This window comes from Populus nigra, chromosome 17 (genome assembly GCF_951802175.1).
Source record: "Populus nigra chromosome 17, ddPopNigr1.1, whole genome shotgun sequence".
Taxonomy (NCBI): Eukaryota; Viridiplantae; Streptophyta; class Magnoliopsida; order Malpighiales; family Salicaceae; genus Populus; species Populus nigra.
The window spans coordinates 5,063,410-5,187,470 of record NC_084868.1 but is presented as its reverse complement, the minus strand read 5'-3'; the positions used below and the strand labels follow the sequence as shown (position 1 = coordinate 5,187,470).

General features: G+C 33.1%; 3 protein-coding genes, 1 long non-coding RNA gene and 3 pseudogenes across 10 annotated transcripts; 3 read left to right on the top strand and 4 right to left on the bottom strand.

Annotated features, from left to right (window-relative positions):
* The first annotated feature begins 9,721 nt into the window (after positions 1 to 9,721).
* LOC133676565 (uncharacterized) lies at positions 9,722 to 92,622 on the top strand (annotated as a pseudogene).
* On the top strand, positions 33,804 to 44,345 carry LOC133677140 (probable ADP-ribosylation factor GTPase-activating protein AGD6). 2 transcript variants are annotated; one of them, XM_062098982.1, is made up of 4 exons: positions 33,804 to 34,920; positions 35,008 to 35,097; positions 43,278 to 43,774; positions 43,999 to 44,345. In XM_062098982.1, the coding sequence occupies exons 1-4, from the start codon at positions 34,093 to 34,095 to the stop codon at positions 44,006 to 44,008; spliced, it is 1,425 nt and encodes a 474-aa protein (XP_061954966.1). In that variant the 5' UTR covers positions 33,804 to 34,092; the 3' UTR covers positions 44,009 to 44,345. The 2 variants fall into 2 exon arrangements, with proteins under 2 accessions (XP_061954966.1, XP_061954967.1); XM_062098983.1 differs by having other exon boundaries at positions 33,806 to 34,920; positions 43,920 to 44,345.
* LOC133676615 (uncharacterized) lies at positions 70,411 to 76,187 on the top strand. 6 transcript variants are annotated; one of them, XM_062098324.1, is made up of 6 exons: positions 70,411 to 70,645; positions 70,732 to 70,817; positions 71,697 to 71,926; positions 73,003 to 73,088; positions 73,691 to 74,999; positions 75,378 to 76,187. In XM_062098324.1, exons 2-6 carry the CDS (start codon positions 70,780 to 70,782, stop codon positions 76,022 to 76,024), a joined length of 2,310 nt encoding a protein of 769 aa, XP_061954308.1. In that variant the 5' UTR covers positions 70,411 to 70,645; positions 70,732 to 70,779; the 3' UTR covers positions 76,025 to 76,187. The 6 variants fall into 6 exon arrangements, with proteins under 6 accessions (XP_061954308.1, XP_061954303.1, XP_061954309.1 ...); XM_062098319.1 differs by having other exon boundaries at positions 73,292 to 74,999; XM_062098325.1 differs by having other exon boundaries at positions 70,412 to 70,645; positions 71,714 to 71,922.
* Positions 92,623 to 101,013: 8,391 nt separating the features above from the next.
* LOC133677090 (uncharacterized) lies at positions 101,014 to 107,458 on the bottom strand. Its single transcript, XR_009835687.1, has 2 exons — positions 106,915 to 107,458; positions 101,014 to 101,165 (listed from the first exon to the last, which is right to left on the bottom strand). It is a non-coding gene; the product is annotated as an uncharacterized LOC133677090 (long non-coding RNA).
* LOC133677089 (uncharacterized) lies at positions 101,189 to 103,495 on the bottom strand (annotated as a pseudogene).
* An 893-nt stretch (positions 107,459 to 108,351) lies between the features above and the next one.
* On the bottom strand, positions 108,352 to 112,466 carry LOC133677529 (probable LRR receptor-like serine/threonine-protein kinase At1g07650; annotated as a pseudogene).
* A 19-nt stretch (positions 112,467 to 112,485) lies between these two features.
* LOC133677080 (probable LRR receptor-like serine/threonine-protein kinase At1g53420) lies at positions 112,486 to 119,605 on the bottom strand. The gene is made up of 16 exons (XM_062098918.1): positions 119,498 to 119,605; positions 118,841 to 118,982; positions 118,652 to 118,726; positions 118,495 to 118,566; positions 116,381 to 116,452; positions 115,022 to 115,093; positions 114,843 to 114,914; positions 114,683 to 114,754; positions 114,509 to 114,580; positions 114,356 to 114,427; positions 114,117 to 114,191; positions 113,972 to 114,043; positions 113,192 to 113,263; positions 112,898 to 112,966; positions 112,724 to 112,792; positions 112,486 to 112,627 (listed from the first exon to the last, which is right to left on the bottom strand). The coding sequence occupies exons 1-16, from the start codon at positions 119,598 to 119,600 to the stop codon at positions 112,555 to 112,557; spliced, it is 1,254 nt and encodes a 417-aa protein (XP_061954902.1). The 5' UTR covers positions 119,601 to 119,605; the 3' UTR covers positions 112,486 to 112,554.
* Positions 119,606 to 124,061: the final 4,456 nt, after the last annotated feature.

The following is a 124,061-nucleotide window of genomic DNA, read 5'->3' as shown; positions in this document are numbered from 1 at the left end:
TATTCCGGTCTAGCGTGACAAGACCTCCTCTTTCACGAGTTGGATTCCATAGGTCCTTCAAGGAAAACGGCCTCCGGAAACTACTGTAAAACTTTGAGCGCGGTCCAATGATTGTGTAACAACACGGCTTTTCATGGCCAAATGACACGACCAAAAGATTGATGTCTTATCCCAAGTGCAGGAGTGTCGAAGTAATAAATAACCCGGCAAGACCGGGGTCGAACCACATAGAGGTTAATTGTATAAATCAACAATAATAATAATAATAGTAATAATAGTAATAATAATAATAATAATACTCAGTACGTGGCGTTGTTATACCTGAGAATGATCTAAAAGATCGGGTCACAGGTTTCCAGCCTATATACTGATTTTATGAAAAGATCAAAGAGATATATTATATAATATAAACAGATTTCTGATGCGAATGAACAGGGCAAGACCAACAATGTCAGGATCCTTGATCAAACACAGAGCATACTTAACGTACATAACATATAACAAGAATGTAAATAATAATAGTAGTAGTAGTAGTATTAGTAGTAATAATAAAAAGAAGAAGAGGAAGAAATTAATGAGAACTTTGAGATGGAAGATTAATGTAAGGATTAAACAATGATAAAAACAAATGTCAAGTTTAAAGGATTCACTAATGGTATTTTAAATAAATATAATATAAACTCTTTTTATTACTCAACTAGAAACCACACACAAAGGAGGTTCTAATCGGATGATTTATCATTAATGGCTCATTATAAAGTATTAACATGATCATATTAATTATCTTGTCTATGTAACACCATACTTATAAATATCATCAGGCATTCATGTTGCTAGCTTATGTTAACAACAAATCAAGTTCCTATCATAACAACGATGTCGGCCGAAAACTATGAAGGATCAAGCATTCGATGTACCAAGTGTTATACAACATAAATCTAGATTAACCATTTAACAAGCAAGGTATTAAGAATTAGTAAGATAAAAAGATAAGACATGCTAATAACAATTTATCTTGGATATAAACATTAAAGTCTATGTTGAGTTTATATTATACCTATTCTAACACCATTAGTAAAACCTTTTCACCTTGACATAATTAACTTAGCTAAACATAATGAAGAAGAAAAACATAAATAAACAAGATAAGAACATGATTATGATATAAGTTAACTAAGTATATGAAAGGAAATGAAAAAGCATAAACAAGAGATCAATATAACATGAAAGAAAACTTGAACATTACAAAGATATAAAGAGAGAAAGCAAGAAGATGATTTTGATCTGAAAAATAATATGACTAAATACATGGCAAATGCCTCCTTTTATAGGCTAAGATTCAGAACTATTGATTGGTAGGCAACCATTGATTTGGTGGCTGGTTTTTGACATTGTTGGCTGATTTTTGATATTGTTGGCTGCTGGTTCTTGATATTGTTGGCAGATTTTTGATATTGTTGGCTGGCCAAAACGTCATTACTAACATCATAATTTGAGCCCTTTGTTTCATGAAAGCTGTGGGCAATTATCTCAGCTTTCCAGCAAAAAAAAACAGAGCTCATTTGGACTTCTAGAACTCAAGATATGAGCTGAAAACCGAACAGTGTTTGAGCTGCAGGACAGGTTCCGACTTCTCCGTTGTTTCTAAGATTTGAACTTGAAAACGGTAGAATTGAGTCTTGGACTCCACATGAAAGTTTTAGGTCTATGTCTTATCTTTCCATCAATATAAAGTGGACCTAAATCCGAGTTCTACAACTCCAGTTATGATCAAATAACCGAATGGTGCTCCAGTTTGGAATTGAACCAGCATCTCTTCTCCTAGCCTAGTCCTCTTTTTGTCTCTTCACTTTCAATTGTTAATCACATCAATCAATCCTTTGAATTGTGAGATATACCTGCATTCAAAACAAGCATTTACCATAAATTAAAGATATATTATATTATTAGACTTGTTATTATAAAACATGCTTTAGTTAGGGAATTTAATGATACTTTAGTGCAATACGATGATATAAAGCCTTAATGATAATGCACTTTTAAGTACTAATCACCAAAACAATGGTAAATTAAGATACAATCGTGTCGGTAATCGGTGAACCTGTTCCCTCATATTATTAAGATACAATCCATACATCAACAACAGTCAACCTTTCATTTAAAAGTGAATCTTACATAAACCCATAATATTATGTTTGCATGATTAGAAGTTCACATTAAAAATATACATACATAGACATAAGTTTGCATTCCTATCCTACTAATAGTCATCACGAATTTAAACAAAAGGATATAATAAAAGTTATACGTTCAGTACATTGATTCTTACAAAATATATCGTGATTTAGAATGCAAACTACATGATTCCTTTCAAAAGTAGGTCCACGTATATTGGGTTTCCTAGGCACCTCATTGGTGTGACGTCCTTACTGCAGTACAAAACATTTAAGAGAATGCTATTACTTAATAATAATAATAATGATAATTAAACGGTTTAATGAAGCGTTAACATTATCCCATGTTTGAAGCATGACATTTATAGTTTCTTCATGTACTTGGTATAATCAACTCATAGTACATATAGATACACCAATTGTTTTTTTGTAATCAATCATAATCTTAAACCCGACTATCCTCTTAAGGCATCATTGGCTGAGGTTAATCATTCACACACCCTGGTCATCCACTTCAGATGCCATCAATCAAAATTAATCAACTATTGCCCGGTCATCCATTCGGATGCCTTTAGCCGAAGCTAATCAATCATTTGTCTCGGTCATCCCTTCAGATGCCATTAGCCGAAGCTAATCAATCATTTTAATGTTTATATTCATTCTTATAATTTTGTTATCAAAACCATCACTCAACAACAATTCCAAGCAACGATTAAAAATTGTCTAATTCCGATCAATTAAGCTTAACCAACCCAGAACACTATCTAGTGTCTTAATCATAACTAAAGTTATAAAACTCAGTTTTGAGCGTGATTTATCTCTATGAAAGGCTAAACATAGAGATACAACTTTTATGAAGAAACCAATTCCAAATTATTTTGTTTTAAGGCTCAAAATCAACAATCACAATAGCTCCTTCTTTATAGCTAAAATTTTGGACAACGAGGATTTTCATTCTTTGGAAATCCTTTTCAACTTCCAACTTATTTTCATGCAAAATCAACATCATCCAAGGTCATTTGGCATCATTAAATCACAAATTAAAACCAATCCCAAAGCAAAACATTCAAACAATTTCCCTACCTCTACAATATAACAAGATTAGACCAAAATAAGGAAACTCATTCCTTTTGAGATTTCTCCTATTATTATTATTAATACAACAAAATGATGAACTATTCATTTTCTTTCGCTTTCTCCTCGTGCGATTAAACATATACGGCAAACCTTAACAATTAATATTCTCGGATCATTATCACAACAATAATTTCACCCTACTAATTGGGATCCATGACAACCTTCATTAACTAACCATTTGCTAAAAACACTTATGGCTAGCTTTAAATATGTTTTATTTTTCCAAATTTCTTTCATTTCAATTTCTTCATGGTTCCACCCCATTTATATCCACACAACCAACAAGTTAGCTTTCTATTCAATCAACATGTTCATATAGCAATGTTCCTTACTATTCTTACACAATAATCATTATGTTCATATAGCAACATTCCTTACTATTCTTACACAATAATCATTCTTCCCCTCATATAAAGAATACACAATTAATCTATAATAATACTAATAACAAGAACATATTTTACCATTACATCTTCCATAAAACCTACACCCACACAATTCTAATTTCATCAAAACATGTATTTAATCAAGATTACTACATTTTGCCAAAACTAGCAATAGATTCAAAAGGCAATAAGTCAACAACCTCTGCTTATTGATTCAAACCCAACGGTAAGACTACATATCATAGAGTTGTGCATAATATATCTCAAACGCATAATGATCCAACGGTTAAATCTCCCTAGATCTGAAGAAAACTGAGCTTACCTGAAAATGGGCGAGCTACTGTTCAACATGCATGAAACCTTGCTGGAGAAATATATTCCGATCTCCACCATCCAGAATGAAGGTAACATCTAGGCGCACCATATATCCAAGAATGAGCATGATCCAACGGTGGAAGAGAGAGAAATCAGCCAGCGACCAAAACTGCTCTGCAGAATTATTTCCTTTTGTTTTCCAGAAACGTTCAGATGATGATTTCTATCAAACGGATTGTGTTCCTTCCAATCCCTCCAGTCAGTTAGTAGAGGAGTATGAGAAGAACAATATATCAAAAACTCAACATGATCCAACGGTGGAATATAGAGATATGGTCATCGGGGTATTATTGTTTCTTCCAAATTCTACACCCCTCTCTCTAGCCGAATTCTCCATTGTCTCTCCCTCTTTTCTCTTTTTTTTTTCTTTTCCTTGAACTGGTGGCCTTTGGCTATTTTAAATGTATATTTTCCTCTAATTACAATTATGTCCCTCATTGATGCCTTTATGTATTTTATTTTATTTTTCATGTAAACTATCCGGTTTATTTCTGCTTAATCGCTAGTCTTTACTGAACTCCGATTGGGATGTGATCTTTAACCAAGGTAGGAAAACATATTAATAGACTTCATGCAAAATTGCATCCTGATCCGACGATTGGATCGAGGGCTTTGCTTTCTAATGTAAAATTGGTCATTTCATGACTTCATAAATAATCTAGATTTTTCTTGTTCAATCTTCACATAAAATCATATCAATTGTCCTTCTAACCCTTTAAGGTCATTTTATTATTTGGAATATATTCATTTTAGAATTTCCACCTTTACTTATTTATCGAGCTTATTACCGTTTTAAAATAACATCACTAATTTTAATCGGTGTTTGCACCTTCAGTCCTACCCTTTTCATTGCATTATCCTTTATTATAATGTATTCTTTATTACCTCACTTATTTCCTAGAAATATTTTGTCATTTTTCTCATTATTTTATCCATCAAAACACATTACCAATTTCTCTGTCCTTATGAACTCTAAATCAAAATTCATTTTATGGAGGTCATCTTTTCCATTATATATCATTATTTATCTATTATTTCTAATCTTGGTTTCCATCATTCATTGAAATATTACCACTTTCAGTCTTACGTTTATATGAGGGTTTACGCATCTGCATATTTAAATTATAATTTTCCAGGGTTTCACAAAACCTCTCAACTTCGGTAGCGAATCACAACTTTGCTGCACAACACACGATTCGGCAGTGAATGCTATTTTGCTGTAGGAACTCAGTTTCGGCAGCGAATCACAAATTCGCTGTAGATTACTCCACTTCGACAGCGAATGCTAATTCGCTGCAGACGACACAGTTCGACAGCGAAATCACAATTTCGCTGCGGAACACACAATTCGACAGTGAATGCTAATTCGCTGCGGACAACTCAGTTTCGGCAGCAAATCACAAATTCGCTGCAGACAACTCAACTTTGGCAGCGAATGCTAATTCGCTGCAGACAACACAGTTTCAGCAATGAAATCACAATTTCGTTACAGAACATGCAATTCGACAGCGAATGCTAATTCATTGTAGAAGACTCAGTTTCGGCAACGAATTCAATGCAATTCACTGCCCCACACACATTTTGGAATGAACACACATCACACATGCTGTAATAACGCCAGCACATAAACTGTCACTAAGTTCCAGCAGAACACATACATTGAAACCATCAATTTCAGCATATAATCTTTCAACAATTTCCAACATAACACACACATTGAAACCATCAATTCTAGCATATAATCTTTCAACAAATTCCAGCATAACACACACATACATGCTGGCCAACCCCATAGTCAAGGCCAGCCCTTTACCATGATTTGTTCTTTTCATTTTATTCATTTTTCTTTGTTAGATGTTCTGGGAATTAGCCTCATTTCGTTTCTATTTCCTTGTCCTCTTAGTTAATTTCAGTTTCCTTCTCAACTAGCTTAGGTCTTAGGTGAATTTTCTTAGGGTTTTCTTCTTCATTTCCAGTTCTGGGTCTTAAGGAGAAGAGGAAGGGAGTTTCATAACCCATACCTTTCCAATCTAACTAAGTTTGGGGAAGGTTTGACAGTATTCTTTCTCCTCCCTTGCTAGTTCTCCTCCTTCTTCTTCCTCTCACATTTTTCTAGCCCCCTTTTTTCTTTTCCTCTGGGCAATTGTCCACCTTTCTCTCAAGGTCTCAACTCTCCCTCACACATTCATAAGGCATTCTCTGCTGGTTTGATTTAGATTTCTGTTGGGAAGGAGGAAGGGAAAAGCAACATGCACCTGGACATGTAGCTGCTACAGACAACTTTTGGGAAGAGGAAGGGTCACCTTCTCTCTCTTCATATTTATACTCCCCATTAAATGAGGTGGGGTGTTTGGGGTTGGTTTAAAGGTGTTCTTATCCTTGTTTTGGTCTCTCCAAAAATTGGTTTTACCCTCCCTCTCAACTCTTTAAGACAATTTAAAAACTGTCGCTGCCGATTCAAAAATTGGCAGCGAAAACTGCGTCCCTGCCGATTTCTGACAAAGAAAAACTGCGTCACTGCCGATTCAAGAAATCAGCAGCGAAAACTGCGTTACTACTGACCGATTCAGAAATCGGCAGCGCAACCGCGTCGCTGCCGATTCAGTAATGACACCCTTGACCCGGATACTGGCAGTTCCTCCACCTATAACCTTCTCTTGTTGCGATGTCGCAGTTGCACAAATTAATTACCCTAGCTTCAAACAAGAAAGGTTAGAGCAAGCAAGGGGTCGATTCCACAAGGAAGATTTAAGTCAGACTTTTATGCTAGATGATATGCAATTTGAGAGGGGGGTTGGACATTGATTGTGTATCAAAAGTATCATTAAGTCTTTTATTTTACATATGTATTTATTGTTTTTATTTGGGTTTTTTATAATAACTGATGTGATTTTTAGTAATGAAGTTTCTTTTAATGTTTCGATAGGTTTTTGGAGCTTAAATGAATTATTTCAAAAAATTCAACGTCGGAATTCGGAACAAAGAATTGAAGAGAAATTTAGTTGAAGATTGAAGCAAATCTTGGTTCAAATAAGTGCTCCAAATTTTCCCTAAAAATCAATTCTATTCCAATTCTAGAAAAGAATATCATATGATCTATTTCAAGCCCAAACTTGCCTTATGTTGTGTGCAAACTTCAACCATCAAACACTCAAGGTTTTAATGTCAATCTTAGCCCAAATAATAGGTACATTTGTATCCTTATATGATGCTTAAATTCAGCCCAAAATCAGCCTCAAATCAGCTCCAAATCAGCCCAAACACAATCCATGATCTTACATGTCCACACAACAAATAACATTTGATTTATTTTGGGTAATTCATTGACCCAAGAGGGCAAGCACATGGATGGAAAGCTGGAGGGGACATTGTCACATTATTTTGGGTCAAAAAGAAGAAAGAGACAGCTCACAAAGGAGGAAGAAAAACGTGCACCAAAGTGTTCTCCAAGCTGGCCTGATTTGATTTTCCAGAACACCTTTTGGTGTTTTGCCCATAACTTTTGACTCATATGTCCAAATGATCTGTTCTTTAATGATCTGGAAATCTAACAGAATGGCCTATAAATGTGCCTCTAATAGTCATCTCCAAGGGAGGCTTCTAAGAGGGTCGAATTGCTGTCCAAAGTTAGATTCAGATTTGTGTCTGAATTTTTACTGAAATTGTGTTGTGTTCTTCTTTATAGATTTCGGTTCTTTAGCTTGTAAAACTCATTATTTTAGTTTGATTCAAGTTATTTTATGTTTATTAAAGTGTTATTATATATAATCATGGTTGGCTAATCTTCTTCTTGGATCCAAATCAAAGATGATGGTGGTTGAGGTGAGTTCTTTAAGATATGAATGAATCTTAATGTCTATCTTTTCATTTTCTTCATGAATGTTTTATTATTGCAAAGAAATTTTAGAAATCATTTAGGTAATGTTATAATCTTGAATTTTTATGCACAAACCTTAGTTTTGGTATAGAGATTGCTTGATTCAATGTTTTACTTAATATGAAAATACTTGTTCATTCTTAAGCAATAATCAATCTTCATCTTTTTAAACTTCATTGTAATATCTTCTGATCTAATATCACCATCGTTGATATTAGGTTGAGTTATCTTATATATGTTGAAGGAATCACCAATACATCACCATTAAAATTGATTTGGACTAAGACTTACTTTTTCTTGTCATTTAAAATCTATTTACACTTTTCATCTTTGAAAACAAATCCATCAATCATTTTCAACCAAGTTATTGTTAATTTAATTTCTTTTGAGTTTTTTTTTTGTTACCTAGCTTAATTTCCAGATCTAGCTCTCTGTGGATATGACCTCGATCTTACCGAGTTAATTGCTACATCGCACACTCGTGCACTTGCGAGTTAAAACAAGTTGATCATAAAAAGCGGTCAAGCAATTTTGGCGCCATTGTCGGGGAGCTAGCAAGCGAAGGTAACAAATTTATATTTGATTATTGGAAAACAAAAAAAATACATATAAATAAAAAATCAAACGGTCGGTTTTACCGCCTAAAAAAAAAATTTGACCTCAACTTTTCGGATATTGGACTGTGGACTGGACTACTAATTGTTTGATTTTGGTTGGTTCAACCATTTTTCTTTTATTGTATATTCTAATTAGTTTCTAATATTTATTGTTTATATTATAAGGTTGGTTTTACCGCCTCTTGTTTATTTTATTTTATTTTGTTGTTATTATTTTTCTTATATTTATTGTCTGAAGTGCTTGGCCGGTATTACCGCCTTTTGTTGATTTTATTTTATTTTATTTTATTGTTTTTATTTTTCTTATATTTATTATTTGAAGTGCTTGGCTGGTATTACCGCCTTTTTATTCATGCTTGTTATAATTATCTTTTAATTTTTATTGTTGTTATTATTGCTTATTAGTTGGAGTGTGAATTTCTTAATTGGTTGTATTTTTATTTTTGTGCTATTACTTTAACTTTTACGTTTCATTTACTTTTATTTGCAATCTTCTTTTTCTTTTTCTTTTTCTTTCATATTCATATAATTGTTATATTATTTTTCATCATGGCTAATGTTGAAGATGTAGAGGGTGAAGGGAGTGTTCAAGGTAATGGACCTCCATAATTCAATGATCAACCTAATTTTCAAACTCTTAGGGAGTATCTTCACCCAGTTAGACAAAGTACACCTTTGTGTATTATCTTACCTCTTAACCAACAAGCTTTCAATTTGAAACCGGGCATGATTCAACTTCTTTCCACATTTCACGGTATGGATTCTGAAAATCCATACATACATATTAAGGACTTTGAAGAGGTATGTAATACCTTTATTGATAGAACATGCACCGAGGAAACCATTCAGCTTAAATTGTTCCCATTCTCTCTAAAGGATAAAGCCAAGCTTTGGCTAAACTCTTTGCGTCCTAGGTCTATAGGTACATGGAGAGAAATGCAAGCTGAATTTTTGAAAAAATACTTCCCCACTCATAGGACGACAGCCTTACAACGTCAAATGATGAATTTTTCTTGTAGTCCAAATGAGTCATTTCACCAAGCTTGGGAAAGGTTCAAAAACTTGTTAAATGCATGCCCCCACCATGGTTTTGAGATGTGGAGGTTAGTGAGTTTCTTCTACGACTCTCTTACCACAGATTTTAAAAAGCTAGTGTCAACCATGTGTAATGGTGAGTTTTATAACAAAGAACCAAGTGAAGCCTTTGACTTCTTTGATCAATTGGCTAAAAACACAAAGCAATGGGAGACTTTTCTCCCACTTCATGTTGAGTCTAGAAACACCATTTCTCATTCAAGTGGGAAGTTCCAATTGAAAAAGACTGATGACCTTAATACTAGATTAGCCTCATTGGCTAGGAAAGTAGAGTCTCTTGAGATTAAAAAAGTGCATGTCATGAGTGAACAACAAGAGGAAAGCAGTGTTGTTTGTGAGAGCAAAGGGCATAGGACAACTGAGTGTCCTACCATTCCAGCCTTCAAGGAAGTGCTATATGGCCAAACTTCTGATTCAAGTAATGTTAGAAAGCCATTTTCAAAATAAGTAGGCAATCCCTACTCTAAGACCTACAATCCTGGATGGAGGAACCACCCAAATTTTGGATGGAGAAATGAGGGCCCTTCAATACCTCAAACATTTCAACCTCCACCCCAACCATTTCATGTTCCCACACATAACACGTACCAACCACCTCATAAGAGATCCCTAGAGGATACTCTTCAACAATTCATGCAAACGCAAGGAGGAATCAACAACCAAGCTTACAAATTTCAAGACCAGACCAATAGGACCTTAGATGACATTCGAAGTCAACTAACCAAGTTGACTCAATCACTAAGCATTCAAGAGAAGGGAAAGATCCCAGCTCAACCAATGCCAAATCCTAGAGGTCAGGTACACATGAGTGAATCCTCATCTAGTGAACCTTCAAACCATGAACAAGTCCAAGCCATCACTACCCTTAGAAGTGGAAAGATTGTTGACAAAGCTATAGGTTTTGGGATTCCTAAAGGTATTATGGAGGAGGAATCTAGGGAAAGTGAAGAGGAAATCAAAACACAAGTGACAAATGAAAGCTTGAGTGACAAAGAAGGTGAGATAAATGAGAAAGAGATGAGTGAGAAAGGAGATGATTCAAGAAAAATTGGAGTCAAAGTGAGTGATTTAGAATTTGTTCCTAGAGCACCATTTCCACAAAGGTTAGGGAAACCTAAACATGATCTTATAAACTCGAAAATCTATGAATTGTTCAAACAAGTGAAAGTCAACATTCCACTCCTTGATGCAATTAAACAAGTCCCCTCTTATGCAAAGTTCCTGAAGGACTTATGTACAGTTAAAAGGAGATTGAATGTGAAAGAAAGAGCCTTTCTAACTGAACATGCTAGTGCCATCATCCAGTTTAAGACCCCTCCCAAATACAAAGATTCTGGTTGTCCTACCATTTCATGCATTATTGGAAGTCATAAGATAGACCAAGCTTTGTTGGATTTAGGAGCAAGTGTGAATTTAATACCCTACACTGTTTATGAACAATTAGGTTTAGGAGAAATCAAGCCTACTCGAATCACCCTTCAATTAGCTGATAGGTCAATCAAGATTCCCAGGGGTATTGTTGAGGATGTGTTGGTCCAAGTAGATAAATTATACTTTCATGTTGATTTTGTAGTGTTGGACACCGCACCTATTCAAGGTTCTAATGCTCCCATCCCAGTCATCTTAAGTAGACCTTTCCTAGCTACATCCAATGCTTTAATCAATTATAGGAATGAGGTGATGAAATTGTCTTTTGGGAACATGACTGTGGAGATGAACATATTCAATGTCTCTAAACAAATTGGTGAACATGAGGACATTAGAGAGGTAGATTTGATCCAAACAGTTTGTCAAGAACACTTTGAGAGAGAGTGGATCAAGGATCAATTGGAGAGAACTTTAATTCATGATGAAAGATTTTGTTCTTTGGAATGTGTTGATAAGGAAGTAAGAGAACTCGAGACTTATCTAGATCCAATGCCTATTATATCAATAGGTCAATGGACCCCATCGTTTGAGTCTTTGATTTCACCCCAAGTGAAAGTTGAGGCATCTCTTGTCCAACCTTATAAACCAGAAAGGAAGCATTTACCGAGTGATCTTAAGTATGCATTTCTAGGGGAAGATGAATCATATCCTATTATGATTTCATCAAAACTTACCATAGAGCAGGAACAAGAACTTTTGAGAATGGTGAGAAAACACAAGAAAGCAATTGGGTGGACAATTACTGACTTGAAAGGAATTAGCCCTCTTTTATGTACACATAGAATCTATCTTGAAGAAAAGGCTAAATCTGTGAGGCAAATGCAAAGACGATTGAACCCAAACATGAAGGAAGTAGTGAGAGGTGAAGTGCTTAAGCTACTTGATGCAGGTATCATTTACCCTATTGCAAACTCAAAATGGGTTAGTCCAACCCAAGTTGTCCCTAAAAAATCTGGAGTCACGGTAGTGAAGAATGAAAATAATGAGCTAGTACCAACTAGAATCCAAACTGGATGGTGTATGTGCATTGACTATCGTAAGTTGAACATGGTGACTAGGAAGGACCATTTTCCGCTTCCATTTTTAGACCAAGTGCTTGAAAGAGTAGCCGGAAGAGCTTTTTATTGTTTTCTTGATGGATACTCAGGTTACAACCAAATTGAGATTTCTTTAGAAGAACAAGAAAAAACCACTTTCACTTGTCCTTTTAGTACCTATACTTATAGAAGAATGCCTTTTGGCTTGTGTAATGCACCAGCCACTTTTCAAAGGTGTATGATGAGTGTCTTTAGTGACATGGTGGAAAATGTTTTGGAAGTTTTCATGGATGATTTTTCAGTTTATGGGGATTCTTATGAGTTGTGTCTAATGCATTTAGAAAAAGTTCTTGAAAGGTGTGAAGAGAGCAATCTTATACTTAATTGGGAGAAGTGTCATTTTATGGTGACACATGGAATTGTCTTAGGTCACATTGTCTCTTTAAAAGGGATAGAGGTAGATAAGTCAAAGGTTAAAGTCATTCAAAAATTACCTACCCCTAGGACTGTGAAAGATGTGAGATCCTTTTTAGGACACGCTGGTTTTTACCGAAGATTCATTCATTCTTTTAGTACCATTGCCAAACCATTGTGTAACTTGTTGTCACAAGATGTTTAATTTGATTGGACATCAAAATGTCAAGAAGCTTTTGAAAAGCTTAAAGGGTTGTTGACCACTGCACCAATCATGCAAGCTCCTGATTGGTCTTTACCATTTGAACTGATGTGTGATGCTAGTGATTTTATGGATGGGGTTGTTTTAGGACAGAGAAAAGATAAGAAGCCTCATGTCATTTATTATGCTAGCAAGACTTTGAATGATGCTCAATTGAATTACACTACAACTGAAAAAGAACTCTTAGCTGTGGTCTTTGCATTAGACAAGTTTAGGTCTTATTTGGTCGGATCTCTTGTTCTTGTTTTAACTGATCATGCAGCATTGAAATACTTGCTCACAAAACAAGATGCCAAGCCACGTTTGATTCGATGGATCCTCCTACTCCAAGAGTTTAACCTTGAAATTCGAGATAAAAAGGGAGTAGAGAATGTAGTGGCTGATCATTTGTCCCGTCTTTCAAGCTATGAGACCATAATTGATGAATCTCCAATAAATGAATTCTTTGCTGATGAAAATTTATTTTGTGCAGGTACTGTTTCCTACATTGGCTCTCCATGGTATGCTGACATAGCAAATTACCTAGCCACATGTCAGATTCCTTCTCATTGGTCTAAACTTGACAAACAAAAATTCTTGCGCAACGTGCGTATCTTTTTTTGGGATGACCCCTACCTAATTAAATACTGCCTTGACCAAATTGTTAGGCGGTGCATCCCTGATCATGAAATTCCAAGTGTCATTAATTTTTGTTATGCATTAGCTTGTGGTGGGCATTTCTCTTATAAGAAAACCACTGCTAAGGTCTTGCAGTGTTATTTTTATTGGCCCACCATGTTTAAAGATGTCCATGCCTTCTGTGTTGCAGATGCTAACAACTAGGTAACCTTACTAGGCGTAACATGATGCCCCTAAACCTCATTCTTGTTTTGGAAATATTTGATTGTTGGGGGATTCATTTCATGGGACCTTTTCCGAGTTCATTTGGTAACCAATTCATCCTTGTAACTGTTGATTATGTGTCTAAATGGGTGGAGGCCATTACATCTCGAACCAATGACCATCGAGTTGTGGTCAAATTCTTGAAAGAAAATATTTTCTCTCATTTTGGCATGCCCCGTGCTATGATTAGTGATGGGGGAAAAGATTTTTGTAACAAGCCCATTGGGATTTTGATGAGAAAATATGGTGTAATTCACAAGGTCAGTACCCCCTATCACCCACAGACTAATGGCCAGGCTGAGTTGGCAAATAGGGAGATCAAGAACATTTTAGAGAAAACAGTCAATCCAAACCGTAAAGATTGGTCCCTACGACTAGTTGATGCTTTGTAGGCATATCGCATTGCTTACAAGACCTCTTTAAGAATGTCTCCTCATAGGCTAGTTTATGGAAAGCCTTGCCATCTCCCTGTTGAGATTGAGCACCGTGTATATTGGGCCATCTGGCAATTCAATGATAATGAAAACGAGGTTGGCAAAAATAGAAAGCTTCAATTGGATGAATTAGAGGAGCTGAGAAATGATGCATTTGAAAATGCAAAAATTTCAAAACATAAGATGAAAGCTTTGCATGATAAACATATTTTTAGAAAATCCTTTCATGTTGGTCAAAAGGTTCTCTTGTATAATTCACGATTACATCTCTTTCCTGGGAAGTTGAGGACAAAATGGATTGGTCCATTTGTGATTAAATCCATATCTAAGCATGGTGCATTTGAGGTAGAAAATCCTAAGAATGGAAATATTTTCAAAGTAAATGGTCATCGATTGAAACCTTATCTTGAAAACTTTGTGGCTGAAGTTGAAACATTGGATCTTGAAGATCCAATACCATTATAGTATCAGAAGTAATGAGTTTTATTTTTGTCATTTTCATTTTTATTTTTATTTTTGTCATTTTCATTTTTATTTTTTTTCTCTTTCTTTCATCTCTTATATTTTCTTGTTCATGCATTAGGGACAATGCATTATTTTAAGTTGGGGGGTGTGAGGTTCTTTATTTTCAAAAAAACAAAATTTGATGTTTTCTTTTAGTTGTGATATGCAGGTTAAAAAAATCAAGCAAGAAGTCAGCTCATATCCAATTCAATCAGACATTCATCCTTGAAAAAAAGGGGAGTAACAATTTTCTAATCTTTATACTTTTCTTCTCTTCCTTTTTTTTTTTACATTGAGGATAATGTAAAACTTAATTTTAGATATTTGATTATGTTGAATACTTGAGATGACCATGCTTGTTCGAAAAAAAAACTTGCATTTGTATGTGAATGAGACTTGTTTAGGATCAACATTACATTTTTTGATTCATTATTGTGTTGAACATTGCATGCTTTAATTTGAGATAGATAATATATTATAAAGCAAGATATAGCATACTTTTTTTTTAAAGATTATTGAAGTACATCTTTCCTTGTAAAAGTTGTGTGAGTTGTGTGATTATGCATGAAAGATGAATGTGATGCTTTACTTGTGATCATCCCTTTTGATCTAGTCCTAAACAAGATTTAAGTAAATAGAGTAATCATTATTACATAAATGTGTACAAAGTTCTATCTACTCCAATGTTTTGAGTTGCTCGGTAACTAGGGGTATTCATCACAAATGTTTATCTTTACGTTAAACGGCAGCTTGAAATATGAGTATACAAAGCACTTTAAGTTTGTGACTTTGTAAGTAACCGGGTGCATTCATCACAAATGTTTGTATTCGCGTCAAAAGGGAAGTGACCACTTAAAGAAAAAGAATAAATAATATCATCAAAAAAAAGAGAAAAAGAAAAGAAAAGAAAGTGTATATATATATATATATATATATATATATATTTATATTTCTCTAGTTTGCTACCTTGTTTGTAGTAGTGAGAAGGGAAGATTACAAGTTGAGTTTTCGCATGAATCAATTATGTTGGTTGTATGATAAATACGATTGAATTTGGAATTTTGTATGGATGTTTGATTTAGAGAATGTGAGTATGCTTATTTTTCTTTATTCGTTATTGTGTACACTAAGTTAAAGATACCAATGTTTGCATGATAGGTCCTTTAAGTGTGATGAGTCGAGCCTAATTATGTTATTATTATTCTTTTTATTTCAAAGGTTTTATGTTTTGTTTTGCTTGAGGATTAGCAAAATCTAAGTTGGGGGGTGTGATTGTGCATCAAAAGTATCATTAAGTCTTTTATTTTACATATGTATTTATTGTTTTTATTTGGGTTTTTTATAATAATTGATGTGCTTTTTAGTAATGAAGTTTCTTTTAATGTTTCGATAGGTTTTTGGAGCTTAAATGAATTATTTCAAAAAATTCAACGTCGGAATTCAGAACAAAGAATTGAAGAGAAATTTAGTTGAAGATTGAAGCAAATCTTGGTTCAAATAAGTGCTCCAAATTTGCCCAAAAAATCAATTCTATTCCAATTCTAGAAAAGAATATCATATGATCTATTTCAAGCCCAAACTTGCCTTATGTTGTGTGCAAACTTCAACCATCAAACACTCAAGGTTTTAATGTCAATCTTAGCCCAAATAATAGGTACATTTGTATCCTTATATGATGCTTAAATTCAGCCCCAAATCAGCCTCAAATCAGCTCCAAATCAGCTCCAAATCAGCCCAAACACAATCCATGATCTTACATGTCCACGCAACAAATAACATTTGATTTATTTTGGGTAATTCATTGACCTAAGAGGGCAAGCACATGGATGGAAAGCTGGAGGGGACATTGTCACATTATTTTGGGTCAAAAAGAAGAAAGAGACAGCTCACAAAGGAGGAAGAAAAACGTGTACCAAAGTGTTCTCCAAGCTGGCCTGATTTGATTTTCCAGAACACCTTTCGGTGTTTTGCCCATAACTTTTGACTTATATGTCCAAATGATCTGTTCTTTAATGATCTGGAAAGCTAACAGAATGGCCTATAAATGTATCTCTAATAGACATCTCCAAGGGAGGCTTCTAAGAGGGTCAAATTGCTGTCCAAAGTTAGAATCAGATTTGTGTCTGAATTTTTACTGAAATTATGTTGTGTTCTTCTTTATAGATTTCGGTTCTTTAGCTTGTAAAACTCATTATTTCAGTTTGATTCAAGTTATTTTATGTTTATTAAAGTGTTATTATATATAATCATGGTTGGCTAATCTTCTTCTTAGATCCAAATCAAGGATGATGGTGGTTGAGGTGAGTTCTTTAAGATATGAATGAATCTTAATGTCTATCTTTTCATTTTCTTCATGAATGTTTTATTATTGCAAAGAAATTTTAGAAATCATTTAGGTAATGTTATAATCTTGAATTTTTATGCACAAACCTTAGTTTTGGTATAGAGATTGCTTGATTCAATGTTTTACTTAATATGAAAATACTTGTTCATTCTTAAGCAATAATCAATCTTCATCTTTTTAAACTTCCGATCTAATATCACCATCGTTGATATTAGGTTGAGTTATCTTATATATGTTGAAGGAATCACCAATACATCACCATTAAAATTGATTTGGACCAAGACTTACTTTTTCTTGTCATTTAAAATCTATTTACACTTTTTTATCTTGGAAAATAAATCCACCAATCATTTTCAACCAAGTTATTGTTATTTTAATTTCTTTTGAGTTTTTTTTTTGTTACCTAGCTTAATTTCCAGATCTAGCTCTCTGTGGAAGAAATCAGAACTGATCATTGAAACGAACATTAATTTATATTATGAATATTTATCTCTTCTTAACATTGGTTAGTTAACAGATCCGCCGTATAACTAACTCTAACCATCAAACAACCACAATGTCCACACTAGTAATTTAATTCAATGGCAGCCTTAAGAACTAGATAAGTTGATTAATCAAGAAAACATAACTGTCAGTAGTCTATATTTGATTTGATTGAATGTTCTCCCTAAGATTAATAACATAGATCCGCCACAATTATTAAACTCAGTTGCTTTACAAGTTCATATATCACAACTCCGATTTTGATATCAAACTTAGCAATAGATTGTCTACAATAATAACTTAGAGTTCGCTCTAGCAATTAAAATAAACAATCATAGAAAAAATAAGCGTAGGAAAACAAACATATTCATCATATAAACTGAAAAGAAAAGGTAAAATAAATCTCACAGTTCTTGAAATCCAAAGGTTTCCATGTCCATACAACCAACAAAAAGTGTTTAGTCTTACATGTTTGTTAAACAACTAATAAAAAAAAAGGATGAATGCATAATTTCGAGTTTCTTAGAGGATGGGGGTGTTTTTCTCCTCTTGGTTGGTTGCCCCCCTTCTCTTCTCTCATTCTTTTTATATCCTAGGAAACTCTAGTCTCTATTTTACAAAATAGTCCTCCCTTAAGTAGACTGTTTACATTTAAGTACTTCAATAACTATTTTACTAAAAAAGGAGAAATAGCATTGCATGAAATCTTCAAGCTTTGACTTAGAGTAGCTAAATTGCTGAAATAAAAACTTGGATATCGGTTTAGATGCTTCGGAACGTAATTTGGACTCGTTTCTTCACGAAACCTGTTTGCTGGTAGAATTCAGTTGTCATCATTGAAAAATCATATCTCCCTCATATGAAATCTTTTTTGGCTAAAATTTGGAGCATTTATAGGCCTTTGAGTCAGGAATCCAAAATAATTGAGTTTGCATCAATTGAACTTCTGTAGCTCTAGATATTTAAGTCGGAATGGCTGAATGTCAACATTAGCAGATTGCAAGATTTGACTTTGAAGGCTGCGATTTCCATGCTCTTTCTTATTTTATTTTCTTGCCTCAGATATACAGAAAGGTATGGATGTTAGCTTTTTAATGCCACTGGACTAACTTCATTTCAACCTCTAGAGCTCATGCTCTGCACAAAACATCGACTGAAGGTCAAATCTGCCAATTATCTCCAATTTACTCCTTTTTGCATCTTTCATCCAAAAGTGCCTTCAAAACATAAAATAAAGAATATCAAGGCATTTTATATATAAAACATAGGCAAAATCTAGTTAAATGTGGGTGAAACTATTAAATAATATGGTTGCATCAGTAACTAAGGAAATGATATGGTGGGATGTTTAGTTTCCGGAGGAGGGAAACTAAAGTTAAAGTGATAATATTTAGTCGCCGAAAGATTAATGACTATGGAATTGGTGAAGCTGATACTTCATCATCAAAATATCAATCATTAAGGAAGCAAATTGCAAACATGAAATATTTGATAAGATTAGCTTCGGCTAATGGCATCCAAGTCGAGATGGCCGGGAACATTTGATTAGATTAGCTGCGGCTAATGGCATCCAAGTTGGATGGGCGGGAATATTTGATAAGATTAGCTTCAGCTAATGGCATCCAAGTCGGGATAGCCGAGAACATTTGATCAGATTAGCTGCGGCTAATGGCATCCAAGTCGGATGCCCGAGAATATTTGCTCAGATTAGCTGGCATCCAAGTCGGGATGGGCGGGAACATTTGCTCAGATTAGCTGCGTGACACGACCAAAAGATTGATGTCTTTTCCCAAGTGCAGGAGTGTCGAAGTAATAAATAACCCGGCAAGACCGGGGTCGAACCACAGGGAGGTTAAATGTATAAATTATAGATAACAATAATACAAAAGTAACAATAACAACAACAATAACAACAACAACAACAATAATAATGATGATGATAATAATAATAGTGAAGAAGAAGAGGAAGAAGTTGATGAGAACTTTTGAGATGGAAGATTAATGTAGGATTAAACAATGATAACAACAAATGTCAAGGTTAGAGGATCCACTAATGGTATTTCAAACAAGTATAGTATAAACCCTTATTATTCAATTGGAAACCACACACAAGGAGGTTCCAATCAGATTATAAATTGTTAACATGATTACATTAGCTATCTTATTCAACTAATGCTAATACTTGTAAATGTTGTCAGGCATTCATGATTATAACTTATGTTAACAACAAATCAAGTTCCTTTCATAGCTCAGGTGTCGGTTATACCATACAGTATGGGCTATGAAAGTGCCAAGTATTTGTTGTACCAAGTGTTATACAACATAAATCTAGATTAACCATTTAACAAGCAAAGTATTAAAAGTGAACAAGATAACAAATATAAAGCATGTTAGTATCCAACATTAAGGTCCATGTTAAGTTTATATTATACTTATTCTTACACCATTAGTGTACCCTTTTCACCTTGACATAATTAACTTAGCTAGACATAATGAAAGAAAGAAACATAAATAAACAAGGAAAGGAAATGAAAAGCATAAGCAAGAGATTAATATAAGCAAAACTTAAGCATTACAAAATAAAGAGAGAGCAAGAGCATGATCTTGATCTTGATCTGAAAACCAAGATACCTAAATACATGGCAAATGTCTCCTTTTATAGGCCAAAATTCGGAACTATTGATTTGTTGACTAATTGATGAGTGGGTGGCCACATCTTGACTTGGTGACAATTCTTATCTTCTTGTCTGCCAAAAACGTCATTGATGACGTCATAATTTGAACAAACTTGAATCATGAAAGTTATAGGAAATTGTCTCATCTTTCCAGGGTAAAAATTTGAGATCATTTGGACTTCTAGAACTCGAGATATGGGTTGAACACTGAACAGTGTCTGGGCTGCAGGACAGATTCGGACTTCTTCTTTGTTGCTACAATATGGACTTGAAAACGGCCTTGTTAAATCTTGGGCTCCACATGAAAGTTGTAGGCCTATGTCTTATCTTTCCATCCATATAAAATGGACCTAAATCCAAGATCTACAGCTCCAGATATGACCCAATTACCGAACTGTGTTCCAGTTTGGATTGCACCAGCATCTCTTTGGCCATCTTTTTGTCCTTTCAATTTCAGTACTTCAACTCATCAATCAATTCTTTCATTTATGTGATAGGCCTGCATTTAAGATGAACATTTACCATAAATTAAAGGTATCTTATATAATTAGATATGTTATTATAAAACACGCTTTAGTTAAGGAGTTATTGATACTTCAAGTGCAAAATGATGATATAAAACCTTGATAAAAATGCACTTTTAAGTACTAATCACACCCCCCAACCAGCTTATTACTAGTCCCTAGTAATTAAAGCGTTAAAATAGAAAACAATTTGCAAAATCCACAAAGCAAGGCATTCATCATTCAACTTCCATTAATCTATCCAGATAAACAAACTCTCATTAAATTTTATATATCTGCTCAATACCTCTTAAACAAAATATTAATAAACCTTCCTTGTTATGTGCTCAATGTATGAAACATAGATGATGGGGCTTTTGTTGGAAGAAAACAATATTTTGTTCTAATGTTTAAGGTTAACTTCCTTGGGTTGGGATTATTTTATTTTATTTTACTCTTTTTTTTTTTAATATCTATACATAAAACACAATGCATCTTTAACCCATGTAACGAGCTTTCGGCTAATGATTCCCAGACCAGTTGATCTTAGGGCATTAGGTGTTGAGACACCCCTACGAGCTTAGTAACTCGGGTTGCAGATATTGATACGTAGATAGTGCAATGTTTGATTCCCTTAAGCTTTTCTCCTTAACCCATGTAACAAGCTTTGGGCCAATAACTCCCAAGTCAGTTGACTTTAGGGTATTAGGTGTTAAAACACCCCTTCGGGCTTAATTGCTTAGGTTAGGGAGGCTACGAAATCAAACTTATCTACGTTTTTATTATCATCATTTTCTTTTCTTTTTTTTTCTTTCTTTTTTTTTTTCTTTTTTTTTTATTTTTTGCAAATTATAGACTATCCCTATCCCTTAGTTGTTACCTTTAACAAAAGAACGTAAATAATGTAATAATCCAATGTGCAACCCACAATCATATGTTAAAGTGTGTGTGTGAAAATGAAGGTTTACGAATACTTGTTAAATGAGTATATGAGCAGAATTAAGTGATAGCAATGCGAGAGTTTGTAAACCTGAATATTTCAAGAAGTATTCTAATAGGCCTTGTTATGAATATTGCAAATAACCATTAGAAAATGTTTACTAAGATGCGTCTCAAGAGTCATTCCCCCTTACTCTACCATCCTAGTAATAACAGTTTTACCCAATGGTTTTTAAACAAAAACAGTTAGTTGGTTAGTTTTTTTTTTTTTTTTTTTTTAATTACTACTACCCTCTCCCCCCAACCAAAACGAGACATTGTCCTCAATGTTCTAAGGTAGAAAGATAGAGTATAGAAGACATCACCTGAAACAACGAACATTAACAAACCTGAAACACACTTAAACAAATATAAAAAATAACAGAACAAAATACTATGTTAGAAATAAAACCAAAAGACACAAGGATTCACAAACGAAGGCTCAAATCCAATCTAAGCTTTTTACGGCTTTCTGTAGTTGACCAATTGATGCGACTCATGGAAGGATCAATTACAGGGGTGAAAGATTGTAGTTTGTCGATCAATTGTTCAGCCGTAGCAGCAGAGATTATGATTTGTCGTGCCGAAGATGTTAGAAATTCCTGTTCCACAGCTTGATCAAGAAAAGACAACAAAGTATCATAAAAACCATTAACATTGAGCAAACCTATAGGTTTATGGTGAATGTGAAGTTGGGCCCAAGAGGAAATATGAAAGATCTCTTCCAATGTGCCCAGACCACCTGGTAAGGCAATGAAGGCATCAGCATGGTTAAACATTGTATTCATTCGATCAAACATTGTGGAGACCTGTAGTTCCTCTCCAATTGTTCTTCCAATGATGTCCCCTTTTGTTAAAGCTTCGGGGACGACCCCCAAAACTTGACTACCTCCTAAAAATGCAGCTATTGCCACACCCCCCCATTAACCCAAGGTTGCCTCCCCCATACACTAAATGAATCTTTTTCTCAGCTAGTACCTGACCAAGATGATTTGCTGCTTCTAAAAAAGCTATTTCCTTCCCAGGACTGGATCCACCGAAAACACAAATATTTTTGATGTGATAACTTGAGGGACCTGCCATTTCTACACACTTCTATATCTGTCTAATGTAAGGGATAAGTAGAAATGAGGGGAAGGAAGAGAAGATTTTATAGATGAGAAATTGAAGATGCAATCATACCACCTATATGTAGGCCAGCTGGAGTCTCACACTCTTTCTCTCTTTATTTATTTATTTATTTATTTTGAAAAAGCATGTGTATGTACAGGTAGTTGTGATTGTGGCTCACATCTTCCCTTGGTTTTACGTCCAAGAACGGCTTAAACGCCCTCTATGGGTCGGGGATAGGCTTCCCATCCAGTTTTCTTAAAAACTGGCAAACAGGGTCTTTTTTAGTCAGATTCCCAAGACTAAGTCTATCATGTTCTTTATGAAAATGGGGCCATAAATCATGAATTGCACGATGCACATCTCCACTAGGATGCGTCTCAAGGGTCAACAAAAGATTATCTAAAGACCCCTTACTCAGGCCATCTTTAATGAATTGTATTTTATCTTCACGGTTTATAGATACCATTCCTAAAGAACGACATGTTGCATTACAAGTCCATCTGGCACATCGGTGACAGACTTTCAGTCGTTTTGCACGACGTTTCTTTGCAAAAGTGCTTTTACCTGTTCCAGGCATGTGTGAAATGAAAGAATCGGAGGACTCACCTAATAATCGGACCTTTGCTTCAATCAGCCAGCGAATATCTTCAGGAATTCCATGATTCATCAACAACTTCAATCTTGCACACCTAGCACGGTAAATTTTTGTAATCGCATTCTGAGGCAGAGCGGGAAAATACTTTTTCAATTTTTCAAGAGTGGTGTCCATTTTGAAATGAGAATTGGAGAAAAGATTCAAAGAAGAGAGAAAGAGCAAAGAATTGCACAAATATATACAGATATCAGTTATCATGGGAAACTGAAAGAACCGACTAAAGTCACGGAGTACCGTTATCCGCCTTTTGACCGGGGTGAGAGAAACTAACAAAACACAAAACAATGTGAGAAAACGAATCAATCTTTATATACAGGATCACTCAATTCAATAGAGGCATTTTCAACTGAAAAATTGTCAAAGTAGACTTTCAAACGATGTCCATTTACCTTGAAAACATTGCCATTCTTTGGATTCTCGATATCACAGGCCCCATATGGATACACATGTTTCACAATGAAAGGACCACTCCATCTTGACCTTAGTTTTCCAGGAAATAAATGGAGTCGAGAATTATAAAGCAAGACTTTTTGACCAACATTGAATGTTTTTCTCAATATTTTCTTGTCATGCAACTCTTTGATTCTTGCTTTATGAATTCTTGAATTTTCATATGCATCATTTCTTATTTCCTCAAGCTCATTTATTTGTAATTTTCGCAGTTGACCAGCATCATCAAGGTTTGAATTAAAAGCTTTAATAGCCCAATAAGCTTTATGTTCAAGTTCCACAGGCAAGTGACAAGGTTTTCCATAGACTAGTCTATAAGGTGACATACCTAATGATGTTTTATAAGCAGTTCGATAAGCCCAAAGTGCATCATTAAGTCTTAAAGACCAGTCTTTCCTATTAGGGTTCACTGTTTTCTCCAAGATTTGTTTGATCTCCCTATTAGCAAGCTCTACCTGTCCACTAGTCTGAGGGTGATAAGGGGTGGCAACTTTGTGAGTGATTCCATATTTCTTCATTAAAGACTCAAATGGCTTATTGCAGAAATGTGTTCCACCATCACTTATCATGGCTCGAGGGATTCCAAATCGACTTAAGATATTTTCTTTCAAGAATTTTATCACTGTTTTGTGATCATTGTTTCGACTTGGAATTGCCTCTATCCATTTTGAAACATAATCTACTGCGACTAATATGTACACGAAACCAAATGATGAAGGAAATGGACCCATGAAATCTATACCCCAACAGTCAAAGATCTCAATGACAAGAATAGGATTTAAAGGCATCATGTGACGTTTTGAAATAGATCCCAACTTTTGACAATTTTCACAAATCTTACAGAATGCATGTGAGTCCTTGAACATGGTGGGCCAGTAAAATCCGCATTGTAAGATTTTTGCAGTTGTCTTTCTTGATGAGAAATGGCCCCCACATGCCTCAGAATGACAAAATTTAATGACACTACTTACCTCATTGTCAGGAATGCATCTTCGAAATATTTGATCAGGACAATATTTGAATAAATAAGGGTCATCCCAATAAAAGTTCTTTACTTCGTTCAAGAACTTCCTTTTGTCTTGGGTACTCCAATGAGCTGGCAATTGTCCTGAAACAAGAAAATTAACAATATTAGCAAACCAAGGCATCGTAGAGACAGAAAATAAAGATTCATCAGGAAAGTAGTCATCGATTGGTGTGATGTCAGATTTTGAATCTGTTGTCAATCTTGACAAATGATCGGCGACAACATTTTCGGTGCCTTTCTTGTCTTTGATTGTGATATCAAATTCCTGAAGTAACAAAATCCACCGAACCAATCTAGCCTTAGAATCTTTCTTAGAAAGAAGATATTTCAATGCTGCATGATCACTAAAAACAACAACAGGTGAGCCAACAAGATAAGACCTGAATTTTTCACATGCAAATACTACTGCAAGTAATTCTTTTTCAATGGTGGTGTAATTCATTTGAGCACTATTCAAAGTTTTACTTGCATAGTAAATCACATAGGGTTTCTTATCTTTTCTTTGTCCCAAGACAGCACCCACGGCATAGTCACTAGCGTCACACATTATTTCAAAAGGTAAAGACCAATCAGGAGGTTGAATGACTGGAGCAGAAGTAAGCTGGTTTTTAAGTTTAACAAAGGCTTCTTCACAATGTTCAGTCCATTCAAAGATATTATCCTTTGTCAGAAGGTTACTCAAGGGCTTAGATATTACGCTAAAATCCTTGATGAACCTTCTATAAAAACCAGCATGTCCTAAGAATGATCTAACATCTTTAATAGATTTTGGTGTTGGCAAGTTAGCAATTAACTCGATTTTAGATTTATCAACCTCAATTCCTTTTGATGAAACAATGTGACCAAGTACAATGCCGTCTGTTACCATAAAGTGACATTTTTCCCAATTCAGTACAAGATTCTTCTCTTCACACCTGCTCAAAACCTTTTCTAAGTTAGTCAAACAATCATCAAATGAATCACCAAAAACAGAAAAATCATCCATAAAAATCTCAAGAAAACGTTCAACCATATCACTGAATATACTAAGCATGCATCTTTGAAACGTGGCTGGTGCATTACATAATCCGAAAGGCATTCTTCGATATGCAAAGGTACCAAATGGACATGTGAAAGTAGTTTTCTCTTGATCTTCTAATGCAATTTCAATTTGGTTGTAGCCTGAATAGCCATCTAGGAAACAATAAAATTCATGACCTGCAACTCTTTCTAGAATTTGATCCATGAAAGGTAAAGGAAAATGATCTTTTCTAGTCATTGAATTAAGTTTCCTATAATCAATGCACATGCGCCAACCAGTAATAGTCCTAGTTGGAATTAACTCATTTTTTTCATTTGTTATCACAGTAACTCCAGACTTCTTAGGTACCACTTGAGTAGGACTTACCCATTTGCTGTCAGAAATAGGATAAATGATTCCATTATCTAGAAGCTTAATGACTTCATTTTTCACTACTTCTTTCATATTAGGATTAAGCCTTCGTTGCATTTCTCTAGAGGGTTTAGCATTTTCCTCCAAATAAATCCTGTGAGTGCAAATCAAAGGACTAATTCCTTTTATGTCAGCTATGGTCCATCCTAATGCATTTTTGTGCATTTTCAGAGTTTGTAATAACTTACCTTCTTGCTGTGCATTAAGTTTGGAAGAGATTATTACCGGAAAAGTTTCATTTTCTCCCAAAAATGAGTATTTGAGATTGAGGGGTAACGGCTTCAAATCAGGTTTTGGTGGTTGAACACTTGAAGGTATTGGCTTAATTGATCGTGGCGGCAATTCCTCAATTTGTGGTCTCCAATTACTTGCCTTTAATTCTTCCTGAAAATAAACCATTTGCAAATCATCAGATTCATCAATCTCAATTTTATTGGAAGTGGTTTGAAATTGATCATGAACGAATTTTTCAGTAAAGTCCACTTCCTGTAAATCATTATCATCCCCAGGTTGCTTGCAAATGTTGAAAATATTCATCTCCAATGTCATGTTTCCAAAAGATAGCTTCATTAGTCCATTCCTACAATTAATCAATGCATTAGAAGTTTCAAGAAATGGACGTCCTAAAATAACAGGAAATGAATTACATGCTTCAACAGGTTGTGTATCCAAGACAATAAAATCCACAGGATAAATGAATTTATCGACTTGTACTAACACATCTTCAACTATTCCTCTAGGCACTTTTACAGATCTATCGACAAGTAAAAGAGTCACAGAAGTTGGTTTTAACTCACCTAGATTGAGACTTTGAAAAACTGAATATGGAAGTAAATTCACACTAGCTCCAAGATCAAGTAAAGCTCTTTCAATTTTATGTTCTCCAATAAAGCATGAAATTGTAGGACAACCAGGGTCTTTATATTTCAATGCATTATTGTTCTGAAGAATGGCACTTACTTGTTCGGCTAAAAAGGCTTTCTTTTTCACATTCAGTTTTCTCTTCACAGTGCACAGATCTTTCAAAAATTTAGCATAAGAAGGAACCTGTTTAATAGCATCCAGCAAAGGTATATTGATCCTTACCTGTTTGAAGGTTTCAAAAATTTCAGAGTTGTGATTGACTTTCCTTTGTTTGGTCATGGCATGAGGAAATGGAAGTGCTGGCGGAGAATCAGTCTTTTCTTTGCAATGATCAGATTCAACCCCTTCCTTACCCTCAGAGATTGACTCATCATCATTCTCACAAGGTTCAAGAATGGGTTTTTTAATAACCTTACCACTACGAAGAGTGATGACTGATTTGGCTTGATCCATGTGTTGGCTTCCAGAACTACTTGCATTTACATTGTATTGCCCCTTTGGATTTTGTTGTGGTTGAGAAGGAAACTTACCTTTCTCTTGGAAACTGAGAGCAGATGTGAACTTTGCAAGAGTATCTTTAAAATCTGTCATGCTTTGAGCAAGTTGAGTGTTAATTGCCTCTTGCTTTTCCATAAATGCATGCAATGTTTCCTCAAGATTTCTTCTATGAGGGGGAGCATAAGGAGGTGCATATCCATGAGAATTTTGGAAATTATGATGTGCTTGAAACGGTGGCTGTGAAGTTTGAGCATTATTGTTCTCACTCTTCCAACTAAAATTTGGATGATTTCTCCAACCAGGGTTATATGTTTGCGAATATGGGTTATGGTTGGGCCTTTGAAAATTGTTTAATGCATGGGCTTGTTCATGGAGACATTCTTTAAAAGAAGGCAAGGTTGGACAGTCATTGGTTGAATGTTCATTGGTTTCACAGATTTGACATGCAATGTCTTGAACAGATTTTAGTTGACCACTCTTTTTTAATTCTAGTGCCTCAACCTGTCTAGCTAAAGATGAAAACTTGGCTTGGAGGTCATGATCTTCCCTAAGGTTGTACATACCTCCACTAGATGTATGAGGTTGGGTTTTACTTGGTGCCTCATAAGTTCCTGTATTGTCCCAATTTTGCGCATTTTCAGCTAGCAAGTCTAGGTATTCCATTGCTTCATTGGGGTCTTTATCCTCAAAAGTTCCATTGCACATCAATTCAACCATTTGCCTATCTCTAGGAGTTAACCCTTCATAAAAATGTGAAACTAATCTCCATGTTTCAAAACCATGATGGGGGCAAGTATTAAGTAAGTCTCGATACCTATCCCAACATTGATAAAATGTTTCTCCTGGTTTTTGAGAGAAAGTAATGATTTGTCTTTTGAAAGAGTTTGTTCTGTGGGATGGAAAAAACTTCTTTAAAAATTGTTGTTGCATTTCATCCCAAGCACGAATGGATCCAGGTCTCAAATTTTGTAGCCATGTTTTAGCTTTATCTTTTAATGAAAAAGGAAAAAGCTTCAATCTAATGGTGTTCATGCTACAATTTGAGTCATTATACGTGTTGCAAACCTCCTCAAATTCCCTTAAATGCAAGTATGGATTTTCTAAATCTAAGCCATGAAAAGATGGTAAAAGTTGAATAATGCCTGTCTTAAAATTAAAATGAGATGCATCAGGAGGAAAAACTATGCATGAGGGTGCACTTGTTCTTGTGGGATTCATGTGGTCTCTAAGAGTTCTAACCCGAATATTCTCATTATTCTCATTATGAAGCGATTGGTTATCTTCTTCAGCCATATTTTCTGAAAATGATGAGGATACCCTACAAAGTCTACCACTTAATGTACGTGACCACACTCTCATGCACGTGTAAGAAGAGAATAAAAGGAAGAAGAAAACAAAAGAAAGAGAAACAAAACAAAAGAAACAAAGTTAGATACAAGAAAAGAGAAAAGAGAAAAGAGAAAATAAAATAAATACTATAATTTGTACAAGAATTTACCTCCCCGGCAACGGCGCCAAAAACTTGACACGACCAAAAGATTGATGTCTTTTCCCAAGTGCAGGAGTGTCGAAGTAATAAATAACCCGGCAAGACCGGGGTCGAACCACAGGGAGGTTAAATGTATAAATTATAGATAACAATAATACAAAAGTAACAATAACAACAACAATAACAACAACAACAACAATAATAATGATGATGATAATAATAATAGTGAAGAAGAAGAGGAAGAAGTTGATGAGAACTTTTGAGATGGAAGATTAATGTAGGATTAAACAATGATAACAACAAATGTCAAGGTTAGAGGATCCACTAATGGTATTTCAAACAAGTATAGTATAAACCCTTATTATTCAATTGGAAACCACACACAAGGAGGTTCCAATCAGATTATAAATTGTTAACATGATTACATTAGCTATCTTATTCAACTAATGCTAATACTTGTAAATGTTGTCAGGCATTCATGATTATAACTTATGTTAACAACAAATCAAGTTCCTTTCATAGCTCAGGTGTCGGTTATACCATACAGTATGGGCTATGAAAGTGCCAAGTATTTGTTGTACCAAGTGTTATACAACATAAATCTAGATTAACCATTTAACAAGCAAAGTATTAAAAGTGAACAAGATAACAAATATAAAGCATGTTAGTATCCAACATTAAGGTCCATGTTAAGTTTATATTATACTTATTCTTACACCATTAGTGTACCCTTTTCACCTTGACATAATTAACTTAGCTAGACATAATGAAAGAAAGAAACATAAATAAACAAGGAAAGGAAATGAAAAGCATAAGCAAGAGATTAATATAAGCAAAACTTAAGCATTACAAAATAAAGAGAGAGCAAGAGCATGATCTTGATCTGAAAACCAAGATACCTAAATACATGGCAAATGCCTCCTTTTATAGGCCAAAATTCAGAACTATTGATTTGTTGACTAATTGATGAGTGGGTGGCCACATCTTGACTTGGTGACAATTCTTATCTTCTTGTCTGCCAAAAACGTCATTGATGACGTCATACTTTGAACAAACTTGAATCATGAAAGTTCTAGGAAATTGTCTCATCTTTCCAGGGTAAAAATTTGAGATCATTTGGACTTCTAGAACTCGAGATATGGGCTGAACACTGAACAGTGTCTGGGCTGCAGGACAGATTCGGACTTCTTCTTTGTTGCTACAATTTGGACTTGAAAATGGCCTTGTTAAATCTTGGGCTCCACATGAAAGTTGTAGGCCTATGTCTTATCTTTCCATCCATATAAAATGGACCTAAATCCAAGATCTATAGCTCCAGATATGACCCAATTACCGAACTGTGTTCCAGTTTGGATTGCACCAGCATCTCTTTGGCCATCTTTTTGTCCTTTCAATTTCAGTACTTCAACTCATCAATCAATTCTTTCATTTATGTGATAGGCCTGCATTTAAGATGAACATTTACCATAAATTAAAGGTATCTTATATAATTAGATATGTTATTATAAAACACGCTTTAGTTAAGGAGTTATTGATACTTCAAGTGCAAAATGATGATATAAAACCTTGATAAAAATGCACTTTTAAGTACTAATCACTGCGGCTAATGGCATCCAAGTCGAGATGGCCAGGAACATTTGATCAGATTAGCTGCGGCTAATGGCATCCAAATTGGATGGGCGGGAACATTTGATAAGATTAACTCCGGTTAATGGCATCCAAGTCAGGATGGCCGGGAACATTGACAAGATAAGATTCGGCTAATGACATCCAAGAGTTTATAAAAGAAAGCAATGAAAAGGTCATAGTGTTCGTAAATAGGACGATCTGAATTGAGTAATGAGTTAATTGACACTAGTAATATCCAAATTGGGATAGTCATGAATACCTGAAGAGATTATTGAAGGTTAAGATTAATGAGGTCATATTGAAACGATAAAGAAATTGTAAAAGTATATGAGACATCTAACATAAGTTAACTATATGCATTGTACTAGGATTTCATTAATACTCCCTTATATTTTAACACGTTTATGAATTTGATGTTGTAACAGGACCTTCGTACACCCAAGTTGCTTGGTAGTCATTTCGGGTAGTACTTTTATTAAGGGCATGTAACGTAATAAAATAGAATATTAGTAGCATGAACATAAGACATGTCTTTTGTGTAAATTGTAATATATTGAATCTTAATCTATGTAAATGTAGTAAGCTGTAAATCTCATATATTATTATGCTAATTGGAATCCTTTAATTTATTTAAATTCTATTTACATAATTTATGTTAAATATAAATTGAATAACTGACATGCTTGCTGATAGTAGAACTTATATCAAGAAGTATATTGATTTGATGACATATTAAGATGTATTGATGACTGAATGGTGTTATGATAGTGTAGTCGATAACTTGGTATAGACTATATACAAATGAGACTTTGACGAAATTTTGGTAGAATATAAAAAACAATTCACACTAAATTTTCTAATGCATTCAGAAATAAAATATTAAAATTTGAGGTCATTACAATTTAAATCCTTAAACTTAATTAATTCTTTCAATTCTGGTTAAGTTTAGATTTCAACATCAATTTTCTTTCTTTTAAGTCTTTCTTCATCCCATCTTGTTAAAATATCTCAATCTAACTATTCTTCTAGCATTTTGATAAGTTGCAGTTTAAAAGCTTATATCCTCATATCCCAAAAATATCTTTTGGATTTTTGAATAAAAACATGTATTTTTTGTAAATGAATTTGGGTGGACCCAAAATTGGATTATGACAATAGAATAAAATTATAAATTATAATAAAAAATTGAAATAATAAGGGCCAACATTAAAATGTGGCCAACTTATAGTTACAATTAAGATATTTTTTTAACTAAAACGATTGCTTATATCTAACGCATTATAGGGGTGTTTGTAAGTGTGATAACAATTATTTTTCAAAGTGCCTTTTCGTTTGGAAATGCATCAAAATAATATATTTTAAAAAAAAATTATTTTTAATATCAACTCATCAAAATTATCCAAAAACACTAAAAAAAAATTAATTTGAAGCAATGGTTTTTTATTTTTTATTTTTTAATGTAAAACAAGTTATAACTCAATCTTAAACATCTCTTTAATACCTTGTATGCTACGACCAATGCTTTTACCATCCTATCCTTTTTTTTCATTTGTAATTTTAATTAGGTTTTATGGATAATTGTCAAGTCTATATCTTTATGCATTAAAAAAATGGTTGAGAGTGTGATTCTGGTTGCTTTTCAAAGTGCTTTTTGTTTAGAAATGCATTAAATTTTTTATTATTATTTTTTAAAAATTATTTTTGACATCAGCATATCAAAATGATCTGAAAACATCAAAAAATATTAATTTGAAACAAATAAAAATAAAAAAATTTAATTTTTTTTAAAAACACTTTTGAAACGCAAAAACAAAAAGGCCCTGAAAGTTATGGACTGCATATGCCTTTTTGTTTCATCTTTTCTTACACATCGATGTCTATTCTTCAATGATTTATTTGTCTTTATTCCTACCAAATAAATTTATTAACTTTTTTTTTGTTTCTTTTTTAGTTTTTAGTTTGTTATTTAAGCCATGTTGGCAAAATTTATTTATCCTTGATTTTTCTTAATTTTCACCTTAAAAAAAATGATTAGCAATGTAATTTTTCTATCCACTTTATTCTCGCAATCACCTAAATATAAAGTGCAATAAATTTAATGTTTATTTTCATTTATTTTCATTTTTCTTTTTTTCTTTCTTAAAGACTAGAACAAATAAAAAAGGAAAAAACTTCAAAAATATCTTCAACTATATATTTAATATCTCATATCAATCTTACTCTTAAAAATTCAAAAATTTTCAATTAAGGATTTTCATCATTTTTATTTTGAAGGCATTTCATTCAATTTATATATTTTTTTTCCGGAAGAGACAATGCAATTTTATAATGTTTTATTAATAAATTAAGATAATTTAGGGGTAAATTTATTTAAAAAACAGTTTGAGTGCAAATTAATACTATTCTAATAGTTTGATGGTATATTTAATATTTTCTCTAAAGAGATAAGTAGAATATATATTTTTTTATAAAATACACTTTTGATAAAAAAAAAGAGAGAGAGGAAAAAGCCACTAAATAAATGATCAATATTAGTTATTTAAATTAATTTAAAGTCTTGAAAAAATACTATTTTTTTAAAATAAAATAATATTATTTTAAATAAAAAAATAAAAAAATTCTTATATCTAAATTTACTTGGTTTATTTAAGTTTTTGTTAGGTCAATCTTCAAAGTATTTCATGATAAAAACCAATTCAAATTAGGCTTTTGATACACAAATATTATGGTTTTAAAAAAATAAGTTTTTAAAAATATGATTAGTTGTGGTTAGTTGGATTTAAATACGTATTTGATAAAAATTATAGTTAAAGTTTATATGTAGAATGAACTTAATTAAAAAACATGTAAAAACTATTTTATAAAAATTATATTTTAAATTTAATTTTTTAATGAGTCATACAATATAAAATTTAATTTAATATATTACTAAACACCTTATTATATTTTTTACACCACAAGCATAGAAATTAAAGGTAAATAAACGGACCCTAAGTTATAGTAATTAACTATGATGATGAAAAAAAAAAACCTTGCAAAAATTACGAGGAAACAAAGTGCTTCATTCCTTTATCGAGAACAAGAGAAGGGTGCGTCATGGCACCACCACCATCAACGTTTTGGCGGTGTTGGGGAGATTCCCCATTTGTCTCCCATTTAGCACGCGACGAAGCAAACAGACACCTCTCACACACGCGCTCTCCTCCTTCCTTGTCTGCAATAATTTAGTCCCTTTCATTCTCTCACTCTGTCTTCAAAGGAAAGGAATAATAATTCAATTTAAGTTAAAATCCAATAGGATTCATATTTAACGGAAAGGATCGGATCTTAATGGCGGCTTCCAGGCGTCTTCGGGAGCTCCAATCGCAACCAGCCAATAAGATCTGCGTCGACTGTTCCCAAAAGAACCCACAATGGGCATCTGTTTCCTACGGTGTCTTCATGTGCTTAGAGTGCTCCGGCAAGCACCGTGGCCTCGGTGTCCACATCTCCTTTGTCCGATCCGTCACGATGGATTCCTGGTCCGAGATCCAGATCAAGAGGATGGAATCCGGCGGAAATGACAAGCTCAATGTCTTCTTAGCTCAATACGGTATCCCTAAAGAAACAGATATCGTCGCCAAATACAGCACTAACGCCGCTAGTATTTATCGTGATCGGATCCAATCGCTAGCGGAGGGTCGGTCTTGGAGGGACCCACCGGTCGTTAAAGAAACAATTGGTAGCAAGAAAAAGCCCCCTTTGGCTCAATCTGGTGGTGGTGGTGGTGGTGCTTGTGGCAGAGATGGTAATTTTGGTAATAACGGAGGGTGGGATAATTGGGATAACGATGATTCGTTTAAATCTTCTTTAAGTGAAGTAAGGAGGAATCAATCGGTTAGCGATTTTAGGGGGGGTGATACTGGTGCTGGTAATGATGGAATGGGAGGGGTGCCTGTGAAATCGAGATCGACGGAGGATATGTATACCAAATCTCAATTGGAGGCTTCTGCAGCGAATAAGGAGAGTTTTTTTGCTAGGAGAATGGCAGAGAATGAGGTGAGACCTGATGGGATCCCGCCTTCACATGGTGGAAAGTATGTGGGATTTGGATCCAGTCCTTCACCTACTCAGAGTGATAATAAGTCGCAGCAGGATGTTCTGTCTGTTGTGTCACAGGTATTGGGCTGGAGCTTTTTCCCTTTTCTTTTGCGCGGATGGATATGATTGATGGATTGATTGGTGCTGTGTGGATTTGTTATGCAGGGATTTGGTAGGTTGTCTATGGTGGCTGCATCTGCGGCTCAGTCAGCTGCCAATGTTGTCCAAGCCGGCACAAAAGAGTTAACTTCCAAGGTATTTCGATTTGTATCTCTAGGTGGTATTAATGCATGTTTGTTATTTCTTCTTTTGAGATCTTCCGTTCTAAGTTTTGGATGTCCTAGGATTGCCATGATTCGATGCAGCCACGAATTTTGTATTTGTTACTTGATCACCAAACCTAGAAAATAATATGGTACTCCAAGTATGGATATCTCATTTGTTATCCTGTGATATTGGTTGTTCTCTTATTAATAGATAATAGATCCACCATCCTTTAGCTTACATCAAGTTGATTGATAGGACAATGCTGACATAGCTTAGCAAGTCAACCTTGTGTGACTGTGCGTGTGGAGGGAGGTGGCCATCTTTGTAGATGCTAGGAAGACTAGGTTGGAGCACTCGTCTTAGTTCCATTGGAAAGAATCGTGCATAATTAGGAATAGTTGGTGCGAAATTGCCCCTTAGATCAGTAATTTGAGGTTTTAAAGAAAGTTTGCAATTTGATCTAATAAGAACCTTGCCTTGAAGAACCAATGTTATATGCAATTGATCACCTCAACTCTATGCCTATAAAGAGTCACGAACGAGAAATATAAATCAAAACGAAGTTGATCAATCATTCGAAGAGTTTGCAAGTTTAATCAAGAACTTAGCATGTGAATAATTTAACCACACAAAGAGAAAGAAGCACACAATATATGGCAAAGATAATCAAACGAGGCCTTAATCTCAACACAAAAAGCATAAAAATGAGAAAATAACTCAGAATGACTTTTCATTAAATATAACCAAGTCACACAAGAGTAATCATCAACAAAAGAAACAAGGTACTTAAATCCAGTTTTAGACGGAACTAGACAAGGATCCCAAACATCAGAATGAACTAATTCAAAAGGAAAACTTGCTCTTTTATTGACTCGAGGATGAGAATGAAGACGATGGTGTTTGGCAAACTGACACGACTCACAATCTAATAAAGACACCTTACTAAACTGTGGACAAAGTTTCTTTAGCAAAGGTAGAGAAGGATGACCCAACCGACAATGCACCTCAGGAGGGGTTGTTATACCATAACAAGCAATGGATTTGGGTATCTGTGTGTCAAAGATGTAGAGACCTCCAGACTCGAGTCCTTTACCAATAATCTTCTTCGTCATCAGATCCTGAAATAAGCAATAATCAGGAAAGAATGAGGTGCAATATGAGTAGATGAAGACTTTAAAGATTCTTGGTACTGAGAGAACTTGACAAATTCATCTACAGTGATAAGAACTGACTTTTTGGATGTATCATTAGTAGATGCAATATGAGCCGAGTGAGTTTTCTGAGTTTTGTTTTGTAGTCTTCTACAATCACGCTTCATATGTCCTGGCTTATGACAATAATGACACTCAATCCCTCTTGAATCCTATGTATGATCAAAATTGTTTGATCTCCCTCTTTTGTTATCACCTTTGTAATGTGATCGCCCTGCTTCATACTCATTAGTTCAACTAACAAGAGCACCATTGTACTGGACAGGTGGAGATCCTTCTGTGCAAAGTACCCTACTAAATACATCTTGTAACGAAGAGATCTCAGAGCTAGAGAGAATCTAAGATTTTGCAGTCTCAAATTCAGAAGGGAGACCAGCGAGAAAGCTCATGACAACCATCTTCTCCCTTTGCTGTACTTTTACATCAGGACTAAAAGGTAACAACATATTAAGCTCTTCATAAGTTCTTTTAAAATCCATAAAGTAACTTGTAAGAGACCTATCATGTTTTTCTACACAGTGAAAGGCTTTACACACCTTATAAATGCGGGAAACATTGAAATCCAGATATTCCATCAATTCCTTAACAAATTCACAATGATTGATTAAGCCAATTACCTCACTATCAATATAGTTCTGTATCTGTAAGAATTATCGAGCATCCTCCCTAAGCCATGTCTGTCTTGAATCATCTTTAGGTGGAACATCATTCATATGATTATCCTTATCGATACTCTGCAAATAAAGACGAACGCTCTTACGACAATCCAAATAATTGGAGCCATTGAGCTTGTGTTTAGTGATTTTTTACATCATCGGGATTACATCAGATATTACTGCTGCCTTTTTATTAGCCATAACTCACAAAATTTTATTTGTAAATCTCAACAAATAAAATTATAGTTGAAAACAAGAAAACTTGTTCTGGATCCCAGTAGCCACATCAGAGGAGAGATTGACACAACAGAGCACAAATGTGTGTTATACCAAATTTTGGAGTATTAGGTCAAATATGAGCAATCATAGCTCTGATACCATGAAAACATAGAAGGAGAAAACAAATATTTTCTTCTTATTTTACATTGATCAATCTGTCACCTATATACATGATAAGAACCTATATTAGGAAAGTAGACTAATTATAATCCCTACAATTACTTCCTAATTACATGCTATTTACAACCTGCAACAGGTAATATACTTGCAATGGTTATATAATGGTGATGGTGGATTTTATGATAAGGTAGTAGTGGTAATGGTGGATTTTATGATAAGGTAGTAGTGGTAATGGAGGTCGTGGTGATGATGATGAAGGGGTTAATAGCGTAGTTCACCCTTGTATCCTTTGTTCTATTAAAGATTTAGTGTGTTTGATAATATAGTGTAGGTTGTTTTTGCAAAAGTGCTTTTCAATTGAAAATATATTAAAATGATGTTTTTTCATATATTGTTTTTTTTTTTAATTTTGACATTAGCACATCCAAACATTGAAAGTCACTTGAAAAACATCAATTTAATACCTTTTCAGGCAAAAAATAGTTTGAAAAGGACTTTAAAAAACGAGTTGAACCACATTACCAAACAAAGCTAGTCTTTCCATCCACACACATCAATTGGAGTTGGTAGATGTCATATACACTTGGATATTTTATTATTAAGAAAAACTAGCCTCGTGGCCTGTGCAAGACCTTAATTACCTATATTTCTTGTGTATGGGATCACGATTGAGATTAAAGATGTTATCCTTGCATTTCTTAATTTCTTATCATCTTTTATTACTCGTGTTCATGCTCTTTAGACATGTACAAACAATTAGTTTTTATACTTCATTTATAACACTAATATTTTAAATTGATATTTATTATATGTTCATCATCGAAAAAATATGAAATAAATAAAAATATGAGGTAGGAAAAATAAGTATTAATTTTAGAGAATCTCCAAAATGTAATTAACTAATTAAAAAAATCATAAAAATCTAACAAAAAAAAAAAACAATTTGGGCCACCTTGTCCAATGCCCAAGTGTGGGAGGGCTAGCCTATATGCTGGCATCTAGGCTCTTTTTTGTGTTAATTCATCAAATCACCAAATTATATTATGCAATAAAAAAACACAACAAAAATTAGGTTGCAATATTTAATACTATTTACTTATTCTTATTCTTAGAGTATTTTTTTTTGGATGCACCAATTTTTCATTACAAATTCAAAATAATTAAAAAAACAGTAATTATAAGAAGTTTTTAATGAGTATGTTTAAAATATAATTATCAATTTTAGTAAACCTTCATGATTTAATTCTATATTATAGATTTAAATAAACATCACTTCTATTAATAATAATGAAATTATATAGATTTTCTAAAAACAATTTAGATTTTTATCATATTATATTTGAGATATTTATGTATAACAAAAAGGGATAACATTTGACTCAATCTATTATTAATCATTTATTTTAATTTATTAAAAAAATAGGCAATAATATTTTCTTAAGTGGTGACTATTTTGAAGTTTAATTACTATTTTTTTTATAAGAATTTTTATTTCTTAGAGTAATTTTATAAAAGTTCCAATTTGTTGTAACCAATGTTTTTATGTAAGGAAAGATTGCATAGTGCTGACTGTTGAGATTACAATATTTATTAACAAAAAGTAGGTAATGGTTACCATTTGAGTATGAAAAGGGATTTGAAATTCAATCCAAATGGATCTAATATTTGGATTTTCTATAAAAGTAGTATTAAGACAAATATAGTTGATCATGTAAATTATTTTTTTCTTAATTAATAGTTATTTATTTTTTAATTTTTTTTTTGTAGTTCATCATTATTTTTGTAAAAATAAAGACAATCTCTTCTATCAAGAGAAGAAAACCTTAATAAAGACAATATAACAATAAAATAAAATGAAACCCCCATAATCACCCAATATTCTATTTCAAAGCCCCAGTTAATAACTGTAATCAATAAACAACACCTTGACCAAGAGCAAATCAAGTGTAGACTTGCATACTTTTTTTAATCAACAACTCAAAGCAAGTTGTTTGATAAAACTTATTGATTAACTGTAATTTCTGGACTCTACACTGTAATGAGTCTTAGCTTTGATGGGCCAAGTCTTGTTGAATTGGTTTTTTTGGTTGATCTTTCAAAAAAAAAAAGTACCTTCAATCTTTATATTAATTGCACCCAGTATCTCAATGATATGTTCCTTTTCCTTGCCAACCAAAAAATTATGGTTAATTCTTGGACATATATAGAAACAAAAAATTGTTTTAAGTACCGGATAGAAGAGCATGCAATACTTTAACAACAAAGTTAATGCTAAAAAGCCAATAAATATCATTAAAAGTTCCTAGATTCTCAAAAGACTTGAAGAAATCAGTAATGAATAATTAAACAAAGAAATAATAGTGATTAGTTCCAATCCCTCAATTGATCCCATGCAACTGATTGAAAAATTTGGGGTTTCTCATCCACATCGTAGAGAGCCTGTGATTGTGTTTTAAAGGCAAAGAAGTTCAGTGAAAAAATAATTCCCCCCCCCCTCCTCGATGTTTTTTCTGTTCTCTGTATATAGAAAAAGAGAGTTTATTGAGTTTTTTTTTTATGCTTATTAATGTTAAACCACATCTAAAAAATTATAAGATGTATGTTATCTCAGTAGTTACAATGCAAATCCAAACAGTAACTTATATTTATTTAAATATTTTTTGTAATTGTAAGATTTATTTGATAAATCAATTAGGTGAATTGTATAAATCACTTTAATTCTAATTTGATTTACTTTTATTATATCTCATCACTTAATTTGAGTGTCATGTCGCAGGTACCAAGGCATTCCACTTTTCTATCGCTTGGTGAAATTATCATGTCTTGCGTTTTCTTGCTTTTTCATTTACTTAAATAACACATTCAATTAAAAAGTGTAAAAAGTTAAATATAAAAATAACCAAGTATAAAATAGAAAGAAAACCATGTGCTCTCCCATTGAAAAAGTCACACATACACACACATAAAAAAGCATTGAGTCAAGAAATAAACCTCAACGAAATAAAAACTCAAAATTCCTTCTCCAAACCAAAACCTAGATAATATTGCAATGGAGTATAGATGGGTTGGTGTGGTTTCTAAGTGAACAAGAGGGGAATGTGAATTGTGTTTTGTTTATTTTAGTTTAGTTTTATTTATGCGAGGAAGGGGAGAGTTTAGGTTTTTCTTAAGTTTTGTTTTCTTTTTATTTTTATGTATCTCTAATTCTTTTATTAGGTTTAAGCTTGTGAATGGTGAATATTTTTTTTCTATTTTCTTTCATTTGTTCGCTCAATTTTTTTAACTTGTCTGTTAAATTTCGATTGCTCCATGGGGTTTGTTTTGTTCTTGTTTTTTTTTCCCCATTAATTTTAGCTTCTATCATGAGTTGATGGGAAAATAGCCATGCTGGTGCCATTATTATTTTTTATCTCTTCTTTTTTTTAATTTTTTTAATTATTTTAGTTTGACATGTCATTTTAATGCTAAAGTGTCCACTTCAACTGGCAACACTGGATAGACTAACCTCGTAATAGAACGTGTTGGGGCTCATCTATAAGAAAGTTTTTTTTAGTATGAAATCCTTAAAATTTGAAGAGCATAAAGAAAAATCTGTGCCATTAGTTGGATAATGAAGTGGTGGTGAGAGTGTTTCCATGGTAATGGTGGTGGTGAGACTGTGCCATTAATTGGAGGACTAACCTTCTATTTTTTTATTTTTTTTTAGTTTGACACACCATTTTAATGATATAGTGTCCACAAAAGTGGATGAAAGACTAATCTCACAACAAAACCAAGAGTGTAGGTTCGCATTGATAAGAAAGTTCTTTTAGCATGAAATCCTTCAAAATTTAAAGAGCACAAAGGAAAAATTGTGCCATTAATTGGATGATGAAGTGGTGGTGAGAGTGTGCCCATGGTAATGGTGGCTGTACTATGATATTGGTGGTGACTATTATGGTGGTTGCCATGGTTATAGATTTTGTAGTGTTAATACTGGTCATATTGGTAGTGTGATATCATACCAATAGAAACATAAAACTACTCTTGTTGTTTAAAAAACATGTTTGGAAATTCTTAAAATTGTTTTATAAATCAATTCAACCACACATGATTTCTTCTTTTTTCCTAGAAAATATGAAACTAGAAAACTGCCATAAAAAAAATATATCAAGGTTCTATGGATATCAAAGTGGATTTTAAGTAACATCATTTTAATGATTAATGGTCTTGGTTTATATCCACCTAAAAAAAAAACTTATTGCCAATAGAAGCAGATTAGGAGAGTTAAATTAGGGGAAAACACATTGTATAACTGACAATTAGATCTCCATTGTTGGTGAGACACCATATCTATATCATAGATTATGCATGTGTATGGATGGAAATGATGGAGGATCTCCCAACTTCAAGCCCATGTTATTTGATTTTTTATTTGGATTTATTATTTAGTGATTTTGTTAGACAATTTTATTTAGTGGTTTATGAGCCTAATTGATGGTTGTTATCAGGGTTTTGCTATTTATATGTAATTTTTCACATTATAAACAATTTTGATGAATTAATAAAATTTGCAGATTGTAGATTTGTCCTCCCCCTGTTCTCTTCTTTAGCTCCTACTTCTTCCAACTTTATTTTCTTCTTTCTTTCTTCCCTATCTTTCATCTTTTGAAATCTCACTTGTGCCACATCAGCTTCGGTATTAGAGCCCGGTTGTTCCCACAACTGAAAGATCCAACATAGTTAAAAAAAAATAAAAAATAAAAGCCCCAAAACTCATCATCTATAACCAACCCAACACCAGCCTCCACCCTGCTGCCCAACAAATAAACAGCCCTCACATATACCAGTCCACCAAACCAGCAACTCTAGTCGAACCTGTCAGCTCAAAAAAGTAAAAAGAAACAGAAAAAAGTTATAGACTTTTGTTCTCTTCCTTTAGTTTTCTCTTCTCTTCTTCAGCTCTTACTTTTCATCTTTCTTCTTTCTTTCTTTCTTTTCCTTCTTTACTTCTCCTCAAATCTTACTTGTACAGCATCATATGTTCTATAATGCTGAATGTTGAGTGTTGAAAAAACAATATTTTACAACAAGGTCATAGCATGGGGATTCTAAGCTGAATGACTGGAAAGGCTACAAAACAAAAAAGAAAGTTGTTTTTAGGAAGATGGAGATGACAATCATAGAGGACAACTGAAGCGAATGTTGCTTGAGATAGTATGGCTGTTTAAAATAGATGATTGACCTGAGAGTGCATTAATGAGAGGAAGGGATTGGATTGGAATACTGGGAGTTATGCTGGGACAGTGAGGCAAGGAATGCCATGGGACTGATGTGGGAAAAAAAGGTATTTAGTATCGTTACAACTCATGCAGTTGGACCTGGAGAAGAATGAGCACCTGATTTGGAGTTTTATTCGGTATTGCTCTCTTCTTTGACAAAGCTAGCAACTAAATATTGTTTTTTTTTTAATGCAATGGGGATGATGTTCAACCTGCAACTAACAGGTGGGTGCTATTCTGATGTTCAGATGAAAAACAAGTGGACATAAGTGATTCATTGTTGGTTGCCTTTAATGGGAAAAAAATTGGTGTGGGATGAAGTGATAGAGTGAACTAGTGTCACAGTAGCGTACAAATGTTTAGCCATACAAATGTGAATCGAGGATTGGGTCCATATAGCTGACCAACTACTTGGGTTTGAGGCTTAGTTTAGTTATTTATTCCCTCAGATGCTATGTCCTCTTACTTTGTTTCTGTCTCAACATATTATATTATGTCCATGTTCTTATATTTGTTCCCATTTGCTGCGGAAACTTATTGTTGACAATAAAGTTCTGCTAAGTTTGTTCTTATATAAGAAACAAGAACTACCAAAATCTGGAATTAGATTAATGTGGTTCATGAATAAACCTCGATTACAGGTAAAGGAAGGTGGCTATGATTACAAGATGAATGAAACTGTCAACGTTGTAACTGCAAAAACAACAGAAATTGGACATAGGACATGGGGGATTATGAAAGGGGTAATGGCAATGGCTTCGCAGAAGGTTGAGGAGTACACTAAAGATGGCTGGAACACTGACAACTGGCAACAAAATAATAGTCAGAGTAATGGATATTATCAAGAGTTCAATAAAGAGGAAAATAAAGGATGGAATTCTTCTTCTAGTGGACAGTCCTCAAGTGGGCATTACAATTCTTGTAGCTCTAGTTCTTGGGATGACTGGGACCGGAAAGACAACAGGAAGGAAGATAGTGTAAAGTCTACTGCATTGCATAGCAATGACGGTTGGGCAGGATGGGATGATGCCAAAGATGATGGATATGATGATAATTTCTACCATAGTGCTCCAGATAAGAAATCCGCTGGTCACAATGGAAAGTCCGATGCATCATGGACAGGTGGAGGCTTCTTTAGGTATGTGCTAAACTCAAATTTTTTTCTAATGTTTTTTTCTTCAGGTATGCTCTAAATTCGTATGTAATTTGCTGGGAAAAGGCAATTGTTTGTGTTTGGAATGATCTTCATTGACTTGTATATCGCTTTTTATTACTGTTATCAGGTAGATTCATATTACATTCTCTCCAAAAACCCTGGTCTACTCTGAAATATCGGTTAGTTCTTGAACTGTTGCGTGGCAGGCTGCAATAATTACAAAAGTAATGGATATGAATTTACACTAGTGTGCAGCCGATTCGAAGTGTTGGCTGGATGTCATATTTCGTGGGGGAAATGCTTTGTTTAGACTGGTATATTTTCTGCAACTCTTTTTCCGTTTTATTTTTTCTTGTCTAAAAAAATTTATGTACCTTTTCTGGTTCCGGTGTGTTTTGAAATTAGTTTTATATATACAACTTTAAACACGGAGAGGGCAAGCTCTGCCCAAATCAAAAGAGCACTGCTCTTTATGTGCGAGGACATCATGTGACTTGAAAAGTCAACCTTTGTAATTGTGATGACTGATCAATATAGTCTTTCTTTCAAACTATTTCATTTTTTTTGTCCACAAGGAAAATGTGATCAGTGTTGGTTTAATTAGAAATCCACGTCTTGTGTAGCTTAGCGTTGAAAATAATAAACGATAAATTGGCCAATCAAAATATTGTTTTATCGAATGTTACCCTTCGATTCAACCCTAAGCTTATGTTTAGTAGCACACTAGTTCTAGGCCCTCGTATTGCATGCGTAGTATGTTGTAATTAATTTTTCGTTAATTTAAAAAAAAATGTTTAATAAGTCCCATTATAAATTTTACCATCAGTTTTACCTCCATCGAATTCAAAGTCGTTACTAACATAGAAATGAATGCTTGTATACTTTTTTAAGTTGCATGTCTACTTCCGATTGTATCATTTAGGAATGCCCGCCCTACACAGTGATCTGATTTTGACACTGCATTTATTTGCAAAAAGCATTTGATATATCTTTTATGATAATCTTATCAAAATCTTGTGCTAATTGATATAATTATCTTTATTGTATTATTTTTATTGTGTTTAAAGGGGAATGATCTCGATTTAATGCTTGTGAAATTAAGATGTGTAATTCAAATATTATTTCATCTAATATCTAAATCCTAAAATTTTGACAAAAGTACATTAATAATTTGAATTGCTAGTCAGCTCAAGTCACATTTGATATTACATATATTAAATCTAAATGCATTTATTCACCAATTACTATTTATTGATTGAAATGAATAATAAAACAATAATTTTAAATGTGTATATATAATATATTCTACACAGTTTTTAGACCTGGCCCGGGTTTTGACCCGGTCATCCAGGTCAATTTTTTTTAAAAAAATCAAAACGACGTTTTAGTAAAAAAAAAAATCAACGGGTTGCAATTAGGTCTTACCGGGTCAATCGGGTTACACTGGGTTTTTTCTTTTCCTGTTTTTTCTTCAACCTGGCCTGGTTCTAGCTCTGGATTGGTTGGGTCGCAGGTCGATCCGTCAGGCCGAGCTGGATTGATTTATAACTATGATTCTACATCATTCTTAATTGCTATTGATTTTTGAAGGAAGTATTGTGAAATTGTATTATGTGATTTTACATCTTTTTAAGAAAGTATTTAATTAAAAATTAACAAGGATATACATATTTAGCTTTGTACTGTCATAAAGTTTTATATAATTTATGGAACCTTTTATTAAAAAGTTGATTTGAAATTGATTACTTTTTTTTTCCTTACAAAAGATATTCAAGTATCATCCAAATACCTAAAGGGGATTAGGAAACATTGTTCCCGAGTAATGTTTTTCAACTTTTTTTTTTCTTTATTGTTTTTTATGATCACTAATTTTATTTTTTTATATTATGTTAGTTGGAGATTGAGTTTTATAATTTTTTTCATATTTTTTTATCGGGTTATTGTGATTTTAAAAAAACACATCAAAGTAATGGGTTAGATGTTGATTTTACAAAAAAAAAGAAAATCAATTTAGTTGTTTAGGGAAAATTAAAAATGATATGATCACAATTGAAAGTAAGGTGAAATGATAGTCATTTTATCTTAGAAAAAAAAATTCTTTTTTAATCTATCTATTAAATTGTTTTTTAATTTTATCTTTTTACACTGTAATGATTGGTGATTCAACTTAATAAGTTGTTTTATGTTGCTTTCAGTCGGTTTATCAAGGTCTCAAAAAAATATCTTGACATTGAGTTGATTCTCGATTTTACCAAAAAAAATCTATTTTTATTGTTTGTAGAAAATAAAAGATAGGGGGACCAAAATTGAAGTTTGGTGACATAGAAGACTTTTTTTTTAAATGGTGTTAGTTTTTTTTTTTTGAAAATTTAGCCTTGGCTGTCCAATTTTTACAGGTCTTTTTAATTTAGGCTATGTTTGTTTTTTGGAATTCACTTTCCAAACTTTCTTGTGTTTGTTTGCTATTAGAAAAGTTGGTCAACGGAAAACACTTTCCAGTCAAAGAAAAATTTGGCTTGGTTTCCAGGAAAGTGTTTTCCGCTGGAAGTTATGAAAAATTTAGAAATGTCATATTATTTGCTAATTATATCAAATTTGTTCTTCAAATTTTTGATTGCTATATATATTTTGTTTTGAATATTTATTTTTTAATTTCATCTCTTAAAATTTAATTTTTATATTAACTTTGGTCCTTATTTTTATAATTGTTATTTGCTTTTCCCTTCTCATTTTTTTATTGAAATTTTTTATCTATCAAATTTGGTCCTCATTCTTTTGATTGTTACTTATTTTTTTTGAAATAATTTATGAAATGTTAATTATTATTATTTTAATTTCTTCATCTTTCATTTTTTTTATTTTTTAGATTTGATTTCTATTATTTTGATTATTATTTATTTTATTTGAGATAATTTATGAAATTATATTTTTTTTCCAATTTCATTCTCCTTTAACTTTTTAATTTGTAAGATTTGTTCCTCATTATTTTAATAAACTTGAGAAAAATAAAACATTAATAAGTTATTTTCCAGCTCATTTTCCATGACATAACCATACACTGAAAAGTGTTTTCCAACTTATTTTCCATTACACTACCAAACATCAGAAAATAATTCACTTTCCTGGAATTCACTTTCCAAAAGAAAACTACTTTTCAGCAAACAAACGGGACCTTAAAATTATATGATTTAGTCTAAGATTTAAATTTTATTTACATTTCAACCTCCAAGTTTGAGAAAAAAAAAAAGAACATAACTGGAAAAAGATGAAGAGAGTGAAAGTTCTTCATTCACTATATTTTAATAGGCATCAATTCTTTGATTAAAGTTGATTTAAAATTCAAAAACTTTATATTTTTTTTTTATGATCTTATGTTATTAATGGAAGATATTCAAATATCATAAAAAAAAACCTAAAGGGGATTAGGAAACATTGTTCCCCTCTTCATCATCATGCATTATGGATTAGAATAATGTTTTCATCGTTATTCTTTATTTTTTTTATAATTTTAATTTTTTATATTATGTTGATTGGTAATTGAGTTTGATAAATTTTTTTTGTATTGTTATTTGTCGGGTTATTGCGATAAAAAAAATCACAATAATGGGTTAGATCTTGATTTTACAAAAAAAAAAATTGGTTTAGTTGTATAGAAAAAGTTTAAAATGATGAGACCAAAACTGAAAGTAAGGTGAAACGATAGGCCTTTTGTATGCAAAAAGTTAAAAATGACGAGACCAAAACTGAAAGTAAGGTGAAATGATAGCCCTTTTATCGTAGAAAAAAATTCTTTTTTGGTCCTATTTTTTTTAGTCCTTCCATCATTTTTTTTTCAATTTCATCATTTTGCACAATGTTAATTGGTGATTCAACTTAATGAGTTGTTTTGTATTGCTTTCAGTCAATTTAACATGGTCTTAAAAAAATATCCTAACACTGGGTTGGTTCATGATTTTGTAAAAAAAAATTCATTTTTGTTGTTTGCTAAAAATAAAAGATGAGTAGACCAAAATTGAAAGTTTGGTAAAATAGAAGCCTTAAAAAAAATGGTGTTAGTGCTTTTCAAAAATTTAGTCTTTGGCCTTTAGATTTTGTCTATTTTTTTGTCTTTTTAATTTAAAAAATATACGATTTAGTCCAAGAAATAGATTTTATTTACATTTTAACCCATAAGTTTGAGAAATGATAGAACATCAATGGAAAGAAGGTGAAGAAGAGACAAAGTTTTTGATTAGTCATATTTTGATTGTTATCGGTTTTTTAGGCTAATATTGTGCTACTCATTTCATTTGCTGAAGTTCCTAATCTATTGGCAAATACGCTTGATAATTTTATCCTACTTGGTTTTAGGTTTAACTTTCACTTACTTTATTGGTGGTTGGTTTCCTTTTATATATTTTTTTTTCAATATCTTTGAGATAGTTGTGTCAACTTTTCTAAAAGTATTTTAAAAAAAAATTGTTTGCCATCAAACACAACCTTTTAAGTAGATAAAAATAATATTGGTGTAGGTATATTTTTCACTTTTTTTTTTCAAGGGTAATTATGTATTTTACAAAAATTGATTATTGCACTTTAGTGATAGTTTAGACAGATACTCAATCATGTTTAGTACTGATCTGATCATAAATGATCTTGCATGCTTTATGTTAGTGGTTTGAAAGGTGTCTGAGGCTATTTATTTGTGACCATATGATTGGTCTTTTTCATGTTTAAATTTTGTTTTTCTAGTAAGGTGTATTGTTTTTTTTTTCCTTGTCAATATGTTTAGGCGTTGTATTTTAGACTATTGTCCTTTTTTCCATCTTCTTTTTACGTCTAAAAGATGTTGGTGGTTGTTGACTTGATGATAATCCTTATTGTTATGTTTGGATGATTTTTGTTATGGCTATGTTTATGTTACATGTTAGTTGGTTGATGCAACCATATTATTCAATAGTTTCACCCACATTTAACTAGTGTTTTGCCTATGTTTTATATATAAAATGCCTTGATATTCTTTGTTTTATGTTTTGAAGGCACTTTTGGATGAAAGATGCAAAAAGGAGTAAATTGGAGATAATTGACAGATTTGACCTTCAGTCGATGTTTTGTGCAGAGCGTGAGCTCTAGAGGTTGAAATGAAGTGATTCCAGTGGAATTAAAAAGGTAACATCCATACCTTTCTGGACATCTAAGGCAAAAAATAAAATAAGGAAGAGCATGGAAATCGCAGCCTTCAAAGTCAAATCTCGTAATCTGCCAGTGTTGACATTCGGCCATTCCAACTTGAATATCTGGAGCTACAGTAGTCCAATTGATGCAAACTCAATTTTGTTGGATTCATGACTCAAAGTTATATAAACGCTCAAACTTTCAGCGAAAACCGATGTCATATGAGAGAGATATGATTTTTCAAAGATGACATCTGAATTCTGCCAGCAAATAGGTTTCGTGAAGAAACGAGTCCAAATTACGTTCCGAAGCATCTAAACCGACATCCAAGTTTTTATTTCAGAAATTTAGCTCCTCTAAGTCAAAGCTTGAAGATTTCATGCAAGGCTATTTCTTCTTTTTTAGGAAAATAGTATTGAAGTACTTAAATGTAAATAGTCTACTTAATGGAGGACTATTTTGTAAAATAGAGACCTAGGGTTTCCTAGGATATAAAAAGAATGAGAGAAGAGAAGTGGAGCAGCCAGACAAGGAGAGAAAAACGCCCCCTTCCTCTAAGAAACCTTAAATTATGCATTCTTCCTTCTTTTTTATTAGTTGTTCAACAAACATGCAAGGCTAAACACTTTTTCTTGGTTGCAAGGACACGGAAACCTTCGGATTTCAAGAACTGTGAGATTTATTTTACCTTTTCTTTTCAGTTTATATGATGAATATGTTTGTTCTCCTATGCTTATTTTTTCTATGATTGTTTATTTTAATTGCTAGAGCGGACTCTAAGTTATTATTGTAGACAATCTATTGTTAAGTTTGATATCAAAACCGGAGTTGTGGTATATGAACTTGTGAAGCAACTGAGTTTAATAATTGTGGCGGATCTACGTTATTAATCTTAAGGAGAACATTCAATCAAATCAAACATACACTGCAGACAGTTATGTTTTCTTAATTAATCAACTTATCTAGTTCTTAAGGCTGCCATTGAATTAAATTACTAGTGCGGACACTGTGGTTGTTTGATGGTTAGGGCTAGTTATACGGCGGATCTGTTAACTAACCAATGTTAAGAAGAGATAAATATTCAGAATATAAATTGATGTTTCGTTTTCATGATCAGTTCTGATTTCTATAGGTGGATGTGTGCTTGTGACCAAGGTTTGTTCTCTTGATAATTTTCTGATTTTATTAAATTTAGTTTGATAGTTTTCTGTTTTCTTTTGCTTTAGCCTAGATAACGTCCAACCCCCCTAAATTGCATATCATCTAGCATAAAAATCTGACTTGAATCTTCCTCGTGGGATCTACCCCTTGCTTGCTCTATACTATCTTGTGTGTTGTGTTTGAAGCTAGGGTAATTAATTTGTGCGACCGCGACATCGCAACAAATTTTGGCGCCGTTGCCGGGGAAGTAATTTTAGTTGATTCTTGTGCTATTATTTTTATTTGCTGTGATTGCTATTTCTTTTTCTGAAAAAAAAAACAGAATTTTTGTTTGCTGCGATACTGTTCATTACGGCAGCGGTACTGTTCAAAACAGATTTTTTGGTGGAATTAGGTATCGGCCATTTGTTTCCTGAAGGGAAACGACGTTCTAAACAGGACTAGTGCTAAACCACTAGCCCCACCCTATCAAGGCCAAATTCCACTGTTTTCTAGGGTTTTTAGGCAGTTTTTGGTTTCTACCGTAGGATTTTCGTACAATTTGCATTGTTTTCGATCTCTTGTGTGGTTGGTTTATTTTGAGTTTTCTTGATGATTTATGCCAGTAAACCGTTCTACTAATCAAAGTCAAGTGCATTTGGATCTCAAAATAGAAAAAATTTTACGCAGGTTACGAAAGGAAGCTCGCCTTAACACCATGGCTGTTGCACGACAACAAACACTCAAGGAGCTTGCTGCTCCTAATGTGGAAAATCAGTCATTGTGCATAAACATCGACAATAATGTAAACTTTGAGCTCAAATCTGGTTTTATACATTTGCTACCAACTTTCAATGGTCTTGCGAGAGAAGATCCTCATACTCATCTCAAGGAATTCCATATGGTTTGCGTTGGCATGAAACTGAATGGAGTTGATGAAGAACATGTTAAGTTGAAAGCTTTCCCTTTCTCTTTAAAAGGGGCAGCAAAAGCATGGTTTTTCTCTATTCTCCCAGGTTCCATTGGAACTTGGAATGCCATGAAGAAGATTTTCCTTGAAAAGTATTTCCCAGCATCTCGAGTTGCCAACATAAGGAAAGAAATATATGGGATTCGACAATCTCATGGAGAGACACTTTCCGAGTATTGGGAAATATTTGAGCAACTGTGCATTCAATGCCCTCATCATCAAATACCCGATCAGCTGCTCATTCAATATTTCTATGAAGGATTGATGCCTATTGACCGTAGTATCATTGATGCTGCAAGTGGAGGGGCATTGGTAGATAAGACACCCGAGGCTGCACGCCAATTGATCTCAAACATGGCAGCCAACTCGAAACAGTTTGGCACTCGTGGAGACTTCGCAAATAAACGAGTAAATGAGGTAAGTATTTCTAACCTTGAAAATAAAGTTAATGATCTTACTTCTCTTGTGCGTTCTTTGGCTTGTGGAAATGTGCAGCAGGTGAAAGTTTGTAGCATATGCTCCTTACAAGGACATGCTTCAGATATGTGCCCAACAATGCAAGAAGACTACATTGAACAAGCTCATGCAATTGATGGAGCATTCAACGGACAACCCCAGCGTAAATATGATCCCTTTTCCAACACGTACAATCCCGGATGGAGAGATCATCCCAACTTACGCTACGGCAACCCATCCCAACAAGGCAATCAAGGCCGATAGTTCCATCCCCATGGATTTCAGCCCCAACAAAATTATCAAGCAAGACAACCCCCTCCATACACAAACTCCAATGTTATGGGGTCATCATCCAATGATGATCTTCGTGAGATGATGAAAACTTTGGCTTCTAATACTGTTACCTTGCAACAAAATGTCATGTCTTTTCAACAGGAAACAAGGTCAAGTATTCACAACTTGGAGAAGCAAATGGGGCAAGTAGCTTCAAGTATGGGGAAATTGGAAGCACAAATGAATGGAAAGTTGCCCTCCCAAGCATTGAATCCAATAGAGAATGTTAGTGTGATCATGCTACGAAGTGGGAAAGAACTTGAAGAGAAAATGTCAAAACAAATTGAGATGGAGGAAGAAGAAGAGATAGAAACCAAATTGAGTACAAAGAACGAACATCCTCCTCCTCTACAAACTGAAACATCGACCAACACTCCAAAGGTAACTCCTCACTCAATTAATTCCAGTTTTAAAACAATTCCACCCTTTCCTGTGAGTTCTTCTAGGTCAAAGAAAGAGGACAAAGAAAAAGAGATTTTAGAGGTTTTCAAGAAAGTAGAACTCAACATTCCTTTGCTTGATGCTATCAAGCAAATTCCCAAGTATGCAAAATTCTTGAAGGAGTTGTGTACTACCAAGAGAGCTTTCAAACTGAAAGGTCATGAAACGGTAAGTATGGGTGAAGTTGTATCTGCCGTTGTTCAAAAGAATCTGCCTTTGAAACAAAAAGACCCAGATGCGTTTACTATCCCATGTGTTATTGGTAATGCTAGTTTTAAAAGAGCCTTATGCGATTTAGGTGCATCCATTAGTGTTATGCCCAAACATGTTTATGATTCTCTTAGTCTTGAGCCTTTGAATAAAACTAGCATTGTAATACAGCTTGCAGATCGTAGTTTTGTTTACCCACTTGGTGTGATAGAAGATGTCCTAGTCAAGATTGATAGTTTGGTTATTCCATGTGATTTTTATATTCTTGATATGGAACATGATTCTTGTGATTCATCAACCAACACTCCTATATTGTTTGGGAGACCATTCTTGAAAACTGCCAACACAAAGATTGATTGTGGTAAGGATACCTTGTCTATGGAGGTAGGAGATGAAAAAATTGAATTCAATTTTCATGATGCAATGACATATCCTTATAGCAATGTTTATTCTATCACATGTTATGACCAAATTGATAAGTGTGTGCAGCAAGTTTGTGATTTTGATAGTGAGGATGGACTAAGCGTAGCTTTGAGCTATGACTATGATTTTACCAAGATAGAAGAGATGGACAGGCATATATGTGTTCCCCAAAACATGCATGAACCAGCATTGGCTTTGCAAGCTTTGCAAACTGTTCCCCATGATACAGGAGTCATTTACCCCATTATGGACAGTGAATGGGTGGCGCCTATCCTTTTGGTGCCTAAAAAGATTGGAATTACATTGGAAGAAATACAAAATGATACTTATGAGAATGCAAGGATTTACAAAGAAAAGACTAAGAGTCTGCATGACCGAATGCTTACAAGAAAGGAGTTTCATGTTGGAGACAAAGTCCTTCTTTATCATTCGCGTTTGAAACTTTTTCCTGAAAAGTTACGCTCTCGTTGGATTGGACCATTTGTTGTTTCTAATGTTTTTTCTTATGGTGCAGTTGAAATTACAAGTTTAGAAACCAACAAAGTACTCAAGGTCAATGGGCATCGCTTGAAACCTTTCTATGAAGGTTGGACGACAGAACTCACCGCTTCTGCGGAGTTAGCTGAACCAATCTATGAAGAATAAGCATGCAACATGTCGAGCCAATGACATAAAACAAAAGCGCTTACTGGGAGGCAACCCAGCACACAAAAAAAAAAAAGATTTGCTTTCTTTTTCCCTTGTCTTTTATTTTTCGCATTTTACTTTATTTTTGTCATTCTCCAATATTCCTTTTCTTTTATTTCAACATTGAGGACAATGTTATGTTTTAAGTGTGGGGGTATTGGGAGAATGTTGGTTTTCTAATTTTGGTTTTCTTTGTTATTTTTCAAAATAAAAAAAAATTATGTTTGATCTTTTGAACTCCCATTGGTTTTTAAGAATATGAGTATTATGTATGAGAATTAGTTGAGATAGATGAAGATATAAATCGAATGAAGGAGTGTGCATGCAAGTTTTAAGGTTTAATTGGTTTAGGGATTGACTTTGAGAATATGCCATGTTGACTTTATAGTGTTATACCAATGCAAGCTTTTGAGCCTTCAACATTATATTCTTTGATTGTGCTTTCTTTCAATGATATGTATCTTTAGAACTTGCTTCATATCTTGTTGAGATTACATTCATATTACATACATACATGAAGATGATAAAGGCATTAGGAATTTTAACCACTTGAGCCAAAAAGTCAACCTAAAGCATATTATCCTTAGTAAACCCCTTTTGAGCTTGTTTATCTTTTCTTTGCTTTATCCATGTATAAGCCTTAACTTTATATATGTTTTCCTTTTCCCTTGGCCAAGGATTAGTAGAGCATATACTAGTGATATTTCATGGAATTATGGTTGGAAATTATGTGAAAAGAAAGAAGAAGTGATGTTTGATGAAAAGATGGGCAAAGTTGCCAAAGGTAAAAAAAAACAAAAACAAAAATAGAAAAAAGAAAAATAAAAAGAAAAAAGTGTTCCTTTATATTCTTAAGATTTTATATTGAAAAAGCTTGAAATCAAAAGAAGTTAAGCATTGGTGATTAAAGATGGAAAATTTATGTGCTTTGATGGAATATCTTGTTTGAAATATCATTTTTCAGAATGCTCTACTTTCTTTGGTTTGAACCTTTTTCTTTTACTCTCTTTTACCTCACCTTTACCTTAGCCCCATTACAACCAGAAAATAAGACCTTTTGATTCATGCATTGTTTGTAATATGTTATTAATGGAGATGAGATTGAAGAGCAAGCTTATGGTAGAACATATTCATTGATTGAATTTGAGAGATTTAAACACATAAGCCCTAAACACATGAGTGTTGGAGTGTATATCAATGAAAGGACCTATCACTTTGGCATGACATAGATTTCATTTAAATCCCGACGATTAATTAAGTTTTGAAGTTTGCATGTAAATAAATTCATGAAAATTTATACTCTTTATCCTTCTTAATTGTGTTCTTGTTTATAATGCATATATTCTTGGATATTGATGGGAGATTAGAAGATTAGTCATAGTGATTTCATTTAATTTAACTTCAATTTGGTTTTACCTATCCTTTCTCGAGGACGAGCAAGAGGTAAGTGTGGGGGTATTTGATGCAACCATATTATTCAATAGTTTCACCCACATTTAACTAGTGTTTTGCCTATGTTTTATATATAAAATGCCTTGATATTCTTTGTTTTATGTTTTGAAGGCACTTTTGGATGAAAAGATGCAAAAAGGAGTAAATTGGAGATAATTGGCAGATTTAACCTTCAGTCGATGTTTTGTGCAGAGCGTCTAGAGGTTGAAATGAAGTGATTCCAGTGGAATTAAAAAGGTAACATCCATACCTTTCTGGACATCTAAGGCAAGAAAATAAAATAAGGAAGAGCATGGAAATCGCAGCCTTCAAAGTCAAATCTCGCAATCTGCCAGTGTTGACCTTCGGCCATTCCAACTTGAATATCTGGAGCTACAGAAGTCCAATTGATGTAAACTCAATTTTGTTGGATTCATGACTCAAATTTATATAAACGCTCAAAATTTAAGCCAAAACCGATGTCATATGAGGGAGATATGATTTTTCAAAGATGACATCTGAATTCTGCCAGCAAACAGGTTTCGTGAAGAAACGAGTCCAAATTACATTCCGAAGCATCTAAACCGATATCCAAGTTTTTATTTTAGAAATTTAGCTCCTCTAAGTCAAAGCTTGAAGATTTCATGCAAGGTTATTTCTTCTTTTTTAGGAAAATAGTATTGAAGTACTTAAATATAAACAGTCTACTTAATGGAGGACTATTTTGTAAAATAGAGACCTAGGGTTTCCTAGGATATAAAAAGAATGAGAGAAGAGAAGTGGAGCAGCCAGCCAAGGAGAGAAAAACGCCCCCTTCCTCTAAGAAACCCTAAATTATGCATTCTTCCTTCTTTTTGATTAGTTGTTCAACAAACATGCAAGGCTAAACACTTTTTCTTGGTTGCAAGGACACGGAAACCTTCGGATTTCAAGAACTGTGAGATTTATTTTACCTTTTCTTTTCAGTTTATATGATGAATATGTTTGTTCTCCTATGCTTATTTTTCCTATGATTGTTTATTTTAATTGCTAGAGCGGACTCTAAGTTATTATTGTAGACAATTTATTGTTAAGTTTGATATCAAAACCGGAGTTGTGGTATATGAACTTGTGAAGCAACTGAGTTTAATAATTGTGGCGGATCTACGTTATTAATCTTAAGGAGAACATTCAATCAAATCAAACATACACTGCGGACAGTTATGTTTTCTTGATTAATCAACTTATCTAGTTCTTAAGGCTGCCATTGAATTAAATTACTAGTGCGGACACTGTGGTTGTTTGATGGTTAGGGCTAGTTATACGGCGGATCTGTTAACTAACCAATGTTAAGAAGAGATAAATATTCAGAATATAAATTGATGTTTCGTTTTCATGATCAATTCTGATTTCTATAGGTGGATGTGTGCTTGTGACCAAGGTTTGTTCTCTTGATAATTTTCTGATTTTATTAAATTTAGTTTGATAGTTTTCTGTTTTCTTTTGCTTTAGCCTAGATAACGTCCAACCCCCCCAAATTGCATATCATCTAGCATAAAAATCTGACTTGAATCTTCCTCGTGGGATCGACCCCTTGCTTGCTCTATACTATCTTGTGTGTTGTGTTTGAAGCTAGGGTAATTAATTTGTGCGACCGCGACATCGCAACATTGGTCTTTTAGGTCAAATGTTTTGGCTTATCGTTTGGTTGTAATTGGTTTTGCCCTCACAAGTCCTCTCCTTATATACGCGAGATCTATAAACATATCTATCTGTAGTGTAAATAATAAGTACTTTATGGTTCAAATATTTTTTTTTCTGAATGCTTTGACATTCTTTTTTATTTCATTCTAGTTATTTATCAGGGGGGGAATGAAAAACAATTAAATATCTTTGACTACTACTTTTTATATATATATAATTCAAATAAGTTAGAAAAGAGAGAATAAAAATGGATTCAACCTCAACACCTCAACTAAACTTGAGATTGGGTTCAAACTTCAAGTAAACTAAGAGAATAGAAGTTGAAATGCAGTTAGGGAAACTATATCATACAAGAAGTTGAAATAAAATACAAAGATTATACTTCTATTCTAATCTAAACTTTTAATGTAAATAGAACTTTAAATCATTGTATTATTTATTTTTACTATTACTAAATTAGATGCAACAAAATATTTCATAATTTGATTTCGAGTTAGTAGCTTGTAAAGACTCGATGAAGATTTTAGAAGGCTTAATTAATTTTATTGAGGATTTAATTGTAAGGAAAATCAATTTTTTAGAGTCAATTTAGGTGTTAATTGGAAGAAATTGAAGTTTGGGGGCTGAAATTGGACTTTGAAATGCTTAATTGGTTAAATTAGGGGCTTATTTGTGAAAAACTTAAAGTTTGGTAGCCAATTAGGGGTTTGATTGAAGAAATTAAATACCAAGGATCATGATGTAAATGACGTGCAATTTCAAGGGTAAAAATTAGTGAAATTAAGGGCCAAATTGAAAAAAATTAAAATTTTAATGGTCAATTGGGTGTCTAAGTGAATTAATCAGAAACCAAAGACCACAATGAAAATGACGTTAAACTCTGAGGGTGATATTTTAGTTTGGCGAGGGTCAAATTATATGTAATTAAAAGTTTTTATGTCAATTAACGGTGCATATGCCATAATTGGAAGAACAGGGACTAAATTGAAAATTTGCCAAATCCTAAATTCAAAACCCTAAATTCTAGGGTTTAACGTGAACAACACGTCATTCAGCCTTTGTTCATCATTTTATTTGGTAGTTCACAATGATCAGGTTGGCACCTTCCAAGAGCTTGTTATGGAGTTTTAGATCTCTAAATGACATGTTTTCTTTTTCAAATAGAAGAGGAACATCTCTTCCATAACCCCATTTCCATGAAATTGAATATTTGCACCCCTAATTCTTCCATAAAAGTCCTCAACATCTTGTCCTTAATCAGTCATCACTCAATTTTTTAGATTCTAGGCCGATCGAGTTGACACTTTCAAGCGAGTGAATTTATAGCTACAGACCCCTAAATTGAGCAAGGTTGAATCCAAACAAAAGATGTGCACCCCTTCTACCAACTTCAGATGGTCTTGACGATGACGAAGGAATTGCTCCAACAAAGCCTCAAAAGTGGCCAACTCAATCAGCATTGATTGAGATACCTACACTACAAGATTTAACAGTTTTACCAACGAAAATTTTTCCGTCGGCGTAAGACACATATTCCGTCGCTAATTAATTTACCAACGAAATCACCGAAAGAAATGTTCCGTCGGTGAATCTTTCATAGGTAATTTTTTGTCCGTCGGTAAATCCGTTGGTAATAAAAAAATATTATTACCGACGGATTTACTGACGGAATAGACGTGTCGGTAATAATATTTTTTTATTACCAACGATTTACTAACATATATACCGAAAGAAATTCCGTCGGTAATTATTTAAAAACATTTTAAAAAAAATTCATTTTATAAAATTATAAAATAATTAAATTAACATAAATCAACACTCTATAATATATACTCAAAATGCTTGGAAAAAAGAATAAGAAAATCAACTCAAACAAATTTGCAACAAATAAATAAAATGAAAAAATAAATTCAACTAAAAAAATTCATATGAAAAAAATGAAGTTGCAATTGCTAAAAATTTAAAAATCCTATAAATAAATCAACTACAAATTGATCTCATATGAAAAAAAATCTCACAACAACATTTATACAATTATTAAAAACAAAAACAATTAAAAATAAAATAAAAAAAATATAGTGAAAACAATCATGAAAAAAGAAGAAAAAAGAAAATCTTACCTTAATGTAGTTGCAAGTGAAGCTAATGAGAGAAATTTTTTTTCATAAAGCATATTAATTAAAAAAAACTAAGAGGATAAAAGAAAAAAGAAGAAGAAGACATACCCAAGCATGGAGGAAAAGAGAAGGAGATGAGGAGAGAAAAGAAGAGGAAGAAATAGATATTGATGTTTTTTACATATAGTGAAGAAGAAGAAGAAGAAGAAGAAGAAGAAGAAGAATAATAATAAGAAATGAGTTTGTCTCTTGTGAAATAAGGGGATTCATGTTTTCTATTAGGACGCGTTAGTGACGGATTTACCGATGGATAATTGAATATTAATATTTTTTAATTATTCCGTCGGTAATTCCATCGGTAATATTTAATTTAAATTTTTAATTTCATAAAAAGTTTTCAGAAACCGCCAACAATTACCGATGATTTTTCAATCCGTTAGTGATTTCGTCTGTAATATTTAAATGAAAATTTTAAATTAATTGAATTTTTTCAAAAAAACCGTCAAATAACACTGATGACTTTTCAATCCGTCGGTGATTTTGTCCATAAAGAACAACAATTAACAGTGCAATTGGAAAATGAACAGTTCTGGAGCTCTCTGGAAAATGCCGATGGAATTTTCCGTCGGTGATTCCCTTTGTAATTGACATGATGAACAGTGTTCACAGTTTACCAACGAATTTACCGATGGATTTTACCGACGGAATTTATTCCGTTGGTAAAAATGACACGTCATCATTTTTTTTTGCTTTGTTTTAAAAAAAATTTTCCCATGGTAATTCCCTCGGTATATACCGAGGGAATATTTCCGTCGGTAAAATCCCTCGAAAATTTACCGACGAAAATATTCCCTCAGTATTTCCGTTTGTATTTTTCGATTTTCTGGTAGTGCTATTGGTGCAAAACCACCTAACCTTTTAAGGGTTATAAATCATCCCTCCAAGATCAGAAGGTGAAGAATGCATGTCTTTGCCTCCAAGCAAAGGAAAATCACCTTGGCCAAAACCACTATTGCAAAAACCATTAAAGGATAGAGGTTTCAACTATGAAATTTTGCCCATAACTCTCTCATTTTGATCAAAGGGCTTTGATCAATCTTTGATGAAATACATCAAAAACTTTAGAAAATCCCTGTAAAAAAATACCCTTGGAGATTTAAGCTAAAGGGAGGAGGAGAAAAAGAGAGAGAAATACTGAGAAAATATCCTAGTATTGAAGGTTTACGAGACTAGTATAAGGGTTTCTTCATCTTTGAAAGGGTAAAAAGTTTGTGGAAACAAAACCTTACAAAGAAAATTGAAAAGTATGGAGGTGCTTTTTTATAGTTTTTTATTCTATGGTTTGATTTTGTTCTCTAAAGCATTTTAGGATGTGTGTTGATCTTGTTGATGTAATAAAAGCCTTCTAGTTAAGTTAGTTTTTGATAAAACAATATTTTTTTTCTTAGTTTTGTTAGTTCAGTGAATGCATTGATAAGTCATGTTGTTAATCTTGGGTTTACATAGATAAGCTTGCTGTTTTTATTTGCCGGTTTCGAAAAATAGGATTTCATGCATGTGTTTCCATGATTTGTTGTTTTTTGTTATTTTTTTTATTCAAATGTGTGTGACTGTGATAATTTGGTTTGTGTGAAACAAAAGGATTTGGTTTTGAGGCTTGGTATGCATTTTTGGGTTTGGCAATAGGTTGATGCTCTTATAGGCAAAATATGGGTTGGTGTTCTTTATGTTCTTCCTATGAACATTGTCTTAGCTACGAGTTTTTGACCTGTTTTATTTCATTTCTTTGCATCTTCATATTTGTATGACATCATTAGACAATAATCTAAGGTCTTCATGCATCAATAACTATTTTATTTAAGTTTTAATCTTAGGGTTTTGTTTTTAGTACCAAAACATTTTTGGTCAAATCAGGATTATTAAGTGATAATTGTTTAGTTTTGTTGTTTGATTATTGATCCTTACATGGTTTACAACCTTTGATGAAATCTAGACTGGTTTAAAGTTCGTGTTATTGGAATCACTTTGAATATTCATTTGTGTTCTTCATTTTTTTTCTAGGGTTTGATTCGTTTTCGCAAACTTTTTAGGGTTTTTGTTTTCTTTTTGACAAGTTTAATATGTTTTTGTTTTTGTTGTTGACTTGTTTTTTGTTCAAACCCATGTCTATGGTTTGGTTTATAGTCGGACCAAAGATTTCTGATCAACTCAGTTGAGTTAACCCGGTCGGGTTAACTCAGTCAGGTCAAAATTGAATCAATGACTAAGGCTTTGTTTGGCTAGCAATGTTTTTGCTAAAGGTGTTTTTTATTTAAGTGTGTGTTTGACAAACGACTCTTAGGTTTATTTTGGGAAGTTTTATTACAAAAATAAGTTTTTCCCAAATAAAGCTTTAAAAAACACAGTAAAATTAATATATATATATATATAATACTTTTTTTTCTTGCATGAGCATTTTTTATTTAAAAAATGTAAAATAATTTGGCATGTTTCAAAAAAAAATATTGCATGGATTTTACAATAGGTTTATAAAATTCCAAATAATTTTGGCCTATATTTCAATAACCATACAAATTTTAATTTATGAAAATTAATGGTTAATATAATGACATAAATGTTAGACCTGTAAATATCAGGAGTTAACTATAAAATTTTTAAAATTATTTTAGATATTCATCAATTTAAATTGAGAGTATTTTTTTTACCATAATATATGAGTTGCCCACGTGCAACAAATGAGTACATAAACCATCCTAGGCCGTGTTAATATACAATAGAAATTTGAATGAAAAAGGAAATAAATATAAACAATATATATATGACGAAAGGTGAAAGTGTTAATGCGAATAAGTAAGAAGTTAAAATTTATATAAAATGAGATTTAATTGCATAATTGTTAATTGAATTTTTCCTTAATTATATTTTAGTTTAAATTGAAAGGAATGAAAGCCAAAATTGAGAAACTAACCCCTGGTTATTGGGATTAGTGCCCTGATTACTAAGAAAATTGTAGAAACTAGTTCTTAGTTAATGCGATTAATGTCCTGTTTAATGGGCAAATTATAGAAATTAATCCCTGGTTAATATGATTAGTGCCCTACTAAATGGGCGGATGTTGAAACTAGTTCTTTTAATGGAACTGGTGTCCTGCTAAATGAACAGATGTTGAAACTAGTTCCTAGTTAATGGAATTAGTGCCTTGTTGAATAGGCGAGTTGTGAGATCATTCCCTTGGTGAGTGAGAATAGTGGAAATGATTGGACAAATTGAATATTTAATTCATTGATTAAGAAAAAACATGCTTTGTTTAATAGGCGTTTAGAGAAAAAAAATCCCCCAGGTAAGGGGATTAATGCTCTGGTATATGTGTAATTATGGAATACAAATAATTTAATTAGAAGCTAAATACATTATTCTTGACTAGAGGAAATTTTGATATCGTTATGAAATCCAGAATTTATGTTAAGGATATTGTAAAGATGATATTGCATTATATATAAGTATTTCACAAATTGATATTATGTATGTATTTATGCGCATGAAGAAATTATTCTAAATTTTTAATTGTTGTAAGGTGTAAAATTTTTAATTTTATATATATATTTGCAACGAATATTTTTAAATATCTTGCATCCTGAGGCTAAGAAGCAATTCATGGATAGGAGCCTTTTGTTTAAATGAATGATGTATTTGGAAGAATATTTGTTTTGTTGTAATATACTTTTGCCTTTAAAAATGATAATGTTTAACTTATTTAATTATGAATGATGTAATTCAAGGAAGTTGTCTTCTTTATGTTGGTTTATAGTCATGTTGTGTACTTATTTAACCATATTTATTTTCTAAAACAAAATGATGCATGTCATGGACTAATTAACTTTAAATAATTGTTCTATGGAATATCAAAATATTAATTCTACTAAAAAATAGGAAGCTAATACTATGGTTGAATTATAAAAGTCTTGTATAATAGGATGTGCATTGTGATTGATGATGTTACAGGTTGAAAAATTATTGAGTCACTAACTTGGTATTGAAATTACAAATGAGACTCTACCGAAATTTTTGGATAAAAAAATTGCATCGTAAAAAAATGATCATAAAATTGTGATTTAAATTTCGAGGATGTTACAGTATTGCTTTTCACCCTTAAATGAATGGGCAATCAAAGAGGACGATTCAGACCCTAAAAGATCTATTAAGATCGTGTGTGTTGGAGTTTAAAGGGAATTGGAAAGATCATCTACCATCAATAGAATTTACCTATAATAACATTGATCAAACTACCATGAGAATGACTCCTTATGAGGCATTATATGGAAGAAGGTACAAAACTCCAGTATGTTGGGAAAAAAATTAGGGACATGAGATTGATTGACCCAGAATTGGTACAAATTACCACTGAGAAAGTGAGGGTCATAAAGGAAAGAATGAGGCAGCTCAGGATAAAAAGAAAAGTTATGCAGATAACTAGAGGAGGCCTCTTGAATTTAAAGTGGGAGATCAAGTATTCCTAAAGGTTATGCCTTGGATGAACATTATGTGGTTTGGGATGAAAGGAATGTTGGCTCCAACTATATTGGACCCTTTAAGATCATAAGAGGATATGACTAGTTGCTTACAAGTTAACACCCCCTGAAACTTGGCAAAAATCCATGATATGTTTAATGTCTACCTGTTATAAAAGGCCAAAGTGGATCCTTCTAGAGTTCTACCATAAGTTCCTTTAGAAATAAAACAAGACCTGACCATTGAAATGAAACCAATCAAGGTTCTTGATCGTAGTGAAAAGAAACTCAGAAACAAGAGGATACCAATAATCAAAGTATTGTGGAGAAATGCTTAGATATAAAAATGAATTTAGAAGAGAGAATTTGAAATTCAACTATGGGAACAAATTTTAGGGATAAAATTTTAACTAGAAGGGGAGACTGTTGGGGTGGTACAATGGACTGGAGGAATTGGACATAACTAAGTTACAGGTAAGTACTTCGTACCTTGTAGTTAAATATTTCAAGAATATGTTTAATTTCATTTAAATATGATTATTTCATTGTAAATCATGACATTCTGTTGTGTGATTTGTATTCATGAAAAGAAAGATTCATATTATTGGATTGATTGACTTCCAAAATAGAATGTCAAATTGATTGACAATCATGATGAGTTTGCTGAATTGATTAGAATCAATATGAGATTATTGGATTGATTAACTTCCTAATGGGAACGCCAGATTAATTGGCAATCATGATAGGTTTGCTAGATTGATTGGTATCCATATGGGATTATCAAAATAATTGGCTTCCAATGAAAATGTTGGAGTGAATAACCATCCCGAGAGTATTGTGAGGCTTCTCATTCACCTAAGAAAGAAGGAATTAGATTATCACATAGATAGAATTATAACTAGATAAAGTCTTTAGAAATATTCTTTTAAGAGTCTAAATTAGCTCTTATCATTTTAGATTTGATAAACGAAATCGATCCTTATTTTAGGTACCTCACAGGTTCATCAGGAGTAGCTATTAACTGTCACTTCCTTATTTAGAACTTAGGTGGACATTTTGTGTGATGTTGCACAAGTAGTTCTTTTGTGATAATTTCCAAACATTTCTTTTTGATATGTAAATTATGATGTATAAAAGTTTAAACACCTACAATTAGTGACAGATTATTGTAAAGTATTCTATCTTTTAGAATTAAGTAAGATTAAAGTTTTAAGTGTTTATCATGTATGTTTTAATATTTCATATAGAAAGGTTATAGTTAACTAGTGTATATTGTTAGTGAGCGTTTGGAAACGTGGTACAACCCGCGTTTCCAAAAAAATCAATTTTTTTTGCTAAAAATTAATTTTTTTGTATGTTTTGATACGCTGATCTTATTTTTAAAAAAATAAAAAAAAATATCATTTTGATGCATTTCAGCTTGAAAAGCACTTTGAAAAGCAACCGCAACCACATTCCCAAACAGGCTAGTGGTAGTTATATTGCAGAACTTGTCTATAAATGTGGTAATGATTTTCTATTACTATAAAATATGATGCATTTGATGATGAGATTAAATATATTCCATTCCATGGATGAAATAATAGGAGAAAAGTATGGGACAATTGGACTATAATGTAAATTGAGATACAAAATATCATCAATGCATGCAATATAAATGTTTCATCTAAAGTATTAAAGGAATAAAAATAGAATTAGTAAAAAGTATCATCATGTTCCAACCGATTGACCGCTAGAAAAAATGAACATTTAAATTCGTTACTGTCTCAAACGGTCAACCGTTTGATCAACCATTAGGAGGAGCTCAAGGAATACAGGAGAATCGGTCTATCAAATTATCAGAGTAAATTAAACCGGCTGGCCATTAACATTGATAGTAAACTGATAATTTTTTTTTTCTTATGATAGGGATGATACATCTTGTAACAATTTCCAAGTATCCCCACCTCCTCTTCTAAGATTTTAGGCTTTCTCTCATTAAAACACAACCTCCCAACCTTTTTAAAATTTCTCATTGAGTGGTTTCTCTTAGTAAACTTATTTGAAATCACTCTTCCCTACTAGAACTTTGAGAGAAATATGAGAAAATAAAGAAAAGAGAAAATAATTTTTGCATTTTTTTTCCTTGTTCATAGTTATTGGCCTTAACTTGATATAGGAGAAGGATGTTTTTATTTAGTTAGCAAAATGCTACTGCTAATTAACCTATGTATTATTTTTAGTTAATTACCTATCCATTAGTACTTTTCATGTACCAATTTATTACTAAATTTCGTTAACGATTTCTAAACTAATTTTTGAGGACTTTCACCCTTAATGAATACTTGTTTTCCTCTAAATTTTATTATTATTTAGCAGTAGTTTACTTGTTTTTAGAGAGGACGTTTGCATAGTTCTTTTTAGCAATCACTTTCTACTTTCTTGGTCAATTATTACTATATTTCATTAATAATTTTTAAACTAATTTTTGAAGATTTCACCCTTAATGAATAACCGTCTTCCTCTAAATTTTGTTATTATTTAGCAGTAGTTTACTTGGTTTTAGAGAGGAGGTTTATATAATTCTTTTTAGCAATTATTTTCTATTTTCTTGGTCATTTTGGACTTTTTATAAACTTTGATCTCTTTTAGTGTCTCTATACATATTGATAACGAACAATGAATTTTTGTTTTATGTAAATAAGAGTAAACTTAGTTTTATAATCCACAATCAAACTCATATTCATAATTTTATACCTGTTTTCATATTAGTTTTATATCTCGTTCCTTTGCATTAAACATAAACATGTGATTTCAACTGAGCCTTACCATAAATCCTATTGTTATAATTTGTTAAAAAACTATTCAAAGGGTTGATCTATTATGCTCATTTCCTTGATTTTATAGGTTAAAATTTTAAAGCCATCAATTTTTTTTTAAAAAAAATATAATGTAACCGATATAAGGGATGTGCTCAAGGTTGTCAAAAATGTATTTTTGACACAGCACAGAAAATGCAAAATAAACTTGGATCGTAAAATTATAAGGAATTTTTTTTTTCATACATAGTTCAAGCACCTTAAAATACGTGGTTCAAATAAAAATTCATATATAGTTCAAGTACCTTAAAATATATGGTTCAAATAAAAATTCATACATAATTTAAGTAACTTTTTATTAACTAACAATTAACAAACTTAAAACAAACAATCTGCCGGTGTGTCATGTAAACTAAAACTAGCTTCATTGCCTTCATCTTGCTCATTATTCCTCAAACATTCATCAATATCATTATCATAAAGAGGATTGTTAGTATTACTACTAGTATCAACACCAATATTATTAATGTTATTTAACTCAAAACTTCTTGAATTCTCTAAATTGTCATCAATTTGAATCTCCAAATTATCTTCAATACCATGACTCTCCATTTCAACATCATTAGGAATTTCTTCTTCATCACTTTCATCTTCTTTACCATTTTTTCTTCGTGTTGCACTGTCAATAGCACCAAGCAATTCAAAGTTTGAATGTTTTTCTCCCTCGGTTATCTAATGATCATCAAATGAAAGATCATCTACTACACCAAAATCATCAGCTTGCTTTTTGACTTGGTTATCATTCAATTTCATATTGCACATTACAAATATCAAGTCATTCATTTTTCTCTGGTGCCAACGATTTCTTTGTTTTATATGAACCTAAATAAATAATTCAAATTTATAAGATTTTTATCAAATATTGCAACATTTAAACTAATAAAATGAAAAAACTCACCATTTCAAATGCACTCCAGTTATGCTCACATCCAGACGAGGTACAAGTCAAGCTTAGAACTCGGATTGCAAACCTTTGTAATTCTGGACATTCATCCCCATAAGAATCTCACCATTGAGCTGAAGTTTTTTTTATCTCTTGCTGTCTTGACAGCCTCAATGCCAAACAACCCTTTTGCATCCTTGAATGATTCAAGTTGTAAGTCAATTTTGCATATTTCAATTGCATTAGGCACCATCCTTTCTAAGCATTGATATAATCCAATTTTAATGTTGGCATTAACCTTAAAATTAGGATTATAATGATAAAGAGGATTCAAATAATAAGCTGCTATATGTAAAGGTCTGTGGAATTGAAGTTCTCATCTTGCATCAACAATATTCCATATAGGTATATAACTATATAAAAACAAACAATAAAAATATCATTACAATCTAGGAATATCTCAATTGGAAGTATCTCTAAAGACATTCATATTAATAGATGACAACATTTGAACTAAACAATTAGCAAGATATATACTTTTTTTTTTCACATAATCAAAATTCACTTGTATCTTCTCTTTTGCTTCATCCATTACTTTATATATAAAACTCATAGCTGCCTTTAATTAGAAGATATGCTGCCTTACTACATATAGTGACATCATGCCAAAACTTGCTGTCCAAAACACAATTTTGAATTTATTTCCTTTCTTCTATTCTTGCAAACCTACATGAAATCCACTGTTTGAAAGTAAACATAGTCATCAGCTGCATTTTATGATCATTCAAACATCCTAGAGTCAAATATATAGTAGTAAACCGAATGGCAACAGGCCTAATCAAATCCCTTCCTTTCGTAAAATGCCTTAGCATGGAAATAAGAATAGTTCTTGAATAAATATATGAGGTGATTCTCCTCCCCTTAGAAATAGTTACTTGATGAACCTTTAACTTCTTCTCAAAATCTTCCAATCTGAAGTCAATATAATGGGTAGCACATGGTGTCCAAAACAAACTTTCTTTTTTCCATCAATAATTGTCCTGCTGCCTTATAATTTGTAGCATTATCAATGACTACTTGGACAACATTTTCCTCCCCAATCCTTTCCACAATGGCATCTAACATCTCAAATACTTTATCAGCAGTCTTGGACATATTAGAAGTATCCACCGATGACAAAAAAATTGTCCCTTTAGGACAATTAACCAAAAAGTTACAAATACAACGTCTTTTTTTATCTGTCCATCCATCAGACATTATTGAACAACTTATTTTTTTTTTCCATTCTAGCTTGTACTCCTCAAGTAATTTCATTGTTTGATCCACTTCTTGCTTCAAATACTTCTCTCTAATATCATAGTAGGATGGAGGCTTGAAACCTGGCCCATACTTTGCAAACAATTCAAGTGCCTTAAGAAACTCAGGGTTTTTTACACAATTAAATGGAATTGCATTAGTGTAAAAAAACCTTGCAATTTGTCGACATGTTTCTCTAATATCCTTTTTTAGCAATTGATTTAGGGTTGTTTGTGTATTTCCACTCCCACTAGCTGGTCTCTTTTCTTTGTTCTTGGAGCTAATTTCTTTTATTTCATCATCATCATTATTTTCACTATATTGATGAGCCTTTCTTTTCTTTTCAGTTGCTTCTAGATTTTTTACCAAAACACCCAAAATCATCTGCTTAATATTTTTTGGTACTTGCTGACATGGCTCAACATCCTTACGAGTGCAAGTTAAATGCTGTTTGAAACGAAAAATACCTTCACTGATAATTTTTTTACAATACTTGTACTGAACTTTTTTAGAATTCTTATCAATATCTATACCATGTTGCCATCCCACATCAAGCCTATTACCATAAGAATTTTTTCTAGATGCCATAAGTTCAACAATTCAAGAATCAACTCAAATCAGTCCTGTAATCAATCCAAACATTTTATGATTGTAATTAAATTTTTGTAAAAAAAAAGGTACCATAATAGATGTGTTAGAACAATAATACAACTAGTAATGGGGACATTCGTAAGGTTAAAACAAATAAACTTTAAATCACAGAGAATCATGACCAGTAATATAAATCAATAGTGACAATAAAATTAGCCAAGATTGTTCTCTGTGATTCATGCAGCCAGTATTATCCAAAACCTTATCAGCAGTTCGAAGACAATTATAAAAATTATAGTAACACTATCAACATCTAGACATTTATACTAATATGTATTTTCCAACATCTTTTTATTCCTTTTCTGCATGTGCATGCACTATCAGCATCTAGTATACCAATTTCCAAAATCACCTCTTTCTTTATGAAAATATTGCAAACAAGCATCCATCCATGTTTTTGAATCTTATTTAAGAAATACACAAAAAGCTTAAAAGAAACTCCACAGTGAAATGCTCTCCCATGACAAATTCATGTCTGGAATTTTAATTTTGAGAGAGCAAAAAAGAACAACGTAAAGTTCACAACCCACATATCAGCCTATAACATAAAATAAAATTAAAAAAAAAACCCCACAAAATCTTCCAAATTTCTTCTCGATTTGAATAATGTCATGTTGCATATATTTTTTCTTATCACAGTCTACTTATGGTCTATCAAAATTTAAACTTTCATCACTTTTAAATCATTCGCAAACCAAACCGATATTAAGCACAATAATTTATCAAGAAATTAATTAAATTTAGTTCAACTAATCAACATATAACAATAAAAAGGTTACATCTTTTTCCAAAACTTTCTCAACAACCAAACAAAATGACATTATAAATGGAACAACTTACGGTGTAGACTGTAGAGGAAGCCATTGATGATGGAAAAAAAGAAGACCGCTGTTGATTAAGGCTGAAGAGTAAGTCATTGTTGAAGACTGAAGAGCGTTGCCGCTGTTGATGAAGAGGAAGCCGTGAGCCGTTAATGATGGGGAAAAAAGGAGAGCGTTGTCGCTGTTGATGAAGAGGAAGCCGTGAGGTGTGAAGGCGTGAGCTGTTAATAGAGAAAGAGATTTGTTCTCTGTGTGTGTATCAGCAGCTGATACAAAGATGAAAGAATGCACAATAGCTAATAGTCAATAGCCGCTGGAGCCTGGAGGAAACAACAACAACAATTTATGTTTTCTGCTGAAATCGTTAAAACAATCCTGAAATCGTGTTTTTACATGATTTCACATGATTTTAACAATTTCATTTGATTTCAATTTAATTTTACTAATTTTTTAGTTTTTAGAATGATTTTGCATGTTAAGCATATATTAACTTATAAAACCATATAATTTTACAAATTAAATCATGATTTTAACAAGATTGGATGTGCTGTTTAGCCTCTCTCGAAAAGGACGAGCAAGCTAATACGAAGATATCTCTTGTGCCGAAGCCAAACCAAAACAATTGATATTTCCTTTTTAGCAACTTTGTGAAGGAAAGGAAAGAGAGCGAGATGGCGGGGAACCAAATATAGAATCCGATTAAAAAGGTTCCAATTTTTAAGACCATGAAATTCCATGCCGATTTCCATGTTTGAATGTTTTGCCATTGCCTTCTTTTCTCTGTCTTTAAGGTACACAAATTTTCCTTTTTCCTTTTTTTTTCTCTCTCTCTGATTCATTAAAGCCAACATAAACACACGATTTTTCCAATTTTCAGCTTCTATCGTACCCCGCTTAATCTCTCTCCATAGCTAATAACAAATGCATGGGTTTCGTTTCAAAGTTTAAGTTCTCCTTCCAAAGGTAAGACAGTACCGATTTCCGTATCCATTTTTCTCAAGTCTTCATCAACATTTTCTTTCATTTGAAGATATTAATCATCGTTGCTTTCGAAGAAACTGTCTGAAATTTGTCTCGGTTGTAAAAAAACGCGTAGGACCATTTATGTGTTTTAGCTTTCAGTAAAGTTATTCAGCAACGCTTTGTGTTATGCTGTTATTGTGGTTTAGTACTTCAGTGTATTTTTATTTTTAAATTCAAAACCTTGAATATTAGGAATCTGATTTTGTGAAATGGTGGAAAAAGATCCATATAACCTGCCCCAACTGGTGTGGAATTGAGTATTTGTTGTGAACCCTAAAATATAATTAGAATATTAGGAATCTGATTTTATGAAACGGTGGAAAAAGACCCATATAACCTGCCCCATCTGGTGTGGAATTGAGTATTTGTTGTGAACCCTAAAATATAATTAGAATAGTTAATTTCTTTTCCTTCTGACTTTCAATTCCAGTTGTGGAATTTAAATTCATTGAGGGTTAATGTGCACCCATTCCTTTATATATTGAGCTATGCATAATTAATTTAACCCATTTTTAAACAATCTTTGGAAATTGTAAATCTCTCCACTTTTCTCAAAGAAAAGGAAAAAGGGAAAAAAGAAAGAAAAAGATCTCCACTTATTGTTAGGAGCTTTGGGTGGAGAGATTTGAACAGTTGAACTGAACCCGGGCAACATATTGCTTTAAACCTTTAAAATTGAAGGCTTTCATAAATTTCTTAGAGGTTATTTAACTTTTCTTGAGAGATCCAAGGTTTGTTAAATCAAGTGAATTATACGTTGAGTTTGAGGACCTTGTTTGTAGGGTGATTTGATATTTACATGTAATTAACTCAGACCAGGTTTGATGAGCTTGTAGTTATTTATCATCCAAGCCAAGCTGGTCCAAAGGAAGAAACTTGTGACCTATGGGAAAGAACTTGGAGCACCATTCCTCAAGTGTTTCTATTGAGAACAATCATCCAGGATGCATGTGGAGCATACTTCATGTACTCAAGTACCATCATTGGCGATATATTAAGAAAAAGCTTCACCACAAGAGTGGTGGTAACAGGAAACATGCCAAGTGTACGTAAGAGAGCCTTTTCATTTAAAATGAATTTCTTCCCCGTTATTGTTCTCATCCAATATTAATGTAATTTACCTTCTTTTGAAAAGGATGTTAAGAGAAATGTGTCTATTGTATCGAATGTTTACTGCTGGTGGATATTGTAGTAGATGGATTTTCTGGACTTGAGTCAACAAAACAGCCTTTAATTATCTTAAGGTAGCTGGTAATACACTTGGATAATGCATTGGTTTTATGGGATACACTTATGCACAATGCATTGTTTTTACAGTTAAAGTATTATTATGGCTCACATTTTACAATCCAGAGTATTCTTATAGCTGAATGGTGACAATTTACCTGCAATTACTTCCATACAGACAGATTTTTAGAAGTTGGCTCCCAAACTTTAGAAAAATACCCTTTTAAATCCTCTATTACTCTTAAATATGGATGTGGTATCATCCCTTAGGTTAGCCATTATCTTTGATAAAAATCAAGAATAGACCAGTTTCCTCAATTTCTAATAGATAAGGTGTCTTTTTCTTGTCTGGTCATGTTAGGATACCTCAAACACCAGAAAAGGCATAAAACTGGACACTGCAACTAGTATATCTGAACCATGAACCTTTTCATCTTTCCAATCAAAAGATCTCTTTGAAAAAAACCCAGAGGATCTCAGAAATGGGGGAGGGAAGAAAGAAAAAACTTACATAGGATTCATAATTAAGTTGACAATCATATTAGAACTTTCGATCTCTATCTACAGATCTTAACATTATTTTCTTATTTTGATACTATCAGATGCAAACATTTTGCAGTTGAAGCTAGAATTGGATTCTAGCAAGTGTCCTTCTTGAAAGCAAATATATCCTTGAAAATAGTATTAACCAGTTGGGATGGGGGTACCTTTGGCTGCTGTGCCTTGGTTTATTAGACTATGAGAGTTGAAAAGTGGATTGTGTTTTATGCCATCTTTACATGCACAATGTCATAGTTGAACCAGCATATATGAATCTTCAACTGCTGGTTCTTGTTCATGATATAATGAGGTGTAAGATAAATTCCTAATGTGCTAATAAACATTTTCTCCTTTGCAGGGGATGGAAATCCAGGAAATATTTTAACTGATTCTAAGGTTGGTGGAACCCCTCAGAGCAACAACACTGGAAATCACCATTCAACAGTAAGTTATAAGTGAGATATCTTATTGCACTTTTCTATTAATGATAATCCTATTACTTTGTGTCCTGTTAAGTATAGATTCAAAGTGCATCACAAAGTAATATGTCGAACAAGAACCAGGGAGAGCTTGCATGCACACATAAAAACCTATCTATATATGTGCAAGGTTTATAAATACAAGGTTTCTGATATGAAGATTATCAGGTTAATGATAAGAAGACACAATTCACTTCAGCCACCAAAGCTTCTGTCAAATCTCAAATAAAATCTAGAATTTCTGATGAGCTTTCCAAAAGGAAGGGCCGACATTGCCGAAGCTCAACTTACCCTATAAGATCACCCTTGATGCAAACTGATTCCTTTCGCCATACAGAACTGTCAGATGAGGATCTCGTTTCTGATATAAGATTAAGTGATGGGTGTCCCACAATTGCTGAAGAACCAACCTCTTCCACCACCAAATTACGGGATCCATCGGTACCAACATCCTTGGAGGAGTACAATCGTGAAGATTGTGGCCCCATGCTCACTAGTAATCACCTGGGACATAACCAGGTTGATATGACTGAAAAGGAACTAATTGAGAATCACTCTCTTCTTCAGGAAAATTCAAATGATAAAAGGCAGAAATCAGTACATGTAAAGGGTCTCAGCACGGATGCTTCAGCCCAACAATCAAAAGAGATTTTGGATGCACTAGATATGATCAACATAGATAAGGATATTTTTAAAATCTTTTTACCAGATTCGACCAATCCTTTGGCTCATTACATGCACCATCACTATACATTCACCACTAAAATGGGATATTCTGTCTCATTCCCTTTACCGGGTTCATCATATGGAATAGGTTCTGGAGCAAGAAAAGGCAAGCAGAAGCAGGAGGGCCTGGAGAAGTTGCAAACAGGTAGCCATACACAAAAGTCTGTTGAGCCCAAGTATAGAGAATATATACGTTCAAAGTCAATGCCATCAATAGCTGCTGCAAATTCCTCTTTGGGTTCATCCCACCGAATTAAGAATCATGCCCAGAATCAAGTGGTTGTTAAGCATTTCAAGAATCTCAAGCAAAAAATAAGGCATGCTATTAAAGAGAGCAAAAATGAGAAACATAGAATAACCATGGATGCAATCCTTCACAAGATTCCTCATGGCCACAGGTTTTCCAAGAACTTGGAAAGGATTGGTGTTGATAATATGATGGATCATTTCATGAGTAGAGATGGTAAAGACAGTCCCAAAAGTAGCTATGATTATGATCACTCTCTTCCTTCTACCAGCAATAGTGAATTATACCGCATCAGCAGAACAGTATCATTCAGCGAATCACTGGACAGATATTGCCAGTTGTATGATTCTAGCTTTAACAAAGAAGCAAAACAACATTTCCCTGAGACATTAAAGATGAAAGCAGAAGATGGGGTTTCATTTCAAATGGGCGCCGCAAAATCCATGAGAAGGATTTTTTCCTTGCCAGACCTCAAATCTTTTCCCTATTGCTGTGAGGATTCTTCTGGTTCCTTCCCAGTAAGTCAAGTTAGAACCATGACGGATGACACTTTGAGCACAAGAGGTAATTTCTGTGAACAAAACAGTCTCAGTCATCCCACAGCTTCCGAGCAATTCTTGGGAGTAGACACTAAAAATCATTTAAGAGGGAATAATGTGGAGAGTGAATCAGATTCAGTTATTGGTGATGAATTGGGTACGATATTGGTTTCAAATGTTGAGACACGTGCCAGCTGCACTTTAGTTAGTGATGACTTGAGCAACTTGATGACAGTGGATAAGCAGGATATTCTTTCCCCAACTGAAACTATTACTGAAGTGGTAGAACTGACTACTCTGCCTGTGCCTGACTCTAAACTTCAGGATGAGACAACCAGGCATGCAAACATTTTTGTTGCAGAAGGTATACTTGTCAAATTGCCATTGGTTTTCTTTTCTTGCCAACGGTTTTATTTATTTATTTATTTTTATTTTAACTCAATACAACATTGCATCATGCATTGAAGTTCATGTATGTTCTCACCCGGTGTGTAGATATGCTTGTCAATTGGTTTCAAACTTTGATGTGGTCATTAATTTTTAACACAGAAGATAGCGTACTTAAAGTCAGGGCGTATAAACTTGTCAAATAGTGTATACAAGAAGGTAGCATAATTTATTATATTCAGATATGTGTTGAAATTTAAGTCTCCTTGGTTTGCAAAAAAAATTATTTCCTCTGCTCACTATTATTTTGTTAATTGAGTTGGTGTTTCATGAATAATGTTTTATATGGAGGCAGATCTTAATTATTCGAAGAACAATCTAGCAGAATGCAGCATGGATACACTAACAATGACAGTGACCGAGGTTGGAATTGAGAAAATAGATTTTTTAAGCAACATCTTGAATAATGATAGTCATCCATTCCAAGTTGATGCCAAAGACAAAGCCGAATTTGATTATGTCAAGGATGTACTGACGTTGTCTGGTTTCACTGGGAATGAGTTGCTTGGAACATGGAATTCTGATGACCAACCAGTACATCATTCCATTTTTGAAGAAGCAGAAGGTTGTATGCTCCTAGATCCTGAGTGCTGTGGAAATGAAGGTGGCAACTGTCATCACCTGCTATTGTTTGATCTAATCAATGAGGTACTAATGGAGATTTATGCAAACTCGTACACTTATTATCCAGTGCCCGTGTCTTCTCTTTCGCATGTCCGTCCAATGCCTGTAGGACGCCACGTCCTAGAGGAGGTCTGGACAAATATAAGCTGGTATTTAAGCTCAACTACTGAGGGTGACCACTCATTAGATCATGCTTTAAGTAGAGATTTAGCGAAGCGTGATGGTTGGATGAATCTGCAATATGATACAGAATGTGCGGGGCTTGAATTGGAGGACTTGATTTTTGAAGATCTTTTGGAGGAAATTCTTTGCGCTTGATTTTATGGCTGAATCATTTTGGTTCTTGCAGCGCTGTACGCCTTTTATCATTGCATATACAGGAAATTTTTATCAAATATTCCTGTGAACATCACGAGTAAAAAACATGGATAGGAAAAAATAGGGATAATAATAATATAAGAGTTTAGGTTATACTATTTCACTACTGTGAGGCCTGCCCTTTCAGCGGGTGGTCGGTTATCATCTTTTATTTATTTTTAATTTTTTAATTAACTTATTAATATTAAATTCTCAAATTAGATAAATCCATTATCTATATTAATTTCATAATGAATTCTATATATCATAAAAGTAAGTAATTGTAAACAAATAATTATATGCTTGCACGTGTTTTTTTAATATAATTTTATGACTTCCTTTAAGCAATATTATATAGCAATGCTTTGACAGTATCTATAATGATTCGTTTTTCAAAGTCTATATTTTAAATAAACAAATCGTTTACGGTACTACCAAAAATGGTTTTTATGGACGGGACCATTTTTTCTGCTAATTAGCAATAAAAAGTTAGGGTTCATTTGGAAGTATGATGTATAGTTTAAATAGTATTTTGTTTTAATCACAATTTTAAAAGTTTTTAATCAATTAATTGTTAATTTATGTATTATGTGGTTAATTGATTGGTTGCACGTGGCATTGATTTTGTTTATGTAAACATGTTTGATTTTTAATAAAAATTTTATTATTTGTAATATTCATCAAATATTTTATTAATAAATTTAATATTTAATTAATGAATATATATAGTAAAGATGTTGAGACAAAAGTGCTTTGCAAAAAATAAATTATAAAATTGTTATAATTATAAGATTTATATTACATCAATGTTCCTGGTCAATGCTCTATTAAAACTGGATATTAATTAGAGTTGTCGAGACTAATGTATATTATGTTATTTTTTTTATAAAAAAAATAATTGCTCTCATAAGCTAAGGTATGAGAGATACCTAGAACTAATATGTTGGTGCTTATCAAATGATATGTATATTAAACTGACTCACATAAAAATTTTATATGGAGAGATCACATGTGTCTACTGAAAGGCACTTGTGATGTTATATAAGTAATCCTTAAATTTGATATCATTAAATTATTTTATATAGAAACAATTATGTTTTAATTCTGTTACATATTCTAATCAATCATAACAAATAGAAAAATATTTAGTATAACATTAGCACTCAATTTAGATGTAATATTGAGTATAACATTAACAAATGGATTCATCATCCTAGGTGAATTAGAAAGAAATAAATATTTCATGTGTTCTCAAATAGTATTGATTGTAAATCATTGAACAAGATAAAATGAGATTTGAAAAGAGTTTCAAATCTTATTTAAGAATAAATGACTATTGTATTGAGTGTAAACTTGATTTGACAAGTAGTAAAAATATTTCATGCTATAATATCTAAATCGGAACTTTGTTGATAAATGGATAATAATTACACTGATAAACTAGTCAATAAAAGGTTAAATCAAACCATTAATGACTTTTCTAATATTTAAGGATCATAACACGTTGCTAGATATTGTACTTGATCTTTAAATATAAATAAATTAATTATTAAATTGATAATAATTTAATTTAATTAATTAATTTAATCCTGTTTTATTTAGAATTATGATTTATATTTATGCTAACTTATTAGATAATATAATAGGTCACACACACAAGAAACATTGATCATAAATCAAACTGAGATGATTAATCAAATGTAACTTGATTGTAAATAGGTTTTAGAAATTGAGGACTAGAATGTTGTAATTAAAAAAGATTACAATTCTAGATATAGAAAAAAAAATCAAGTACTTGATTGAATAAATTTCTAGAATTGTCTTAAAATAATATATGTGATTCATGGGATAAATTGATATTTTATCATTTATAAGGTTTTTAAGTTTCCCAATAAATAGATTGATTTATGTCTTATTTTCTAAATAAAAAGAAAAACTATGTAAGTTACAAAATACTTGAAAACACAAAAGAAAACAAATTAGCACTTAAAGACATAACAATTTCTCTCCTAAAAGGGTTTAAGAGATATTTTTATGATGGTTTATGTGGATTAATGTTAGAGGTCGGACACTTAAACGACTTGTGATAACCTAGCCTTGAAACAATTATTCAAAGCTAAAAAAAAACATCTGATCTTCATCTAAAACTTAAACAATTCTAAATCTATCTAATGAGACCCTTAGAACTCTTAAAAAATTATTAAATTTATTATTTTTGCTGTGTATATGTATTTTAAAAAACCTGACATCAACACAAACAAAAGTTTTGCATGGGTCCTTATTGAAAGCTCTCTTGAAATCTTTGTTATAAAAAAGTTATAATTTATAACTTTTTTTAAATGTAGTTTTTCAAACAACAACAATAAAAATTACCACATTGTTAAACATATAATTAGTGATAAAAGCTACAAAAAGGATATTGTAGTTAATTCCATCACTAACTCAATTTTTGACACTAATTATTGATCGAATTACCAAAGAAAATTAAAAAAAATCCTTCCTCACAAATTTCCATCTTTATAACAACAAATAATTCATTCCCTCTCCTTTCTACCATTATTTTCTCTCACATCCTCTCTTTCATTTTTCTCAACCAGTATTTATTAGAATTGCGTCGGATCAAACAATGGATTGAGACTTGGTCCGTATTGAGTTTTGAACAAAGAATATTTTTGCGATTAAACTGATATGAACTAGTTGAATTGGCTAGTTTTTTTTAGAATCAAAAGAACTGAGTAATTTGAATGGTTTGTTAGGTTAAATTAAGAAAAAAAAACCCAATACAACATAATTTTATATCATTTTCTTTAAGCTTTTAAAATCATAGTCATCAACCTTCATTTTGGCTTTCACTTCTCCACTTTCATGAATAGACACCCATCAATCATTCTTTAAATCATTTTTCTTTTTAATAATATAATATTTATTTGTCAAATCTTATATCCTTTTTATAAATTAATACTAACCCTAAATAACTCTAGTTTTGTCTAACTTATTAATATATGGGCTTCATTCAATTTTGATTTTTCTTTTCGAATTTGTAAGCATGTAGAAGTTCTTGCCAACTATTAAGTTTGTGATTGTCAATTATATGTTGTTGATCTATCCCTTATTTCTTTTACTAAGATTAATAATTTTTATTATTGCCTAAAAAACATTTAAAGGAAAAATAGTTGATGCTTGTTAATGATGTCCCAAAACCCAGAATATTTATATAAAAAAGTTATTTAGTTTGTGAGAAGCTGTTAATCAAGATATCCAGGTGAATAGTTTTCTTTTCCCTAGCTTAGGAAATACAAAATTAATGGTAAAGCTCTAAATACCTTAAAAAACAAAACCAATCGGGGGGGGGGGGGGCTTTAAGACTTGTTGATGATAAAATCAATAGTTTTATGAGAAAGATAATAAATGACTTAAAAGATTCTTAAATTTCAAGAATAAATGATGTTTGTTCTTATATTTTAGGGTGAAATACTCTGAAATATATATAAGCTCTTAAAAAATAAAAAAAGTTCTAAACCTCTTACTTGGATGGTTCTAGGATATTTATACCCCCTAAATCTTACTATTTTTAGAGAAGGAAAGGACTAAAAAGTTTCTTGCTTTTAGTGGTGTTAATGAGGGACAAATATCCCTTATAATGAGATAATACGTATTGTAGGTCCCTTAAGAGACCTTTTATACATCTATAACTGTAAGGAGATGTTGTGATGTCACGGTCACACAAATTAATTACCATAGCTTAAATAAAAAAAGATAGTATATTGCTGTAAGGAGTCGATCACATGAGGAAGGTTTAGTTCAGATTTTTATGTTATACGGTATGCAATTGGGGGGGTTTTGAAATTATCTAGGTTATAACAGAATAAAACAATCAAGCTAAATTAAATAAATCAGAAAACTATCAAGAGAACAAACCTTGGTTTCAAGTAGACGTTCACCTATGAAAATCATAATTGATAATTGAAACGAAACACCAATTTATATTCTGAATCACCAAATCAAGAAACTATCTTTTCTTAATATTAGTTAGTTAACCGATCCGCAGTGTAACTAACCCTAACTAGTAAGCAACCATGGTGTCCGCCCTAATAATTTTATTCAATGGCAGCCTTAAGAACTAGATAAATTGATTAATATAAACAACATAACTGTCCGTAGTTCATGTTTCATTTGTCTGAATGTTCTCCCTAAGATTAATAACGTAGATCCGCCACAATTATTAAACTTAGTTGCTTTCACAAGTTTATATACCATAACTCCAATTTTGATATCAAACTTAGCAATAGATTATCTACAATAATAACTTAGAGTCCACTCCAGCAATTAAAATAAACAATCATATGAAATAAGTATAGGAAAACAAATATATTCATCATATAAACTGAAAAGAAAAGGTAAAATAAATCTCACAGTTCTTGAAATTTGAAGGTTTTTGTATCCTTGCAATCAAGAAAAAGAGTTTAGCCTTGCAAGTCTATTGAACAACTAATCAAAAGGAAAGAAGAATGCATGATTTCGGGTTATTGAAGGAAATAATGTGTTTTTCTTCTCTTTTGGCCACCCCCATCTCTTCCTTTCTCTCTCTTTTTATTTGATAGCAAACCCTAATCCCTCTTTCCTACAAAATATCCTTACCTAAGTAGACAATTTATATTTAAGTAGTTCAATAACTATTTTTCTAAAAAAGAAGAAATAGCCTTGCATAAAATCCTCAAGTTTTTACTTTGAACTTAGAATAGTTAAATTACCAAAATAAAGACTTGGATGTCGGTTTGGATGCTTTGGGAAGTAATTTGGACTTATTTTTTCACAAAACCTGTATGTTGGCAGAATTCATGTGTCATCTTAGAAAAACTATATCACTATCATATTAGCTCTTTTTCTGCTACACTTTGGTAGGCTGATAGGTTTTCGAGTTAGGAATTCAACAAAATTGAGTTTGCATCAAATGGACTTCTCTAGCTCAAGATATTCAAGTTGGAATGATCAAATGTCAACACTAACAAAATGCGAGATTTGTCTTTGAAGGCTGCGATTTTCATGCTCTATTTTTTTTCTTGCCATATATGTATAGAAAGGTATGGATGTTAGCTTTCTAATTCCACTTGAATCACTTCGTTTCGACTTCTAGAGATCAAGCTCTGCCAAAAACATCGATCGAAGGTCAAATCTGTCAATTATCTATAATTTACTTCTTTTTGAGTCTTACATCTAAAAGTGCCTTCGAAACATAAAATAAAGAATATTAAGGCATTTTATATATAAAACATAGGAAAAAAAACTAGGTAAATATGAGTAAAACTATCAAATAATATGGTTGCATCAAGAGATCATTGCCTCTAACACAAATAATTCATATAATTGTTCTAGAAGTAAGATTCCCTAGTTCTAGATAATCAAGACATGAGATGTAACCCAATCTAGGTTAAAGGGCATGATGGGACTAGCATCTGGCCAGACTCATGTTATCTTGAGTTCAGCTGACACCTGAACCCAATGATATTGGGTCTAACATCTCGTCAGGCGCATGTTTCTTTGGGTTCAGTTGATGATTGAACTGCTAAGGGAAGTTGCAATAGGAAGAAAAGGGGGCTGACAGTAGGAAATAAAAAAGGAAAAGGGGGAGCCATTTTCTTCTCCTTATCACTTTCCTTCAAAGATTTTATAGAGAGAAACACATGCAATCATTTCTTAAGAGTGTTAGGAGACTTGAGTGAGGATTTAACACAAAAAACAAAACAAATTAAAGGGAGAGTGAAGGTTGGAGCTGGTTGTAGCAGAAGAAAAATGAGGGGAGACCAAAAAAAGGTTTGAGGGAGAAAGAGCTTTTAGGGAGCAAAAACACAACTAGGAACAAGAGAGCACCCTTCTAGATCTATTTCTAGCATTTTGGGTAAGTTTTATATTGAAATCTAAGTTCTTAAATTAGGGTTCTTGAGGGAATTTTAGGGTAATTGGAAATTGAGGCATTGTGGTGTTAAAAGAATGAATTTGAAGAAAAAGATGGGTACTAAGGCCTTGAAATCTTCGACCAAGACAATAAAATGAATAGGGGGAACTTTTTCAATTTGATCATGTGTGTGCATGTTAAAAGGACAAGTGTTTATGATCATTAAAGTAATTATTGTATCCCGGAATCTAAACATCTAAAGAAATTCATATGGTGTATGCTTTTTTGATTTTAATTGTGAGTGTTAGAAATCTTTTGAATGATTATTGTTGTGGAAATGACATGTTTTGTATGAAATTGTGATAAAAAGAGTAAAAGAAATGCATAAAAATATTTAGTTGTGTATAAAACCTATAAATTGAAAATTTTGACTGTGTTACTAGCTAATTTGTGGCCAGAAATTGGGCTAATTAAGGACATAATTTGGGATGTTATTCTGTATGAAAGTTGTATATAAGGTTGTTAACTTTCAAATGGAACTAGATTTTCCCAAATTAGAATTATAAAACTTTAGATATAGATAAAAACTTGAAGACAGGTCAGGCTGAAAGCTACTGAACAGAAATGTCATCAAACTTTAAACTGAAATCAAGATTAGAAATTGAGAAAATTTGAGGTGGGTGTCTTCATATAAAATGTGGTTAGCGATGATAGCTTCTGTATAGAAGAAATCGTATCCTATTTGGTGTTATAAAACTCCAAATATAGATAAAACACTAGAAGAAGATTAGGCTCTATGTTATAGGACATATTTATATGCTACTGTATTTTGATGATTTTAGGTATGTAAATGACAAAACTGGGTTTAATCGCCTCACCAAGCTGTGTGTTTATTTCTTAGCTTTATAAATAAATAAACCTTGTTTAAAACCAAGTTTTGCAACTCTGGTGAGGAGTAAAACACTAAACAGTGTTCCAGTACCTTGTTATAAGTTGTTAAACATAGTGAATTTAAGTATGAAGTTAAAAGAAGTATTTCTTGTACAAAAGATGAGTATGTGGATTTGTAAATAATATACTAATAAAAAGTATTCATATGATTCAGGGGGGACATTAGTGGTAGGATCTTCTATCAGAGGATATCACTCAACTAGAGGAGTAGGTAAGCAAAGTTTTACCTACAACTGTGCGATGTCAATTAATGTTTTTTTTTGTTGTGACTATAAATGTTATATATTAAATGAGTTAAGATGAATTGTAAATAGTTGTATGAAATGACGATGTGATTGCATTACTTACGCTAAGACAAAAGCTAATGTTATGATTGTTTTCGAGGTTATTTGGAAACCAATATGATTGGGTTGCTTCCGCTAAGAAAAAATCCAATGTTGTGATTATTTTTGAAGTTGTTCAGAATACAATGTGATTCGACTTCTTTCGCTAAGGCGAAAGCTAATGTTGTGATTGGTTTCAAAGTTGTTCGGAAATTATTATGATTGAGTTGCTTTCGCTAAGGCGAAAGCCAATGTTGTGATTGTTTCCGAAGTTATCTGAAAACCAATGTGATTGGATTGCTTTCGCTGAGGCAAAAACCAATGTTATGGAGTCTCTGAAATTTGCTCAAACACCAAATGTGTTTTAGTTGCTTCTGCAAATGTGAAAGCCAATGTTGTGTTATTACCCCAGTTATTTAGGAACCATGGTAAATTGAGTTGTTTTTGATACGTCGAAGGTCAATGATAAGTCGTTACAAAATGTTTGGTAACTATGTATATCAAAGTACACTAATTGACTTAAAATTGAGAGTAAGGCCTTACTCATGTCGAGTATGAATATCTTGATATGTTATTATTGTGATATTAATGATTATTGCTCATGAAATTCTTTCTATAGAGTTGAATAAAAAAAAATGGGTGTTCTCGCTTTCATGCATGTTTATAAGACTAATTATATTATGATACAAACTTATGCTTAATAAATTCTTTGTTGCAAGACCTTCTTATATCGATGACCTAATAGTTAGGTTGTAGTTGGACTTTAGATTTGAAACTTTTATTATACATGTAAATAATTTTATAGACCTAACTAAAAGCCTCCCTCTCTCTCTTTTTTTTAATGACATTTCCTATCTGTGTTTGGAATTGTGTATGAAATCTATATGTAGAATATTATCATGCAAGTTGGTGTACATCTTTACATAACTTTTTCCATGGCATGCATTAATAATATATAATCACAGTTTATGTTGAACATCAATTAAATTCCTTTTTTAAAAATAAAAAGTACGCATAAGTTAGCAAATGGATTAAATAGAGAATAAGTAAGATAAGCACAATATAAAAAGAAAAAAAAATATTCATTTAAAGAAAATTTTAAAACATGTGGTTATATTGTATCTCTTTTTATAATTCAAAATATAAGTGCATAAGATTGAATCTATTACTCTTTTTAATTTTTATTTATAATCAAATTACTGTAAGATGAACATGATGCAATTATTGAACGGTATATGATATAATGAGAGTTGAAAGAATAGGTGTGGTCTATTCTTGATTGTAATGATATGATATAAGGTCCAGGATAATTGGATCATGTTTATGATAATGACTTGTAATATGGAAGAAGTAGTCGATAACTTGTTACGTCTAGGTACAGAGAAAACTCTGTCAAAATTTTGGTAGAGCTTTTAATAAATTAAGGAACATGACTACGTGTGTAAATAATTGTTATATATATGTATATATGTATATATATCATCCATAATAAAGGTTCATAATTGCTGGAAATGTGTAGAATTTTCTATTTTAACATCCTAGTTAGTGGAGGTGTTACAAAGTAAAGGGTTAGTTGAGTATGTGTGTTTGGGAACATGAGTTTCATAATATGGAAGTGAGGTAAACGATTATGGTATCTTGTATGATAATAAATAAAGTAGAATCAAATTTATAAGAGTTTTGCTAAAATTTCAAGATGTTGTTAAGTTGACTATATAGGCTTTGTTTTGGGAATTGGTTGAATTGTATGATATTATATGTTTATTGATATATTAGCATTAATAATTGTTTTTTTTTTCCAAAAAAGAGTTTTTTTTAGATATAAGTATTGTATGTGTAATATGTGTTTGGGGGAAGTGAACTTAATGTTGAATACTTTTGTAATGTTAAATATAGCTAAGTCAATGAAAAAATTTAAGAATTAGTAATTTAAATGGTTTTATTGATTTAAATGTATGCTGAGATAATGTGAGATATGTTAGAATGAATATATGTGAATATTGAAAGTTTTTGTGAGTTTAGATAATGTTGTTTGTTATGATAGTATGCTTGGCTATGTAAAAAGAAGGTTGCAAAATTGTTAGGGTTGTTCACGTTGATGAAATAGTTAATGTGTAAATTAAGAAATTTGGAAAGGGATAAAAAAATATTGTTAGAGGATTAGGAGGTTTGAATTTTCTATATGAAAATAAGATTGGTATATATATTACAGAAAATAAGGTACACAATGAAAAATAAATTATACATGCTAGTTGAAAAAAATTTTTGTTTAGTTGGTTGAATCAGTTAACCAAACTAGATTATAAACCATTAAAGGTTTAACTGAGATTGTGTAAAATGCTTGAATTAATAAGGTAAAAACAAACAATTACTTTAGATGAACAAGAAGGATTTCATGTGCTTTCCAATTATTGAACTCTTCCCCCTTAACACATTTACACACAATCTATTTTTATCGACATGATGTCTTCCTATGCTTTACAAAATCCTAGTAAGAGTGGTTTTTTAACATAAGCTCTTCATCATATCCTTCATTCTCATTATCTATCAGGTTATGTATTGAGGAGTCAACAAACATTTGGTTCAACCTCTTCACTTCTTCTTATAACTGCATCATATAAGTCTGGTGTGGGAAAGTCACCTTGATTAGTGGAATATCCATGTCTTCTTCATTCAGATCCATACCTTTAATGTGAGCCAACCATTTTTCTCATCTATTGACACAATCAAAAGATTGATGTCTTCTCCCAAGTGTAGGAGTGTCAAAGTAATAAATAACCCAGCAAGACCGGGGTCGAACCACATGGAAGTTAACTGTATAAACTACAAATAAAGAAATAGACAATAACAGAAAAGGAGTTGAAGAGAGCTTTGAGATGTGATATTATTGATATAAGGATTTAAACAAATATAAAACAATTGTCAAGGTTAGAGGATCCACTAATGGTATTTCAAACAAGTATAATATAAACTCTTTTTATTACTCAATTGGAAACCACACACAAAGGAGGTTCCAATCAGATTATAAATTGTTAACATGATTACATTAGTTATCATATACGAATAATGCTAATAACTTGTAAATGTTGTCAGGTATTCATGATTATAACTTATGTTAACAACAAATCAAGTTCTTTTCATAGCACAGGTGTCAGTTATACCATACGGTTGGGCTATGAAAGTGCTAAGTATTTGTTGTACCAAGGGTTATACAACATAAATCTACATTAACCATTTAACAAGCAAAGTATTAAAAGTGAAAAAGATAATAAATACAAAATATGTTAGTATCAAACATTAAAGTCCATGTTGAGTTTATACTATATTTATTCTTACACCATTAGTGTAACCTTTTCACCTTGACATAATAAACTTAACTAAACATAAATAAACAAGATAAGAACATAATTATATAAGTATAGTAAAGGAAATGAAAAGCATAAACAAGAGATTAAGAAAAATATAACATGGAATAAAACTTGAACATTACAAAATACAAAGAAAGAGAGCAAGAGCAAGAGCAAGATCTTGATCCGAAAACCAAGATGCCTAAATGCATGGCAAATGCCTCCTTTTATAGGCCAAAATTTAGAACTATTGATTTGATGACTAATTGTTGAGTGGGTGGCCACCTCTTGACTCAGTAACACTCATTATCTTCTTATCTGCAGAAAACATCATTGCTAACATTAGAATTTAAACAGATTCCCATGAAAGTTCTGGGAAATTATCTCAACTTTCCAAAAAAACAAGAATCGGTGCATTTGGACTTCTAGAACTCGAGATATGGACTGAACACTGAATAGTGTCTGGGTTGTAGGACAGATTTTGACTTCTCCATTGTTGCTACCATTTAAACTTGAAAATGGCACTTTTAAATCTTGGACTCTACATGAAAGTTTTAGGCCTATGTCTTAGCTTTCCATACATATAAACCAGACCTAAATCCAAGTTCTACAGCTCCAGTTATGATCCAATAACCGAATGGTGTTCCAGTTTGGACTAAACCAGCATCTCTTTTTTAAGCTTAGCACTCTCTTTGTCTTCTCAATTTCATTAGTTAAACATCAATCAATCATTTGATTTATATGATAGGCCTGCATTTAAGATGCACATTTACTGATTAGTACTTAAAAGTGCATTTTTATCAAGGTTTTATATCATCATTTTGCACTTGAAGTATCAATAACTCCTTAACCAAAACATATTTTATAATAACAAGTCTGATACCATAAGATACCTTTAATTTATGGTAAATGTTCATCTTAAATGCAGGCCAAACTTAGAAAAGAGATGTTGGTTCAGTCCAAACTGGAACACTGTTTGATCATTGGGTCATATCTGGAGGTGTAGATCTTGGATTTAGGTCTGTCTTATATGGATGGAAAGCTAAGACATAGGCCTAAAACTTTCATAGGAGTCGAAGATTTAAAAAGGCCGTTTTCAAGTCCAAATTGTAGTAACAACAAAGAAGTCTGAATCTGTCCTGCAGCCCAGACACTGTTTAATGTTCAACCCATATCTTGAGTTCTAGAAGTCCAAATGACCTCAACTTCTTTTTTCTGAAAAGCTGAGACAATTTCCTAGAACTTTCATGGTTTAAGTCTGTTCAAATTATGACGTTATCAGTGATGTTTTTGGCAGACAAGAAGATAAGGATTGTCACCAAGTCAAGATGTGGCCACCCACTCAACAATTAGTCAACAAATCAATAGTTTTGAATTTTGACTTATAAAAGGAGGCATTTGCCATGTAATGCTTAAGTTTTGCTTATATTAATCTCCTGCTTATGCTTTTCATTTCCTTTCCTTGTTTATTTATGTTTCTCTCTTTCATTATGTTTAGCTAAGTTTATCATGTCAGGTGAAAAGGTTACACTAATGGTGTAAGAATAAGTATAATATAAACTCAACACGGACTTTAATGTTTGATACTAACATGTTTTATATTTGTTATCTTGTTCACTTTTAATACTTTGCTTGTTAAATGGTTAATCTAGATTTATGTTGTATAACCCTTGGTACAACAAATACTTGGCACTTTCATAGCCCAACCGTATGGTATAACTGACACCTGTGCTATGAAAGGAACTTAATTTGTTGTTAACATAAGTTATAATCATGAATGCCTGACAATATTTACAAGTATTAGCATTATTCGAATAAGATAACTAATGTAATCATGTTAATAATTTATAATCTGATTGGAACCTTCTTTGTGTGTGGTTTCCAGTTGAGTAATAAAAAGAGTTTATACTATACTTGTTTGAAATACCATTAATGGATCCTCTAACATTGACAATTATTTTATCTTTGTTTAATCCTTACATCAATATCACATTTCAAAGCTCTCTTTAACTTATTGTTGTTGTTGTTGTTGTTGTTATTTATAATTTATATAGTTAACCTCCCTGTGGTTCGACCCCGGTCTTGCCGGGTTATTTATTACTTCGACACGCCTGCACTTGGGACAAGACATCAATCTTTTGGTCGTGTTAAGTTTTTGACGCCGTTGCCGAGGAGGTCAATTCTTGTATAAATTATAATATTTATTTTATTTTCTCTTTTCACTTTTCGTGTATCTAACTTTGTTTCTTTTCTTTTGTTTCCTTTTCTTTTGCTTTCTTCTTCCTTTTATTCTTTTCCTAAACGTGCATGAGAGTTTGGCCACGTACATTAAGTGGTAGACTTTGTAGGGTATCCTCATCATTTTCAGAAAATTTGGCCGAAGAAGATAACCAGTCAATTCATAATGAGAATAATGAGAATAATCGTGTGAGAACACTTAAAGATCACATGAATCCAACAAGAACAAATGCATCATCATGTATAGTTTTTTCTCCTGATGCTTCTCATTTTAATTTTAAGCCAGGTATTATTCAACTTTTACCCACTTTTCATGGCTTAGAATTAGAAAATCCATACCTGCATTTAAGAGAATTTGAGGAGGTTTGTAACACCTATAATGACTTAAATTGTAACATGAACACCATCAGGTTAAAGCTTTTTTCTTTTTCATTAAAAGATAAAGCTAAAACATGGTTATAAAATTTGAGACCTGGATCCATTCGTGCTTGGGATGAAATGCAACAATAATTTTTAAAGAAGTTTTTTCCATTTCACAGAACAAACTCTTTCAAAAGACAAATCATCACTTTCATTCAAAAACCAGGAGAAACATTTTACCAATATTGTGATAAGTATCGAGACTTGCTTAATATTTGCCCTCATCATGGTTTTGAAACATGGAGATTGGTTTCATATTTTTATGAGGGGTTAACTCCTAAAGATAGGCAAATGGTTGAATTGATGTGCAATAGAGTACCTAGACTTGCTAGCTGAAAATGCTCAAAATTAGGACACTACAAGCACTTATGAGGCACCAAGTAAAGCCCAACCTCATACATCTAGTGGAGGTATGTACAACCTTAGGGAAGATCATGACCTCCAAGCTAAGTTTGCATCTTTAGCTAGAAAAGTCGAGGCACTAAAATTAAAAAAAAGTGGTCAACTAAAATCTGTTCAAAACATTGTATGTCAAATCTATGAAACTAATGAACATTCAACCAATGACTGTCCAACTTTGCCTTCTTTTAAGGAATGTCTCCATGAACAAGCCCATGCTTTAAATAGTTTCCAAAGGCCCAATCATAACCCATACTCGCAAACATACAACCCTGGTTGGAGAAATCACCCAAATTTCACTTGGAAGAGTGATAATAATAATGCACAAACTTCACAGCCACCGTTTCAAGCACACCATAATTTTCAAAATTCTCATGGATATGCACCTCCTTATGCTCCACCTCCTAGAAGAAATCTTGAGGAAACATTGCATGCATTCATTGAAAAGCAGGAGACAATCAACACTCAACTTGCTCAAAGCATGACAGATGTTAAAGATACTTTTGCAAAATTAACATCTGCTCTCAGTTTTTAAGAGAAAGGTAAGTTTCCATCTCAACCACAGCAAAATCCAAAGGGGCAATACAATGTGAATGCAAGAGTTCTAGAAGCCAACACATGGATCAAACCAAATCAGTCATCACTCTTCGCAGTGGTAAGGCTATTGAAAAACCTATTCTTGAACCTTGTGAGAAAGATGATGAGTCAATCTTTGAGGGTAAGGAAGGGGTTGAATCTGAACATTGCAAAGAAAAGACTGATTCCCCACCACCACTTCCATTTCCTCATGCCATGACCAAACAAAGAAAAGTCAATCACAACTTTGAAATCTTTGAAACTTTCAAGCAGGTAAAGATCAATATACCTTTATTGGATGCTATTAAACAGGTACCTTCTTATGCTAAATTTTTGAAAGATCTGTGCACTGTGAAGAGAAAACTGAATATGAAAAAGAAAGTCTTTTTAGCCGAACAAGTAAGTGTCATTCTTCAGAACAATAATGCTTTGAAATATAAAGACCCTGGTTGTCCTACAATTTCATGCTTTATTGGAGAATATAAAATTGAAAGAGCTTTACTTGAGCTTGGAGCTAGTGTGAATTTACTTCCATATTCAGTTTTTTAAAGTCTCAATCTAGGTGAGTTAAAACCAACTTCTGTAACTCTTTTACTTGCCGATAGATCTATAAAAGTGCCTAGAGGAATAGTTGAAGATGTGTTAGTACAAATTGATAAATTCATTTATCTTGTGGATTTTATTGTCTTGGATAGACAACTTGTTGAAGCATGTAATTCATTTCCTATTATTTTAGGATGTCCGTTTCTTGCAACTTCTAATGCATTGATTAATTGTAGGAATGGACTGATGAAGCTATCTTTTGGAAACATGACATTGGAGATAAATATTTTCAACATTTGCAAGCAACCTGGAGATGATAATGATTTACAAGAAGTAGATTTTATTGAAGAATTAGTTTATGATTAACTTGAATCTACTTTGAGTAAAATTGAGTTGGATGAATTTGAAGATTTGCAAATGATTTATTCCCAGGAAGAAATCATGGATGAAAAAAGGCACCAAAAAAGTTGATGCGGATCTTTTATCAAAAGTGACAACAGATTCGACATCTGACATCACACCAATCAATAATTACTTTCCTGATGAATCCTTACTTTCTCTTAGTTCAATATTAATTTTCTTGCTTCAGGAGATTTGCCCGCACATTTGAGTACCGAAGACAATGGAAAGTTTTTGAACGAAGTGAAGAACTTTTATTGGGATGACCCCTACTTATTCAAATATTGTCCTGATTAAATATTTCAAAGATGCATTGCGGATAATGAGGTAAGTATGTCATTAAACTTTGTCATTCTAAGGCATATGAGAGTCATTTCTCGTTAAAAAAGACGATTGCAAAAATATTACAAAATGGATTTTATTGGCCCACCATTTTCAAGGACACGTATGCATTCTGCAAAACTTGTGAAAATTGTCAAAAAGTTGATACTGGTCAAAAAGTTTTGCTTTATAATTCTCGACTCCATTTATTTCCTAGAAAGCTAAGATCAAGATGGAGCGGTTTATTTATTGTGAAACATCTGTATCCTTATAGGGCCTTTGATATTGAGAATCCAAAGAATGACAATGTTTTTAAGGTAAATGGACATCATTTGAAAGCTTACTTTGATAATTTTCCTAGTGAAAATGAATCCATTGGTTTGAATGATCCTGTAGATAAAGGTTGATTATTTTGTTTTTCTCACATTATTTTTGTGTTTCTTTTTGGTGTGACTCTTGTTTTGCTAGTCTCTCTCACCCTGGTCAAATGGCGGATAATGGTACTCCGTGACTCTAAGTCGGTTCTTTCAGTTTCCCATGATAACTGATATCTGTGTATATATTTGTTCAATTTCTTGTTCATTCTCTTTGCATTTTTTTCCACTTCTCATCTAAAAAATGGACACCACTCTTGAAAAATTAAAAAAGTATTTTCCTGTTTTGCCTCAAAACGCGATTACAAAAATTTATCGAGCTAGGTGTGCAAGATTGAGGTTGTTAATGAATTATGGAATTCCTGAAGATATTCATTGGCTAATTAAAGGAAAGGTCCGATTATCAGGTGAGTCCTCCAATTCTTTCATTTCATACATGCATGGAACAAGTAAAAGCACCTTTGCAAAGAAACGTCGTGCAAAACGACTGAAAGTCTGTCACAGATGTGCCAGATGGACTTGTAATGCAACATGTTATTCTTTAGCAATGATATCTATAAATCGTGAAGATAAAATACAATTCATTAAGGATGGCCTGAGTAAGGGGTTTTTAGATAATCTTCTATTGACTCTTGAGACGCATCCTAGTGGAGATGTGCATCGTGCAATTCATGATTTATGGCCCCATTTTCATAAAGAACATGATCGACTTAGTCTTGGAAATCTGACTAAAAAAGACCCTGTTTGCTAGTTTTTAAGAAAACTGGATGGGAAGCCTATCCTCGACCTATAGAGGGCGTTTAAGCCGTTCTTGGACTTAAAACCAAGGGAAGATGTAAGCCACAATCACAACTACGATTTGAGTCTTAGTTTGTAAAAATTTGTGTCTTTTGCTTTTATTAATAGCATAATATTTTTTCTATTTTGTTATCTCTTATATTTGTTTAAGTGTGTTTCAGGATTGTCAGTGTCGCTGCTTCAAGTGATGACTTCTATACTCTAACTTTCTATCTTAGGACATTGAGGACAATGTCTCGTTTTGGTTGGGGAGAGAGGGTAGTAGTTGACAAAAAAAAAACCTAACCAACTAATTATTTTTGTTTTTAAAACCATTTGGCAAAACTGTTATTACTAGGATGGCAAAGTAAGGGGGAATTTTATTGACTCTTGAGACACATCTTAGTAAACATTTTCTAATGGTTATTTGTAATATTCATAACAAGGTCTATCAGAATACTTCTTGAAATATTCAGGTTTACAAACTCTCGCATTGTTATCACTTAATTCTGCTCATATACTCATTTAACAAGTATTCTTAAACCATCATTTTCACACACACACTCTAACATATGATTGTGGGTTGCACATTGGATTATTACATTATTTATGTTCTTTTGTTAAAGGTAACAACTAAGGGAAAGGGATAGTATATGCTTTTCAAAAAAAAAAACCAAATTGACAATATTGATGATAATAAAAATATAGATAAGTTTGGTTTCGTAGCCTCCCTAACCTAAGCAATTAAGCCCGAAGGGGTGTTTTAACACCTAATACCCTAAAGTCAACTGACTTGGGAGCTATTGGCCCAAAGCTTATTACATGGGTTAAGGAGAAAAGCTTAAGGGAATCAAATATTGCACTATCTACGTATCAGTATCTGCAACCCGAGTTACTAAGCTTGTAGGGGTGTCTTAACACCTAATGCCCTAAGACCAACTGGTCTGGGAGTCATTGTCGAAAGCTCGTTACATGGGTTAAAGATGCATTGTGTTTTAAGTTATATGTATATATATTAAAAAAAAGAAAAAAAAAGAGAAAAAAAGAAGAAAAAGATAATAATCTCAACCCAACGAAGTTAACCTTAAACAATAGAACAAAAAATTTTTTGTTTTCTTCCAAGTAAAGCCCCATAACTATGTGTTGATATATTAAGCATATAAAAAAGAAGGTTTATTAATATTTTGTTTAAGAGGTATTGAGCAAATATATAAATTTAATGAGAGTTTATTTATCTGGATAGATTAATGGAAGTTGAATGATGAATGCCTTGCTTTGTGGAATTTGCAAATTATTTTTCTATTTTAATGCTTTGATTACTAGGGACTAGTAATAAGCTAGTTGGAGGGTGTGATTAGTAGAGGCTAAAAAGGAAGTAAATGATGAAGAATAACAAGAATAAGCAAAATCTGGTACTTTTGTGAACTTACTAATTAGTACTTAAAAGTGTATTTTTATCAAGGTTTTATATCATCATTTTGCACTTGAAGTATCAATAACTCCTTAACTAAAGCATATTTTATAATAACAAGTCTGATACCATAATATACCTTTAATTTATGGTAAATATTCATCTCAAATGCAGGCCTATCACATAAATGAAAGGATTGATTGATGAGTTTAAGTATGGAAATTGAAAGGACAAAGAAAGGGCCAAACTTAGAAAAGAGATGTTGGTTCAGTCCAAACTAGAACACTGTTTGGTCATGGGGTCATATCTGAAGGTGTAGATCTTGGATTTAGGTCTGCCTTATATGGATGGAAAGCTAAGACATAGGCCTAAAACTTTAATGGGAGTCCAAGATTTAAAAAGACCGTTTTCAAGTCCAAATTGTAGTAACAACAGAGAAGTCTGAATCTGTCCTGCAGCCTAGACATTGTTTAGTGTTCAACTCATATCTTGAGTTCTAGAAGTCCAAATGACCTCAACTATTTTTTCCTAGAAAGCTGAGACAATTTCCTAGAACTTTCATGATTTAAGTCTGTTCAAATTATGATGTTATCAATGACGTTTTTGGCAGACAAGAAGATAAGGATTGTCACCAAGTCAAGATATGGCCACCCACTCAACAATTAGTCAACTAATCAATAGTTTTGAATTTTGGCCTATAAAAGGAGGAATTTTCCATGTATTTAGGCATCTTGGTTTTCAGATCAAAATCATGCTCTTGCTCTCTCTTTATATTTTGTAATGCTTAAGTTTTGCTTATATTAATCTCTTGCCTGTGCTTTTCATTTTCTTTCCTTATTTATTTATGTTTCTCTCTTTCATTATGTTTAGCTAAGTTTATCATGTCAAGGTGAAAATGTTACACTAATGGTGTAAGAATAAGTATAATATAAACTCAACATGGACTTTAATGTTTGATATTAACATGTTTTATATTTGTTATCTTGTTCACTTTTAATACTTTGCTTGTTAAATGGTTAATCTAGATTTATGTTGTATAACCCTTGGTACAACAAATACTTGGCACTTTCATAGCCCAACCGTATGGTATAACCGACACCTGTGCTATGAAAGAAACTTGATTTGTTGTTAACATAAGTTATAATCATGAATGCATGACAACATTTACAAGTATTAGCATTATTCGAATAAGATAACTAATGTAATCATGTTAACAATTTATAATCCGATTGGAACCTCCTTTGTGTGTGGTTTCTAGTTGAGTAATAAAAAGAGTTTATACTATATTTGTTTGAAATACCATTAGTGGATCCTCTAACCTTGACAATTATTTTATCCTTGTTTAATCCTTACATCAATATCACATCTCAAAGCTCTCTTTAACTTCTTGTTGTTGTTGTTGTTGTTGTTATTTATAATTTATATAGCTAACCTCCCTGTGGTTCGACCCCGGTCTTGCCGGGTTATTTATTACTTCGACACTCCTGCACTTGGGAGAAGACATCAATCTTTTGGTCTTGTCATTTACCATAAATTAAAGGTATCTTATATTATTAGACATATTATTATAAAACATGCTCTTGTTAAAGAGTTATTGATACTTTAAGTACAAAATAATGATATAAAACCTTGATAAAAATGCACTTTTAAGTACTAATGATACCCCTACCCAACTTATTACTAGTCCCTAGTAATCAAAGAGTTAAAATAGAAAAATAATTTACAAGTTCTACAAAGCAAGGCATTCATCATTCAACTTCCATTAATCTATCCAAATAAACAAACTCTCATTAGATTTATTTATCTGCTTGATACTTCTTAAACAAGATATTAATAACCCTTTCTTTTGTGCTCAATATATCAACACATAGTTATGGGCTTTTCTTGGAAGAAAACAAAATTTTGTTCTAATATTTAAGGTTAACTTCCTTGGATTGTGGCTCACATCTTCCCTTGGTTTTATGTCCAAGAACGACTTAAACGCCCTCTATGGGTCGGGGATAGGCTTCTCATCTAGTTTTCTTAAAAACTGGCAAACAAGGGCTTTTGTAGTCAGATTCCCAAGACTATGTCGAGCATGTTCTTTATGGAATTGTGGCCTTAAATCATGAATTGCACGATACACATCTCCACTAGGATGCGTCTTAAAAGTCAATAGAAGATTTTCTAAAGACCCCTTACTCAGGCCATCCTTATTGAATTGTATTTTTATCTTCACAGTTTACAGACACCATTCCTAAAGAACGACATATTGCATTAAAAGTCCATCTGGCACATCAGTGACAGAATTTCGGTCGTTTTGCATGACGTTTCTTTGCAAAAGTGCTTTTACCTATTCCAGGCATGTATGAAATGAAAGAATTGGAGGACTCACCTGATAATCGGACCTTTGCTTCAATTAGCCAGCGAATATCTTAAGGAATTCCAAGATTCATTAACAACCTCAATCTTGCACACCTAGCACGATAAATTTTTGCAATCGTATTTGGAGGCAAAACGGGAAAATACTTTTTTAATTTTTCAAGAGTGGTGTCCATTTTCAAATGAGAATTGGAGAAGAGATGCGAAGAAACATTGAATGTTTTTCTCAGTATTTTCTTGTCATGAAACTCTTTGATTCTTGTTTTATGAATTCTTGAATTTTCATATGTATCATTTCTTATTTTCTCATCTCAAGCTCATTTTGTAATTTTCGCAGCTGACTAGCATCATCAAGGTTTGAATTGAAAGCTTTGATAGCCCAATAAGCTTTATGTTCAAGTTCCACAGGCAAGTGACAAGATTTTCCATAGACCAACCTATAAGGTGACATACCTAATGATGTTTTAAAAGCACTACGATAAGCCCAAAGTGCATCATTAAGTCTTAAAGACCAGTCCTTCCTATTAGGGTTCACTATTTTTTCCAAGATTTATTTGATCTCCCTATTAACAAGTTCTACCTGTCCACTTGTTTGAGGGTGATGAGGGGTGGCAACTTTGTGTGTAATTCTATATTTCTTCATTAAAGACTCAAATGGCTTGTTGCAGAAATGTGTTCCACCATCACTTAACATGGCTCGAGGGATTCCAAATCGACTCAAAATATTTTCTTTCAAAAACTTTATCACTGTTTTGTGGTCATTGTTTCGACTTGGAATTGCCTCTATCCATTTTGAAACATAATCTAATGCGACTAATATGTACAAGAAACCAAATGATGGAGGAAATGGACCTATGAAATCTATACCCCAACAATCAAAGATCTCAATGACAAGAATAGGATTTAAAGGCATCATGTGACGTTTTGAAATAGATCCCAACTTTTGACAATTTTCACAAGTCTTGCAGAATGCATGTGAGTCCTTGGACATGGTAGGCCAGTAAAATCCACTTTGTAAGATTTTTGCAGTTGTCTGTCTTGATGAGAAATGACCCCCACATGCCTTAAAATGACAAAATTTAATGACACTACTTACCTCATTGTCAGGAATGCATCTTCGAAATATTTGATCATGATAATATTTGAATAAATAAGTGTCATCCGAATAATCACTTCATTTAAGAACTTTCTTTTGTCTTAGGTACTCTAATGAGCTGGCAAATGTCCTGAAACAAGAAAATTAACAATATTAGCAAAACCAAGGCATTGTAGAGATGGAAAGTAAAGATTCATCAGGAAAGTAGTCATCGATTGGTGTGATGTCAGATCTCGAATTTGTTGTCAATCTTGACAAATGATTTGCGACAACATTTTTGGTGTCTTTCTTGTCTTTGATTGTGATATCAAATTCTTGAAGTAACAATATCCACTGCATCAATCTAGCCTTAGAATCTTTCTTAGAAAGAAGATATTTCAATGCTGCATGATCACTAAAAACAACAACATGTGAGCCAACAAGATAAGACCTGAATTGTTCACATGCAAATACTACTCCAAGTAATTCTTTTTTAGTGGTAGTGTAATTCATTTGAGCACTATTTAAAGTTTTACTTGCATAGTAAATCACATAAGGTTTCTTATCTTTTCTTTGTCCCAAGACAACACCCACGACATAATCACTAGCGTCACACATTATTTCAAAAGGTAATGACCAATTAGGAGGTTGAATGATAAGAGCAGAAATAAGCAAGTTTTTAAGTTTAACAAGGCTTCTTCACAATATTCAGTCCATTCAATAATATTATCCTTTGTTAGAAGGTTACTCAATAACTTTGATATTACACTAAAATCTTTGATGAACCTTCTGTAAAAACTAGCATGTCCTAGGAATGATCTAACATTTTTAATAGATTTTGGTATTGGTAAGTTGGAAATTAACTCGATTTTAAATTTGTCAACTTCAATTCCTTTCGATGAAATAATGTGACCAAGTACAATGCCGTTTGTTACCATAAAATGACATTTTTCCCAATTCAACACAAGATTCTTCTCTTCACACCTGTTCAAAACTTTTTCCAAGATAGTCAAACAATCATCAAATGAATCGCCAAAAACAAAAAAATCATCCATAAAAATTTCAAGAAAACGTTCAACCATATCACTAAATATACTGAGCATGCATCATTGAAATGTGGCTGGTGCATTACATAATCCAAAAGGCATTCTTCGATATGCAAAAGTACCAAACGGACATGTGAACGTGGTTTTCTCTTGATCTTCCAATGTAATTTCAATTTGGTTGTGATCTGAATAACCATTTAGGAAACAATAAAATTAATGACCTACAACTCTTTCTAGGATTTGATCCATGAAAGGTAAAGGAAAATGATCTTTTCTAGTCATTGAATTAAGTTTCCTATAGTCAATGCACACGCGCCAACCAATAATAGTCCTAGTTAGAATTAACTTATTTTTCTAATTTGTTATCATAGTGACTCCAGACTTCTTGATTACAACTTGGGTAGAACTTACCTATTTGCTGTCAGAAATAGGATAAATGATTCCATTATCTAAAAGCTTAATGACTTCATTTTTCACTACTTCTTTCATATTACGATTAAGCCTTCGTTGCATTTCTCTAAAGGTTTAACATTGATTAGTACTTAAAAGTGCATTCTCATTAAGGCTTTATATCATCGTATTGCACTAAAGTATCATTAAATTTCCTAACTAAAGCATGTTTTATAATAACAAGTATGATAATATAATATATCTTTAATTTATGGTAAATGCTTGTTTTGAATGCAAGTATATCTCACAATTCAAAGGATTGATTGATGTGATTAACTATTGAAAGTGAAGAGACAAAAAGAGGACTAGGCTAAGAGAAGAGATGCTGGTTCAATTCCAAACTGGAACACCATTTAATTATTTGATCATAACTAGAGTTTTAGAACTTGGATTTAGGTCCACTTTATATGGATGGAAAGATAAGACATAGACCTAAAACTTTCATGAAGAGTCCAAGACTCAATTCTGCCATTTACAAGTTCAAATCTTATCAACAACAAAGAAGTCGAAACCTATCCTGCAGCTCAGACACTGTTCGGTTTTTAGCTCATATCTTGAGTTCTAGAAGTCCAAATGAGCTTTGGTTTTTTTTGTTGGCAAGCTGAGACAATTGCCCACAACTTTCATGGAACAAAGGGCTCAAATTCTGATGTTAGCAATGACGTTTTGGTCAGCCAACAATATAAAAAATCTGCCAACAATGTCAAGAACTAGCAGCCAACAATGGTTGGCCACCAACTATTTTCTTAGTCCACCAATGAATAGTTATGAATCTTAGCCTATAAAAAGAGGCATTTACCATGTATTTAGTCATCTTATTTTTCATATCAAAATCATCTTCTTGCTTTCTCTCTTTATATCTTTGTAATGTTCAAGGTTTCTTTCATGTTATATTAATCTCTTGTTTATGCTTTTTCATTTCCTTTCCTATACTTAGTTAACTTATATCATGTTTATTCTTATGTTGTTTATTTATGTTTTTCTTCTTCATTATGTTTAGCTAAATTAATTATGTCAAGGTGAAAAAGTTTTGACTAATGGTGTTAGAATAGGTATAATATAAACTCAACATAGACTTTAATGTTTATATCCAAGAAAGATTGTTATTAACATGTTTTATCTTTTTATCTTACTAATTCTTAATACCTTGCTTGTTAAATGGTTAATCTAGATTTGTGTTGTATAACACTTGGTACATCAAATGCTTGATCCTTCATAGTCTTCGGCCGACATCGTTATTATGATAGGAACTTGATTTGTTGTTAACATAAGCTAGCAACATGAATGCCTGATGATATTTTATAAGTATGGTGTTATTTAGATAAGATGGTTAATATGACCATGTTAATAATTTATAATGAGCTAATAACGATAAATCATCCGATTGGAACCTCCTTTGTGTGTGGTTTCCAATTGAGTAATAAAAAGAGTTTATATTATATTTATTTGAAATACCATTAGTGAATCCTCTAACCTTGACATCTGTTTTATCATTGTTTAATCCTTACACCAATATCACATCCCAAAACTATCTTCAACTCCTTTTATATTATTATTCTCTTCAAATCTTTCTCTTTATTTGTAATTTATATAGTTGACCTCCCTGTGGTTCGACCCTGGTCTTGCTTGGTTATTTATTACTTCGACACTCCTGCACTTGAGATAAGACATCAACTCTTTGATCGTGTCAAACATTTTCCTCCAAATAAATCCTGTGTGTGCAAATCAAAGTATTAATTCCTTTTATGTCAGTTATGGTCCATCCTAATACATTTTTGTACATTTTCAAAGTTTGTAATAACTTACCTTCTTGATGTGCATTAAGTTTGGAAGATATTATTACCGGAAAAGTTTCATTTTCTCCCAAAAATGAGTACTTGAGATTGAATAGTAACGGCTTCAAATCAGGTTCTGGTGGTTGAACACTTGAAGGTATGGACTCAATTGATCGTGGTGGTCATTCCTTAATTTTTGGTCTCCAACTGTTGGCCTTTGATTCTTCATGAGAATAAATCATTTGTAAATTTTCAGATTCATTGATATCAATTTTACTCAAAATAGTTTCAAATTGATCATAAACTAATTCTTAAATAAGATCTACTTCTTGGAAATCATTATCATCTCCAGGTTGCTTGCAAATGTTAAAAGCATTTATCTCCAATGTCATGTTTTCAAAAGATAACTTCGTCAGTCCATTCCTACAATTAATCAATGCGTTAGAAGTTGCAAGAAATGAACGTCCTAAAATAACAGGAATTGAATTACATGCTTCAACAGGTTATGTATCTGAGACAATAAAATCCACATGATAAATGAATTTATCAATTTGTACTAACACATCTTCAACTATTCCTTTTGGCAGCTTTATAGATCTATTAGCAAGTAAAAGAGTTATAGAAGTTGGATTTAACTCACCTAGATTGAGACTTTGAAAAACCGAATATGAAGTAAATTCACATTAGCTCCAAGATCAAGTAAAGCTCTTTCAATTTTATGTTCTCCAATAAAGTATGAAATTATAAGACACCTAGGTTCTTTATATTTCAAAGCATTATTGTTTTGAAGAATGACACTTATTTGTTCGACTAAAAAGGCTTTCTTTTTCACATTCAATTGTCTCTTTACGGTGCACAAGTCTTTTAAAAATTTAGCATAAAAAAGGTACATGTTTAATAGCATCCAACAAAAGTATATTGATCCTTACCTATTTGAAAGTTTCAAAGATTTCAGAATTGTGATTGACTTACCTTTGTTTGGTCATGGCATGAGGAAATGGAAGTACTAGTGGAGAATCAGTCTTTTCTTTGCAATGTTCAAGTTCAACCATTTCCTTACCCTCAGAGATTAACTCATCATCTTTTTCACAAGGTTCAAGAATGGGTTTTTCAATAACCTTACCACTGCGGAGAGTAATGACTGATTTAACTTGATTCATGTGTTGGCTTTCTGAGCTACTTGCACTTGGATTGTATTGCCCTTTGGGATTTTACTATGGTTGAGATGGAAACTTACCTCTCTCCTGAAAACTAAGAGCAGATGTGAATTTTGCAAGAGTATCTTTTAAATCTACCATGGTTTGAGCATGTTGAGTGTTGATTGTCTCTTGCTTTTCAATGAATGCATGATATGTTTCCTCAAGATTTCTTCTAGGAGGGGGAGTATAAGAAGGTGCATATCCTTGAGAATTTTGAAAATTATGGTGGGCTTGAAATGGTGGTTGTGAAGTTTGTGCATTATTGTTACCACTCTTCAAACTGAAATTTGGATGATTTCTCCAACCAGGATTGTATGTTTGCGAGTATGGATTATGATTTGGCCTTTGAAAATTGTTTAAAGCATTGGCCTCTTCATGGAGAAAATCTTTAAAAGAAGACAAAATTGGACAATCATTAGTTGAATGTTCATTCGTTTCATAAATTTGATACATAATGTCTTGAACAGATTTTAATTGATCACTCTTTTTAAATTCAAGTGCCTTGACTTTTCTAGCTAAATATGCAAATTTGGCTTGGAAATCATGATCTTCCCTAAGGTTGTACATTCCTCCACTAGAAGTATGAGGTTGAGTTTTACCTAGTGCCTCACAAGTGCCTGTAGTGTCCCAATTTTGAGCATTTTCAGCTACTAAGTCTAGGTAGTCCATTGCTTCATCAGGATCTTTATTTTCAAAATTCCATTGCACATCAATTCCATAATTTGCTTATCTTTAGGTGTCCTAACCCTTTATAAAAATATTAAATCAATCTCCATGTTTTAGCCATGTTTTAGCTTTATCTTTTAAAAATAAAAATATTAAAACATGGCTTTACGAACCGTAACTCAAGCCTGGCGCGACGAGACCTCCTCCTCATCGAGTACCGATTCAACAACCACTATATGGAAAAGGGCCTCCAGCAACTCCTTTAAAAATTAGATCGAGATCAAACGGTCGGATAAAAAGTTATGGCCCTTACGAACCGTTACTCTAGCCTGGCGCGACCAGACCGCCTCCTCACCAAGTATCGATTCCATATCCACTATATGGAAAAGGGCCTCCGGAAACTCTTGTAAAATTTAGATCAAGATCCAATGGTCGGATCAATAGTTGTGGCCCTTGCGAACCGTTACTCTAGCCTGGAGCGACCAGAACTCCTCCTGACCGGGTATCGATTCCACATCCACTATATTGAAAAGGGCCTCCAGAAACTCCTGTAAAGTTTAGATCGAGATCAAACGGTCAGATAAAATGTGATGGCCTTTACGAACCGTTACTTTAGCTTGGGGTGACCAGAACTCCTCATGATCGAGTATCGATTCCACATCCATTACATGGAAAAGGGCCTCCAGAAACTCTTGTAAAATTTAGATCGAGTTCCAACGGTCGGATCAAAAGTTATGTCCCTTACAACCGTTACTCTAGCTTGGCGCGACCAGACCTCCTCCTCACCGAGTATCGATTCCACATCCACTATATGAACAAGGGCCTCCGGAAACTCCTGTAAAATTTAGATCAAGATCCAATGGTCGGATCAATAGTTGTGGCCCTTGCGAACCGTTACTCTAGCCTGGAGCGACCAGAACTCCTCCTGACCGGGTATCGATTCCACATCCACTATATTGAAAAGGGCCTCCAGAAACTCCTGTAAAGTTTAGATCGAGATCAAACGGTCAGATAAAATGTGATGGCCTTTACGAACCGTTACTTTAGCTTGGGGTGACCAGAACTCCTCATGATCGAGTATCGATTCCACATCCATTACATGGAAAAGGGCCTCCAGAAACTCTTGTAAAATTTAGATCGAGTTCCAACGGTCGGATCAAAAGTTATGTCCCTTACAACCGTTACTCTAGCTTGGCGCGACCAGACCTCCTCCTCACCGAGTATCGATTCCACATCCACTATATGAACAAGGGCCTCCGGAAACTCCTATAAAATTTAGATCAAGATCCAACGATCGGATCAAAAGTTATCTCCCTAACGAATCGTTACTCTAGCCTGGCGCGACCGGACCTCCTCCTCACTGAGTATCGATTCCACATCTAGTACATGGAAAAGGGCCTTCAGAAACTCCTGTAAAATTTTGATCGAGATCCAATAGTCGGATAAAAAGTTATGGCCTTTACGAACCGTTATTCTAGCCTGGCGCGACCAGACCTCCTCCTCACCAAGTATCGATTCCACATCCACTATATGGAAAAGGGCCTCCGTAAACTCCTGTAAAATTTAGATCAAGATCTAACAGTCGGATCAAAAGTTATGGCCCTTACGAACCGTTACTCTAGCCTGGCGCGACCAGACCTCCTCCTCACAGAGTATCGATTCCACATCCACTATATGGAAAAGGGCCTGCAGAAACTCCTGTAAAATTTAGATCGAGATCCAACGGTTGGATCAATAGTTTGGGCCCTTACGAACCGTTACTCTAGCCTGGCGTGACCAGACCTCCTCCTCACTGAGTATTGATTCCACTTCCACTATATGGAAAAGAGCCTCCGGAAACTCCTGTAAAATTTAGATCAAGATCCAACGGTCGGATCAAAAGTTATCTCCCTAACGAACCGTTACTCTAGCCTGGCGCGACCATACCTCCTCCTCTCCGAGTATCGATTCCACATCCAGTACATGGAAAAGGGCCTCCAGAAACTCCTGTAAAATTTAGATCGAGATCCAACGGTCAGATCAAAAGTTATGTCCATTACAACCGTTACTCTAGCCTGGTACGACCAGACCTCCTCCTCACCGAGTATCGTTTCCACATACACTACATGGAAAAGGGCCTCCGGAAACTCCTATAATATTTAGATCAAGATCCAACAATCGGATCAAAAGTTATCTCCTTCACGAACTGTTACTCAAGCCTAGCGCGACTAGACCTCCTCCTCACCGAGTATCAATTCCACATCCACTATATGGAAAAGGGCCTCCAGAAACTCCTGTAAAATTTTGATCGAGATCCAACGGTCGGATAAAAAGTTATGGCCCTTACAACCGTTATTCTAGCCTGGCACGACCAGACCTCCTCCTCACCAAGTATCGATTTCACATCCACCATATGGAAAAAGGCCTCTGGAAACTCATGTAAAATTTAGATAGAGATCCAACGGTAGGATAAAAAGTTATGGCCCTTACGAACCGTTACTATAGTGTGGAGCGACCTAACCTCCTCCTCACCGAGTATCGATTCCACAACCACTATATAGAGAAGGGCCTCCAGGAACTCCCGTAAAATTTAGATCAAGATCCAACGGTCGGATCAATAGTTGTGGCACTTACAAACTGTTACTCTAGCCTGGCGCGAGCAGACCGCCTCCTCACCGAGTATCAATTCCACATCCACTATATGGAAAAGGACCTCCGGAAACTCCTGTAAAATTTTTATCGAGATCCAACGATATGATCAAAAGTTATCGCTATAAAGAACCATTACTCTAGCTTGTCGCGACCAGACCTCCTCCTGACCGAGTATCAATTCCATATCCACTATATGGAAAAGGGCCTCCATAAACTCCTATAAAATTTAGATGAAGATCCAACAGTCGGATCAAAAGTTGTAGCCCTTACGAACCGTTACTCTAGCCTGGGGCGACCAAAACTCCTCCTAACCGAGTATCGATTCCACATCCATTATATGGAAAAGGGCCTCTGGAAACTCCTTTAAAATTTAGATCGAGGTCAAACGGTCGGTTAAAAAGTTATGGCCCTTACGAACCGTTACTCTAGCCTGGCGTGACTAGACCTCCTCCTCACCGAGTATCGATTCCACGTCCACTACATGTAAAAGAGCCTCCAGAAACTCTTATAAAATTTAGATCGCGATCCAACAGTGAGATAAAAAGTTATGGCCCTTACGAACCGTTACTCTAGCCTGACGCGACCAGAACTCCTCCTGAGCGAGTATCGATTCCACATCCACTATATGAAAAAGGACCTCCGGAAACTCCTGTAAAATTTAGATCGAGATCAAACGGTCAGATAAAAAGTTAAGGCCCTTACGAATCGTTACTCTAGCTTGGCGCGACCAGACCTCCTCCTGACCGAGTATCGATTCCACATCCACTATATGGAAAAGGGCCTCCATACACTCCTGTAAAATTTAGATTAAGATCCAACAGTCGAATCAAAAGTTATGGCCCTTACGAACCGTTACTCTAGCCTGGCGCGACCAGACCTCCTCCTGATCGAGTATCGATTCCACATCCACTATATGAAAAGGGACCTCCGGAAACTCCTGTAAAATTTAGATCGAGATCAAACGGTCGGATAAAAAGTTAAGGCCCTTACGAATCGTTACTCTAGCTTAGCGCGACCAGACCTCCTCCTGATCGAGTATCGATTCCACATCCACTATATGGAAAAGGGCCTCCATAAACTCCTGTAAAATTTAGATTACGATCCAACAGTCGAATAAAAAATTGTGGCCCTTACGAACCGTTACTCTAGCCTGGCGCGACCAGACCTCTTCCTGATCGAGTATCTATTCCACATCCACTGCATGGAAAAGGACCTCCAAAAACTCCTGTAAAATTTAAATCGATATCTACGATCAAATAAAAAGTTATAGCCCTTATAACCGTTATCCTAACCTGGCACGACCAGACCTTCTCATCACCTAAAGATTCCTCTAACAACACACCCAACCACATTCAAGTTAAACTTGGCCAGCAAACTAACCTCTTTGCAATCACATTAGCACTCAGCAAATTAACTATTTTTTTCTATCTATGTAAATATCACAGCATATTATAGCATCCTCTAATCCAAACCTCAATCGACATCAAGAATTACCCTAAAAAACATAATTTTTTCATAAAATTTGAACCTTTCTCATCCAAAACCAAAAAAAAAAAAGCAACTCAGACCCAAACAATCTCAAATCAATCAAAATCCACCTAATTAAAAGAAAAGAACAGAAAAGGAACACAAGCACACATAAAATATATAGAAATGATAAGAAAGAGACTGTCAACCTTCTCACTCTGATCAGCATAGATTAAAAGATCGCGAGTCTGTCTAACTATATCGACAGGAGTCCTCGGCTTTGACTTGAAAAGTCCCTTCATCCTCTTCGAATCACTCACTAACTGCCCCGATTTCGAACTCAACAGCACTGGATGTCCCGATTTCGAATTACTCAACAGCCCAGAATGTCCCTTTGTCGCTACTGCCGCTGCCGGCGCCGGTGATTGTGGCGGTGGCGATACTCTCCTCACCACTACCTCCTCCCAGGCTGCTGCTGCTGCGGCAGCTGGTTTTAACACGCAGACTCCTATATTTCCTCCCTTTATAAACCCCACAAAAACACAAGAAAGTGATTTTGCCTTCTATCTACAAAAAGGGTTCACGGTTTACTTGATTTCAGCCACCAATTTTGCTTTTGGATTATTGGGTTTTTATGGGATCTTGGTAAAAATGTGTGCTTGATTCGACGGTTATGGTTTTTTGGGCTTTGCATAAACAGATTGCCAGTCGTTACCGTGTCACTAACCACTAAATACTTACAGTACAGTGATATTTTTTCTTACGTATTCATTTTCTCTATTATTATTATTATTATTATAAAAAAAATTACAAAAGAGGGGAATTTACTATTACCGTCTCACAAAAGCACTGTTTATTATAGTTTTAAAAATATTATTTTAATAAAAAATCCAAAAAAATAAAATTCATCAACGGTGTGATAGTTAGTTAAACAGGTCAGCTAAAGTTTTCAAGGTCAGCTGAATTTTTTTTTTTCAACTCAAATGGCTCCAGTCCTAGATTAGATTAACCGGTCCAAGTTTAAGAGTTTTTCATAAATAGACAGTATAATACTACTACTTGGATTGAGCCTATGGGTTCATCTGAAATATAATTAATTTAGAATCTGAAGCGGTTTAAATTAAATAAATAAAGAATTTAGTTGATTTAATAAAAAAATTTAAGTTGGCCTACTGATAGGTTAACACCCGGTCCTTAATTTCTAGAATTCTTTTTATAAAAAAAATATTATTTTTATTATATTAAAAAAAAATATCAGTCCTTAATTTCTAGAATTCTTTTTATAAAAAAAATATTGTTTTTATTATATTAAAAAAAAAACATTTGAGAATTGACTCAGGATGATCTTTTTAACTCATAACAAGTTTTATAATTATAACCTATATCTTATTCTGGTCAACTCTATATCAAGTTTTATAATTATATTAGATTTATTGATCCCTATGAAATTATTTTGGATCCATGTCCAATATAAAAATGTGATCTAATATTTAATATTAAAATTGTAGTTGCATAAATCTAATGACTTTGTAAAGTAGATAATATCATAAAATTATCCTTTATATAGGCTATACATAAAGGATGACAAATAATAATATTATTCAATTCACGATATTACCAGCAGTCATGACAGTACAAAGAAATCATAGCAGACAAAACAAACACACATATTTTCTCATAGAGTCTTTCACGATATTACCAGCAGTCATGACAGTACAAAGAAATCATAGCAGACAAAGCAAACACATATATTTTCTCATGGAGTCTCTCACGCACACATTAATGTTCTCTTGTCACCACCACATAATTAAACATAAGGTTTTCATCACCAAACTTAACATTACTAATTATCTAAGAAATTGGATCTATTTCCAACACTCTGGAAACCGCACCGTACAGTCCTCCAATATTTACTAATAGAGTATCATCGCCTTCAGAAATCTGTTGAGGGCTTTGCTCACCTTCGAGTACACTGACGACTTCGGACATTTTAGGCCTGAGAGTAGGAGATAGATTAACACACTTCATTGCCAAGTGCAAAACAGTGAGAGCCTGCTTTTTGTCGTAACTGAATGCTAATTTCTGGTCCACCAATTCAATGATTCTTCCCTTATCGTTCAAAACACCAGCCTGTAATTACAAGATTAGCTTAGCTCCCACTATTAATGAAATAATCAAGTAATGATTACTTATTATTTTCTAATCAATTAAAAAAATCAAGGAATTAAATAACTCTAAGCAATCAAGAAATTATTTCTATCATCCAATTAAAGGAGATGATGATCAAGCATATTTTTTATAATTTATTTTATTCTTTTTACTTATGGGTCTTGTTATATAACTATATAAACTCCACATGAGTTGAATGTAACACATATATTAAATTATCAAATAATAATATCCTTTTATATTCTAAATTTCTTCTTGATATCAGAGCAGGTTGATCATATACTACTCTAAATATTAGCTTTTGCGTTTTTGATGGACAATTTTATACCATCAATCCGATCATTTGGAAACACTTTGTTTTCAAACTCTTCATTATCTATCAAATATTTAATTTACCATTCCTTTTCAATGATAAATCAACTCATGATAAGGAGAAATTATTTCAAGATCATGTGGATGATCAAATAACATCCAAAGAATTAAAAAAAAATGGAGGTACGACAAAGTCCAACAAGAGAATTGAGATTCTACATCAAGAGAAAGACATGCAAAAAGAAAAAAGAAGAGAGACTTTGCAAGCTGATATGTTTTTGCACAAGAGATAGTATAAAAGAGACCACCTATAAAAAAAAGAAAAAAAAAGAGATAATTCTTCCTAACAAAAGAGATAGAAAATGGCTAAGGAGCCATGATAAGAAGAATATATTAGTTTGACGAAGAGTGAGTCAAAATAAAATAAGCACTTGAAAAATCAAATTTTGAAAAGAAATGTTTGGCTAGAGAAATATAGCAACAATCATAAGAGAATAAAAAAAAACTAATAATAGCTATGTTTAGAAAAATACAATTATTAACGATAAGCATACAATGACAATAGAAGTTGTGTATGTCAAACTCAAGAAAAATAAAATTATCATGAGTTTAAGGGGGTGTGTTAAGAAAATAATTAATAAAAAAAAGAGATCAAGGAATTGAACAGCTATAGGTAATTAAGAAATAAATTTAATCATCTAATCAAATATATTTTTCTATAGTTTATTTTATTCTATTTTTTTATGTTTCTTGTTATATGATTATATAAATCTTGCTTGAGTTGAGTATAACATATATTTCAATTTATTAAATAATAATATACTTTTCTATTATAAATGTAGAATTCACAAGTCATTTAATGTTGGCAGAACATGTTTGGTTTGATAAAAAAAAAAAACAAACTAAGATGGTTTATCCTGTCAGATACACTTACTTTATCCAGAAGAAACTTAGCTTCTTCTTGATTGGGTGTATATTCTGCACTAACTGTCCCGCTAACTATTTCGAGTAGGACAACTCCAAAACTATAAACATCAGCTTTAATAGTATTTATTGATTTTCCCATTGAATACTCAGGTGCCATGTAAACTCTGCAATAGAAGATTAATTATTGGTTAATTAGCTCTTAATTAAAAGAATGAAAGTAGTTGTCAATCAATGATCATAATACTTACCGCGACCCTTTTGCTTCGATGGTCATAAATGGATCTTCCTCATCACAAAGCGTTGCCAATCCAAAGTCAGACAACTTGGCCGTAAGAGAGTTATCAAGCATAATATTACTAGGCTCTATGTTTCCATGAACAATCCTTTTCTCTTCATGTAAATACTTCAAACCTCTTGCTATTCCCAGACATATATCAAATCTAGCTTTCCAATCAAGTTTTATCGTGGAATTTGGTTCTACAAATCAAGATTATTGATATTAAGTTATTGATATTTGCAAGTACACAATCCTTGTACTAACAGAAGATTTAAATATACAATTAGAAGCTCTCACAAACATTAAGTGACAGAATTCTATTTACTCCTGTGTTATAGTTCTCAACAATTATATGAATTTCACAAGGCAATGCATTATGTGAAAATTAAGATAAAACTTGAGAATCGAAAGAGCAGGATGAAAATTGGGTGATGGCAGTATTACCGAACAACGCATGGTGAAGGGAGCCTTTCTGCATATATTCATTTACTAGCAGATGCAGGTCTTTATTAGAATAGCTAACCAATAATTGAACAAGATTCTCATGATCCAAAGATTTCAGTTTGGAAATTTCCCCTTGTAATTCATCTTTTCCTTGTTGCTTTGAATTACGAGGAGAAATCTTCATCACTGCTAATTTTTTCTCGTTCGGCAATTCAGCCTGCATACACGTGAAATCAATTCACCAGAACTCTGAGAGAAAAAAGTGCATGTTGAGGAACAAATGTTTCAAAAAAGAAAATCTGACCTTGTATACTATTCCAAAGCGTCCCCTGCCAATCATCATTTTGGGGCTAAATTTTCGAGTAGCATCGATTATTTCTTTGAGGGTGAAAGATTCTCCTTGGAACTCTATAGTTATATCTATTTGAAGAAAACATCAAAGTAAGAATTCTTAAGGTTGTATGGTGCATAATGATTTTAGATTAGCATAGAGAGGTACCATCCAAATCGCTTTGCTGCAGCCAGCCCATTTTCCACATATAAGCCGACAGAAGTAGAGAACCAAATACTGAACCTACAGTAATCCCTGCAATTTGTGAAGGAGATAGTCCCTTGCCAACTTTGAAGTCTGGATACAAATAGTGGAAGACAGAAAGAATAATTATTTATCCAGATAAAGCGTAACAGAAATCTTTGCTCAACAAAATTAAGAGAATGCAACTCTTTACTTGCAGTTACGGAAATGCCTGACACAAGGGGTCCCTTTAAAGACAGTGCAGCAGGTGCATAGGAAAAACTTGGCTCCTGGAAAGTTCCTTTGCCAGCCCAGAAAAATTCGATAGTCAATAGATGATCATCTCCTACCAATGCTGTGAAATTTGCAGTCCGTGTCTTGGTGCCGCTGGCCATTTCTTTTATGTTGAAGTCTTTTAGTGCTCTCTTCCCCTATATCAAACAGTGGATGTTGAATGATGGAAATTATTAAAAGAAGCTGCAGAAAAATATAGCGGTTACCTGTATATATACATCAAAAACACGTTTCCCTAAATTCGAATAATCTTCATCACTTTGGTAAATAGTTTAAGCGAAGTAAAGTTTCACAGTGTAATATCCTTTAAATAAACAGAAGCCATAATATGTCAGAGAAAGAGGACAGAGGCGACTTGAATTGTATAATGGTGTCCCAGCAGAATCACAAACTTCACATTCCGCGTTTTTTATGTAATCACTGGAATCGTAAGTTTTCGATCCGAAGTCTCCAGAACAAGAATAAGCCCAATTTTTTCTTGGAGCTAAATTGTAATTTGATGTTGTCCTGTCTGCTTCAAACACTTTCCCATCAACAACTGTCTCTCCTCCTCCACAATTTATATATAAGGAATTGTCTGCAAAAAATGATAATCATTACAGAAAATCTGTCCTGCGCAAAATTATAGAGCTTCTCAATAGAACTTACACTTTGGTTTTCGCCGACATTTTTTTATCAAATCACGTATAGAATTCCTAGAAATAGCAAACAAAATTGGTAAGAAATAGCTCAGGATTATTTGTTCTAAATTATATGGAGGATATTATCATACCTGTTTGGTTGACTGCTTGAGTACGAACAACAAGCAAGCAGTTGGCGCACATGATACAAAATGATCAGAAGTTGGGATTTCATAGACAATAATATTCTTGCTAGTGAAAAAAAAGGAGGAAGAAAATGAAGTTGCCATTATTACATGTTCAGCTTTCGTTCTCCTTTCTTCGGACCTTCACGCGGAATTTCAAAATTATTATATGACAAGTCCCTGCAACATTATTGTTTACATATCAAGATTTTATTGAGGAAATCTACAAAAGGGAAAACAACCCATCTGAGCAAAGAGCACAAAGCTATAACATACGCCTTGTCTTCAATGGTATCAGGAACCCAGGAAGGTACTGTGCCATTAAGCATATTTCCTGTAAGAAACCTAAACAAAACAAACCACAATGAAAACCATCCCATGTACTTTTTAACAAAGTGGCAGAACGAACTTATTATAAGACATCGAGTTCAAGGAATCTCTTTTGCATACATCTTACTTAAATTCAGCTTTTTCATGGAATCTGGTATTCCACCAGTTAAGTTGTTAAAGCTCAAGTCTCTGCAGGATCAATAAAATGAAAGCAAACGTTATCCTACATATTTGATATATAGTTGTGCTATGGTAAATTATTGCATACCTGATTCTGTAAACACATAATCAAAATCATAAACACTTCCTATGCATGGCCTAAAGGCCCTAAACAATGAGCATTTATAGAGCTGATGAAACAAAATAGCCATGACAGAACTACAAATCCTTTACAAAAGAGGAAATGAAACTTACAGGTATTTTAACCTTGACCAATCACCAATGTACGGGGGGATTTCATCACTTATTGAGCAATTCCTTATCATCCTACACAAATCATTGAAGATGTTGGTGTTTGGATTTATCCAAAGCATACATATCGTTAAGAGTCACATACATAAATATTGTGACTTCATGATTCTGTTATGCCTATAGTCGTAATTAATATATATATATTTTTAAAAAAATTCTCAAACCTAAATCCCATATACAACTAGTCTTCACAGCAAGTAATAGCTCATAAAAACAAAAAAACTCAAGATCATATAAAGAAAAATAGGCCTAAGAAAATATTTATGTAAAAGACCGGTCATAATCCAAATTCTACAACAATAACGCTCCTAGACAAATATAATTCTAAGTGTGTACGGTTTTTATTATTCAAAGTGAAATTAATCTTTATACCACAATTTAAATTCATGCCATAGCTCATTGGCTTACTCCTCATCCATTGACCGATTAGGTTGTAAGGATGCAAATTAAGTACTATAGCAATGTTAAAGTTTGTCATACTAAGGAAGTTTCAGACATTCTTTTTTTTTTTTCCTTTTTAATTACAAATCTCAAGTTAGTTATGCATGTGAGCTTTTGCCCGTAGTGTCAGCTTTAAAGAAAAGCAAAGGAAAGAGGAAGTTTCAGACATTCTTTTTTCTTTTCTTTTTTTCCTTTTTAATTACAAATCTCAAGTTAGTTATGCATGTGAGCTTTTGCTCGTAGTGTCAGCTTTAAAGAAAAGCAAAGGAAAGAAAAACTCACAGGTATCTTATTTTCTTCATATTTGCATTTTTTGGGAAAGGCAAACCGGAGCTATTTACATCACTAACAAACCTGGAAGAAAAACAATCCAGAATAAAACATGCATTTATTTCAACCCGGTTAAATTAAATTATAAAGCACTTACAAGTATCGGAGATTTGACATGTTAAAAAGAGGTTCAAGAGGAAGCTCTCCTTCAAAATCATTTCCGGAGAGGGACCTGTGTTCAGTACACAAAAACACAAATTATTGAATGATATTCATCGATCATCGACAATTTCTCAATCAAATGGTAGACATTCAGCATTGAGAAATCAGCTCAATCAACTAATAGTGCTTACATTCAAATGTGTATAATTACAGAAAGTACAAGTAATTTCTTACAGCCTATTGAGTTTAATCCAATCCGCAATGAAACTTGGTACTTGACCGGTCAAACGATTCCCAGCTACGCTACTGCAACCATAGTTAGTTGCTTTCCTTAGAACAATAATTAAACAGATTGTTGGTTGAAAGAATATGATGAGTTGCACTTACAACCACTGCAATCCCGTAAAGTTAGCATAATTTTCCGGCAGTTTTCCTCCCAAATTGTTGGAGCTCAACCCTCTACAACACCAAATCAAAAGGATTGTAATCCACATTTTTTCTGTTTTATTTCTCCTATTACAATCAAAAGTTGACATTATTATTCTTCTTTTTGAAACTTACAAATAACCAAGAGATCCCAATCTTCCAAGTTCTGGTGGAAGCTGACTAGTGAGTTCATTGAAGTCCAAGTACCTAATTAAATAAGAGATAATAACCAAACCAAACTCAATAAGTTAAAAGGAAATTTAAGGAGAATGAAAGAGCGAGTGAGTTTCTATACATATATAGGAGATTAGAGAGGTTGCTCAATTCTTTAGGGATTTGACTTGATAACTTATTATACGACAAACTCCTGAAAACACCCACAAGAATACGAGCACAATACTTGCGTCAGCAATGGAAAAAGAATTTAATTCACATTATATAATACTGAAAAAATTGTGATTGGATGACACGTACAAATATTTGAGGGACGACAAATTCCCCAAAGATGAAGGTATGGAGCCATTGAGGAAGTTTCTCGAGAGACGGCTACTCATGTATTACCATATAAGTTCATTATTACTCAAATAAGAACCAATAATTTAAATTTTATGAAGACAAAGTTCATTATTACTCAAATAAGAATCAATCATTTAAATTTTATGAAGACAAAACCTGAAGTTAATTTTTGTGACCATTAACCATAGTTATCAGATCATTAACTATAGTTATAAAACCTGACCCGGGGTTGACCCGGCCAAAGAGACAAGTCTCAGGTTACACGGGTTGACTCGGGTTAACCCGAATTAACCAGGAAAAATTAAAAAAATATTTAAAATTTTAATATTTCATATGAAAAATTTTAAAAACAATCAATATGAATATTACATTGACAAAACATGACTTAATTTTTTCTTATAAACATATAGTATATATATTAAAAGACTTCAAATTCTATATTGAAAAAATAATGCATTTTTTTAGTATTTATATACTAAAATTTGAAAACGGTTAATAACCAATTAAAACATATATATAAAAAAGGGTCTCTAATTAGAAAAAAAACACATTTGAAAAAAAAAAAGGATCTCAACTGGGTTTTGCCGAGTTTTTGCTCGTTCTGGTCTTTAATCTTACCCGGACCGATTCAGCAACCGAGTCAATTAGGTCCCAGATCGACCAGCAAATCTGGTCCAGATTTAATAACTATACCATTAACACCTTGCCATGAGCATTTATAAGTATCAAGACCCCAAATGGCTTGCCCTTATTTTCATTTCTAACAAAGCTAATTTTACTTGAAAATGTTTCCCTAAAAATTCTATTAAAAAATCTTAACTTTTACAACTACAAGTATAATCTATCAATTGTCTATTCAGTAACTTCTTTAATTTAATGAAGCAAATTTGAGTTCTTAACTCAAATTTTCACTATTATAATATAATTATGTAGTCCTAAACACTTTATTCTCCTAATGAAAATGAGATCTTAACTATTATTTAATGGAATATAATTTAAAAGAAGTGATTTTAGAAAACAAAAATGTTAGATTTGTATATATATATATTCTGAAAATGCATGTTGAGACTATACTTTCATAGAATAACAGAAGTTACAAATTGTATGCTCTTTTCTTGCCATTATATATTATTTTTTAAGAGAACATCAATGGTATAAAATCAATATTAATAAAATACATATAAACACATATAAACACATACAAGAATAAGAGCACAAAACTTGCATCAGCAATGGAAAAGAAATTTATTTGACACTGAAGATGATACTTACATTAACTATATGATACTGAAGAGACAGTGATTGCATAATACTTACAGATATTGGAGGGACGACAAATTCTCCAAGGATGGAGGTATGGAGCCATTGAGAAAGTTTGTGGAGAGATCGCTATGCATATATATTACCATATAAGTTTATTATTACTCAAATAAGAACCAATAATATAAATTTTATGAAGATGTATTAAGAACTGAAATTAGTTATTGTATATGATCCAAAAGTTAACCAGCTTTTAATTTGCACATAACTATGCAGACAACCATAAAAGAAGTTTTCGGAGAGATCGCTATGCATATGGGAAGCGGGAAGACATTTACCGTACAATATTAATGGAAATATAACAAAAGATTACAAAAATTAAATGATGAATCAAAGCGGATTTCTTTGCTTGTGTTTTTGGGAGGGCACTTATTTTTTATTTATTTTTTTACCTTTTCAAACACACATCTAAATTATACTTGTAATATATTTTTCCTCTTTAATGAAACAATATAAAAAAATTATCCTCATATTTAATTTAACATATCTACATATATTACTATTAAATATTAAAAGATTATAAAATTATTTGGGATACTTATATATATATATATATATATATATATGCCTTTTTAATTAACTATTGAGATTAATTATTTTAAATAAAGACTTTAATTAAATAATTAATGATCAACCCAAGGATTTATTTTTAATCATGTCTTGAGTTTTTTTTTGTCGTTTATACAAAATCAACCCAAGGATTGTACGACTTTAATTGTGTGGTTTTCCTGGGATGTTGCATTAACAATAGGCGAGTTGATTAATGCACAATGCCTATTTAATTTCTATAAACAAAATGTTATAATTTGGATTCTATGTGTCCTTGACAATACCCTTCCAATATACTATTCCGATTTTTTAGTCCAACAGTTATCTAGTCAAACATAATCTAAGCATAGGAGTCGCCCATAATGACAATATTATTTTTAATTATAAACGTAAATATTTTAAGACATTAATATTATTTTTTAATTATTAATATTAATTTATCATTTGAATTTTCTAGTCTAGTTTGAATGTGTGTGAATAATTATTTACTTGTTTTATGATATATGTTTTGGATCCAATAAGTAAATTTGGGCTGTATCCATGCAATCTCACATAGGCCCGTTAAAAATAAATAGTGTTCTTTGTAACCATATCAATCAATGTTATCTTTTAATTATAAATATAAATATTTTAAGACATTAATACTATTTTTTAATTATAAATATTAATTTATCATTTTTAATTATAAGCATTCATCAAAGTGAGATTAGGCCATTTTCAAGTCTTGCTCTAGAACCACTCTTTTAGTTTAGTTTAGTTTAGTTTTAAAATAAAAACATGTCACTTTAGATAATTTTTTAGCATATTAATTAAGATTTTCTAGTTGCTGTGTGACACGTGTATATTAAAATATAATAAATAAAATAATTATTATTTTTTCTATTATTTAATCATATCTTTATCTAGAATCTTTCGAAGACTAATCAAATGAGCAAACATGTTTTTCCTTATTATCAGTACTCAAGACTAACACTAGCTTAGTGAAATTATTTACTCTATGATACTCCTTTCATTATAGAATTCTCTAACCATTAAATTATCTACCCGAACTTTTATATCGATTCTTTTATCTACGAAAAAAAAACCTTTTTTAAAACATCTCGCCAGGGCCAGACTTCTAGCTAGACAATAGCTTCCTCATATGTCATGTCCTAGTAAACTTAAATATGTCTTCCTGCAATAAAACTAGTTTAAGAGACACTTAACACTAATAAGCATATATTTAGGCTCTAATTAGAACTTAAAGTCTAAGAGTCAAATTCTAATATTTAAAAAGTTAATTCGATTAAATCAAGGGTTTAAGTAGAAGAATAAAAATTAAATTAAAATTTTTCAAATTCTAAATTAAAAATTCTAATTTGTAAGGTTTATTATAAACAACGTGTCGTTCAACTACTATACATCTTTTTTTTAATAATTTTTGTTGATTGAATAGATATTTTTAAATGAATGAATATAGTGGCAGTAACTATATTCTTCAATAATATAGTTGGTCGAGTAGGCATTTTTGGTGTCCAAACTGCTGTAGTAGTAGTATATGATCATGGTACTGGATCACTTACAGACGGGTGAGTGAACTCAAGTTCCCCAAGGTGAGAGGGATGCTACCATGAAGTTGATTCTTGGACAAACCACTGTTATGGTAATAGGATAGTTATCAATGAATTGAAGTCAGCATAATTACTTCGAATTATTATCATCATGTCATATGATACTCACATTGCTTTTAGGTAAACGAGACTAGCCAAGGCTTCAGCATTTATTTCTCCAGTTAAGTCCTGGTCTGGGAGCGTTCTACCACCCAAAAATGGCGTTAACATAGAAACCATAGCAACCAGTGAGTTTTAAAGAGGATGTATTGCCTTACAAAAATAAAAGAAAATTGGATGAAGTTGATGAGGAACTTACAGGCGGGTGACATGACAAACTGTTCTGTTCTCATCAGTGCAATCGCATTTGATGTATTCAAAATTAGAGGAACAAGCCGAGCGTGCGATATTTGGATGAAAACCCCACCCTAACTTTTTCAACAAGTCATCCAAAGCCTTTGCTGCCAAACGTTTTCAACAAGGAAACATCATTTTTTAGCAAAATTCAAACAGGTAGTATGCATTAATTAGGTTGTTATTAAAAATCTCATTAATGATGTAAATTGAACTAATGCAAATTGAAGTGTCAACAACAAGCATGAAATCGTGTGTACCTTCATCTTCAGGCAATTAAGGCATGTCATATAAATTTGTTGCTTTACAGACTACATAGCCAAATTGACAAAGAAGAAGAACGGCAAGAGAGGAAACAAGCTTAGGAAAGAGCTTAAGATAAAGCTTAGCCATTACTATAGTTTGCAATGCGACATGCATGAAATCTACACAAAAAAAGCCCTCTTTGTTCATAACTTATTATTAATTGGGTCATCTGAAAGAGAAGAGGATCTGCTTGGATAGGGAGAAGATATTGAAGGAAAAGCTCATATTTAACAGATAAAAAAATTTCTTCCTTCTTTTGTATATAGGAGGAAAAAGGATATATATGTAGATGGAAAAGTATATCGTGCGTGTGTACCTTCATCTGCAGGCAACGTTGGTTGACAGGCTACATAGCCAAATTGACAAAGAAGAAGAAGAACGGCAAGAGAGGAAACCAGCTTAGGAAAGAGCTTAGCCATTACTACTTTAGCTTGCAATGCGCTTCCCTTGAGACGACATGCATTCTTTATAAAGATATTGTTTTACCGTTCAAACAGTTATTAACTCTGAATCAATTACCTCACATTACCAAATTGTCCCTGTCCAAATATCAAAATACCCGAGAAAAGTAACTTGCAATACATTCTTTTTACATTGATTTTTGGAACCAAGATTGATACATAATTAATTCTAGTGGTTGCCGGAAATAATTTTGGTTGTTTTGTCTGAATTATGTGCTATAAAAGAATTAAAAAAACCCGATATTTTTTGCTTAAAAAATCAGATGTTTTTTAATTAAAATAAACTATTTATGAAGTGAAATGTAATTATTCATATTGTTCATTCATAAACTGGATAAATAAAGTGGATTGATGAAAAACTATTTTGTTAACCAAAATAAAACAATGCGGTTTTAACTAAAATAACTTGAAATTAACTGGGATATCTCGCAAATTAATTTCATAATTTAAACCATTTTTCGAGTTAGTTTCTGATTTTGAATCAATAACAACAATCATTCTACACCTACACACTCAGAAAAAATAAATTTTTAACTGATAACTCAACTTTTAAGTAGTAAAATAAAAGAATTATAACTTAAATTTGAATGAGAATTTTATATAAAAAACTCTTCTATGCCCAGCTAACGGCTCTGCTGAATGATTGAACCCATGTATTGAAGGAAAGAATCCCAGATAATTATGATTCCAGATATGCACGAGATATATTAGGAGATGAGGAGATATGCGTGAGTTGTTGATTGAATATTTCTCTGCAATATTGTAGCCGAGAATCTCTCCTGATATAGTGGATCGTCTTGTATATAATTTGTGTAAACATTGTTCTTTATTCTTAATACAATACAAACAGAGAATCAATTACACTTTCATCCTCTTTATGGTATCAGAGCACTGGTTCTAAGAACCCAGAAATTCCTCATGGCAGGTGACGAAGATCAAAGGCTCCTTGAACAAAACAGGGGCTCAACAACTTCCAAGACCTCAGAAACATGGGAGAAATCCAATCATCCGCTTTTCCTCCATCATGCAGATCAACCAGGGGCTGTCCTTGTTTCACAAATATTGATGGAAGACAATTACACAACATGGGTGCAGTCGATGAGCATGGCACTCACTATCAAAAACAAAAGGGGTTTCATAGATGGAACTCTCAGGAGACCAACGAGTGACTCCCATGAGCAGGATCAATGGGACCGAAGTGATATTCTTGTGAAAACATGGTTGCTTGGATCCATGTCAAAAGAGATCTCAGGCAGTGTTATTCATTGCAAAGACGCAAGAAGTATATGGCTAGAATTGAAGGAGAGATTTTCCCAGACTAGCACAGTCTCTCTATTTCATATAGAAAATGCCATTCATGAATGTGAACAGGGCACCAATTCAGTCACGATGTTTTTCACAAAACTCAAATGTTTGTGGGATGAGAAGGATGCACTTAATTCCTTCCCGCTTTGCACCTGTGAAGCAGCCACCACAATGAAGACTTTTCTGAAGACACAAAAGACCATGAAATTCCTAATGGGTCTCAATGAAAGTTATGCCCAAACCAGAAGCAACATCATAAACATGGATCCTCTTCCAAATCTGAACAAAGCCTATGCCATGGTTTTGCGCCATGAGAAGCAAGCAAAGACTTCCACTGGGAAATTGGCAACACCAGCAGAGGCATCTGTTTTCTCAATCAAGAAGGTGACTCGTGACTTTACACCAGTAAATGGAGAGGGTAAGTATTGTGACAAATGCAATATGAACAATCACAATACGAAAAATTGCAGAGCACACCTGAAATGCACCTATTGCAACGGAAAAGGTCATACTTATGAGTATTGCCGAAGGAGAAGGAACACTGCTGAAGGTAGTCAAGGAAGATCGAAGGTCAACCATGTTGCTCCACAAAGTCACGACAAGGGGGCTTTGCCAGAATTTCCTTTCTCACGAGAAGAATGCCAACAACTTCTCAGCCAACTCTTAACAAGGTCTGCATCAGCCAATCTAGTTGGTAACATCCCAAACTATGAGGAACTCTCAGGTAAATCATTCCAATTTTCCCAAAGAAATATGGAAATCTGTTGGATACTGGACAGTGGTGCAAGTGACCATATTGTTTGTAGTTCAACTCTCCTTACCTCACTTACACCTGTTAAAAATCGTTGGGTCAAACTTCCCAATGGAAATTGCACACCAGTCACCCATATTGGCACAGTAGTATTCTCTTCCCATTTTGTACTTCATAATGTGTTTTGCGTCCCAATTTTCTACCTCAACCTAATATCTGTGAGCAAGCTAGCATACGATTCATTCTATATCACTATCTTTCTCAAACAAGTTTGCTTCATACAGGACCTACGATCGGGGAAGACGATTGGGACGGGCACTGAGAAGGAGGGCCTTTATTGCCTCAACCTGTCACGGAAAGCAACATGCAATGCAGTTTCCACCATCACAGACAATTTGTGGCATCAAAGACTTAGTCATCCCTCAACTAAAACATCTTCATTATTTCCATTTTTCTTCAATAAATCATGTATTCCTAGTTCTTGTTCTATTTGCCCTTTAGCCAAACTGACTAGGCAACCCTTTCCATTGAGCACTACACGTAGTGCAGCTTGTTTTGATTTACTCCACATTGACATTTGGGGTGGATATCATGTCCCATCTTCCTCTGGAGCCAAATATTTTTTAACTCTCGTTGATGACCATTCACGAAGCACATGGATATATTTGTTGAAACATAAATCTGAGGCACGAACTTTTCTTATCCATTTCATTCACTTGGTTGCAAATCAATTTAGCAAAAATGTTAAAATCATCAGGAGTGATAATGGCCCAGAATTCAAAATTTCAGACTTCTATTCGTCTAAAGGCATTATCCACCAAACCAGTTGCGTCAATACACCTCAACAAAATGGTGTAGCTGAGCGTAAACATAGACATTTGTTAAACGTTGCTAGAGCCTTACTTTTTCAAGCAAATCTTCCGAAACATTTTTGGGGGGACGCCATACTCACTGCAGCCTACTTGATAAATAGAACTCCAACTCCAATACTTAAGGGAAAAACACCTTTCGAATGTTTATTCAACGCCAAGCCTAACTTTTCTCATCTCAAGGTTTTTGGATGTCAATGTTTCGTGTCCACACACCCCACTCGTCCAAGCAAATTTGATCCTAGAGCTCATGAATGTGTTTTCATTGGCTACCCTCATGGCCAAAAAGGTTATAAGGTTTACAATCTAACAACCCAACACACTACTGTCTCTAGAGATGTAACATTTTTTGAACATGTGTTTCCGTTCAAAACAAGTCAGACTCCTTTGCCTTTTTCATTGCTTCCCATTCCAGTCATTTCTCCTTCACCCCCCACACATACCTATATTCCTACACTACAAAACCCCACCTCCCACTCTTCCGCTGTTCCTTCTACGACTTCACCCTCAGATTTCCCCACACCATCCCCACTTTCAAATCCCATTCCATCCACAGACAATTGTCCTATCATAACTCCTCCCGATCATACCACACTTGACACATCCCCTGCTACTTCATCAGCCTTACCACCACCTACACCCCCTCCACGCAGATCTTCTCGTGCCACGAGACTGCCCACTGCATTGCAAGGCTTTCACATTGATGCAGCCCTCCCCTCACGCCCCGATCAATCTAATCCCTCGGAAGTGGTCATTTCTCCAGGTCAGGCTCACAGTATTTCTAATGTTCTCTCTTATGATAACCTTTCCCCTCCTTACAGAACATTTACTGCTAATATGACTTTTTCTCGAGAACCTCTCTCATTTTCTCAGGCAGTCCAGGATCCCCAATGGCGGGAAGCCATGCAGCAAGAAATCCAAGCTCTCCATGCCAATAAGACTTGGAGTTTGGTCCCCCTTCCAGCTCACAAACGCCCCATTGGCTGTAAATGGGTTTATAAAACTAAGTATCATCCCGACGGCACAATTGATCGTTACAAAGCCAGGTTGGTGGCCAAGGGCTTCAGTCAGATTGAAGGGATTGATTATCGGGAAACCTTTGCACCGGTTGCTAAGCTCACAACTGTTCGTGTCCTACTGAGCCTTGCAGCCATGCAAAATTGGCATCTTCACCAATTGGATGTCAATAATGCATTCCTTAATGGCGATTTATATGAAGATGTTTACATGCGGCTCCCTCCTGGGTTCGGACGAAAGGGGGAGACTCGGGTTTGCAAACTACACAAATCCTTATATGGCTTGAAACAAGCTTCACGACAATGGTTCCTTAAACTCTCCTCAACACTCAAATCAGTTGGTTTCAAGCAATCATGGTCTGACTACTCCTTATTCGTCCGAAACCATCAAGGGATCTTCACAGCCTTGTTAATATATGTTGATGATGTTATTCTGGTAGGGAACAACTTAGACGACATCACCAAGACTAAAAGCTTT

Excerpts from the sequence above, each read along its gene's own strand:
- LOC133676615 (XM_062098319.1), top strand. The coding sequence starts at position 70,780 with ATGGGTTTCGTTTCAAAGTTTAAGTTCTCCTTCCAAAG. Across the intron at positions 71,927-73,002 it reads AGGAAACATGCCAAGTGTAC|GGGATGGAAATCCAGGAAAT; the intron begins GTAAGAGAGCCT and ends TCTCCTTTGCAG. Across the intron at positions 73,089-73,291 it reads CTGGAAATCACCATTCAACA|GTTAATGATAAGAAGACACA; the intron begins GTAAGTTATAAG and ends GAAGATTATCAG.
- LOC133677140 (XM_062098982.1), top strand. The coding sequence starts at position 34,093 with ATGGCGGCTTCCAGGCGTCTTCGGGAGCTCCAATCGCAACCAGCCAAT. Across the intron at positions 34,921-35,007 it reads TTCTGTCTGTTGTGTCACAG|GGATTTGGTAGGTTGTCTAT; the intron begins GTATTGGGCTGG and ends TTTGTTATGCAG. Across the intron at positions 35,098-43,277 it reads CAAAAGAGTTAACTTCCAAG|GTAAAGGAAGGTGGCTATGA; the intron begins GTATTTCGATTT and ends CCTCGATTACAG.
- LOC133677080 (XM_062098918.1), bottom strand. The coding sequence starts at position 119,600 with ATGGCTAAGCTCTTTCCTAAGCTGGTTTCCTCTCTTGCCGTTCTTCTT. Across the intron at positions 118,983-119,497 it reads AACGTTGCCTGCAGATGAAG|CAAAGGCTTTGGATGACTTG; the intron begins GTACACACGCAC and ends AACGTTTGGCAG. Across the intron at positions 118,727-118,840 it reads GTTTGTCATGTCACCCGCCT|AACGCTCCCAGACCAGGACT; the intron begins GTAAGTTCCTCA and ends TTTGGGTGGTAG.